General features: G+C 35.9%; 3 protein-coding genes across 3 annotated transcripts in view; 2 read left to right on the top strand and 1 right to left on the bottom strand.

Annotated features, from left to right (window-relative positions):
- LOC149159367 (putative LRR receptor-like serine/threonine-protein kinase At5g48740) overlaps nucleotides 1-4,089 on the bottom strand; it is a 17,761-nt gene extending 13,672 nt beyond the window's left edge. The window contains exons 1-9 of the mRNA XM_089434274.1: nucleotides 3,999-4,089; nucleotides 3,573-3,882; nucleotides 3,342-3,479; nucleotides 2,559-3,046; nucleotides 2,269-2,395; nucleotides 2,100-2,171; nucleotides 675-746; nucleotides 111-552; nucleotides 1-15 (exon numbers count right to left, since the gene is read on the bottom strand). The exon at nucleotides 1-15 is cut by the window's left edge and continues 112 nt beyond it. Coding sequence (XP_089290400.1) covers nucleotides 1-15; nucleotides 111-552; nucleotides 675-746; nucleotides 2,100-2,171; nucleotides 2,269-2,395; nucleotides 2,559-3,046; nucleotides 3,342-3,479; nucleotides 3,573-3,882; nucleotides 3,999-4,089 — 1,755 coding nt within the window. The remainder of the gene's footprint in view (nucleotides 16-110; nucleotides 553-674; nucleotides 747-2,099; nucleotides 2,172-2,268; nucleotides 2,396-2,558; nucleotides 3,047-3,341; nucleotides 3,480-3,572; nucleotides 3,883-3,998) is intronic.
- Nucleotides 4,090-29,639: 25,550 nt separating this feature from the next.
- Nucleotides 29,640-75,109, top strand: LOC149159366 (putative LRR receptor-like serine/threonine-protein kinase At1g67720). The gene is made up of 20 exons (XM_089434273.1): nucleotides 29,640-29,736; nucleotides 29,899-30,445; nucleotides 30,882-31,366; nucleotides 31,663-31,789; nucleotides 31,881-31,952; nucleotides 33,557-33,625; nucleotides 33,739-33,810; nucleotides 34,094-34,165; nucleotides 34,249-34,320; nucleotides 34,485-34,773; nucleotides 72,326-72,441; nucleotides 72,538-72,668; nucleotides 72,755-72,839; nucleotides 73,110-73,181; nucleotides 73,283-73,715; nucleotides 73,856-73,982; nucleotides 74,062-74,136; nucleotides 74,271-74,469; nucleotides 74,681-74,711; nucleotides 74,903-75,109. The coding sequence occupies exons 1-20, from the start codon at nucleotides 29,640-29,642 to the stop codon at nucleotides 75,107-75,109; spliced, it is 3,378 nt and encodes a 1,125-aa protein (XP_089290399.1).
- A 22,135-nt stretch (nucleotides 75,110-97,244) lies between these two features.
- On the top strand, nucleotides 97,245-143,927 carry LOC149159365 (receptor-like protein kinase At3g21340). Its single transcript, XM_089434272.1, has 15 exons — nucleotides 97,245-97,416; nucleotides 97,540-97,641; nucleotides 97,758-98,103; nucleotides 98,200-98,340; nucleotides 98,580-99,067; nucleotides 99,234-99,360; nucleotides 99,459-99,530; nucleotides 100,903-100,974; nucleotides 101,098-101,530; nucleotides 101,677-101,822; nucleotides 102,156-102,308; nucleotides 102,443-102,479; nucleotides 102,643-102,845; nucleotides 143,526-143,597; nucleotides 143,705-143,927. Exons 1-15 carry the CDS (start codon nucleotides 97,245-97,247, stop codon nucleotides 143,925-143,927), a joined length of 2,787 nt encoding a protein of 928 aa, XP_089290398.1.
- Nucleotides 143,928-144,179: the final 252 nt, after the last annotated feature.

Below are 144,179 nucleotides of genomic sequence, written 5' to 3'. Positions count from 1 at the left end.
GGAAAGAACATCAATCTGTTCATCAAATGAACCCGGAGTCATAAATTTTACTCTACATGCTTATCTCGGAATATGTTTAAAGCCACTACAAGATTGCAGCTAGAAATTACCTCGTTTAGGAACTGGTGAACTCCTTGCTTGGAGAACAACGAGAGAACTTTTACCGCAATATCCTTTCCTTCCGGCAATTTACCAAAGAACACAGGGCCAAAGCCCCCTTTTCCGATTTTCACTCTAAATTTTTGTGTGGCAGTCATCATCTGATCTAGAGTGAAGGCACAGGCCTTTGCTGAATTTGGTTCCATATTAGTTGCGTCAAGCCATTCCTTGGGCGTAAAGTGCACAACATTTTCCACCCCACTGCTTTCAGTTGTGACGCACTCTTTCTTTTTCCGACACAGAACAATACCCGCTATCAACAATAGTACAATGATTGGAACTCCGCTGAGTGTTATTCCGAGGGCAAGTTGTTCCCTCAATTTCTTGTGTCTAGGATTCGGAGGCTGATGTTCCACTGAATCAAGAATAGATAGGTAGGGGTTTCCAGAGTATCTGGTACAGATGAAAGAAAGAGATTTTCAGTCAGATTAATTAGAATTTCAACTGGATTAATAATAATTGTCTTTGGCATTCAAAATGTTGGATGTATATAATATAAATAGATATTTGATTACTTGAGTGTCAATGAAGGGTTATGCAGTAGTTGTTGAGGAATTTCACCACTGAAATTGTTATTCTCTACAAACCTGTAATATTCAGATAAAGATTAAAAATCGATATAACCTAGAATTTGCATAAGGAAATAGGAGGGCAAAGAAGCCTTACAATTCTTTAAGGTTTTTAAGTGCAGATAGCCAGTCTGGAAGACTACCGTTGAGGTTGTTGTTTTGTAAATGTCTGTGTCACAAAGAAAATGGTGGATAACCAATCTTTACTGAAAATGTTTGGTGAAAGTCTGCAGAAAAGACACTGAAAAATTTATATCGACAACCAACTTACAGTCTCTCCAACTTTGTTAAATTCGAAAAGTCGGGCAAAGGTCCCATGAGATTGTTATTGTCGAGTGACCTGGTTGATCGACCATTGACAATCCTGTTTTTTAATACTTACCCAGTCTAATTTTATTTAGGAATGAAAACAAAGAATTGAAAAGCACAAAATGAAAAACAATACATAAATTTAAATTTAAGGATTCGAGTGTCTCTAGTTAACCAGCACCATGATAGATTATATGAAATGGACTTGAGATTTATAAATGACCGTTTCATCAAAGATTGTGTATTCCTGATATCCACTGTTTTTCTTTGTAACTTACAAATTGATGTGCATAAATCTCTATATTCTGGTTATATATACAGATAATATTTTACCCAAAGCGACGTTATAAATCGATACTAGTTTTTCGAAATAATATTATCAACTCATATTATAACGTTATTATCAAATTATATTAAGATGTTATTATAAATATTAAATATCATATTGTTTAAAAATAATATTTATAATTCAATATTCTGACTAATTTTTTTAAAAGGCTTGATAAATTAAAGTTTCGCTTAAACGTAGATTAAAGATTAAAATTAATTAATTAATATTTTTGTTTTTAATTCAAAACTAAATAAAATTTTATATATTTATTAATTATTATTATTTTAATATAAATTTATAATAATTTTTTGATATATTACTTTCAAATAATTAAAATTTTAAGATGTGAGTATTTTAAAAGCCAAAAAATTATTCGAAACGTTAATATAAATTATATATGTTTATTTTAGATTAAATTGGGTTGTGAAATATTTAATCTAGGTTATGTCTTTAAGTTAATTTTGTTTAAAAAATAATTAAATCAAATTTTCCTATATTAAATATTATATTCATTTACAAATTGATTAATAATATTTAAATAAAATCACGAAAATTTAATCTCTTTCCTAATTTATATTTTTTAATTTCTCTAATTTATATTTTTAATATATAAATAAAATTTTCATTATATCTCACCGTACTTTTATAAAATTAACTCTTTAAATATTTATAATTTTTTAATATTAAAATTAAAAAATAATGTTAATACAGAATTATAAAATTATACTTACATTTTAAGTAACGCAGTCAGTTGTCCAATTTGCTCAGGAACCAATCCATTCAGATTCATCGTAGACAAATTGCTGTCAACAAAAGGACATTTGGATATTCCTGAAAGATTACAATCTTACTATTCCATAAAAGCAAAGAAAGGTAGAAAACACAAAAATTGAAACTTACATTTCGGAAATTCTTATTACAGAAGTGCTATTATCGCAGTGAATTCCATCCCACTCGATCAAAAAGCAGGGATCAGAAATCCAAGCGCTCATATTAAACATTTCCTTGATAGCTACGATAGCCTCAACTGTACTTTAAGAACTATTTTGTTAGGTATTCAATTATTACACTTCACTGTAACCATTTAAAACGAAGTCAATGTAACTATGGGAAATATGCAGATAACACATATTAAGAACGTTGTGCAAATCATAAATTTTGAATATTAGAAGTTTAGTGAGGGCACTTACTATCTTGGAGATTTGTCGCGGGTCGGGTATCAAACACGGTGTAGTACTCAAAAGCGTTGATAATTGGAGGTAAGGTGGAGTAAGTGGCCTCCACAAGGGCAAATTGGAAGTCATCTGTTTGATTGGATGGGATTGTGAGCTCTAGAGCAGAATAATTTCGTGGCAGAGTAATGGTGTCCGACCTTTTTCCACCATTTATTGTGATGTAAAAAGATCTGGATTCAGAGATATCTAGCATCTTGACTTCTGCAAAATACAAAATTAGTAATGATCTTTTCCCTCCTTCGTCGAATGGTCCTAGAGAGAACTGAGCCGGGTCAGGGCTGTTCAAAATCCACGCCGTTTGCATGACAGCAGGTGGAGGAAGGTCTTTAGTATTGTTTATTGATGTTGCCCCGTTAGAACTTACAACTTCCCGCATGCCCAACTTTGAATTATTCGAAGGGATTCTTGGTCTCCATATGCGGTCAAAGTTGTCGTAAGGATACCTGCACAAATTAACCCTACAAAGCCATTAAATTCAAGCCATACAAAAAAATATTACAAGCCGTACTGCATCGAAAGTGGCTCTCCCATGATATAAATTTATTGTTGTAATAAAGATAATTGACCGAGTCCATGTCTATTTGATTGTCGAATATTTTGTGAATCAGCAATTTATATAAAAATATCCTATTTGTCTTTTAGGTTGTTAAATTTGTGAAGTTCAAATTTGTATATGAATTCCAATACCATTGGGTAGACAATTATGATGGGTAAATATATAAAGTTCAAAATGCTTACCTAATTTCCGAATTGCCACCAATATCAGTTCTCCATATGTATTTCAATATTGTCCCTGGCTTAACCTGTCCATACATTCCATCTTGCAGCTTCCTCAATTCAATAGTAGATATAAAAGGATCATCAGACTCCAAGGTTCTGACCAAGCAAATGTATAGCACTGTGCCAGAACTAGCCAATATCCTTTCACCATAAGTTCCTTCTAGGTCGACTGTTAGGTTTCTTATATACAACGTACCGTTTGTTTCAATAGAGAAAGCGAAGCTTATCTCTGTTTGGAGCCCACTGTAATTTCTAACAATGGACCATGATTTCGAGAACGTTAACCTTACGAGGTAAGGCACGTGAGGTTCTACAGGCAAGTGATAGCAAGATTTGATGAGAGGCTTTGGAAAGAAGCGTAGACCATAGGATTCCTCTGTCTCATTCCCTATGTTTGCTCTCTGACCGAGGTGGTCAATGTAATTATCATCAGTGACCCATCTTATATTGTTTATGTCACTGTAATTTGTGCTACTTCCGCAATCAATACTCAAAAATCCTGTAAAACAATATCAATAGCAAAACAAATAAACAATGAGCACAATAATAATACAATGTATTCAAATGAAAATCCTTGAAATTACTCCTTGTCTTCAATATAGAATGTTAAATGACCTGGTTGAGCAGTAGTTGCAGCCACGAAACATAGAAGCAAAGTTAGTGGTGCTGTCCAACCGCCCCATTTACCATAGCCAATTTTGTCCATCGTCTCACGTACTTTCATAGAAAGGTGCTTTTCAGTTAGAATAGCAAATTGGAAGCGAAGGATTCACACAGGACGCTTCCTATCTGCAGCAGGATCCCCGCGAGTCTGCGAATTCCTGCACCCTTTCTTAAGTCTTTTTTCATTTATTTAACGGCGACAGAAATCGGCCTGTGGGACGCAGCGTCGTGGGAAAGTCTATTGGGAGGAAGATTCTGAGGTTTCCGTTCCAACTTCTCATGACAGTGTGAAGGGGTTTGAGCTGAGTAAAATCTGAAGTTCAATTTCAACCTTTTTAATAGGTTCTCAGTTTTTAGGGTTAGAGGCTACTTTTTGCCTTTTCTCACCTAATTTATTTTTATAATAAAAATAATTATTTTTATAATTTAAAATATATGAATTTAAACTATGCCATATTATGTGATCTTAAAAGAAAACATATTTGTAGAATATTATAGAATAATTTATCGTTTATAAAATTATTTATTTTTACAATATTAAGTAATTTGAGAATATTATAGAATAATTTATCGTTTATAAAATCATTTATTTTTATAATATTATGTAATTTGTGAGATGTAGATGTTTTGGTTTAGGTTAAATCTCTTGTTTAAATTTTATAGAAAGAGACTTGGGATTAACAAACATCCCATTATAAATGGATCATTTTTCTTTTATCTAATAATTGATTCTCAATTAAAAATAATTTAAATATAAACATAAATAAATAAAAATATAATATATATATATATATATATATATATATATATATATATAATTTTAAATTAATAAATTTTAAATAAAAAATATCTTAACAATTTATTCTCGTTTATTGCTTTAAGTTTATAAACATTTTTTATAAAAATACTATACATTGAGCTTTATAAATTACAATATTAATTATTATCCATCATACTATTTATTCGTCAATATTATATGAACCAACATTTATAGTTTACGAAATAAGAACAAACTATTCTGTTATTTATTTTTAAGGGTTCATAATAAACTAATTCTTATTTTATATATTTTTAATTTTATGGTTTGGATTTATGTAAGTATATTTGAAATATTTAGTTATTTGTTTAAATAAATTTTATAATATAATTTTTTGATGAAGTGATATTTTATTATTATTTAAATTATATTTTTAAATATTTAAATAAATTTATTGTTTTAAAAATATTAATAGATTATAAAATTCAAAATTTATAATTTTATCAAAAACATTCAGACATATAACTATATTTCTTAATGTAAAATTCAAATAAATATTTTTTTATAAATAATATTTTTATTTTAAATCTGAGTTTAATAATTTTAAAAAATTATATTAAAATGTATTTGAAATTAAAATTATATATAGTCTAATTTATAAATGAAATGACTTTATGGCTATTTATTTATTAATTTTAATCAAAATTTTATAGAGATTTTTAAAAATTTGAATTTAAATTATTTTATCTACATAATTTGAATGTCTCAAAGATTTTTTTAGAGTGCTGAATTTATTTATACATTTAAAATGTATTTTAAACCATAAAAAAAAAATCTTAAAATTATATTACTAAATTTTACAACTATATAAAATAAATAATCATTCCCAAAACCCTGCCGAGAAGGCGACCCCACGATGACTTTGAGAGTCGTTTCTATAATTCCACTCATTTTCCTTATTGCTCATGTGAAAAGAGAAAAATGGTCAATTTTTTCCATTGAATTCCATACGATTCAGAACTTACATTTGGAGATTGCAACATTAAACTAAATTGAATGCCTTTGGCTGCCGAAAAAGCGCCCTGCTCTGCGCCTTAATTTAAGGACGACGACCCCAGAGACCCCACGCCAAATTTAGAGTCGTCGATGGCGGGCGATGAGGGTCATTCATTATTCCACTCTGTTTTCTTGACATGCGGAGGTCACAAATTTTCCACAAGGTTTCCAAAATGGGCCTGCCCTCTGCCTCCGCCTGTGAATTCAATGACGAATGGACAGCAGCCCCCGCGCTCACTTGAGAGTCGTCGACAGCGTATCCTGATTTTAAAATTTAGGTAAAGTATCCCTCACTAATCGGGTCTTTGAATTTACCCATATAATCAAAAGTTCAAACCCAGCAATCTTCGTACAACGTCGTGGTCGACTCATAAAGCAAAGGTGAAGGTTTGCTTTCGAAAAGACATTTCCGCGTGCCAACTCAAGGATGAGCGTACAACATATTTCACGATGACTTGAGAGTTCGTTGATTAAATTTCCATTTCAAAGTATTTAATGTTTCATGTTCGATATGTTAACTATAATCCGGGATAGGCATTATTGATTTAAAATTATTTAAATCAACCATAGACGCCCTAGACCTTAACACAAGGATTAATATACATGTTAACACAAAGATTAATGTTATTTATATTCAGCAATGACCGTTGAAAACATAAAATATTTAGTGTTGTGTAACAAAGTCTTTATTGTTAATAGTCAACTCATTTTTATTTATTTATATAATGCATGTTACCAAAAGAATTAATAAATTCTCTAGGATTAATAATAGACTTACTGTTATATGCCAAATCAATGTTATAATGGATTCACTGTTGTACGGAAAATGAATATTATCATCTCTTCCTAGGATATATATTTTCCTCTACCTATGTCAATAGAACCACGAGTTATGGTTTATCTTAAGTTTTTTTTTTCTTTTCAATAATCATAGTTTGTAGCTTGCTTTGTTTTCTCTTTTTTATTTTTTCTGAATTCGTTTGTTTTGTTTTTACCCATGCATACTTTGTGATTTTTCCGTAGTAAAATGCGATTTTTCCTTAGTAGCTTTTTATTTTTTGATTTTTTTGAAATTTAAAATTTAAAATTTAATAGTTTTTTTTTTTCCCTTTTCAATAATCATAGTTTGTGCTTTGTTTTCTCTTTTTGATTTTTTCTGAATTCGTTTGTTTTGTTTTTACCCATGCATACTTTGTGATTTTTCCGTAGTAAAATGCGACTTTTCCTTAGTAGTTTTTAAAATTAAAAAAAATTAGTGGAATTGTAAATATTATCTCTGAAGATTATATATTTTAGGTATAATATGAATTTTTTACTTTATGAAATTTATTTATGCATTTTAAATACAATTTAAACAAAGGAAAATTGTAATCTCACAATAATTTCATAACTACATTTAGCCATAATTATTGGAAAAAGTTTACAAAGTAGATGTCAGATACTTAATCTTTAATCTTTAGGGACTTAGATATGTTGTAAATATTTAGGAAATAGATTAAGAACCATAGGTGAATAGGGTGACCCATTCAAAGCTTTTAGAAGATGAAACTTGAAGTCACTTTCTCTTGTACATATGCATTATATAAGTTAATGAAAATTATTCAACCATGGATTCATTCTCTCTTCCTGTGAGTGGTATCAAGGCCTAGGTTTTTTTATAACTTCATGATTTGCTTTCAGAAATATCTGTCATTCTCTACTCATTTCTAAGAATCTTTATCGATCCCTCTATCAACAATGTGTTATTTCTCTAGTTTGGAATGTCACTTGAGATTCTCGACCTTCACATGGAACATCCCCATTTGTGTGCCCACTTAGTGGTTATATGTTATGTCTATGTTCTTCTCTTATAACACATTTGAAAAACTTGGAGATGCATCCCCACAATGAGTGAAGGGAAATCACAAGGGTCTCTTCTCCAAAGGTTTCTTCTCAACCATGATAAGTTCCAAGGTGGATGTCTCAGATCCATAGAACATGAATTCATTCTTGTGAGTCGCCATAATCAAGAGGAAATCCACATCTCCTTATGCGAATTGTTAAATGCTCGGATATTTTGAAAGCATATTCCTGCTTGGTTTTTTAGAGATTGTATATGGAAAGAAAGACATAATTCAAATGGGATTCCACTCTAGGTCACTATAATAAAAGATGGAATCTGCTCCCTCATAATAATCCTGGTGAAAGGTCAATGTGTGAGTTTCTTCTTTGAAAGAGGTCCCCTACCTTTCTTATAACTTTTGGTGTAGAATCAATCCTTAACATAAGATTTATATTTCCAAAGGTTGAAGAGCATGGCATGGAGGATATATATGGTGCAACTTTGAAACTCAAATTTCTAGAAGATTGTAAAACTTATAGGTTACTCAACAAAGGAATCTCCTTCCTATGCCAGACACTTAACTTGTTAGTCCTATCCATGGGGAAGGGTTCAACTCAAAACTCTATTTAAAAATGCATTCTCTCATTTCCATTGTTAGCATGGTGCATCAATTTTTTTTTTCCCCAGAATAGTAAAATATTAAACATGCTCCGATTTTGTTAGGTCCATATAATACTAGTGATTCCCCTCATTGTAGCCCTTATTGTTATAGTTGTGCCCCTATTGTCCCCATATTGTTATTATTGTGCCCCATAGAAGCCCACTATTGTTATTGTTGTGCCATTATATTATTATTGTTATGTCGACTTTGATTATATTGTGACCCCTTAGACTCCTATATGTAGAAAGGATGTTTTTTCATTTGTATCATCCAAGAATTATTCATTTGTGTAATGTAAAGGAGGTTTCCCCCTCGAAGATGTTGATTTTGAAGTCATTGATTTATCTTTTCTTCTATTCTGTGAGTTGGTTACATAACAAATTTTTAACAATGTGTGGGATGGCATTTGTTAATGAGATGATGACAATGTACCTATCGAAGCTCCAATTTTTAACAATGTGTGGGATGGCGTTTTTTAATGAGATGATGAAAATGTACCTATCAAACATATAGAAAATATAGAGCTTGCGATATAGAAGAGAAAAGACAAGAAAACATATTCCTTGATTGTTGTGAGGATAAGTGAAGAAGTTAATTGTAACATTATTTCTATTAAAGATTCTTATGATGCTTTAAAAAAATGAAATATTTGTATGACTCACACTTACAATTGGAATTCATAGAATTGTTGGCGTAGCTATTCAAGCTAGATTTAAAGGATGATGATCCCATGCCTTTAGCTTCTATGATCAAAGCCATCATGCATGATATCCATACCAATATATTAAAGATAGGAATTCATCTCACAAGCTTCATGAAGGCCCTCTATCCTACATATTATTACTACCTTCAATCCCTATACGCTAGTGGCCATATGAAGTTTGTCACATATGACTCTAGTGGAAAAATTTGATAACATGAGAAACCTTTTGGAAAGAAGGCAATCACCCCATTAGAGATGTTATGTGCATTTATCAAAAAAGGAAGAATCAATCACATGATTATTCTCGAGGAAAAGGTAATAAAAGGGGATGTGGAAGAAATAATTTCAGAGGTACAAGGTAGGAACAATCATGTTGAGAGTTCTAATCTTCATTATGTATCTTATGACAAGAATGGACATGAGGCAAAGACTCGCAAAATCACATGGGAGAAGATCAAAGACAAGTAGGATTAGAAAAATGAAAAGGTAAAGCATAAGATCTAGTGAAATGTAAACCATCTAAATCTATTGATTATATTGAAGTAAATGAAGATTTATTTCACACTTCATTTATTTCTTAAACAGATGCATGCCTGCTTGACATAGGTGCAACATGCCACATGACCTTATGGAGAGACTTCTTTGAAGATTTAAATGATAATGTAGATGGTACAATTTATCTTATAAATGAATAATTCTAAAACCTCCGAAAACTAGCACTATTAGGATAAAATTGCCTAGATTCTTGGATTTTCTTCCACACAATGTTATCTATATTTCCAACCTACAAAGGAACTTGCTATATGTTGTGCACATTTGATACCAAAGCCACTGTATTCATATCTTTGATGTAAAATCTAAAATAAGGAAGACTTTCAAGAACATGTTCATTATTATAGGAGTGAAGGATGAAAGATTATTGACGTTGAAAGTGTAGTAGATCTGACCTGCAAATATATGAAGTGATGCCAATATACCCAATAACTGTAAATAACCCAAGAGCCAATACAAGAGAAAAATAGATAAACTTTAGATCTTTATTAATATGAAAACCCTTAAGGTAGGGTAACACCATACAATCACTCCTTAAGGAAGGAGAACACTCTATAAGCCATATGCTTTCTAATACAATAATCCTTGACATCTCTCCATGGGGAGTCTCTAGCCTCTATATAGGCCTCATACATACAGTACCATGGTTCTCTCAATACCATATATCTAATACAATGGGCTTATTACATTATTGCTAACTACTTGTGGTCCCTTACATGATGCAGGTTAACCACTTTATTTATTAAATATGGCCCATCCCATTATTACATTTTTCCCTTGGGTACTTGCCTCTGTACCCCATACTATCCCCCCTAGGTATACTACATTCCACCCCCCTTAAACATGTTTCATCCCCAAAACATAAGAAGAACACAGTAATAAGATCTACTCAAAAGAGTAGTTCACTGGTACCATGCACGTGCATCTAGCCATCCAAGAGAAAGGTGAACCCTCGATCTAGATGGTGCCTTGCTCGCTTGAGATGGAAGTTTACCTTGATGTCTCTTCTGTGTTGATGTGTTATGGGTGGATCGTCGCCCCTCTCTATCTCTCATGCGGGGGTTGTTGTCCTCGTGGCTAATTTGTTCCCATTATGTTGGTTGTTTTCTTGTGGGGTGATGTGGGTGGTGATATGTTGAAGTTTTAACCAACGGTGTATCTTTCTTTAAATCACCACCTAATGGAGCCTAATTGGTATCTGGTACATGTTGTGGTGCCTGTTGTTGTTGCTTATCTTCCAATATTACTTCAACCACAGATTCCTCATTTGATGTATCAGTACTTGTAACATTTTCTGCTTCAGCCTCCTTGGACTCTACCTGTTTATTGATGGAAATATCCTGTAATGTAATTTTCTTCTTTTTATATGAGAGCTTCAGGAATTTCTTCTGCACATTAATAGTGATAGTACCAACAAATTCCATCCAAGGGTTTCCCAAAACAACATCCACATTAGCCATATCTAAAGCATAAAAATTAAGATGCAATGCATACTTATGCATAGAAATCTTCAAATCTTTATAAACTTGAACATCCACATTATCAACCTGTGTGTTTTCCATGTGTTTTGTTGAAACTTGCAATTTTTTTGCCAAATTAACATTTATAAGATTTTGCTCGCAACTAGGATTTATAGACACACTGATCTTCTCCTTATGAATATATCTATGAACTTGTAATAAGGAGATACCAGTCGAAAATAACCCCATATGTTTCTCATTATCTTGTTTTCCAGCATGAGACCATTTGTTTAAAATGATATTTTCAAATTCTTCATGGGAAAGTTTGTACAACTTCTTGTTGTCAAGTGATCTCCACCATACGGCAGCCTCATCTGTCAACCCAAGGCATAATAAAACTTTCTAATTTTTCCCATATGCTAACTTTTGACTTCTTATGAATTCTTCAATAGTAGGGCTATCATCTTTTCTTGTAAAAAAAATCTTTCTAGAAGCCACGAAGAGGGTTTTGAAAAAATCACTTACTTGGCGAAAATTTAAAATGGCCATAGTTCGGTCAATATTGCTCAGAATCCTTATTATGACCTGTTTTCATAAATGGAACTACCATTCTGCATCTTCCCGTGTGATAGAAATCCTGATCTAGGCACTCTGGAATTTCATATTTGCGTTACAACTCTCCCGCCGTCACAATTTTTTTTGAAAAAAGAGCTGATTTTAAATCAAATATTTCATTTTTTCTATTATATTAAAATTTATGTCCTTATTTGGCATTTTTATGTGTATTCTTTTTTACTTTTGATATTATTTTATCCTTTTTGATCTCCATATTGATATTTTACACCATTTGATGCCAATTTTTTTTGAAAAAAGAGCTGATTTTTAATTGACTCTGATTCGACCCTTTTTTTTTTTTTGAAATTGGGTAATTTTTCAAGAGGATCTCAGATCTGCAATTATTTTATAAAAACTCCCCCACAAAAACAACAAAAATTATCTGGAGCTCTATCGTCCACGAATTTTCGTCAAAAACAATTTCTACAACACAATTGATTTTTAAATCCGCGATATCTCCCTCATCTAGACACTGATTCAGCCGATTTTTTTATTTATTTTTTATTTTATTTTTAATTGGGTATTTTTCCACAAATAATCCAGAACTTATCTGCAACTTGCCACCAAAAAAATTTCCTGCAAAAAAAATAAAATAAAAAATATCTCTCCACTTGCCCAAGAAAGTGCTCTGATACCACTTGTAGTAGATCTGACCTGCAAATATATGAAGTGATGCCAATATACCCAATAACTATAAATACACCCAAGAGACAATACAAGAGAAAAATAGATAAACTTCAAATTTTTATTAATATGAAAACCCTTAAGGTATGGTAACAGCATATAATCACTCTTTAAGGAAGCAGAACACTCCACAAGCCAGATGCTTGCTAATACAATAATCCTTGACATCTCTCCATGGGGAGTCTCTAGCCTCTATATAGGCCTCATACATATAATAACATGGGTCATTGCCATGGTTCTCTCAATGCCATATATCTAATACAATGGGCTTATTACATTATTGCTAACTACTTGTGGTCCCTTACATGATGCGGGTTAACCACTTTATTTATTAAATATGGCCCATCCCATTACTACATTATTCCCTTGGGTACTGTTATCACTCCAGGAAACTCTCCTAGATTGCAGCGCGGAGATGCCTAGTAACATATAATCTTCAATATTGTTCTCAGAACTATTGGAATGGATGATGGTTTGGATCAATTTAGATAACTATTTCAGCTCTATTCTCACTCAAAACATGCATGAACACTCTCACCAATACAAGGCTTTAGACCACTAATGCTCAATAATTTATAGATTCAATGGACATATGGAGAATACTGACTGTACCAACAGATTGCATACATAAACACATATGAATGACTAGCTACAAGAAGTAAATAAGACTTGCAAATCTAATTTATCAATGCGGAGATAATATGGCAGTTATCTGGCATTAGAAACAGCAGAAAACTTGAATAAACTATTCAAGTGCAAGCATAGAATAACAAAGAGGATGGTCATTGAACATATATTAGCAAAAGAAACTTATATTGCTAGAATGAAGATGAGAAGTTTGAAGGAACAGAGGAGGAACAATCTCCAGAAGTTGAAGCCTTGTTACATTTAGCTTTCAGCCTTTTATAGGCCTTTTACAATGATTCTGAGCCTACTGAGGCTCGAAGTATTAATCTATCATCTCTGTCCCTTTAACCATTTGATGCCCTGACTAGGCAAGAATGGGCTTGGAGGATTATTCTTTTGACAGTAGAGTAATTGTATTCAGATATTTTGGCTGTGCTGGCAGGACTGTTGATGCTCCATGATCAGTTGTTGTTGTGGTTGTGTTGCACTATCTATTCTTGGCCTCTATGTCGGTTTGGGGAGGAGCTGCGCGTGTTGTGGCTCTTTCTATGTTTTAACAATGTATGCTTTCTGTTTAAAGCAGAACAACGCTGCCCTAGTGTGGACCTCTGTTGAAAACAATGTATATTTCTGTTTTAAATAGAAAACACAACAATCACTAATAAATCCTGCCTTCTCTATGTATTTTGGACTTCAAAGTCCTCAAAAATAGTTTATTAATCTCTCTGGTCCGCCCTTTTTGCCATCGCAACTCGCAAAAAGCCTGCTCCTGTGTATTTTCCTCGTATTATTAAATACGCGAAAAACACTAAAAATGTATGAAAAATGGCTTTGGCGGACTCCAAATATTATATATTCCACTTCCTGGACCCTTTCGAGTCCGGGCTTCATCGCAATCGGCATTGGCCAAAGGTTCCTTTGTATTTCGTTTAAACAATGAAAACACACAAAAACTGCGAAAAAACATTGAAAATGGGTCTTCCGTGGACTTCAAAGATTATATATTTTCATTCAGGAAACCCATCGGGTCTGGGTTCCATCGTTATCACACTTCACCTGTTTCCCTTTGTATTTCATTATATAACGAAATACATGGAAAATTCATTAAAAATGGCTTTGGCGCGGACTTCAACATTTATGAATTCTCATATATAATGTTATCGGGTCTGGCCATCAAGTCACCCATATGTATAGCCATAGGCCCCACCCCTTTGGTTCCCACCGATAGCGATCTGGCGATGTAACGTGCGCCGTCGATCTGCGCGCACAATTGACGGTCCACGTTTAATCGCCGATTGCAGTCGCAACTTCCCCCTGGTTTGTGCCGATAACGCCGACTCGCCTCTGTCGATTGCGACCCGCCGATCTGATCATCGGCGATTGCTGATCGGTGGTGTCCAACGGCGATTGCCACTGCCTGCGACCACCGATTTAGCCACTTAGATCTGGGCCGTTGATCGGCCAGATCTAACAACAGTTGTGCGTTCTTGAGTCTAGGCCTCTGATACATGATTTTTCATGATTTTGAAGTATTTTAGCCTCCCGATCATGCATTTCTGCCCTTCCATGGGCTCTCGACATGTGATGGCTTTGCTCTTTGGATGATCTTAGTGAATATTTTGAAGATTTTAAGAGAAAATTTGGATCCATTGCATGATTTTAAGCAAACTTTGGAGACTTTGGGAGTGTTTTGAATCCATTCTGGGGCCAAACGCCAACAAAGCTAACACTGGATCCTTCTGGGGATGAAAGCCTTCCTGTGAGGTTTCAAGAACTACAGAATAATTCCTTTCTTATAAAAAACAAGATCAAATCTTCCTCCTAGTGTTGCATTGGGCATGGAGTTTATTTAGCATGAAATAAAACTTGAAAACAACATATTGACAATACCAAGGCTTAAAATCCTTAACTAAAATAAAGATTGAAGAACAACCCATTGACTGGGCCATCAAAAACATCTCCTCCTTCCTTTGATGCATCCCTTTTGATAAAACAATCACCAAACTGAAAATTGACCCTTTTTACATTTCTATCAAAGGTTTCTTTGCCTTGGTCAATGTGCATATCAGCAAATTCATCAAAGACTTGCAAAAGCCTATTGCTTTGATCATCTACTTCAAAAACTTTCCAGCATTTGGTATTATTAGGCAGAGATGTTCTATATTTCACCTCCTCTCTGTATGCTTTCAGCCTTGGATGTTTTGCTTGGAAGGTTTTATTTACCTGCTGAATGATAAGGTCTGCTCCATACTCTGCTATGTCAGTTGTGACCTGAAAAGTTAATATAAAAGATGAATCAATGTATTCCTCTGTGGGGGACACAAGGACTTCACCTGTTCCTACAGCTTCCTCAGAGCAAGCCCCATCAAAGATCATGTCCAAAATCTGTGGGTCTTCCTCCTCTGTGATCTGGAAAACTAGTTTTTTAAGCTGCGTAGAGGCCAACTAATAAGGCTTGGTCATGTCAAGACCGAGCTCATCCATGACAACCTTAGGCATTGGGTTATGGTTGCCTCCAGTGTCCAAAAGGAAATTATGAAGGATTTCACCATAACTAGATAGAGAAACATATTATTCTGCAATAGTGTATAATTGGGATAATCTCTGTGAATAAGTGTCATATTATTCAAAATTTCTACATGGTATCAGAGCTGGTTGATTTGTAGAAAAAGTTCTACAGGATATCAAAGCGAGGATTGATCATCAGATCTATTATTCAGAAAGTGTTTACATTTTATTTCTTCAGGCAGAGTCTGTAATCGGGCCAGGTAGCCTCTAGATTCATCCTTCTTTTGGAAGGTGAGATATCCGGTGAATGCCCATACAGTCAATCTCTGTACGAGAAATACTTTGTTCTCACGAATTTTAGATCAGAAGCGGTTGAGTTTTTGAGCTGGTGGAATTTGAATTTGCAGCAGTGTTTTCTTGGTGTCAAAGTTGAAATGTATTTCAACAGATTGCGATTGGAGTATGCCCTTGAGGGCAGCTCGAACTATATTGCATGGAAGGACAGGATGGAGGCGGTGTTAGATGATAATGGGTTGAAGGAGTTCATAGATGCGGATGTCCCAAAACCTACTGATGCTGCTCAAGTCGGGGATTGGAAAAAGAAGACAGCAAAGTGTCGAAGGATTTTGTTGGAGGGCGTGAGGGATCACATTGTGTCCAGCCTCCATGGAAAGGCTTCTCCATATTTGATGTGGAAAACGTTGACAGAATTATTCCAAAGCAAGAGCGACCAGAGGAAGTTGGCGCTCAAGGATAAACTCAGAAACATTAGGTGTGAGAATGGAGACAGTATGCCCCAGTATCTCACGAAGTTCACCCAATGCTGGGATGAGTTGGGAAGTGTGGGGGTAACTGTTGAGGATGAGGATATGGTGAGTCTAGCACTCCTTGGCCTTCCTAAGAGTTGGCATAGCTACCAGGACTCGGTGAATGGAAGGGAGAAATTGCCAGGATGGGAGAGACTTTGGTCGGATCTTGTGTAAGAGGAGATTAGACGGCACACCAGAGACAGTTCTTCATCTATGCATGATGAGGAGAACTGTGCCTTAGCGAGTAAGGCGAAGAAGGGGAAGGGGAAGGTTTCTCTTTCCGAATCCAGTTCTTCCAATGATGGGAAGAAGGTTGACAAGTCGAAGGTACGATGCTTTCGTTGTCATGAGTTGGGCCATTATGCTACTAATTGCCCAAAGAAGAAGTCCAAGAAGGGATCCGAGGAAGGATCTGAAGGTGAGGCAGCCTCACTTGCTTCACAGTTTGAGTTGGACTTCACACTCTTCGCATGCATGGTTTCATCCATGGTGGGAAGTGGTTGGTTTCTTGATAGTGGAGCTTCTTTCCACATGACTGGTGACAAGGGTTTGTTCAGTACTTTAGAGGAGAAAGATCTCCAGATACTCATAGGGATGGGTAATGATGAGAAGTATAGTGTCTCAGGTGTAGGCACGATTATTTTTCAGAGGGAGCATGGAGCTCGCCTTACCTTGACCGATGTCAAGTATGTACCAGGACTGAAGAGAAACTTGGTGTCGATCGCAATGCTGGAAGACAAAGGCTATGATGTAGTCTTCAGTAAGGGAAAGGTTTTCCTTAGACACATCATCACTAGACAGGTGAAGCAGATTGGTTCACGGGTCAAGAACCTGTATGCTCGTGAGGTTCAAGATGCATGCAAAGCCTTGAGCAGCAAGGCGACTGATGGAGACTTGGTGGTTGAGAGGGAGCGTATATTACCACTCAACAAGCAGAGCCAGAAGAAGTCTCAGATGATTATGGAGGAGCCACGATTGGTGCAGCAGCTTCAGGAGGTTGTGGAGTAGCCACAACAAGGGAAGCTGAGAGGAGATCGAGTAGAGACATCTACTCATGCAGAGACCTCCAGTAGGGGAAAACTTCGAGCCAGGTGGGCAGAGGGATCGCATGCAACCATACCTCCAGGCAGGAGGTGGGGTGATGTGGATTGATCGTCCTAAGGAGGAGGTGCAGGATCCTTGAGGTACCCAACCTCTTGGATGAGACCTTGCTACGGGAGCCCCGATGTGGAGTAGCAGGAACTGACTGATTGGGTAGAGATAGATGCGGATGGAGCGCCAGAGAGAGCAACAGTGCAGGGAATCCCAGGACAGCGCATAGCATGCAGGCTACAGCAATGCGAGAGGTACAAGTGTTTTGCATAGTGCTAGGTGGCACAACGAGGTGTGCAATGGTGTGAGATGCATGGAGATGTTGCAGTAGCGCAAATGTCAGAGAGGGAGCACTTGTCAGCAGCAGGTAGAGCTTCAGCATCAGAGTATGTTCCTAGCCCAACAGAGTGGTCAGTTGGGAGTGTTTTTGTTCCAAGTGTTGTTGGAGCAAAGTGGACCGGGCAGATGTGTTGCATGCAGAACATTCCAGAGTTACAGGATCGGGTTTGAGAGGAAGCCTTTCTTGTTGAGAGGGAGTGTTGAAAAGTGTGCAACAAGAAATGCTTGTTGAGAATGCAACAAGATGATGGAGCTTAGTGGAAAGGAGTCACCTTCACTAAGTGGTCCCGTAGGCAAGTTTTGGCGCAAAGTCTATTTTTAGACTATGTCTATTTTTAGACATATGGATCATGGTCTATGAGTTGCAAGATGTTGTTTATGGATGATTGGTCATGTTGGAAAAAATAGATGGACTTCTATTTTTGGATCACAGCAGGAGTGATCAGAGTCTATTTTTAGACTGCTAGTCAAAAATAAAAAAGTCAAATAGTATTGTCTCATAATAATATTTAGACTATAAACTTTATCTTTTCCTCTTGGAGCACTTCAGTTTGAGCCACAGATGTGGCACATGCAGCTATCAGAAGGAAATACGCTTTTCTTATGAGTCAGTTGAGCTATTGCATGCAGGACATCAGTTAGAACTCATGCATGTGAGTTCTATGGAGTTGGATGAGCAGTTAATGGAGTTGTGTTCAGTTTGACTTAGTTGAACTAGTTGTATTTAGTCTAACTGGCCAATAGACTAAGTGATGAGTTGTGTGAATTAGTTATTAATTAATTCACTAATAATTAACTCATAACGCAACTGAAGAATACATCAGTTAACTCAGTGCATGTACAGTTCAGTGGAGACAGGTGTTAGAGGTTGAGATTGCTATCTGTTGTGACTATAGTTGTGCATGAGACTTTGCACAATCAAAGGATTGAGTATGCCCATGAGAATTGCATATGCCGAGTGATATAGCCTGTGCTCACGTGATTTCCAGTGTGAGTGATTCTCCAAGGTAAATATTACTTGGAACGAGTTTGGATTCATTCATTCTCTTGCAGGATTGTGTAGTGGAGGCAGGCAAAGCAACGAGGGAGATTTGGAGATCAGATCTGAGCTGTATTGTGTGTAACAGGTGGAGATAGTGCTGGATACTTGTGAGGAGTATTGTACTATGTAATGTTACATGTTATCAATCATTAATATACAGATAGTGTGGCTGTAAGATTTCCCCGGGTTACATACTGTGTTAATATGTGCATGCTATTGATGTTTCATTGTTTTTGATGCTACTAAATTAATGATCAACATAGAGGAGGTTATGTATTATGCATGTATTCCGCAATAGTGTATAATCGGGATAATCTCTGTGAATAAGTGTCATATTATTCAAAATTTCTACAGAAGTTTCGTTGGGGTTTGATAATTGAGAGTTTTTGCTATGTACAATGAGGAAATGGAGTACCGTTGGAATGGGTCCCCGGATAATCTGTGAAGTCATGACTACATGGTCCATGGTTACTAAAGAGTTTCAACAGGTGAAATACAAAATACAAAAAGAGTGTTTTAGTTTATTCTTTTATTTTGTTGAACTTGTGGTGATGGTTATGTTAAATTTTATGAGGCATAGATGTTTTGTAGATGGCTGATAAAATTGTAGGCGGGCTTGTGAAAGGCACTTTTCAAAAAGTGGCACAAAACCGAAAGATGAGACGTAAATTAAACAACGTCGACATATAATCAAATACAATAACACAACACTGTGCTAGAGTTTTATCACGAATGTTCAAAAACATAATATGAGCATGACGGATCACGAAAATATAATATGAGCGTGATGGCTCACGATGGTACTGAAAATGCAATGAATGTGAATATTAAATTCTACAATATGTTAATTTGTATATGTTTTCTCTTTAATACGACTTTTTATCACTTTGATCCCTTAGCTTTAATTGTGTATGATTTATGAATAAATTAATAATATATATGGTTTTTGATCACTCACATGGCAAATAGTTCAACAATGAGTCTCTTGCCTCGCCCTTTGTTGTTGGTACTCAGAAAGCATACTCTAATCCCAAAAAGTGGAAAAGGCTATGAAGTTTACATTTCATGTTGAGAATGTTTCCTTCCACACAAGTTTGGTGCATGTTTATTTCTCCTCTCATAGTAAATCAATTTTCTTTGACACCTTTTAATTCACATTATTGTTTTTCTTCATCTTTGAATATTTCTTGCTTTTCTTCTATTTTTCATCTAAAGCTTCCCCCTATTTAATGTGTTCCTTTTCAACCCTCCTCAATGACTTCTTATCTTTTCCTCCCTTCTTTCATTCTGGAGGATTACATCAGTAATGTACCCACATCCAACACATTGCAAGGATATTATTTGTGTCTTTGATATTAAAATTTTTGTCTATGGATTTCCACATCGATAACACTGGAACATATCTTTTTATAAAAACTTCGAGCAAAGCAACTATCTTTGCATTGTCATGGGAGCCATTAACAATAGAAGTTATAGTCTTCTTATCAAAATTTGACTCGACATCCAATTCACATCCAAAGAACTTTGTCGTGTAAGAAGGTTTCCTTCCAGGAGACTTTACCACATCTACCATATTAACATTATTCTTCTTGATGCCATTTCCCCATAGTTCTATTTTAGTAAGTAATTTCGACATCTTATATCTATAGAAAGCATCATCATGGTTGCTCGCACAAATGTTTTGGAGAGCCATTGTGCTTGCCATCATACTTGGGAACATGGTATGTTTTCCCATATAATGTAAATTGTGCATTCTTATTTATGTTAGATACACGACCAAAGATGAAACCAACGTAAGGCCTAGTGGAGCTCACATTCTGCATTGATAATTGATCTCATATCAACACAAAGGAAATCTGCCATACCCCACATTATAGTCTATATCCAACAAACTCTATCTAAAACTAGAGATCTATGTCCATGTCATAGGCATAATTATGAAATATATTAAAAAATTTCCTAATAGCAGATAGAATTAACAAATAGAGATACTTGATTTCATTCAATAAACCCTCTAAATTTTAGACATTGACACAGTTTTATGAATCATTTCCCCCTCTCAGTAGTTTCATTTCCAAGGTTATATGTCTGCAGAGTTTAAAAACAAGTCTTTTTTTTTTATATGAGGCAAAATGGAAAATCTTGAGGCAGCTTCAAGATATAAATTTGGAAATAATACACTAATCTCTTCAGTGACACCACTTAATCGCCTTGCGTGCTTGCCTCCGGGGCTATTTGAGGAAGGTTTGGTGTTAGAGGGATATTAGTTTCCTATCTTTCTATTGGGGTAAACTCTTATCTTATTTCTGTGTTATTTATGAATTTAGTTGAGTAGAATGTATGAATACTTTGGAAAGAATATTTTAAAGGAGGCACTTTAGATCTAGATGAATGAAAAAACCATGCATGAAGTGAATTCATCTATGAAATAGTATAGTGAGTGTTTTCAAATGGGGATCTATCCATTTTGATTTTTTTAGAATGAAACAATGAATTCAATGTTGGGATTGTATCCGACCTGGGCCACAATAATAAATTTATAGTGTTTATCTATTTATTTTATTCTTAAGTTCACAATATTTAATATAGTTGGATGTGTAATTACAAGATTTAAAACTTAGAACTTTAACAAGCATATTATTTCTCCTTCAATCTATTCTCACTAAAGAAATATCATATTTTTCATATTTATGATTTTTTTTGTTTGACCCCAAGGACTTGAACATTGAATATCATGATTTACTTAGTACTTCATAACAAATTCATTGGGCATTTTTCATACTTGTGTTAAAAAAAAATATACCCAATTATTTTTATACATTAACAACTACATCTATAAATTGCATGACTAGCAATTGCACCACACGTTACAAAGGAAATGTAGTAAGGCAATAACATAGGAAAGAGTAGCATAGAAGAAATATTTTGACGAGGATGATCAATATCCTCGATGTTACAAAGGAAATGTCATAAGGCAGTAGTAGCATAGGAAAGATTAACATAGAAGAAATCTTTTGATGAGGATGATCAATCTCCTCAAGGGAGCCAGGATGACCATGATGACGAAGTGGAATGGTAGACTAACACCTCTATTGAGGCTACTCAAAAGAGAATCAAGGAGCAATTGAATCTTGCTACTAGTGAATTGGTGATGTTAATTATACCTAAAAAAGGTACAAAGCAATACAGTAATGATATGAAGGTTGTAGAGAAGAAAGTTTCAAAGAACACAATGGTTGAGCCTTAGAGCATGCCTTTTACTGAGAATGGTAAGAAATCCATATAACTTATGCTAGAGAGTGGTGATAAGGAAGAAGAGAGATTAGTGTAGTGTTTGCAAATTGTTGAAGCTTTTATATCATTAAGCTTCATGTCTACACTGTGCAACCAAGTTGAATGGAGTTATTTTTTGTGAATAATCAATTTCCACTAGGATTCCATCTGATATCAATCACCAAAGGGTTTTCACCCCCAATTGCCTAATTCAATATCTATAACAAATTTTTTTATATATGTGAACATAGATATATATATATATATATATATATGATGACAATTTAGTGATACAGGAGGGTTCATCCCTTGGAATTGTGTCTACCTCCTAATCACTCTTATCATCAATATATTTGAAACCTCCATGACCTACTTCCATGGAAACAAAATTTGCCTCTCATTCCTTTGCGATGGCTCCTTTGGTGCGACATCTTCCTTCTTCTAGGCTACTCTTTCCTATGCTAATGCCTTACAACATTTCCAATGCAACATGTGGTACAATTGCTAGTTAAAAGCCTAGCTCCATAACATAATAATAAAAAACATAGATGGCCTATGGTATTGATAAACCATGGTATTATGATTTTCTTCCCTCCTCTCCCTCCTCTCTCTCCCTCTCTCTATCTTTCTCTTCTGGGCATTAGTCCATGGTATTGTAAAAAAACCTATTTAGAAGTTAATAATATCCATGGTAATTATTCATGATTACAAATCTTATTATATTGTAAATATTAAATTTTTATCGGCTTATTAATTAAATTTAAGATGGTTATGCAATCATTATTTTAATTTATATGGTAACATGGATGTTAATTTATAAGGACCCCTCCTCAAGGAGCACATAGGTGACACCAACCATAACCAGTGGTTTAAGTATTCCATAACATGACACTCTTATAAGTCCAAGCACTTAATTTGCTTCAATCAATCTAAAATCATATCCTTTGCATCATTCTACAACTCTCGCATTATTCGAGAAGCCCTCGAAATCGAGAAAATCTCTAATAACTTTAATAGGGAGGAGGGTTACAGGCACAGTCAATCCTAGAAGCCCATCATCCACCATATCATCCAATGACCCTTGACCCGTCCCTGACTACCGTCTCCCACTTCCAAGTGCCTCTCTTTTTAAAAAAAAAAAATTCAAAAATTTTCCCCTGGTTTCCTTTACTTTGTAAAATTTTTTGGTCATCGTATAGAATTCCTATTTATTAACTATCTTGGAAGCCCGTCATCCACCATCTCACCCAATGACCCTTGAGCCACCCTTGACTACTGTCTCTTACTTCCAAGTGCCTCTCTTTTTTCAAAAAAAAAATCAAAAATTTTCCCCTGGTGTCCTTTACTTTCTAAAATATTTTGGTCATTGTATCAAATTCATATTTATTAACTATTAACAATATTATTCAACATCTAAGTTTTTATTAATCCTCGTAATCCTTTAATTTTTACACTTTGCTTTAAATCTTACCCTCTTTATTATGCTATTTTGCCCTTTATCTATATATGCATGTTGAATTAGTAAATCCTCTTCATCTTAATAATTCCCAATTCTCTTTTATGTTGATCCAATTCAACTAAATTTGTCATTTATCAAATTTAACTCTATCATAAAATATAGAATCTATGGTTGTTATTATTAATTTTATAATTCTTCAACTAATAAGTTTAATTTCTAAACTAATTTAAAATCAAATTCCTTTTTCAAAAATCTAATGCTTTTTATAAAATAAATTTTATTATTTCATTAGTTTGTTATTATTAATCTTAAAATAATTACTCCCTCAACTGTTAGAAATTAATGGAGAATAGGTTACGTAGTTATGATTTGCTCTTTATTTGACATTCAGTTCCTATTAATTAGGAATCTGTTTTTGCCTATGTATCTATTTAATTCCTGATGATTAATGAATAATACCGAAGCGAATGCATTTGCCGGTGGGAGCTCCTGGTGATCTGCACCTGTGAGCTCCCGTGTGTTTGTCTAAACTTCTGTCTTCTGCATTTCTTATCATGGTATCAGAGCTTGCTAAGTGGACCTGTGATTTATAGAGATATGAGGACGTGAGGTTCCGTGGAGGATTGCTGCGGTTGCGTGTTGAGAAGCGATCTGCATGAAGAGAGCTGGAATGCAGTGTGAATCTGCTGTGAGCCTTTGCTGCTTGGTCGAAGAGGCTAGTTGCTGAACGTTGTCAAGGCACGAGAAGGGAGCCCACACATTTTGGCTGTGCGGATAAGAAAGGAGGAGTGCAGCAACAACGAAGTCCGACTCGTGGCTCCAGAATTTGGTATATCTGTCCAATCCTCTGTGTTGTTTTTTTGTGAACTCTGTGCCAATATCGTTCTCTGTTGAATGCGTGAGGGAAATCTTGTTGCCGTGAAGGCGTTTTGAAGGGTGTCTGTAATGCTGTGTACATGTTCCTAAGTTGCAAATCTGTCACGTCGGTCGGCCGAATTCTTTCTCTTCAGCGTTTTTTTTTTGTGATTGCGAAAGGACCCCATTGTTGGGAGGATCCGCCAAATAAATACCAGATCTTAATACCAGATCTCAGAGGGCCCGAGGTTAGCCGTGAAATTACGGTCAAAGCTATACGATCCGTTTTTTTTTAGCTGGCAACTTGAGTTCTGGGCCTCCAGAAGGAAGGACGCCCTGCGGACTCCCCTGCGCAGTGGCAGATTCTTCCATTGATCGATTAATTAAAGAGACTTCTCCCCGACTCCTCTGCGCTACTTTGCTCGACACTAGTGACCTTCGCCTGATGCAGAAACTTTGTCTGCTAAACACACAGGAAAACAGATTTTTTTTCAATAGGCTGCAGTCAGATTTTTTATTCATAATTTGTATTTCACAACTGTTGTAATTCAACCATATTCAATTTGTTGTGATAATCGAGAGTTGTTCGTTTTTTAAGTTGCCGGGTAGCCTGTTTTTTTCCAAGATGAATTCTCAGATGGCAGATGCAGATACAGACCCAGATCAGAATCTGGATGTTAGACTATTTATGGCCGAGGCTGACACTGCTACTGAGGAGGATGAATTAGATATTTGGTTCGTGGATTCTGGAGCCTCCTCGCATATGTCAGGTAAAAAGCAATGGTTCAGAAATTTTAAAGAATCCAACACTGGAGTAAAAGTCTATCTTGGAGATAATAGTGGGTACGAGATCAAGGGACATGGAGATGTCCTTGTTACTTTGCCTGATGGTAAGATCAGGAATATATCTGATGTGTGGTATGTTCCTGGCATTAAGAAGAACCTGATTTCTGTGTCCAAGATTACACACCAGGACCTCAAGGTAGAATTTTTTAAATCTTATTGCATTATTAAAGATTTGTTGGATCAGATGAAGCCCATTGCTACAGGTATTCGCATAGGAGGACTCTACAAGTTGGATGTGAAAAGTACGCCTCAGCAAGCCTTGATGGCGTCAAATAAGTCTGCTGAAAATTTATGGCATCAGCGACTTGGGCATATTAACTTTGGTGATCTCTTTTTGCTGCAAAACAATGGTATGGTAGAGGGTCTTCCTGTTTTGAAAAAGTTGCATATTGATTGTGAGGCATGTGCGTTCGGTAAACAACATAGAGATGAATTTCCTGCCATTAAAGATAGAAAACAGAGGGATATACTTGAACTTGTACACACTGACTTATGTGGCCCGATGCAGACGAGGTCGTTAGGGGGGGCCTATTATTTTTTAATCTGTGTTGATGAATGTACAAGATTCACATGGGTGTATTTTCTTAAACAGAAGAGTCATGCTTTTGAATATTTCAAGCAATTCAGAAACATGATTGAGAAGCAAACAGGAAAATTCATCAGGATTCTTCGATCAGATCAAGGGGGGGAATTCAAGAAAGAAGTCTTCACCAAATATTGCAACAAGCATGGGATACAACAACAATTCACAACATCTTACACTCCTCAGCAGAATGGAGTTGCTGAGAGGAAAAACAAAACACTGGTGGAGTGTGCTCGCAGTATGTTGAAAGGTAAGAATCTAACCAATGGTTTTTGGGCAGAAGCTGTTAATACTGCAGTGTATTTAAAGAATAGGAGTCCTACTAAAAGTCTTGAGTATAAAACTCCTTTTGAAGCATTGTTTGGCTTCAAGCCTGCAGTAAGTCATCTTAGAGTATTTGGCTGTAAAGCTTTTGCACATGTTCCTAAAGAGAATAGGAAGAAGTTAGATTCAAAGGCCATTAAATGCACGTTCATTGGATACTGCAGTGAGTATAAGGCTTATAAATTGTTTGACCCTGCTACTCACAAGGTGTTTGTCAGTAGAGATGTATTATTCCATGAACAGATTGACGATGAAAATCCTGTCCAAAACAATGAAGAATGGCATGTGCCCTTACTCTCAGAAGAGGATACTGAAACAGGAGTCAGTCAGCAGCAGGAACAGAAGCAGGAACAGCAACAGGTACAGCAGCAGCAGGATAATGTGGAGTTCAGTCCACAAAGGGAAGAAATAAGCAGAATAATTGAACCCCCACCACTCAGAAGATCAAACAGGCCAAGACAGTTACCAACTCGATATAGGGATTATGCGCTTATGACTGGTATGTTAAACATTGCAGAACCTTCTAACTTTTATGAAGCTAGTAAAAGTCTTGAATGGAAGAAAGCAATGAATGAGGAATATGAATCCATCATTAAGAACAATACGTGGGATCTAGTAAAACTTCCTGATGATAAACAACCTATAGGTTGCAAATGGTTATTTAAGTTGAAATTTAGAGCAGACGGGTCTATTGATAAACATAAAGCAAGGTTGGTGGCAAAGGGATATTCCCAGATAGAAGGTATTGATTTTGAAGAGACATTTGCCCCTGTTGCAAAATTAAACACCATCAGAATGATCATTGCTTTAGCCACTAAACATCATTGGAAAATACATCAATTAGATGTTAAGTCTGCTTTCTTAAACGGTGATTTAAAAGAAGAAGTATACTTAGTACAGCCTGAAGGATTTGTTAAGAAGGGAGAAGAACATTTAGTGTGTAGATTAAAGAAAGCTTTATATGGTTTAAAGCAGGCACCTAGATCCTGGTATGAAAAAATTGATTCTTTTTTCTTCATGAATGGTTATGAAAGGAGCAAAAATGATCCCAATTTATATACCACGTTTAATAATGAAGGGCATATAGTGGTGATTTCTTTGTATGTAGATGATTTGATAATAACAAGAAGTGCAGATAATCTCATTGAAGAAATCAAGCAGCAATTATCACAGAAATTTGAGATGAAGGACCTTGGAGAAATGCAATACTGTTTGGGTCTAGAAGTTTGGAGAGATTCAAGTCAAACTTTCTTGTCCCAGGGTAAGTATGCAAAGAGTCTGTTATCCAGGTTTAAGATGGATGAGTGTAAGCCTTCATGCATACCTTTACAGCAGAATAGCAAACTTCATATGGATGATGGTTCGAAATATGCAGATGCAACATTGTACAGACAGTTAGTTGGTAGTCTTATTTATTTGACTACAACAAGACCTGACATGGCCTATGCAGCAAGTGTTTTGAGTCAGTTTATGACTCAACCTCATGACAGTCACTGGAGTGCAGCGAAAGGAGTATTAAGGTATCTGCAAGGAACATCAGATTTTGGTATTTTGTATTCTGACTCATTTGATGTCAAGTTGACAGGTTATACAGACTCTGATTGGGCGGGAAATCTAGATGACAGAAGATCAATTACAGGTTACGCCTTCAACATTGGTTCTGGGGTCATCTCTTGGTGCAGCAAGAAGCAGCATACTGTTGCTTTATCCTCGGCAGAAGCTGAATATCAAGCTATGTGTGCAGCGACATGTGAGGCAGTTTGGTTGCGTAGACTTCTCCAAGATGCAGGGGAAGAACAGACAGAAGCTACGATCATCAATTGTGACAATCAAAGTTCCATCAAACTGGCTTACAATCCTGTGTTTCATAAAAACACTAAGCACATAGACACTCAATTTCATTTTGTTAGGGAGAAAGTGCAGTCCAAAGAGATTTCTGTAGACTATTGTAATTCTTGTGATAATATGGCTGACATATTCACTAAGCCACTAGGAAGACTGAAGTTTGATTTGTTTAGGGACACTTTAGGTGTGTTTAAAAATCCCTTTCTCCATTAAGGGGGGATGTTAGAAATTAATGGAGAATAGGTTACATAGTTATGATTTGCTCTTTATTTGACATTCTGTTCCTATTAATTAGGAATCTGTTTTTGCCTATGTATCTATTTAATTCCTGATGATTAATGAATAATACCGAAGCGAATGCATTTGCCGGTGGGAGCTCCTGGTGATCTGCACCTTTGAGCTCCCGTGTGTTTGTCTAAACTTCTGTCTTCTGCATTTATTATCATCAACTAATTCTTAATCTCATAAAGTTAATTTCTCGACTAGTTTAAGATTCAATTCTTTTCAAAAAAATCAACCATCTAATTCATATTTTAATAATTAAAGTCTTAATTAATATTTTAATAATTAAAGTCTTAATTAATATTTTAATAATTAAGATCTTATTGTTATTGTATTTTATTATTTTATGATTTTATTAGCCTCTTAATTTTGGTAACATATCTCATTCTAATCATTTTTTTGGTTGGTCAAATATTATTTTATTAATTAGTTGGTCAGATATTATTTTATCAGTAAAGTATAACTGGTCAAATATATTATTTAATATATTCAATTCAAAATTGACGGTTATGCCAAATTACACATAATTCAATATTTTTTTCTATAAAAAGCTCTCCAGCAGTCGTTCAGTGACAAGGTTTTGACAAGATTCTCTCAGGTCGGTAATGATGAAAGGATCAACCATATTACACAATGCAATTCCTGAAATATTTAATAATATAATTAATTGTGAAAGTCTCCATCACTTATATATTATACTTTCTTTTATCTAAAAAATTAAATTTAAAAAATATTTCACCTTTTAACCTCACCCATCCACCCTACTCAACTTAGCGATAGAGGACCTCTCAACCCAAACATAATAAATTGAATGACCCCTCTAACACGCCATTAACCCAAATATAATAAATTGAATGACCCATCTAAGATCAACCCAAATATAATAAATTGAATGACCCATCTAGCACGCCATCAACGACTCTCAAATCAGTCGGTACTCGGTAGTCTCTTGCATTTTCAACGCGTCATCGACAACTCTCAAATAAGTCAGTAGTCTCTTACATTTTTAACACGTCATCGAGGACTCTCAACTCAACTCCAGGCCCTCTCGCATGGAATTAAGAGGCGGAGGTAGGGCCCTTTCTGGGAAGCCAAGGACATATTTGTTTTTGAACACTGCAGTCTCGAAATAAAAACTTTTAGAGTTTGGAAGCGTATAACATTTCTCTATTCTGTAGGAAAACATCAGGGAAGGGACGCCTCAAATATTCCAGCGATGACTTAGTTGGGGACTCGGAACCATGTGAGCACCTTCCCCGAAATTCCCCCACAGGCGTTTCCCTTACACTAACCTATCCGTCTCACCATTAAAAGAGAAATCTTAAAATATGAAACCCGGCAATACTTTGCAGTCTAGCGGAGATCCTCCTCCTCCAAATCAGAAGCGTTTTCAGGAACGATGGACGAAATTAGCTATGGAAAATGGGGCGGTTGGAGAGCATCACTATGCATCCTCCTCTGTTTCGTGGCGGCAATTACAATCACTGCTCAACCAGGTCATTCAAAATTCTATAGGAAGAAACAGAGTGTTTATGTTTCATCTACATCTTAGAATCTCAATTGAATAAAATGTACTATAGAGCTCAATGTTTATTTATTTTTCTATATAATTGGTTCACAAGATCTTGTTTTACTAATTAATACTGGATGTATTGCAGGGTTTCTAAGTATTGACTGCGGAACTAAAAGAAATCATACCGACGTTAACAATATAACATGGGTCGGTGATGCTGATTACATAGAGGTCGGTCAAGCAGCGGACATGGGGAATGCCACTGAAGAATTCTATGGCTCTTATTTGACTAGTCTACGTTTCTTTCCAAGGCCTCTCAATAAGTCTTGCTATAGCTTGCCTGTGGATCCTCATGTGCCTTACCTTGTAAGATTATGGTTTTCTGTTGGAAATTTCAGTCGATTCCAAAAAATGCCAAACTTCGCTTTCTCTTTGGAGACAAAGGGTACGTTGTATATGAGAAACATAACAAACATATATGCAGAAGCGATACATGTTGAAAGAATATTGACTAGTTCTGGCAAAGTGCTGTACATTTGCTTGATCAGAACCTTGGAGTCTGATGATCCTTTTATCTCTGCTATTGAATTGAGGAAGCTCCAAAATGGCATGTATGGACAACCTCAGCCAGGAACGATATTGAAAACCATTCGGAGAACTGATGTTGGTGGAAGTGAAAATTCGATAATCAGGTGAACATTTTGAACTTCATATATTTACCCCTCATAGTTATCTACCTACCGAGTGGTGTTGAGTTGATAATCATTGTTATTGATAATGTTTTTCTGATTAATGGTATCATAAGTAGTTGGTCTATTTTTGGAAATCATCTAATATGGTTTGGGGAAAAATGAATTATATTAGATAATTCAAAACGTCTACCAACAATATATGATGTGATTAATCCTAAAACATTATCAAAATCAATATATATTACAAAAATCTGAAATTAAAAATCATTATTATTATTTCATAGCAATAAATTTATACGGAAAAATATATCTTTATACCATTGATACCATCTACTGAAAAGACCGTCTATATGCAAGAGTAAATTTTGATGAAGTGTGGCTAGTTGATTCTTTTTTAATGATTGAACTTAATCGCTTTGTTTGGTGAATCATGAAGGTATCCTCAGGACACCTTCGACCGCATCTGGACACCATTTGTACCTTTAAATGTCTCAAGCTTAGACATTGGAGAGCTTGTAAGTTCTGACTCCACATTAATCAACAATACCAAAGACCTTCCTCCACCTGTTGTCATGCAAACTGCGTGGGTTTTAAACAACTCAGAACCGGCTCAATTCTCTCTGGGACCATTCGACGAAGGAGGGAATAAATCATTACTGGTTTTGTATTTTGCGGAGATCCAGATGCTAGATAAGTCTGAATCCAGATCATTTTACGTCATGATAAATGGTGAAAAAGGGTCTGACACCATTACTCTCCCACGAAATTTTTCGGCTCTGGAGCTCAGAATCCTAACCAATCAAACAGATGACTTCCAATTCGCCTTCGTGATGGCAAGTAACTACACCCTACCTCCTATAATCAACGCTTTGGAGTACTACACCTTGTTTGACACTCAACCGGCAACATATCTCCAAGATGGTAAGGGCCTCACTGAACTTCTAATATTCCAAATTAACTATTTATTCAAGGTTTTTATTTGTTTAAGGTTTTTAATTTGTTAAACTTTAGGAATAAAAAATTGACTGAGCGAATTCACAAATATTCCTCAAATCTGCATTAACTTTCATAATCATATTCTTTAAATGATAAAAATAGTATATGAGTTATATGCACATTTTCCATAGATTCCTGTGGGCGTACATTGATTGCATTTTTATATGGTTATTGTGAAGTATAATAATTGAATATCTGACCAGATGGTTCCTAAACTACAGTTGAAGCTCTCGTCGCCATGAAAGAGATGTTTGATATGAGCGCATGGATTTCTGATCCTTGCTTTTTGATCGAGTGGGATGGGATTGCGTGTAATCACGACTCTTCTGCAATAAGAATTTCTGAAATGTAAGTTTAAGCCTTTGTGTTGTTTACCATTCATTGCATTTATACGGAATTGTAAAACTGTGATGTTTCATGAAAATCCTTTTGTTGTCAGCAATTTGTCTAAGAGGAATATGACAGGACTGATACCTGAGCAAATTGGACAATTGACTGCTTTAGTTAACATGTGAGTATATGTGCGACTATTTTCTTTTTCTTCTTCTTGTGTACAATTTACTTATAAATTTCTAAATTTGTATTCATGTATTTTTTTAATTAAAAAACATTTATATTAATTGTTTAATTTTTTTTAAATAAATTAATTTATATTAATTATTTTAGAAATATTTAAAATTTATAATATTGAAATATTTAGTTTTTTAAATAAAAAAAAAATAATTTTGATAATTTGACAATTTTTTTTAATATGAATAATTTTATGAAATGATATATTATAAATAATTTTTAATTATAAAATAATTAAATATTAAATATAAAAAAATAATTATTTAATTATTTTTAAAATTATTTTGGGTGGTATTTTCATTTTTCTTACTTAATCCCAAATTTTTGCTAAGAACATGAGTTTTTGAGACAAGTTTTCATCTTTAATCACATCAAAATTCATTTGTCGACGTTTCGAACCAACAAGTGTGGTTCATCCTGAAGACAAGATGAGATCATGGTAGCAAGTTAAATAGAGAAACGACTTTTCAAATGGCTAGAAAAACAACTACTTTTGACCAAGAAAAACTACTACCTTTAACTGAGCTTCAACTACAATTGACATAACTAAAAATTAAGGATAAATGATTATTATTAATTAATTAATTTTTTTATTAGATTTATCAATTTAAATATGTAACTAACTAAATATATTTATAAAAATCTTTTAATTAAACTTATATATAAAGTTATTTATTATAAGAACTAATCAAAAACTTATGTATATATATATAATTAATTTAAATATGTACTTATCTCAATATATATATAAATTATATATTATAAGTACCATATTTAATTAAATAAGAACTAATTAAAAATTAAAAATATATATTTTAGTTAAATTTTATATATATTTATAACTATATATATTAGTTAAATTTTACTTATAATATAAACATGCTTATAACTTAAATATACATGTTTATAATTAAAATTCTTTTGAATATATATAAATGAAAACTTGTTTATTATAAATATTCTGAATAATAAAAACTCAATAAAACTTAAAAATATACTTGAATTAAAATAACTTATTGTTATAATATTCAAGAACTTCAGAAGAAAAAATACTATAAATTTTTTAGTTTTTAAAATTAAATATATTAAAACTATAAAAAAATTTTAGTTTTTAAAATTAAATATATTAAAAATTAATAAAAATTATATAAATTAATATAAATTTGAAATTAAATATGTTAAAAATTAATATAAATTTAAGTTTTTTCTATGTGGTTGGATGGGGATAAAATATATCAATATTTTATCACATTAAAGTGTGGATTAAAAAACTAACATCAAAACATTTAAATGGTCTAAATCACTTACAAACACCCATTCTTATTAGCAATAATCTAAAAATTATAATAACAATAAATAAATTTTAAATTAAACTGGATTCAAATAATTTACTCTAAATATAAATATAATGAAGCTGGTTAAGAAGGGACAGCCTTTTATATTGTGTTTTTTTCTATTTATAAATATAGTTATACTGTAAATATTCTTAAAATATTCTTAAAATAGTATTGGCTATGATCCATTGATATTGTAATAACCAACCAGGGTACTTGATAATAATCATTTCACGGGATCTCTGCCAGACTTCTCCAATTTAACGATGTTGCAGAGACTGTAAGTTTCTGCTCAACATAATTTTTTGATATTTTTAATATTGGCGATTGTTTAGACTTCCCCTGTGAATTTTCGCAAAAGATCACTTAACAATCATTTTCTGCATAATGCAGACACCTAGGAAACAACAACCTGAATGGCAGTGTTCCAGATTGGCTATCTGAACTTCAAAACCTTAAAGAGTTGTAAGTCCTCCTTTTTTCTATTTTGTTTGTTTTATATATATATATATATATACGACGCATTAATTATAATTTGTAATTTTTTTAAAAAGAGATATTGACAATGATCCATTGGTATCCAAATAACCAGGGTACTTGACCATAATCATCTAATGGGACCTTTGCCAGACTTATCAAATTTAACGATGTTAGAAAAATTGTAAGTTTCTCTCAACACAAATTTCTGACATTGTTGCTCCCTTCGACCACAAAAGATTGGTTATCAATCGTTTTATTGGTACTGCAGACATTTACAAAACAATCTCCTAAATGGTAGTGTTCCAAACTGGTTGTGTGAACTTGAAAACCTTAAAGAGTTGTAAGTGCCTTTACCCTTTTTCTCCTTATGCAAATTGTACATTTCATGTTGCTTTTTAATGTTTATGTGAATGATTGTTACAGGTTTATAGAGAATAACAATTTTAGTGGTGAAATTGCTCCTCAACTTCTGCACAAACATTCATTGAAACTCAAGTAATCACATATTTATTTTATTTATTTTTATTTTTAGTTAAAATGTATTTTGATTTTGATTTTTTTATATTAGCAATGCAACATACAATTATTATTAATGTTTTAATACAGTTGAAATTCTAAAATTAATTTTGCTGAAAAATTATTTCTTTGATGTGTACCAGATACTCTGGAAACACTTTTCTATCTATTCCTGATCTAATAAGACATACACCACAGAATCCCAATAAAAAATTGATGAGACACCTAATCCTCGGAATAACACTCAGCGGAGTTCTAATCATCGTTCTATCGTTAATAGTGGGTACTGCTCTGTATCTCAAGAAGAAAGAGTGTGTCACAACTGAAAGCAATGGGGTAGAAATGATTGTGCACTCTGCCCCCAACGAATGGATTGACCCAACGATTATGGGCCCAAATTCAGCAAAGGCCTATGCCTTCACTCTGGATCAGGTGACGGCTGCCACAGGAAAATTTAGTGGAAATATCGGCAAAGGGGGCTTCGGAACTGTGTTCTTTGGTAAATTGCCGGAAGGAACGGATATAGCCGTCAAAGTTCTCACCTTGTTCTCCACACAAGGAGTTAAACAGTTCCTGAACGAGGTAATTCTGAGAATTCTTAAACCATGTAATATGCTTCTATTTGTATATAGTCTTATACTTCAATTTCTATCTTCAATCACATATAGGGTTTTTAACCATAACCAGTTCAACTTCTAACTTCATTTTTATATTGTTTTTAGCCATATTTACAGAAAACCATATATAGTAAAATTCATGACTTTATTTTCATTTGATAAACAGATTGATGTTCTTTCGAGAGTCCAGCACGAAAACTTGGTGTCTTTACTTGGGTATTGCAATGAATCCCAAGAACTTATGATTATCTACGAGCACATGTCTGGAGGGTCCTTAAGAGACCGCCTTTATGGTAAATATATTCTCATATAAATGTTTTCTTGAATGGGTGATAGAATAGCGAAGATGACGGATTCTCATTCACTTCATATTTTCATTTATCAGGTCCTAATGCAGGTTCGGAACTAAGTTGGAAAACAAGGGTCAAAATAGCTTTAGATGCAGCACAGGGTAGTTTTTTGATTTTCCTCCCTTGGTTTTCATGGACATTATATTTTTAGATTTTGCGTTTAGACTTCTCCCTTGTTTTTCAAAGGAAAATAATGTATGATCAATTTTCTTATGTAATCCACCCGCCATGTTTTTGAAGGACTGGAATACCTGCACACAGTTTGTACCCCAAAAATTATTCACAGGGATATAAAATCAGCGAACATCCTTCTAGACAGCAATTTGAAAGGAAAACTTGGTGACTTTGGTATTTCAAGGATATGGACTGCTGGGGAGGCTTCTTATGTTACCACTATGGTGAAAGGCACCGCAGGATACCTTGACCCAGAGTATATCACACATTTTTACTATTTCATATAGTTACTTTTTTGGGGGTATTTCTTTGGCTAAGAAATTATTTGGATTGTTCCTTTTTGGGGGTATTTCTTTGGCTAAGAAATTATTTGGATTGTGTTGTTCACAGGTATTTTAGCACTGAAAGGTTGACCGAGAAGAGTGATGTGTATAGTTTTGGAGTGGTTTTGCTGGAGATCATATGTGGTAGACAACCTATTGATGCAAAACTCTCTTTAGATAAACTAAACATCATTCGATGGGTAAGGAATCGAATCATTACTCTTTTAATGGTAGTAAAAAGGTTTTGTAGCGCATAAAAACTAGCATAATAATACGAGGCTATTTACAGGCTACACCTTTTGTGGAGATGGATGCAATTCCTGGCAAAATAGAAGAAATTATAGACGAAAGGTTGTGTGGAAATTACGACATAAAATCAGTCACTCGTGTTGCCAAAGTAGCCATGAGATGTGTTAAGGCTGAACCGTTTTATAGGCCGAGCGTTAGTGAGGTAGTTGCAGAGCTGAGGGAGGCTCTCCAAATTGAAGGGAATTGCAACACTATTTCTAATGTACTTTCATAAATTCGATCCGGATGCAATGGAGAATTGCCAAGAATTTGACTCCAAATGTAGTTCAATAACAGTGTATTGTTTAGATAAGGTAGATATGTTTGTACATAGGTATGCAGTCGTTATCCAGCGTGGGACTGCTATTAGTTTCTCTACTCGGGTTCGACTCGCTATACATGTTCGCGCTGCTGTGCAGCTATTGTACTTGCTGGGTTGCTGTTGATGCAACATATGCTTGGAATATCTCGTTGTAAATAAATTGTATCATGATGTAATATATATAGCTTCTTCAAAGGGGATTTCCCCTCTGAATAAAAAAAGATATGTTTGTACATTAGTATAGATTTATTTTAAATATGGATTTAATATGAGTTCAGAGGGATCTAATTTCTTTAAGTGTAATTTGTTTTATGAATCACATCTTTTAAACATTTTGTAAAGATATTTTTTTTGGGACTTACATAAATAAAATTTTAACTTTGATAACTGACCTACTTAATTATATAAACAAAATTTCAACTTTGATAACTGGAGATCATACTAGATCATAAAATGATTCTCGACTCTCGAAAACAATTTTAAAAGATCTAATTGTTGTTATGCAATTTTAGACTCCCGTGAATCTACGAAGTAAGATTATTGAGTATACTGTTAGCCCCATGGTCATGCATTTTATTTGTCAATAGGATTCGCACTTTCAAATTCGCAGCTTCCTCTTGATTGCGAAGATGAAAGGCGGACGTTCTCAACAAATTATGTTAGTTTCTTGAAAGCCCAATTAGTATAATATATAAATCAGCAGCGTGAGAAGCGAACGTAGCCTTCAAGACTTGAGATAAGATTTATGATTTTATGGAGCTGGTTAAGGATTGGTTCTCGATTTTCATTTTAAAGAGTTTGATATTTTTACAATATTTTGATTAATATTTATCACTTAGGGGAAAATTTCAACTCAATAATTGTATATGTATATGGTTTAAAATAGTTTAAGTTTAAGAATTAAAACAAATTTGTAATATATATTATTTTTCAATAAAGATAATTTACAAAGATGTATATATAATAATTTAATAATAATAAAATGGTTATAATTTATTGATTTTCTAATTTAAAGGGTGTATATATAATAATTTAATAATAATAATAATATGGTTATAATTTAATGATGTTTTAATTTATAAAGGTGTATATATAATAATTTAACAATAATAAGAAGATGGTTACAATTTAATGATGATCTTTTATGGAATGTTAATAATAATGTAGGCATAAAAAAATAACAATTTGTGAATTTGGAGGAATGATTCAAGATATTCTTACAGTGAATTTGAATATGATGTAAAAAGATAAAATGAATTAGCTTTCAAAATTTTATTTTTTATTTATATATGATTATGAATTTTGAAATTTCCTAAAAGCCATATGTTATTTTACATACAATATATAATGCATATGTTAATTCTTTATAATTATAAAAAAAAAATTATTGTTCATTTTTCTTTGGAAAAACATAAATTTCATTTATAAGTTAAACAAAATTACATTTTCAATATACACATTCAATTGTGTACTCTATAGGCTCTTCTCATATCCATTTAGTGGTTTAAGAAATCAAATTGTTCACCAAAATAATCATATGTACATCATTTGACCGAGGAGAGTCTTGAGGCTGTGGTCCAATGATTATGTGTGGAGGTTTGGTTCCCACAAGTCACGTGGTCCAATCCCAAGTAGAACCAGAGTTGCGCACTTTTTTAGTTGAAAAAGGGGGGTCTACAATAGTCCAGAAAAATGATGGATACGTTTTATGAAAACAAACAACTCCAAAAAAAACATGTGACTGTAACCGAGAATTATTAAAGTGTTCATCATTTAGGACTTTAATGGACCATAGCCATCGATTAAGTTGAAGGCCTTCCTTAGAAATCCTATCAACTTCCTTGTTGTGCTCCCTGTTGAATTTCTTAGCTCGTAACAAACAAAGTTTTGAGGGCATGGAGGCATACTAGGGCTTGAAAGAGGGTTTCAATGGTGTTTGGAGTCAAGTTTCTAAAGGTGATTCTAACTGGTTTCTTAGGGTTTTGACATAATGGCAAAGTCATAAATGATTGACTTCTTAGTAAGTCTTGGTCACATGGATAATTTTGTCTCCAATGAGGAATTTAGATAGTCCAAAGTGGTCACAAACTAACTAGGTGGTTAATCAACAGGGGTTGTGGTTACATTGTGAGGGACTACATCAAAGGAGATTTGGTTTACTTACTAGGTGTTTGGCAGTTAGGGTCATTGGGTTTTAACCTATTGGAACCCTCTTTCTTTGATGGTTATCTCATTATTTGAATTTTATGTTTATAGTTAGAGAATAAAATATGACCAAACAATTTAATATTGGCAGATCATTAGATAAGTAGAGAAAATAAAAGGAGCTCATCAGTTTAATCTGAGCCCTTGGATGATATAAGGTTAGAATTAGATAGATTACTTTTCAAAAGAAAAATGGATGATAAGGGTTTGCTAGTCTAAATGCACCCAAATAAGTATAAAGAAGAATAAAATTAGGGTAGGTAATGGGTAAATAGAAAAAAGGTTGTTGAAGTATAAAGTTGATTGGATCAAAACACATTCATCATGCTTAGACACATGTGCTAATATGTATGATCAATTATGAAGGCAAAAGCAAAGATTTAAAAGTTAATTTAATTAACTCCCCTCAGTCATTTTTTCCCCTATTCTTATTAATTTCCTATCCACAAGCATGTTCTAGTACTTTTAATCCTTCAAGTCAAAGAGGCTCAAAGCATTTCTCTGACTTTTGGTTAGACCGAACCCCTCGGCTTAATGACTTATGGACATCAAGTGTTAGAATCCCCTTCATGAAAGTCATCCCCCTTCATTTCTCTAATAAAACTCTTTTTCCTAAAGTTAAACTCCATTAGCCTATGAAAAGTGAGAAATACCATGTTAAATCCCATCATATTTGAAAACCCACAAAAGATTTTATCCTAAGTTAAGTGTATGTTAAGGAAATGTACAAATATTATATTACACTTAATACTATTTCATCTCCGCTCATTTCATTTCATATTAATTTCTAATTTAATTATATAGCTCCCATAATCCCCTGTTTATCCTATATAAATAAATCTCTATGTATTATCCCCACCCGTAGTTTAACTATAAACTATAGTTTTATTCTATTCCCCCTGATGAAACCCACTTAACCCATCAATTCTTCGCCGAGTTAAGTCAACCCTTCATTAAAACCCGTCTGATACCCTAACCCCATGATTAACCCTGCAATAATCACAATCAGCCGTAATTAAATCCCTGGGCCCTCCATAAACATCCGTCCATTTCCTCCGTGATAGTCTGCCACCCAACTACTGTCCAATCATCTGCGCCCAAATCAAACGACGCACAACCATATCAGCCACGCCCGATGGCCGAACGTTACATGCCCGATAAAGCGGTTTTCCCCCAAACCCCAAATGCTATGTGTTAGGCGCGGAGATAGATCGGGTGACCCCTCCTCAATACCACCTTCGCCACAAAAGTGGTGCAATGGCTTGGAAAACTGCCTCCCCGCATAAGACAAGACCATCAATGTTCACTTAGCTAATCTCACACCAAATTTAAAAAAGTTGTTCGTTAAAACCCTGAAAACCCTCATTTTCATTCCTTTTGCCCCTTTTCACAGTAAAAACCTATCAAACCCTTCTAGCGCCACCTTGAACCTTTGCAACACAATTCAACCTCTGATTACTCTCAAAACATTGCCACAACCCCTTCCCCAAACATCCCTGTGCAATAAAGCCATCAATTGCCTTTCCTGCCAACCTATGTTTTTTTAATGATTGTTGTATTTTATAGGTAATTAGCAGAATACCAAACCTTGGATAAATAGTTTTGATACTAGTCACAAAGCTTGTTTACTCCAAGAATCGGAAGGAAATCTATTAAAAAACCTTTATTCAGAAGAAGAAAACAGTTATACACATAACAGAGAAAGAAATCATTCACACAAAGACATTGACTGTTAAAACAAAGGAACCAAAGAGAGCATACAATCAAAAGACAAACAGATTAAACATACAATAATTTGATCAATATCCATTACGTTATGCTGATACATATAAAAAACTAAATAATTTACTGTTGAAATACACAGTAAAATATTAAAATGTACAGTAAAAGTAAAAACACATTAAAGGATATTGACAAGTCATCAAAGTAAAAGTGTATGAGATGAAAGAGTATCAATAAAAGTGTATCAGATTGAAAAATCAAAGTGAAGATAGATGAAAAAACAGAGCAGAAATGGTACATTTTCCATAAATTTCTTATTTAAGTTATAATTTTGCAGAAACTATTGTGGCCAATCCAAGATGAATTTTGAGAAACTAGAGGAGGTTTGTGTTCCTAAAAGGCCAATATACAAAGACCTATATCACTATTTACACATGTATTACAAAAAAGGAGATAAATGCATATCTTCAGAGCCTCTTTTTCGGACTGTGCAAAGTCTTGTTTTTGACATCTTTTTGGAGAGAATATTGTGAACATCTGGAGCTGAAGTTTGGGAAACTGAAAGAGGTTTATTTCAATGACATACTTATATACAATAAACTCTTTCACTTTTTACATATCTATCTCGGATTGAGACATACAAAGGTACCACTGGACCCTAAGTTTGCAAAATTTCTGGGGCAGAATGCACAGAGGAAGGAGGCAGTTAGTGACTTGGAAGCCTCATCATCAATTAAGAGTTGCTATCAAATTTGACTTTCTCTTCTTTGTCACCCTCAATCCATAAATATAGTGCCAAATAGATTCATTAGTTTTGAGTGTCCTTTATTTAAGTTCTATTAATGTAAAACAGTTTGAGATATTTGTAAAACCAATCTTGATATTTTTTCAAGATATTTCAGTTTAGAATTTGTATAAATACTTCTTCAATTGAAGTATTTTGGGTGGATTATTAGAAATTTCTATAGACTTCTTGATCAAAAGACTGTAAAGCTATTATATCACTGACTGGGCCAGCAAGCTGGACTGATGAATAAAGACAAGATATTTCACAGGATTCATGTGTGAAACGAAGTGCAGATAAGTATTTTCTCATGTTGTTGTTATCTTTCTTAAAGTTTTTCCACAATCTTTAATGTATTTCTGAATCTGAATGCTATAACTAGAACAATATCTCAGAATTTTTTTAATTATACTATGTTTTGACAGTTAGGAATATAAATGTTTTCTACTAATATCTAAGTTAAGGAATTCTTAATTGCTCCTTAGTTTAGGTTGTTTCTTTATAATATATAGCAAAGGATTCTTAATTGCCCTTTTTTTCTGATTACCCTTTGTTCCTTATTTTAATCTCGGTCTGAGAATTCTTAATTTCTCTCACCCTGGTTAAGACTATTTCACCCCTTTGGCCCAAAGACCTGCACTCTACTCCACTATCTTGCCCTTTGAACATTCCCTTGAGTGAATTAATTCCAATTCTGCTACCTTTTTGTTGACTCCATAGCCCAATGGTCTAAAGACATCATCCTATCCATCTGCTTTAAGGATCCCACCACCCAATCTCAAATACAAATCAAAAACCCCCCTGAACATTCATAACTAGCCTGAAATCCCAGCAAACAAAGTTAAATCATACAGAGAGAGCCCTCTCTTTGAGTATAGGTTGGCTAGAGCCTATGCTCCAAAGTTGGTTTGTGGTTACCTCTGTGATTTCTTTCTTTAACCTTGAAAAAATACTAAGTGATAACATACTGGCGACCATACTGGAGAAGAATAACATTTTCTTTAGAAATATTTTGCAGGTTTAAATATGATCTATGATGGTGGACAGTGATTAGACACACAAAGGTTAAAATCATCCACTTGGTGACTCCAAATCAATTTCACAATCAAGACTCTATTGGAGGAATGAACCTGAAAGAACAATATGAAAAGATCAGGCTTTTAACTTGGATTGTTATCCAAGACATTATGTTCTTTCTCATCAATATTGTTTTTCAATGTATATTGTATTTTAGAGAAGATTTTAGATTAATTTTTTATTATTTTCCTTTGAAAATTGTAGATATAAAGTCTCATTACACATTTGAGCAGCATTCTTTTAACTCTTATGAAAATCATTTTCCAATTGAGGAGCATCAAACAATCAAGACTAATCATACAATCCCTGTACATATTCCTGTACCTTATAAATTTCCTGATAGATATAAGCCACTCATCTTACCTCCTACACTCCATGCTTTCCTTAACAATTATTACAAGTATCTCCCTAGGTTTGATGGAGAGAATGGTATCACTACCCAAAAACATATTCAAGGTTTTGAGAATTATCAGGACTTATTTGAAATTGATGAAGATGATGTTATTATCAGCCTTTTTGCTCTTTCTTTGCAAAGTGAAGTAAAGAGTTGGTTCAAGAATTTACCTATTGCAAGCATCTCAAATTTCCAACAGTTTGTCAAATTTTTCCTTGATAGATGGATAGCCAAAGTCAATATTTTTGTGATCATAGAAGAATATAATCAGTTAAAAAGACAGTCAAATGAAACAATACAACAATTTTTTGACAGACTTAATCAAGTCTATTATTCAATGCCATTAAATATAAGACCTCCTCCTCATTCAGCGCTTTTGCATTATCCAAAAGCATTTGATCCAGAGATAGAATTTCAGCTAAGAGAAAGAAACCCCTCAACACTGGAACAGATGCGGAACATTGCAGTAGATGTAGAAGTTAATATGAAAATTAGAAGAGAAAAGTTGAAAAAAAAAGTAGAGGAAAACAACATTGCCGAGGTAAAACTCGTCATTTTGGTAAGAAAGATAAAGGAAAGGATACAGAAGATCACCATGAAAGATAAATTTTTTGCTCAAAATCACCATGAAACATTTATTTCACAAAAAGAAGAGGTTGATAGCCATGAACAAATTCCTGCTAATTCCAACTACCATAGATCAAAAGATAGATTTATAGAGCAATATGTGGAGAAGCAATTTGTTGATCTAATGTGTATGTTTGATGACATTACTTCTTTTAATGATTTTCTTAAATATGATCAGTATGATGATAATTATGTTCTTCAAATCCAAACTAACTTTACAGAGCAATCAGAAACTAGTTTGGGAAATAAAGAAATTCAGTTTCAGCAGCTTGAAAACAGTGATCATCTTATTCATATCAGCTATGAAAGTGAGGAAGAAAGTGTAAAAAAATTGGAAATAAGTGAAGCTTCTTTGCCTCTTTGTTTTGCTTCATTTCAGTTCATCAGGGAAAACTTTAAAGCAATAAAAAATCAGCAATATTTAGGTATTGACATTAACAACAAAGAAGACAATAAAATTCTTGATCAAGATCCTTCAGTTTCACAATTACAGTTGTCAAATTCCATTGAAACACCTGATCAAATAATACAGGAAAGTTCTGTACCACTATGTTTTGAATCATTTCAAATTTTAAAGGAAATGTGGTATGAAAACTCTAAAGAAAAGGATGAGCAGCTTGTAGAAATTTGTGAAGTCTCATTCGAACCTATGAGTAATAAGTTGCAGCAATCCTTCCAAGTTTTTCATGACCTCATAATTGATGGGTTGGATAGTGAATGCAATCAGAATTTTTCTTCATTAACTAACAATCAGATTTAGGATCAAGATGATAAAGGTTTCATCAGTCAAACATTTCAATCAGAAGAAATATCATCACAAAGCTTGTTTGAAAATATGTAGGGTGATAAAGGTGAAAGTGATATTTCAGTTTCATGGCCTGGAGGCCATCCAGAACAGATGTACAGTTGCTTAAATCAGTTCAAAAATAGTGTATATATTTTGGAAGATCCTTTTGTACAGTTTCTAGAGTCAACAAAGGAAATCAAGTATTTCCTTATCTTCTCATTTGTTGACAAGGTTATAATTGGCTTTAGAATCTCAGTTTTAATCACAAACAAGCACAAGCAGCAAAGTTCACCAATGTATATGATGCTTGAATGGTTGCATTGGCTATTTCATTTTACCTAACCAGCAGTTGGACAACTGATTAGAGTAAGTAGGTAGGATTTCAGTTTGATTAAATACAGTTTTTTAGCAGCAAGTTTATTTCAGATCAGATTTCAGTACAGCATGTGTCAAATTTCAGTTTGCAGAAAAGGCTATGATTTCAGTTCAAGATTTTCAGTCACAGAGATTATACAATAAGCAAAAATCACAGAAGAACAGTTTACAATGTAACTTCAGTCACAATTCAAAAGCTACTGGTCTTTAGAGTTCTTGACATTTCACTAGAAAATGTGATCCCCAAGTGGAGCCACTGTTAGGTTCCTATACCAATAGGAGTCATAATTTTGAATGACTAAGGTCAAGCCTTGTAATATTGTACATACCTTTTCTTTCTGCAAATGTTTTTCATATTATTAAAAAAATAAAAAATGTAAAGAGGGTATGTCCTAAAAGAAATATCAAAGGACAAAAAGAATAAGAGAAGGTCAAAAAATGAAAATATTTGAACCCCAAAAACAAAAAGAGACCATGAAAGTGTGCAATTCTAAATGCCACTCCTATTTACTTTTATGCATAATAATGATTGTGTGTAGCTTGTTATTTATGCCACAATCCATGGTAATCAAATTGTCTAATCCTGGTTATTTTATGATTTGAATTTTATGTTTATAGTTAGAGAATAAAATCTGACCAAACAGTTTAATCTTGGTAGATCATTAGATAGGTAGAGAAAATAAAAGGAGCTCATCAATTTAATCTGAGCCTTCAGATGATATAAGGTTAGAATTAGATAGATTAATTTTCAAAAGAAAAATGGATGATAAGAGTTTTCTAGTTTAAATGCACCCAAATAAGTATAAAGAAGAATAAAATGTTAGGGTAGGTAATGGGTAAGTAGAAGAAAGGTTGCTGAAGTATAAAGTTGATTGGATCAAAACACATTCATCATGCTTAGACATATGTGCTAATATGTATGATCAATTATGAAGGCAAAAGCAAAGGTTTACAAGCTAATTTAATTAACTCTCCCTTAGTCATTTTTTCCCTTATACTTACTAATTTCCTATCCACAAACATGTTCTAGTACTTTTAATCCTTCAAGTCAAAGAGACTCAGAGCATTTCTCTGAATTTTGGTAGGACCAGACCCTCGACTTAATGGCTTATGGACATGAAGTGTTAGAATCCCCTTCATAAAAGTCATCCCCCTTCATTTCCCTAATAAAACTCTTTTTCCTAAGGTTAAACTCCATTAGCCTATGAAAAGTGAGAAATACCATGTTAAATCCCATCTCATTCGAAAACCCACAAAAGATTTTATCCTAAGTTAGTTGTATGTTAAGGAAATGTACAAATATTATATGACACTTAATACTATTTCATCTCCGCTCATTTCATTTCATATTAATTTCTAATTTAATTATATAGCTCCCATAATCCCCTGTTTCTCCTATATAAATAAATCTCTATGTATTATCCCCACCCATAGTTTAACTATAAACTATAGTTTTATTCTATCCCCCCCGATGAAACCCACTTAACCCATCAATTCTTCGCGGAGTTAAGTTAAACCTTCATTAAAATCCGTTTAATCCCCTAACCCCATGATTAACCCCGCAATAATCACAATCCGTTGTAATTAAAGCCCCTGCCCCCCAACCCCCACCCTAAACCTCCGTCCATTTCCTCTATGCTAGTTTGCCACCCGAATACTGTCCGATCATCTGCGCCCAAATCAAATGGTGCACAGCCATATCGACCGTGTCCGATGGCTGAAAATTACCCACCCGATAAAGCGGTTTTCCCCCGAACCCCAAATGTTACATGTCAGGTGCAGAGGTAGATCGGGTGACCCCTTCTCAATACCACCTTCGCCACAAAAGCAGTGCGATGGCCTGGAAAACTGCCTTCCCGCATAAGACAAGACCATCACTGTTCACTTAACTAATCCCATGCCAAATTTAAAAAAGTTGCCTGTTAAAACCCTGAAAACCCTCGTTTTCATTCCTTTTGCCCTGTTTCACAGTAAAACCTATAAAACCCTTCTGGCGCCACCCTGAACCTCTGCAAGATAATTCAACCTTCGATTACTTTCAAAACATTGCCATGACCCCTTCCCCAAACATCCCTGTGAAATAAAGCCATCAATTACCTTTTTTGCCAACCTATGTTTTCTTAATGATTATTGTATTTTGCAGGTAATTAGCAGAAGACCAGACTTTGAATAAACAATTTTGATACTAGTCACTAAGCTTGTTTACTCCAAGAATCGGAAGGAAATCTATTAAAAAACCTTTATTCAGAAGAAGAAAACAGTTATACACAGAACAGAGAAAGAAATCCTTCACACAAATACATTGATTGTTAAAACAAAGGAACCAGACAGAGCATACAGTCAAAAGACAAACAAATCAAACATACAGAAAGTTGATCAATATCCATTACCTTATGCTGATACATATAAAAAACTAAATAATTTACTGTTGAAATACACAGTAAAAAGTTAAAATGTACAGTAAAAGTAAAAAAAAAAAGTAAAGGATATTGATAGATCATCAAAGTAAAAGTGTATCAGATGAAAGAATATCAGTAAAAGTGTATCAGATTGAAAAATCAAAGTGAAGATAGATGAAAAAATAAAGCAGAAATCGTACATTTTCTAGAAATTTCCTGTTTAAGTCATAATTTTGCAGAAACTATTATGGCCAATCCAAGATGCATTTTGAGAAACTGGAGGAGGTTTGTGTTCCTAAAAAGACAATATACAAAAACCTGTCTCACGTTTTACACAAGTATTACAAAAAAGGAGATAAATGCATATCTTCAGAGCTTATTTTTTAGACTGTGCAAAATTTTGTTTTTGACATCTTTTTGCAAAGCATATTGTGAACAGCTGAAGGTGAATTTTGGGAAACTGAAAGAGGTTTATCTCAATGACATACTTATATATAATAACCTCTTTCACTTTTTACATATTTATCTCAGATTGAGATATAAAAGGGTATCACTAGACCCTAATTTTGCAGAATTTTTGGGGCAGAATGCACAAAGGAAGAAGGCAGTTAGTGACTTGGAAGCCTCATCATCAATTAAGAGTTGCTATCAAATTCTAATTTCTCTTCTTTGTCACCCTCAATCCATAAATATAGTGCTAAATAGATTCATTAGTTTTGATTGTCCTTTATTTAAGTTCTATTAATGTAAAATAGTTTGAGATATTTGTAAAACCAATCTTGATATTTTTTCAAGATATTTTAGTTTAGAATTTGTATAAATACTTCTTCATTTGAAGTATTTCAGGTGGATTCTTAGACATTTCTATAGACTTCTTGATCAAAATACTATAAATATATTGTATCACTGACTAGGCCAGCAAGATGGATTGATGAATAAAGACAAGATATTTCATAGGCTTCATGTGTGAAGCGAAGTGCAGATAAGTATTTTCTCATGTTGTTGTTATCTTTATTAAAGCTTTTCCACAACCTTTAATGTATTTTTGAATTTGAATGCTATAATTGGAACAACATCTCAGAATTTGTTTGATTACACTCCGTTTTAACAGTTAGGCATATAAATGTTTTCTACTGATATCTGAGTTAAGGAATTCTTAATTGCTTCTTAGTTTAAGTTGTTTCTTTATAATCTATAGCAAAGGATTCTTAATTGCCTTTTATTTCCGATTACCCTATGTTCCTTGTTTTAATCCCCGTCTGAGAATTCTTAATTACTCTCTCACCCTGGTTAAGACCATTTCACCCCTCTGGCCCAAAGACCTGCACTCTACTCCGCTATCTTGCCCTTTGAACATTCCCTTTAGTGAGTTAATTCTAGTTCTGTTACCCTTATGTTGACTCCATAGCCCAATGGTCTAAAGACATCATTCTATCCATCTGCTTTAAGGATCCCACCACCCAATCTCAAATACAAATCAAAAACCCCCCTGAACATTCATAACTAGCTTGAAATCCCAGCAAACAAAGTTAAATCATACAGAGAGAGCCCTCTCTGAGTATAAGTTGGCTAGAGCCTATGCTCCAAAGTTGGTTTGTGTTTACCTCGGTGATTTCTTTCTTTAACCTTGAAAAAATACTGAGTGATAACACCTGGTATAGAACATTAATGTTATATATATATATATATATATATATATATATGCAAGTTATTATTGTAACACCCTCCTCACACATCTACCCAAGTAACCATCCAATCAGGGTAAACATGCGACAAGAGGCTACTATGATTGGATTCGAACTCTTATGTGACCTTAAGGAAGTGGAATCAACGGAACACATCAACCAACCTATCCACATTAGCAACAAAACCCTCAGGGTATGCGCCAGCCGCTCAAACATCTTGTCCCTAGGTCCCACTGATGTTCTGGACATCTTAAGCCTCAGTCGCTCTCATGTTATAGGCATGATATCATCCAGAAACCCAAACTTGCTCTCACAGGCTTGCCTGCCAACATCTAGAGACCCAATTTTCTAGTGCTATGCCAGCGAACCTGGATTTGAGCCACTTTTTTAGACCCAGAGCCGAGGTCACCGCCCAGAATGGAATGATAACTTAGGAGAAGTAAAATAACAGGGAAACAATGATGAAAAAACAATAAGTTAAACAAGACCTTAATCAGACCCCTACTAGCCATGAAAGGCATTTCGTCAAACATGTCGAGAGCATGTAATCTACATGTGTAACCAATATAATTAAACATATGGATCTTATACTTATATGAGAATCACCAAGAACCATTGTTCCCTCATGCCATTTGTTGCATTACCATCTATTAGGCCATAGATACATTATCCATTCATTTACAAGCAAAAACATGCTGAGAGCCATACATAGTTGTTATCATAAAACACACATATAACCAGCATAGTAACAACATAAATAATCATGAACGTACAACCATATAAACCACATGTAATCCATCAAAATGCTCATAAAAATACAAGGATAAATAACCTTTCATTAATGATGCAAAACCATACCCCGGATGAGACTTCCATGTTCCACTCGACCATTGAATGGCTAAGCCAAACCTCTCTTCAACCATTTGCCCCCATGCCATATTCCAAGCATGAATGTGGGACTCCAACCAAAGAACCAACCAGGGCATACCGAGGCTAAACCAACTCACCCTCATCGAGAGAAACCAAGATTTACCGTAATCCATCCTGGATCACTAGGTCAATGCAATGAACACATCACAACAGGCTTTACCATGATCTCCACCCAATCACTAGGCTAAACAAGCATGAATGCCACTAGATTTCTCCACCTACACCATGAGGAATTTTCCTGTCTCCTAGTCTCTCAGGCTTTACAGCAATCCAAACCTGGATCACTAGGCCCTAAACCAAGACCCACTCTCCAGGTTTTACCACATATCCCAAACCCAGGATTACTAGGCCCAACGGAGATCAAACCACCTCTTGGATTTACTATATATCCTATGATTAACTAGCAAGGAATCCTAGGCTATCCGAGGCAACATAAAATTTGGCTTTACCGCAAAACATAGTCTGGTTCAGGGATTACTATGCCATGTGTTCTATCATTTCAGAGATCCACCTCACTCAGCTTTGAATCCATCCGACAATCCAGCTCAACCAAAACATGAGAATCCCATCACACGATAGCTATCCAGAAATGGAAAGGCTAGGCTAAAAACATTATTACACCAGGAAAAAACCATGCCACAACAACAAAGAGCCACATGAAATACCATGCATTCCAAATCTAGCAAGGAAAATACACATGCAAATCGATACCTGCAATGAATCCTGTTGTAGCTACGTGATCCTGCCTTTCCCTACTTGATCTTTGCTTCCTCTTGCCTTCTTTGCCTTTCTTGCTCCAATGCAAAAGTGCTCCAAGAAAACTCTAAGTCCCAAAGAGTGAGAGAGAGAGAGAGAATAATGAGAAAGCTCCAAAACTTCACTGACAAAAGGTTACCAACTGATCCTCAGAAGCCTTTTTATGAATGAGGCCTCTATTTTCTTCATTTTCCATTATTTTCCTTCATTTTCCTCTTCACATGCAACCTATGGCCTTTCACCCCCTTTTTGTCCTAATTTCCATTATTTTTCATAAATAAATGTGCCAAAAATGCCATTTTTCCTTTCCAAAGCCTTAGCCATTGCCTTTGTCAATTTTTTTAGCCATAAACAACCAAATGAACACCCCCTAGAATTTCTTGCCTAGCATTCAGGTTGGAATAAATGTCCCATCAACCATGGTTATTATTTTTTCCTTTATTAACTTCCCTGAAAACTGTGAATATTTGGGATTATTTTCTCCTTCGCAGTGGCTATGAAAAACCTTTTGTTTTCAAAAAACCAAATGTTTCCCCTAGGGTTTAGTAAAATCTCCCACCGGCCAGCTCAACCCCACCTGATTCACATGTTATGGAAGATGATGGTCCTTATGACCCATCCCATGTTAAATAGTCATATTTATCTAATGGCAATAAGTTTGAAGACCCTGAAACTTTACATATTTTTGTCATAAGGAGTATGGCTAAGAATACTGAATTCCATCGTGTCGAATTGAAATCAAAATTTAAGGATGACAATGTACTAGACCTCTCAAACCATAGTCCTCATTTTGAACCTTTAGAGTGAAATAAATTTAGTTAACCTAATCATAACCCTCGGTCTAGAGCAAAATTAAACAAATGGAAAGGAAAATATCTCGGGCTAGGCATAGCAGGGGAAAGAACATCCTAGTTAAGGAGGTTTTTGTCTATTTAGAAATGCCTACTCAGCCTTTACCAAAGAAAAATAAGCCTCATAGTATGGATAGTTTTGGTTTTATTGATAATGAAATGATACTCATGATGGTGATAGCAACTCTCGAAAATGCCCTTAGAGCAACATTCGCTCTAATGAAGCGATACTTGATATGTATTGACACCAATAGTTTTAGTTACAGTTCCTCATCTCAAGAACCATATTAACCAACTAATACATGAGAAAAATAAACATAGAGCCCTAATCAATCAAGGAAAAATAAAAATAAACATAAATCTATAGAGTCCGAGGTGAAAACACAGTCAAGAGATATACATATCATCATTAAGTCATGAAGTGTTAAGGTGGTCATCACTTCAGACACACGTGAATTGAATAATGTTAAATAGATCTGATTTCCAAGGTCAAAGAATTTTGAGGTTTGTTTTATTTATATCGTGTTTAATAATTTTAAAAAGCTTCCACAAAATCTTTGATTTTGATGCAGACATGTTTTGATAACAATATCAATTGTTAATATTATTTTCTTTATTTTTTAATAGGTTTTTCCCATTCACTAAATGATGGTCTTGGTTTCCATAAAAGTAGGTATTGTGGATACTATTTAGCCCTCTAAAATCATGTGCAGATGCCTTGCTAGTTTTTTATGTCTATTTCTTATAAGTAGTTAATATTTGACCTACAGGTCAAAAACAATGAATTGTATTTTTTGTAAAAACTATTTTGGTTTTGCAAAATTAGTTTGGAACATGGCTAGGCTTATGGAATCTCATATAAACCTTTAATTTGGAAAGTGAGAAAAATAGAGAGGGAGAAAGGAAAAGAAATGTTAGATGAACTATACAGTGACTATGGAACTATTTTAAACTTTTTGTGCAAGTGTTGATTTGATTTGACACAATCAATTAAGGCTTATATCACTTTTATTTATATCACTTTTATTTTCCATGGTTGCTTCTTATTCATTATCTTCTTAATTTTATGTTATTTGATTTTTGAAAAATTTGAAGATAGAACTTTGCTTTTTTGTGACATGGATTTATGAACGGATAGTGAATTAGTGCATTTATTTCCATTTGTGTGAGTTCAATTTATACTTGTTTATACTCGATCATGTTCATCCTTCAATGACTTGTTTCTAAAGGATGACATTGATCTAAACATTCCTTTAGTCTATGTTCCAATGAATTATTTTCAGGGATTTAGATTGTCGATAATGTTATATTTAGATAAATTGAATTAATACATGTGTTGCGGCAGTTTCCGATGCATTATTTTATTTCGTTATTTGTTTATTGAATTGTTTCATAAATGAATAATTGAAACATAATTCAATTTATAGAAATTGTTACAATTATCTTTCCATTTTTCCTAAGCTAAGAATGAGATTAGATGGCTAGTTAGTTGCATATGGTATTTATTCTATGTAAAATACTTAAACAATTTTAGATTTTTTGTCTTTTGTTTAGAAGTTTAAAGGCTTACATTATTGTAGTCTTCCATCTTTTGTTATATATCATCAAGTATTATTATTATTCTAGATTACAATTGCATTTATAGCTTAGAATTAGTAATTAGTTTGCATTTAAGCATTTAACATTGTATAAATTCATTTTCACTCATTTTTCACAAGTTATAGTGTTTTCTTGTTTTTATTCTTTGTATCATATTCTTGTATATATTTTGTGTCATATGTTCTATGTTATACTAATCACATTATTGTATTATTTACTAATGATTTAACTTGTAGATAATTAGGTGCATTAACATAAACAATAGCTTTAGATTAACTATAGAATAACGATAGAATATACCCATGTCTTTTCCTTTGAAAGAGGAAGAGAAATTCATGCCAATGAAGCATTTAAACCCATTGGGAGTGACCATCCCAAACAACTTAGGCTATTTGAAGTGTTATGATATTTCGACACATAGGAAATAGTTAAGTATAGCTTGGTCTAGCGTAGAGTTAGGTATAGTTTGTTTCTTTACTATGTACATTTGTAACTTACAATCCGACGGTCACGATATGTTCTAGACATAAAGTGATCCGACGGTTCATTCTCTCTTTAGTATTACCGACATTTGATCCGTGGCTTAACACCTCATTGGTCCATGATCTCTATTTAAAGAGCATGGAGGGTCATTTGTAGAGTGACCGTTCATGAGAGAATCTTATGTAAATTTTCTTTCTTTTATTAATAAATTGCCTGAAGTGACCGCGTTGGCTCAAGCCGTGGACTGTTTCCCTCTTTGAGGGTTTTAACCATGTCAAGAATACTGGTGTATTGATCTGTGATCTGTTTGTGAGCGGTGTCTTTTGATGTTCTATCTGAGGAACTTACCCTGTAAATTCCTACATGGTATCAGAGCTATTTGAGGGCTGCATCTAATGGTGATCCAAATCCGAAGCTGGTACAACAACATTTGGCTGTCGTTTCCTAGATCTATTGTTCTTGACTGCTTTTGGGCCGAGAGGACTGCTCTATTGTGTTAGGAGCATCTGTTCTAGTGAGGAACCCATTTTGTTTCACGCGAAAAGGTTTCTAGTAGCCCTAACTACGTCATTTTTAAGATCTAGAGGTATACAATCTTTATTTGCGGTTTTAGTTATTCATCTCTCTATTTATTTCGGCTTATTTAGCTTTTTTTTCTTATTACCAAATATATACCTTTCATTTATGTGTATGCTCTTTGCCTCATGACTCTGTGTGATCTGTGCAAATCAGAAAAAGAGAGGAAAGATTTTTTCATGTGTATGCTCTTTTTTGTCATGCCTTAGTGTGATCTCGGAAAATCAGAAACATTGAGGAAAATATTTAGTTTCCGGCGAAAGCTAACTTCAAGCCATAAGGTTTGGTTTTTTTTTTTGCATGTTCGCGTTGGGTTGTGTGGTTTTTTGTTTTGTAGGCAAAAAGAGTTTTTTCAAGTAAGCATGCGCCCCAAAGCTTCAGTGACTAAAAAAAAAAAACCCTTCCTCTTTTCTAAAAATATCTAACCTTTTAAACTAGCTCACTTGGTCCAAAGTTACTTTATGAGAATAGAGGTCTTGGGTTCAAGTCTTTCTTTTTGTTGAGTTATTTTTTCAAAAATCACTTGTAACTTATGTTTTAAAGTTACTTTATGTAGAAGTGTTCTCACCCATTATAAAAAGTGAGTCACTTATAATTCTAAAGTCTCTTTATCTTTTATTTAAGTTACAGTTTAGGAAACTGAAAAGACTGAAAGAGACAGTTGTGGGGGTCCAAATGGGATAGGTGGGTGGCCACCAACATCCACCTGGATCATTCCTCCCCCCTTAGGAAGCAATGGTCCCCATTGCGTTGAGTTCCTCCCTGAGATGAGGAAGCTTCTGCTGAGCTGGATCTCTAGTGAGCTGTTCTGCAATCTCTGATGTGTCCAGAAATGGTGGGAAGCATGGTCGATGACGGTCCACATTGATCACTTGGTGCAAGTGAAGGGATGGAGGAATGTTGTGCTTCAAAGCATTGTTGCCCATAGCCTTGGTACTGGTGTAAGGACCATGTCGGAGTGGTCTGAGCTTCTGATGGGTTCTGGTAAGGCGTTCTTTCTGTCGATGCAACCAAACTTTGTTGCCCACCTGAGACTTGTGTGGTACCCCTGTGGGTGAGGAGAAGTTGTTCCTATGTTTTGTCATGACCGTATCCCTTTGCTGCTGCTGCGTGGAGGAACCCTTCGCAGGGGTCATGGATGTAGCAACGATCTTCCCCTTACTTTGGGAGTGAATCAGACAGAAAATGAATTTCCTAGTCTGGGAGATGAGCTTGCTGCCTTTCTTGGCAGTGATCAAAGAGGTGGCGGTAGGTGGGGCTACCTCCGGTATCCTGTATAATGAATTATCCAAAGAAATAATGACAGCGCGAGGCCTTGACTCATACACAACATGTCGCCTCCACAAGTATGGTTGGCCTAATAGTACATCGCAAACATCCAGAGGTGTAACATCACACAATACCTCGTCTGTGAAGGGCTTGATGTTATAGGGAAGGCGACACTGTTGGCAAACTTTGAGATCTCATCCTTCTTGAAGCCACCAGATACTGTATGGCTGCGGTTGTGGTGTAGTCGGTAGGCCCAACCGCTTCACGACCTCTGCTGAAATGAGGTTCTTTTGGCTGCCACTATCGACAATGAATTGCAGCAGCGAACCCTTCACCCACATCTGTGAGTGGAAAAGACGTTCCCCCTCCTCTGGATCTTCGGGCTCATTTTTCTGGATCTTGGCGGTGGCAACAGTGGCGCTGGGCTCCGCATCAATGATCTGCTTCCCTTTGCCATTCCCCTTGTCAGGTTCTGGCTCAGGGTCGGAACATGCATCTGATTCGGAAGCCTTCAACTTGGCCACTAGCGACTGCTTGGTCCGACACTCACTTGTGTTATGAGTGGGACTCTTGTGGAACTCACACCACTTTCCTGTGTCCTTCTTCGGCTTCGTGGTGTTGTTCTTTTCTTGCGGCTTCGAGGGGTTGTCTTGGGTCACCCCGCCTTGGCTTTGTCCTTTGGGCTTCGAATTTGCTGATCCAAAGTCTCGCTTCTTCTGTTTGAACTTTTGCTCGATTTTGACAGCGTATCGATATGCTGTGCCGAGTGAGGAGATGTTCAAGAACTCCATCTCTTCCTGGATGTATCTGTGTAGGCAGCCGCGATATTTGAGTACCAGATGCAGCTCAGAATCTTTGATATCCAATTGTGTGCGAAGGGTATGAAAAATGTTTGTGAACTCCGGCACATCTTGGTCTTGTCCCTGCCGCAGTGTGGTCCATTTGATGTATTTGTCCTCATAGATTTTGACAGGGTAGTACTGCTCCTTGATGGCATCCCGGAAGTCATTCCAAGTGGGTGCGGCTGAAAACAGTGGGCCTGTACTTTCATCCTTCTGCTCGCAGTAGGTTTCCCACTAGTCCTTGACGTGGGGGGCTGCTTTGAGAAGAGCGAAAACAATCTTTTCCCGACTTGAAAATTCATGAACAGAAAAATACCCATCTAGCAGATTTAACCATTTATCTACGGCATCTGTGTCTATTTGACCCTCGAAGATGGGGATTTCAAAATTAACTTGTACCTTAAAGGGTGTGGCATTTCTAGAGTAGCTATCGGAAGCCGATGCGTCGCCTCTGGGTAGCCGCTGAAGGATCTGGGCAAAGCTGTCCATCATCGCGTTCCTTTGTCGCTCAAGGGCTTCTTCGAGAAAGATTTTGATAAGATCTCCTGCCCCCTCATTTTTCTTCTCATCCGCCATGGGAGGTCGTCGAGATTTGCGAGGCTGGTCTTGCAAAGGTTCAACCAGTTCAAGCCCTAACTCCTTATAAACCGACCTCGTTGGGGACATGCAAAGAAAAAACAGAGAAAAAGCAGACCTCTCTGATACCACTGATCCGGATTTAAACAGGAATGCAATAAAATACAGAGATAATCATAAAGACAGATATGCAGTGGAAATAATACTTCATTTCATTACTGTAAAATACTGAAATATGCTTACAAACAGGAATGTAAATAAACCAGCTAGAGCGATGGTAGCTTATCTCTGAGAAGAGATGTGGTGGCTACATGCCTTTGAACTGTGTTACAATGAGGCTCGAAGTCCTATTTATTGTTGAGAAACAATGGAAAACCCTTCACATTCCAAAACCTAACCCTAGAAGATGAAACGCCAAATTGTGGGCCCTGTTTCTGGGTAAGTTGGTACATCAACTTCCCGGGGTCGTGAATTGGTCATATTATCTCCGTTTGACGCGCATGATAGCCCGTTGGAAAGATCTCTCCGAGGACTACAATGGAAAAGATGATTTTTTTGATAAAAAAATTGTTGGCTGGTAGATTTCCCAAAAAACGTCGTTTAGGGCCTCAAAACGGCTCCGGAAGTTTAGGACCCAAAAAACTGCTAAAAATAGTAAACTGTGCTACAATTTAGGAAACTAAAAAGACTGAAAGAGACAGTTGTGGGGGTCCAAATGGGATAGGTGGGTGGCCACCAACATCCACCTGGATCATTCCTCCCCCTTAGGAAGCAATGGTCCCCATTGCATTGAGTTCCTCCCTGAGATGAGGAAGCTTCTGTTGAGCTGGATCTCTAGTGAGCTGTTCTGCAATCTCTGATGTGTCCAGAAATGGTGGGAAGCATGGTCGATGACGGTCCACATTGATCACTTGGTGCAAGCGAAGGGATGGAGGAATGTTGTGCTTCAAAGCATTGTTTCCCATAGCCTTGGTACTAGTGTAAGGACCATGTCGGAGTGGTCTGAGCTTCTGATGGGTTCTAGTAAGGCGTTCTTTCTGTCGATGCAACCAAACTTTGTTGCCCACCTGAGACTTGTGTGGTACCCCTGTGGGTGAGGAGAAGTTGTTCCTATGTTTTGTCATGACCATATCCCTTTGCTGTTGCTGCGTGGAGGAACCCTTCGCAGGGTCATGGATGTAGCAACGATCTTCCCCTTACTTTGGGAGTGAATCAGACAGAAAATGAATTTCCTAGTCCGGGAGATGAGCTTGCTACCTTTCTTGGCAGTGATCAAAGAGGTGGCAGTAGGTGGGGCTACCTCCGGTATCCTGTATAATGAATTATCCAAAGAAATAATGACAACGCGAGGCCTTGACTCATGCACAGCATGTCGCCTCCACAAGTATGGCTGGCCTAATAGTACATTGCAAACATCTAGAGGTGTAACATCACACAATACCTCGTCTGTGAAGGGCTTGATGCTATAGGGAAGGCGACACTGTTGGCAAACTTTGAGATCTCGTCCTTCGTGAAGCCACCCGATACTGTACGGCTGCGGGTGTGGTGTAGTCGGTAGGCCCAACCGCTTCACGACCTTTGCTAAAATGAGGTTCTTTTGGCTGCCACTATCGACAATGAATTGCAGCGGTGAACCCTTCACCCACATCTGTGAGTGGAAAAGACGTTCCCCCTCCTCTAGATCTTCGGGCTCATTTTTCTGGATCTTGGCTGTGGCAATAGTGGCGCTGGGCTCCGCATCAATGATCTGCTTCCCTTTGCCATTCCCCTTATCAGGTTTTGGCTCAGGGTCGGAACATGCATCCGATTCGGAAGCCTTCAACTCGGCCACTAGCGACTGCTTGGTCTGACACTCACTTGTGTTATGAGTGGGACTCTTGTGGAACTCACACCACTTTCCTGTGTCCTTCTTCGACTTCGTGGTGTTGTTCTTTTCTTGCGGCTTCGAGGGGTTGTCTTGGGTAACCCCGCCTTGGCTTTGTCCTTTGGGCTTCGGATTTGCAGATCCAAAGCCTTGCTTCTTCTGTTTGAACTTTTGCTCGATTTTGACAGCGTATCGGTACGCTGTGCCGAGTGAGGAGATGTTCAAGAACTCCATCTCTTCCTGGATGTATCTGTGTAGGCAGCCGTGGTATTTGAGTACTAGATGCAGCTCAGAATCTTTGATACCCAATTGTGTGCAAAGGGTATGAAAAATGTTTGTGAACTCCGGCACATCTTGGTCTCGTCCCTGCCGCAGTGTGGTCCATTTGATGTATTTGTCCTCATAGCTTTTGACAGGGTAGTACTGCTCCTTGATGGCATCCCGGAAGTCATTCCAAGTGGGTGTGGCTGAAAACAGTGAGCCTGTACTTTCATCCTTCTGCTCGCAGTAGGTTTCCCACCAGTCCTTGACGTGGGGGGCTGCTTTGAGAAGAGCGAAAACAATATTTTCCCGACTTGAAAATTCATGAACAGAAAAATAACCATCTAGCAGATTTAACCATTTATCTACGGCATCTGCGTCTATTTGACCCTCGAAGATGGGGATTTCAAAATTAACTTGTACCTTAAAGGGTGTGGCATTTCCAGAGTAGCTGTTGGAAGCCGATGCGTCGCCTCTGGGTAGCCGCTGAAGGATCTGGGCAAAGCTGTCCATCATCGCGTTCCTTTGTTGCTCGAGGGCTTCTTCGAGCAAGATTTTGATAGGATCTCCTGCCCCCTCGTTTTTCTTCTCATCCGCCATGGGAGGTCGTCGAGATTTGCGAGGCTGGTCTTGCAAAGGTTCGACCAGTTCAAGCCCTAACTCCTTATATCCCGACCTCGTTGGGGACATGCAAAGAAAAAACAGAGAAAAAGCAGACCGCTCTGATACCACTGATCCGGATTTAAACTGGAACGCAATAAAATACAGAGATAATCATAAAGATAGATATGCAGTGGAAATAATACTTCATTTCATTACCGTAAAATACTGAAATATGCTTACAAACGGAAATGTAAATAAACTAGCTAGGGCGATGGTAGCTTATCTCTGAGAAGAGATGTGGTGGCTACATGCCTTTGAACTGTGTTACAATGAGGCTCGAAGGCCTATTTATTGTTGAGAAACAATGGAAAACCCTTCACATTCGAAAACCTAACCGGGCTAGAAGATGAAACGCCAAATTGTGGGCCCCGTTTCTGGGTAAGTTGGTACATCAACTTCCCGGGGTCGCGAATTGGTGATATTATCTCCGTTTGACATGCATGATAGCCCGTTGGAAAGATCTCTTCGAGGACTACGACGGAAAAGACAATTTTTTTGAAAGAAAAATCGTTGGCGGGTAGATTTCCCAAAAAACGTCATTTAGGGCCTCAAAACGGCTTCGGAAGTTTAGGACCCGAAAAACTGCTAAAAATAGTAAACTGTGCTACAATTTAGGAAACTGAAAAGACTGAAAGAGACAGTTGTGGGGGTCCAAATGGGATAGGTGGGTGGCCACCAACATCCACCTGGATCATTCCTCCCCCCTTAGGAAGCAATGGTCCCCATTGCGTTGAGTTCCTCCCTGAGATGAGGAAGCTTCTGTTGAGCTGGATCTCTAGTGAGCTGTTCTGCAATCTCTGATGTATCCAGAAATGGTGGGAAGCATGGTCGATGACGGTCCACATTGATCACTTGGTGCAAGGGAAGGGATGGAGGAATGTTGTGCTTCAAAGCATTGTTTCCCATAGCCTTGGTACTGGTGTAAGGACCATGTCGGAGTGGTCTGAGCTTCTGATGGGTTCTAGCAAGGCGTTCTTTCTGTCAATGCAACCAAACTTTGTTGCCCACCTGAGACTTGTGTGGTACCCCTGTGGGTGAGGAGAAGTTGTTCCTATGTTTTTTCATGACCATATCCCTTTGCTGCTGCTGCATGGAGGAACCCTTCGCAGGGGTCATGGATGTAGCAACGATGTTCCCCTTACTTTTGGAGTGAATCAGACAGAAAATGAATTTCCTAGTCTGGGAGATGAGCTTGCTGCCTTTCTTGGCAATGATTAAAGAGGTGGTAGTAGGTGGGGCTACCTCCGGTATCTTGTATAATGAATTATCCAAAGAAATAATGACAGCGCGAGGCCCTGACTCATACACAACATGTCACCTCCACAAGTATGGCTGGCCTAATAGTACATCGCAAACATCCAGAGGTGTAACATCACACAATACCTCGTTTGTGAAGGGCTTGATGCTGTAGGGAAGGCGACACTGTTGGTGAACTTTGAGATCTCGTCCTTCGTGAAGCCACCCGATACTGTACGGCTGCGGGTGTGGTGTAGTCCGTAGGCCCAATTGCTTCACGACCTCTACTGAAATGAGGTTCTTTTGGCTGCCACTGTCAACAATGAATTGCAGCAGCGAACCCTTCACCCACATCTGTGAGTGGAAAAGACGTTCCCCCTCCTCTAGGTCTTCGGGCTCATTTTTCTGGATCTTGGCAGTGGCAACAGTGGCGCTAGGCTCCGCATCAATGATCTACTTCCCTTTGCCATTCCCCTTATCAGGTTCTGGCTCAGGGTCGGAACATGCATCCGATTCGGAAGCCTTCAACTCGGCCACCAGCGACTGCTTGGTCCGACACTCACTTGTGTTATGAGTGGGACTCTTGTGGAACTCACACCACTTTCTTGTGTCCTTCTTCGGCTTCGTGGTGTTGTTATTTTCTTGCGGCTTCGAGGGGTTGTATTGGGTCACCCCGCCTTGGCTTTGTCCTTTGGGCTTCAGATTTGCAAATCCAAAGTCTCGCTTCTTCTGTTTGAACTTTTTCTCGATTTTGACAATGTATCGGTATGCTGTGCCGAGTGAGGAGATGTTCAAGAACTCCATTTCTTCCTGTATGTATCTGTGTAGGCAGCCGCGGTATTTGAGTACCAGATGCAGCTCAGAATCTTTGATACCCAATTGTGTGCAAAGGGTATGAAAAATGTTTGTGAACTCTGGCACATCTTGGTCTCGTCCCTGCCGCAGTGTGGTCCATTTGATGTATTTGTCCTCATAGCTTTTGACAGGGTAGTACTGCTCCTTGATGGCATCCCGAAAGTCATTCCAAGTGGGTGCGGCTAAAAACAGTGAGCATGTACTTTCATCCTTCTGCTCGCAGTAGGTTTCCCACCAGTCCTTGACGTGGGGGGTTGCTTTGAGAAGAGCAAAAACAATCTTTTCCCGACTTGAAAATTCATGAACAGAAAAATACCCATCTAGCAGATTTAACCATTTATCTACGACATCTGCATCTATTTGACCCTCGAAGATGGCGATTTCAAAATTAACTTGTACCTTAAAGGGTGTGGCATTTCCAGAGTAGTTGTTGGAAGCCGATGCGTTGCCTCTGGGTAGCCGCTGAAGGATCTGGGCAAAGCTGTCTATCATCGCGTTCCTTTGTCGCTCGAGGGCTTCTTCGAGCAAGATTTTGATAGGATCTCCTGCCCCCTCGTTTTTCTTCTCATCCACCATGGGAGGTCGTCGATATTTGCGAGGCTAGTCTTGGAAAGGTTCGACCAGTTCAAGCCCTAACTCCTTATATCCCGACCTCGTTGGGGACATGCAAAGAAAAAACAAAGAAAAAGCAGACCGCTCTGATACCACTGATCCGGATTTAAACAGGAACGCAATAAAATACAGAGATAATCATAAAGACAGATATGCAGTGGAAATAATACTTCATTTCATTACTGTAAAATACTGAAATATGCTTACAAACAGAAATGGAAATAAACCAGCTAGGGCGATGGTAGCTTATCTCTGAGAAGAGATGTGGTGGCTACATGCCTTTGAACTGTGTTACAATGAGGCTCGAAGGCCTATTTATTGTTGAGAAACAATGGAAAACCCTTCACATTCCAAAACCTAACCCTAGAAGATGAAACGCCAAATTGTGGGCCCCGTTTCTGGGTAAGTTGGTACATCAACTTCCCGGGGTCGCGAATTGGTCATATTATCTCTGTTTGACACGCATGATAGCCCGTTGGAAAGATCTCTCCGAGGACTACGACGAAAAAGACAATTTTTTCGACAAAAAAATCATTGGCGGTAGATTTCCCAAAAAACGTCGTTTAGGGCCTCAAAACGGCTCCGGAAGTTTAGGACCCGAAAAACTGCTAAAAATAGTAAACTGTGCTACAATTTAGGAAACTGAAAAGACTGAAAGAGACAGTTGTGGGGGTCCAAATGGGATAGGTGGGTGGCCACCAACATCCACCTGGATCATCAAAGTTTTGATACCAAATGTTATGAAACCAACTCACAAAATAGAAGAAGAGATAGATAAACGACTTCAAAATAAACCTATTCGAGGGGGAAACCTCCTTTACATTACACAAATGAACAATTCTTGGATGATATAAATGACAAGACCTCCTTTCTACATTTAGGAGTCTAAGGGATCAATATAATCAGAGCCGACATAACAATAATAATGTAAGGGCATAACAATAAAAATAGTGGGCTTCTATGGGGCACAATAATAATAATATGGGGAATACATGGGCATAACAATACAATAAAGGGGTTGCACTAATAACAATAAGGGGCTACACTAGTAGTATAGGGTCCTAACATGGAAGTTAGGTGGGATGGGGGTTTAATCAATCTGGGTTTGGTACTCCCCTAGCTATGGCTCAAAGATTGGGTCCTGCGTATGTGGACTCGCATCGTCAATGCCTCCATACCAAAAATCACATTCAGGCATACACATAACTACAACTTCGACACCAATCTGGATTTGGTCCTCTGTACACAATGGAAAAGACAAATTATAATTAATCTATGAATTATTATTATGCATACATGTAACTTTAAAAAAAAAATTGATATCTTAGTAATAAAAAAGTTTACCTCAATTATTGGTCCATGTGGTTGTATATGGTGACTCTCCTCCACATGAGTTTTATGAGGTGGAGGTGGAGGAGCTTGTCAAGTACATAGAGAGGGAGGACATGAGGGATGGCTAGGCTTCCATAAATCCTAACATAGGTGAATAATTCCTCTCCAAACCATTTGCCTGTAGGTGTAAGGTCATCCAGAGCTTCTCTTGAAAACCTAGGAGGTATTTCATAAAAAATGACTTGGTACAACGGTAACATCATTCCATGGCAGATTTTATAAAAATGGGGCTGGTAATTGGACTCCCAGAGGATTTTATGGTAAATATGGATCGAGGTAGGGTCTTCAAGGGTCCATTTCGATCCCATAGATGGAAAGTCAGAGGTGAAACACACTGCGTCCATAATATAAGCACTCATGTAGAAAGGTGGCACGGTCCTTGTAGTAATTTTGTGCTTGCTTTGGTAGGCTAGGATCTGGGAGACTAGATTGTTAGATAGGATAGTGGCCTTATCCATGATATAGGCTTCCAAGGCAGCCTCCATTAGGGGAACCTATTCTATTGTGAAATTTTGTGTATTAGGTTTCCCAAACAATCTACACATCATAGCAGCAATGTGACAATGAGGACCAGTAAGGAAGGCTAGAGAATACATACCCTTGTCTTCATGTATGTGCTTGCTCGGCTCATTCCTCCACTACCTTATCGGGTCTGACTGAACTTAATTTTTTGCAAAAAACTTCTGAAGAAACTATGCATTATAGATTTTATGTGGCTCCGACAGATGATAAATCCTTCTTAAATCTTTAGCTTTAAATCACCCAATTAGCATCCGTGTCCTCAGGGTTATGAAGGTTCTATATGTGATGTTCACTTTGTCAATAATCCATTTTACCAAATCAATGTATGGCATAATGTTTGGCCGAGCCGCAATTCGATGGAGATGGGAATTGGTGATGTCTCCCTAGGTGGTTTCTGAAATTGATGTAGAGTAATCTGGCGCTGTGACTTGTCTCATAACTACTCTGGGTTCTTCTTCTTCAAACAGTTTCTGTATTGCTTCCCAAGAAGAACACTTGGAGTCTGTAGTGCATGTTGTATCAGAGAACAATGGAGACATCATAACCTATGCAGTAGGTGGAGCCAGTTGTGGCAGCACTGTTGGTTTCTTGTTCTTCTTAGCGACTCTCGACGTTTCGCCTGAGTTCAATTTATTGGGACTAGCCTGCAACAGAGAGAACACAGAGAATAAGGAGAAAAATTTAGAATTAGAAACTTAAGGAGAGAATGGTGAAATAGCATGAGAATAGGAAATTAACACAAAATCTCGAAACACAAAATATGATCAATCAAATCATTTACATTACCGAGAACCATCAATACCATTATAACTAATCATAAATGAAAAATCATGGGTTCACGTGTTCTTTGTCTAGGTCAGCGCTCTGTTGGCTTATTTCGCATTGCAAGTTTCTATGTCACGCATATTATATAATTCACTAAATCTTCCTTTTGTCAATATGCGATGGACTAACCTTTTAGATATGCAGCAAAGGCTTGTAGTGAGAATTATCACATTGGAAGTTCCCTTGGAAAGACTCGTCTTATGTTTTGTGATGTGATATGAGTATTTTGACGAGGAAACTGCGATGGAGTATTGCTAGTGATATCGAAGAAAGTTTTATCAGGAGGTTGAAGTTGTGGTAACAAATGTAAAATGCCGATATAACTTGTTCATTGTTCTATTTGCGATGGTGACGTGGCTGGCTGGAGGGACCAATTCTGACCTTTGTATGCATAAAGGGTTTTTCTTTATTAAAGTTATATATGACCTATCATTAATTCATTGAGTCTTGGGCAAATCACATTGTGTTTTTTGCTTAAAGGCCTACTTTGCTCTAACCTATGTGATTGTTGATATGCGATATGTGAAAGGTCCTATTAACTTTTTGCATTAGTCATTCGAATCCAAATAGATTTAAAGCCTAAGTGTGGATAACATATTTTTTGGGTTTTTTTAGGAATCTTATTTTATTTAATTATTAAAAAACTCTATAGTAAATTTTTTAAAGGGTCCCCATTATGGCTAAGTTAACTTATCTAATTATAATGGGGATTATTGAGTGACACAACAGACCGATGCTAGTGTTGGTGCTGGTGTTGGGGTTGTGTTCAATGTGGATGTTAGTTTAGTTACCATAACTACAATGCCTCCATCCTCATTACTATGACTACCTCCCATTATTCCCAACATAACAATCAAACAAACCACTATTTGGATAGTTGCGACATAGTTTTCATTGTCACTCCAATTCGATCAACCACACCACCTAATAGACAATAAAAGGAAAAAAAATTGGACATGCAACATATTGATAACCAGAACTTCCAACATGTTACTCTACTCTACTCACTATTTTCAGAAGGTCAAACTTACTCAAATACTCTACATCAATAGATCACCACTGTCTTAATCACTCGCAAATTGCAAACAAAAAGCAAAAGCACCCATCTCATCAATCTCAATTACAATGTTTATAGTAATGATTCAGGAATAACCAGCAAAATCCACACGAGAAGGCCTAAACAATTGAATTTTTAGTGTAATTGCAAATTATTGCATAAGAAATGCACGGAGAAATTTTGCATAAGAGGTGTGCTAAGCATCAACTCTCGTTAGATATAACATCAATCTTTATGTATATTAATTTTTAGCATTTAGTATATAGTTGAAATTAAATAATTTTAAATTAATGATACTTATATTCAACCGTCCACACTTTACAGGACAGATCGACCAGGACGTTCCATAGGGAGCACTTTTATCGCCTTATTTTTAGGCGAGCGGTCTGGAGACTTAGTCACGCGAATTGAACATGCCTGATTTGTTGGGGATTTTTCTGTCAAAATCCCAAAAACAAAATCACAGAACACAGAGACAATGCTCTGTTTCAAACACAGGATCTTTAACACAGCGAAAACTTAAAAAAAATTATTTGCAGTAGACAGAGTTTTCACACACCACACATTTCTATTCATTAATAAAAGCAACTGCTGTTACAAATTTCTTCCTCTCTCTCAGAGGGATTCACCAGGAACATTTGAGTTCCACACAAAAACTACTCTGTCTCTCCTGAGAAATACTCTGTCTCAGTTTTTTAAATTAACACACTGCTGTGAAGAATTACATACATTGATTTTTCTCACGCTGTTGCGTGTTCTTTTTTTTTGCATATTCAAAACTATACATGCGCACTGCTGTGCATTACAATACTCTTACACGCTGCTGCATTCTTCCTCTTCACTCTCATCAACACAACAAAAAAAATATTATATATATATATATATATATATATATATAGATATATATAGATATATATATATATATATATATATATATATATATATATATATATATATATATATATATATATATATATATATATATATATATATGACAACAAAAGGAACTTACTTCACGTTTTCACTTCCCATGCTTCCGTAAAAGAAATAATAAGAATTAAATGTTTTTACCAGCCTTTACTTGTGCCCATACTCCCGCTGAAATAAAATTAAAATCTTCATCAAAACTTACCAACCCACAGTAAATAGCATTTACTGTTTTACTGACATTTACTGGCAGTAAGTAAAACTTTTACTTCACGTAAAATTTCATTTAATGCTGGCTTGTACTTCAACCATTGACTTCATTTAAATCGCATCGCAGAATCCCATTTGGTCGGAACACAAAAGTGGGGCACACACATATGGTGCGATCTGCGATATGCGATCGGATCGCATCGCACCCATCGCGATCGCCAGAGAACACAACACATAACGGAGGGTGACAAGGTGAGTTTGCGATTTGCGATATGCGATGGATCGCATCGCAAATAAAAATAAAGCTGCAGTTGAAATTATATTTCAACACTCCCCTTTAATTTCAACTGCTGGGTATTCAATCATACCCAGACATTTCCTCAAAAATTCAAAGCTCTTCTGATCCAGTGGTTTTGTCAGGATGTCTGCTACCTGTTCCTGAGTCCTGCAATGTTGTAGAACAGTTTCTCCATTGTTCACCAATTCTCTGATGTAGTGAAACCTTGTATCAATGTGTTTCGTTCGCTTGTGAAACATAGAATTCTTGGACAACGCAATAGCTGAGCTATTGTCACAAAAAATAACTGTTGCTTTTGCCTTCTCTTGGCCTAAGCTCCTCAACATTCTTCTCATCCAAACCGCTTGACATGCTGCTGCTGTAGCTGCCACGTACTCTGCTTCTGCTGTAGACAACGCCACGATTGGCTGTTTCTTGGAAGCCCATGAAATTGCTCCTGAACCCATGTGAAAAACGTAACCGGATGTGCTTTTCCGATAATCCACACTTCCAAACCAATCGCTATCGGTGTAGCCAACTAAGTCTGAGCTTTCTGAAAAAGTATACAAAATGCCAAATCTTTTTGTACCTTTGACATACCTCAGAATTCTTTTTGCTGCCTGCCAATGTGCCTCTTTTGGCCTCTCCATGAATCTGGAAATCAAACTAACAGCAAACATTATGTCAGGCCTAGTTGCAGTTAAATACATAAGGCTGCCAACTATGCTCTTATACAAGCTAGGATCAAAATCCTTGCTGCTGTCCTCTTTGCTGAGTTTTAATCCCATTACTGTGGGAGTGTTTGCTGCCTTGCATTCTTGCATATTAAATCTGCCCAACACTTCATTTACATATTTTGCCTGTGAGATAAAAATCCCATTTTCATTTTGATCTACTTCTATTCCTAAGAAGTATCTCAGCAAACCCATGTCAGTCATCTCAAATTCCTCTTTCATGACTGATTTGAAGTTTTCAATGAAGTAGTCATCATTACCTGTAAAAATGACATCAACAACATACAAGACAACAATTAAAATCTTGCCATCCTTTTCTTTGATGTAGACAGTGGGTTCTCCCTCACATTTGTCAAATTCATTTTCTAGTAGATAGGAATCTATCCTACTGTACCATGCTCTTGGCGCTTGCTTCAGCCCATAAAGAGCTTTCTTCAATCTGCACACTTTGTGCTCTTCACCTTTCTTCTCATAGCCTAGTGGTTGTTCAATGTAAACCTCCTCCTTTAACACTCCGTTTAGGAATGCCGACTTCACATCCATTTGGTAAACTTTCCATTTGTTTTGTGTTGCTATGGACAACACTGCTCTCACGGTTTCCATTCTTGCAACCGGTGCGAAAGTTTCCTCATAATCTCTCCCATACTGCTGCTTGTATCCCTTGACGACCAACCTTGCCTTATGTCTTTCAATTTTGCCTTCAGCATTGCACTTGGTCTTATAGACCCATTTGACTCCAATGACTTCTTTACCTTTTGGTAGCTCAACCAAATCCCATGTCTTGTTTCTTTCTATGGCATTCATTTCCTCATCCATAGCTTCTATCCATTTCTTATCTTTAATAGCATCTTCGAAATGAATAGGATCATCAACATGACAATACAAGGCAAATAAGGAATTCATTCCTTCATTATAAATGTCACTTAAGTTTCTGAATTTCTTACCTCTTTCACTTGGTGTGCAAGTGCTTGAAGATGCACTTGAATTTCCTCCTTGTGGTGTGCTTGGAGAAGCACTCTCATTTCTCCTCAAAGGTGTTCCTTGCTGTCCTTGTGTTGGCGCTGCTGTTTGGGGATGTATTTCTACCATCTCCTCATCATCTTCATCATGAGACAAACAGTTTTTAACATTAACTGTTTTCTCTATGCTTCCATCCCAAGCTTCCTCTTCAATGAACTGAACATCTCTGCTCACAAAAAACTTCTTGGTGGATGGGATATACAATCTGTAAGCTTTGGATTCCTCACTGTATCCAATGAAGATACATTTCTCCCCTTTGCTGTCCAACTTCCTCCTTAGCTGATCTGGAATGTGTGCATAAGCCACACAACCAAAAATTTTCATGTGGGTGACTCCTTGCTTTCTCCCACTCCATGCTTCTTCCGGCACTTTGTTCATCACAGCTTTTGTAGGACACCTGTTCAAAATATATACTGCACAGTTTACGGCTTCAGCCCAATAATCATTTGGCAAATGCTTTGCCTTCAACATGCTCCTCGCCATATCCATAATGGTCCTGTTCTTCCTTTCAGCAACTCCATTTTGCTGTGGGGTGTACCTTGCTGTGAATTGCTTGTGAATTCCATTTTCTATGCAAAAACATAAAAATAGTTTGGAGATATACTCACCTCCTCTGTCTGTTCTCAAAACTTTGATGCACAACCCTCTTTGATTTTCCACAAGTGCTTTAAAATTTCGGAATTTTTCAAACACTTCACTTTTATTCTTCAAGAAATAAACCCAAGTTTTTCTTGTAAAATCATCAATAAATGTTAGAAAATATTGGCTGCCTGCTAAAGATTGATTTTGCATCGGTCCACATAAATCTGAGTGGACAATCTCCAAGGGTGCCTTCGCCCTTATGCTTTTCCCTAATGGAAAACTTTCTCTATGTTGTTTTCCCAATATGCAACCTTCACAAAGGCTGTCCGGTTTCTCTATCAATGGTAATCCTCTTATCATTCCTTTTCTGCTCAACAAGTTAAGGCCTCCAAAGTTGAGATGTCCAAATCTCAAGTGCCACAACCAATTTTCATCTTTTGGTTGGCTTTGGAAAGCCTCTTGGGTAACTGCTGCCATTGCATCTTTGTTTTTCAGATCTACCCTTATTCTGAGAGGGAACATTCTGTTCCTCGTCATCCTCACTTCAACAATGCATCTTTTGCTGGGTGCAATATCCATGATGGTGCATACATCATTCTCAAAGAAAACATTGTAACCTTTTTGAACTAGCTGTCCAATACTCAAGAGGTTACATCTCATTCCAAGAACATAATAGACATCTGCTATGGTTTTCCTTTCACCTTGCTTTGTAAATATTTTAACTTCTCCTTTACCCATAACAGAAATTTTGCTATCAGTCCCAAGTGTGACTTGTGACTTCACACTTTGATCTAAAGCAGAAAACAAAGCTATGTTTCCTGTCATATGGTTACTACAACCGGAATCTAGAAACCATATATCTTCACTATTTGTTTCAACCATGTTACAAGCTAACAACACATTATCTTGGCTGACATTTTCTCTAGTAATATTTGCATTAGATCGATTATTCACATCATGCTGCTTCTTCCTACATTCACTGGCATAATGTCCATATTTTTTACAATAATAGCATTGGACATTGGATTTTTCATACCTTTGTCCTTGAGCATGATGTTGTCCTCCTTGTTGGCTGCTGCCTTGACCTTGGTTCTGATTTGGATCGCTGCCTCTTCCTTGAGCATTTGCTGGACTGTTCCTTCCTCCTCTGTTCTGGCTTCTGCCTCTTCCTCTCTTATTTCCTCTGCCTTGACCTCTTCCTCTTCCAAAGGACATTTGGGTCTTGAAGGCTTGCTCTAGAGATGAGTTTTCATTTCTACTCAACCTCTGCTCATGAGTGATCAGTGATGCATGAAGCTCATCAACTGAAAAGTTTGAGAGTTCCTTTGTCTCTTTTATGGTGGTGACAATTACATGGAACCTTGAGGGTAAGCACCTCAATAGTTTCTCTACAATCCTCCTTTCTTCAAGTATCTCTCCATGAGATCTTATTTGTGTGACCAAGCCAATTACTTGAGTGAAGAATGAGTCAATATTGTCTGACTCCTTCATGCACAGATTCTCAAAATCTTTCCTCAGCAATTGCAGTTTTGCTGTCTTCACTTTCTCCATGCCTTGATAGGCTGTCTTGAGAGTTTGCCATGCCTCTTTGGATGTCTTAGCCGCTGCTAACCTTGGAAACACGCTTCCATGCACTGCCTGATACATGAAGAAGAGAGCTTTTGAGTCCTTCTTCTTGTGGCTCTTTAACAAATCTTTCTCTCCCTGAGTTAATGCATTAAACTCATTTTCATCTGCTGGTTGTTCAAAACCATCTTCAACTATTTCCCATAAGTCTTGGGAAGCAAACAAGGCTTTCATTGTTATTGCCCAATAGTCATAGTTTTTACCATCAAATAATGGGAGCTGCATACCCATGCTATTGCTGGTGCTGGTGCCAGCCATTTTTGCACTCTTAACTATGCTTCAAATACTTCACTGTGTATTTAAAATAACAGACTGTCTTCAACAGCAACACAAAAAAAACTTGAGAAATACCTTGGATTCTTTTGCCTGAGTCTTCACACTGCTGGAGAAGTTGCTGCAATAAGAATCCTTCCTTCAGCTTCTTTGAACCCTTCAAAGAGCCTGGATTGGCTCTGATACCACTGTTGGGGATTTTTCTGTCAAAATCCGAAAAAAAAAATCACAGAACACAGAGACAATGCTCTGTTTCAAACACAGGATCTTTAACACAGCAGAAACTTAAAAAAAATTATTTGCAGCAGACAGAGTTTTCACACACCACACATTTCTATTCATTAATAAAAGCAACTGCTGTTACAAATTTCTTCCTCTCTCTCAGAGGGATTCACCAGGAACATTTGAGTTCCACACAAAAACTACTCTGTCTCTCCTGAGAAATACTTTGTCTCAGATTTTTAAATTAACACACTGCTGTGAAGAATTACATACATTGATTTTTCTCACGCTGCTCCGTGTTCTTTTTTTTGCATATTCAAAACTATACATGCTCACTGCTGTGCATTACAATACTCTTACACGCTGCTGCGTTCTTCCTCTTCACTCTCATCAACACAACAAAAAAAACATTATATATATATATATATATATATATATATATATATATATATATATATATATATATATATATCTATATCTATATATATATATATATATATATATATATCTATATATATATATATATATATATATATATATATATGACAACAAAAGGAACTTACTTCACGTTTTCACTTCCCATGCTTCCGTAAAAGAAATAATAAGAATTAAATGTTTTTACCAGCCTTTACTTGTGCCCATACTCCCGCTGAAATAAAATTAAAATCTTCATCAAAACTTACCAACCCACAGTAAATAGCATTTACTGTTTTACTGACATTTACTGGCAGTAATTAAAACTTTTACTTCACGTAAAATTTCATTTAATGCTGGCTTGTACTTCAACCATTGATTTCATTTAAATCGCATTGCAGAATCCCATTTGGTCGGAACACAAAAGTGGGGCACACACATATGGTGCGATCTGCGATATGCGATCGGATCGCATCGCACCATCGCGATCGCCAGAGAACACAGCACATAACGGAGGGTGACAAGGTGAGTTTGCGATTTGCGATATGCGATGGATGGCATCGCAAATAAAAATAAAGCTGCAGTTGAAATTATATTTCAACATGATTGCCAGGTTTGCAATTTTGATTATGTGGGTAAATTCAAAGACCCGGTTATTTGGGGATACTCTGTTTAATTTTGAAGATCAGGATACAAATGATCCTCACCACATGCTATCGACGACGTGGGCGCGGGGGCTCCAGTGTATTCGTCGTTGATCTAACCGGCAGAGGGAGAGGGCGGGCCCATTTTGGAAACCTTGTGGAAAATTGGTCAACTCTGCTCATCAGATTTCATGTCAAGAAAAAAGGGTGGAATAATGAATGACGCTTATCGCGGGCCATTGACGACTCTCAAGTCGGCCTGGGTCCCAAGGTAGGGCGCTTTATAAGAAGTCAAGGGAAATATTGAGACTCTCGCTTTGAATCGTATGCAATCCCTTGGAAAAAAATTGTCGTGAAGCATCAAGCAAAATGAGTGAAAATAATCCAACGCCATCGACGACTTTCAAGTCAAAGTGGGGTCGCCATCTAACAGTCATGGGAACTTAAAAACCTTAAAGAGATGTAAGGCTTCTTTTCCCTTCTATTTTCTTATGCAAATTCTACTTTATATCGATTTTTAATCTTTATCTGAATATTACAGGTTTGTAGAGAATAACAATTTCAGCGGTGAAATTCCTCCGCAACTTCTGCACAACCCTTCATCGACACTCAAGTAATCGAGTATCTATTTTATAGTATATACATCCAACATTTTGAATGCCATTGAAATTCTAATTAATCTGACTGAAAATCTCTTCTTTTCCTCTGTACCAGATACTCTGGAAACCCCCACCTATCTATTCTTGATTCAATGGAACATAAACCTTCGAATCCTAGAAACAAGAAATTGAGGGAACAACTTGCCCTCGGAATAACACTCAGTGGAGTTCCAATCATCGGACTATTGTTGATAGCGGGTATTATTCTGTATAGGAAAAAGAAAGCAACTGAAAGCAATGGGGTGGAAAATGTTGTGCACTTTACCCCCAACGAATGGATTGATGCAACGAATATGGTACCAAATTCAGAAAAGTCTTGTGCCTTCACTTTCGATCAGATGATGGCTGCCACACAAAAATTTAGTGCGAAAATCGGAAAAGGGGGCTTTGGCTCTGTGTTCTTTGGTAAATTTCCGGAAGGAGAGGCTATTGCCGTAAAAGTTCTCTCCTTGTTCTCCAAGCAAGGAGTTCACCAGTTCCTAAATAAGGTAATTATGAGATTCTATTTTTCGATTTGGACATAGTATCACACTTCAATTTCTAGCTGCAATCTTGTAGTGTCTTTAAACATATTTCAGAATAACCATGTAGAGTAAAATTTACGACTCTGGGTTCATTTGATGAACAGATTGATGTTCTTTCCAGAGTTTATCACGAGAACTTAGTGACTTTACTGGGTTATTGTAATGAATCCAAAGAACTTATGATAATCTACGAGCACATGTCCGGAGGGTCCTTAAGGGATCGCCTTTATGGTAAATATATAATTTTCTCGTAAATATAATGGTGTCCAAAGGTAAGGATTCTCATTTAGCTCTTATTTTCATTTCCCAGGTCCTAACGCAGCTTCGGAACTAAATTCAGTAAATTGGAAAACGAGGGTGAAAATAGCTTTAGATGCAGCACAGGGTAGTTTTTTCGTGTCCTCTTTTCTCTGATGTACTTTATAAAAATTTAAACAACGGTAGATGTCTTATGTAGATTTATACTTTTATCTCTTAAAGGCAATTAATGCATAACAATATCTCCATTTTTATTCGAAGGGTTGGAATACATGCACATAGCTTGCTCCCCCAAAATTATTCACAGGGATGTGAAAACAGCGAACATTCTTCTAGACAGCAATTTAAAAGGAAAACTTGCTGACTTTGGTCTTTCAAAGATATGGATTGATGAGGAGGATGGGGAGCCTTCTCATGTTACCACTATGGTGAAAGGAACTGCAGGATACCTTGATCCAGAGTATATCACACACATAACTTGTACTCTCTTTATAATATTATTATTGATGGTGAAGGAATTGTATTTGATCCAGAGTATATCACACACATAACTTGTACTCTCTTTATAATATTATTATTGATGGTGAAAGAATTGTATTTGTTTTAGAATCTCACTCTTTCATTTTTCTTGCCATTCTTAGCTTAGATTTTCTTACGGTTCTGTTTAACAGGTGCTTTAGCACTCAAAGGTTGCGGAGAAGAGTGGCGTATATAGTTTTGGAGTTGTTTTGTTAGAGATCATATGCGGTAGACAACCTATAGATGCAAGGCTATCTTTAAACAAATTAAACATCATTCAATGGGTGAGGAATCTGATCATTATTCTTTAAGAGTATTAAAGTTGTTTTGTGATGCATAAAAACTAATGATAATATTGATGTTACTATTTACAGGCTACACCTTTTGTGGAGATGGACGCAATTCCTGGAAAAATAGAAGGGATTATTGACAAAAAGTTGAGTGAAAAATATAACATAATGTCCATCACACGTGTTGCCAATGTAGCCATCAGATGTGTTAAGGCTGAATCGTTTTGCAGGCCAAGTATCAGTGAAGTAGTTGCAGAGCTGGGGGAGGCTATTAAACTTGAGGAGATGTAATTCAATAAGGTCGCAACATTCTGGATCTGGATGGAAAGGAGATCAGTTGTTATCCGATTACAAAACCATACATGTATAGTGGTTTCTAAACACTATAGTTCGATGTGCAAATAGTTTGACATCCACTCACTAGAAAGCAATCCAAAGCAGTAAGGATTATTTTAATTTCAAAGGTCTCATGAGGTACTATACTACAGATTCCATTATCCTTTCGTCAAACTGCAAAGCTCTAAAAACAATGTAACCAGTGAAAATACTTACTAATTAAAAACAGAAAATCCAAAATTAGCGCGCGCATATGATGCAGAATACCTGCTTCTATGTAGAACGAATTTAGGTAAATTTTCACCAATACCAAAATTAGCATGCACACATAATGCAGAATACTAGCTCCTATGTAGAACCAATTTAGCTAAATTTTCACCAAGATACTATAGAGCAAACATCCAAAATCTTAAATTAAATCTAAGGTTAGCTGTGATAATAATCGGAAACCATGGCGTCTCCTAACCAAGTTTTCCAGGTGTGTCACGTCGACCTTAATACATCTAAGTGTTTTGTAATCCAATTTTAAACAAAACCTCTCAAAATTTAAGGAAAACCATTTAAGTAAAAACTAAGCAATTGAATAGTTAGAAGTGCATATTAAAGACTGAAATGATAAAAATAAAAATAAAAATGATAAATCAGATCTTCATAAAATGATTTTATCTGGATACAATCAGGGTCATCCCCTGGCCTTGACATGATATCCTTAATCAAAAAGTACTACCACAAATAATTTCAGTAAATCACTAATTAGTTGACTAGTTTGAATTGCATATTGTAAACTGAAATTGTATCAAGATGATCTCCTGCCCGGATACAACCAGGATCACCCAATGGCCTTTGACACGATATCACTCATCAAGATATCGTGCCACAAAATTAATTACTGTGGAGAATTCAATGAGGATCAAAGAAATAATTAATTACTGTGGAGAGTTCATTAACGAGGATAAATTGAGGGCATGTATTCAGCGAAGAGTTAGCAAAATCTATCTATTAATGGTTCTGGCAAGCAAGAAACAAACCTATTCATTATAAAATCTACAGATCAATGTTAAGTAACAAAGCTATTCATTATAAAATCTACAGATCAATGTTTGAGTGGCTATATTACTCTAGTTAAATACACACTATCTTTAAGCCCCCTAGAAATTTCATTGTTCCTGCAAGAGCAAAGAACCTGCAGTATTCTAACTGTTCAAGGATTAAGAGGTTTTTCTGGTATATTTTTCTTGAAATTTAGTTGGAAATATAAATCTGATGTGTCAATTCTGCACAAATGTCTTAGGTGTTTTGCAGGGCTGAATCCAGTTATACACTCAAACACCTAACAGCTAAAAAGAAACCAATACCATATAAGCATTTTCTCATTGTGCAGACCCCTAGGCTTCCATAAAGTGCAATATGTAGCCGTCCATACAATAGTGTAGTATATATGAACTCTGTCAATGCGAAGAAGGGATCGAATGTTCAACCATCCGAAAAGCATGTGTTACCTCAAAGCATGTGTTACCTCAAGGGTAATGACCCGACAGAACAGGCTCTTGACACGGTGTGCAATGGAAAACCTCTACCCCATAAGGGAATCCCATATAGTAAGGCTTGGAACTGCACTAATCTCCATAGGGATTAACCTTTCCTCTGCCAGCCCCGAAGGCGTGCAGAGAGATCCGAAGGCTGCTTATGGTTGATATAAAAACCACCGAAAAATCTTAATGGTAATTTTGGTGAGATCCAAATGTTAAGATAGGTAGCTCGTTTGTTATTCATCGCCTCTCAATCTTGAAATTTGGAAAGGCCTCGTTCTTGCCCTAACTACAATATATATATATATGTATAATGTTTGAGTGTTTGAATATGGTTTTTTTTATGGCGGAAGCAGATTCAACACCATCAAATAATTTTGGGCATTCAAATCCTGAAATTTGACAGCAAGAAGTCAATATTTCAAAAATTTCTGTCGGATTTTGTCATAATCTTCTAATCTGTAGATTCTTTAAACTCTGCAATTTGGAAATAGAGACCAATGATTGTGATTAGGATTGGAATTTACCAAGGGTTGTGATTAGCTAGAAAATGTGCCCGCCTGTTACTGTTCTTTGTTAAAATCATCAAAACTTACAGTGCACTGGAGAAACCAAGTGTTTCAAATTTGAAATTCCTAATCTTTGTGATCACTTTCCTATTATTCTTTAATTTATTCATTCTATTTAACTAAAATATAACGACGATGTTTTGTTTTTATTTCTAGTACTTTATTGCTGAGAGGGTCTTTCCAGTGTGATGTGTAAGGGCATCTGTCTCTCATCAAAGTTGAAATTTTGTTTATGTTGGCCAAAATAAGAAATCTATAAATAAAAATAATGAATTTAAATGTTTTATATAGTTATTCAAATTCAACGTATTTAATAAAATATAACTTTTAAAAGCATAATGTGTTTAATAGTTATATTTTATCATATACTTTGAACTTGAATGGATCATAAATTTACCTTCAACAAAAAAATTTACCACATTGAAATTCCAAATTAGATACAATTTTAAACATCTTTACTCTTTACTAAAATCAATACCATTTCTGAAAATAAACTAAAAATGTTAATTTAACACGAAAATCTTGCTCTTAAATATTTTAATTAAATATTTGTAAAATGAATTTTTTAAAGGAAAATCATATCATATGGATATATTAAAATATTTAAAGACAAATAATTTTTTTGTAATATTTCAAAATTTTGTTATCATGTCATGTAAAAAAATAGCATTAAATCTAATATTAATATTAATATATTATAATATAGATATAGATATTAATATATTATAATACTGATATTAATATTAATATATTATAATATTGATATTAATATTAATATATTATAATATTAATATTATAATTTAATAACTTAAGATTAATACAATATTAAATTTGTTATATTATAATATATATTAACTCTAGATATATATAGGAGGGAAGAACAAAGACATAGAGTGATAGAGGTGGAGAGATAGAGAGCGTGAGAGGAAGGGAGAGAGATGAAGGATGAGAGAGGACTTGAGAGAGAGGAGGAGAGAGGGAGGGATAGAGAAATGGAATTGGAAGGAAAGAGAGGGAGGGAAGAAGAATCAAATAGAGAGAGAAAAGTGGAGAGAGGGAGAGGGAGTGACAAGGAAGAGATGAAAAGATAAATAAGGAGAGATAGAGAGAAGAGGGGGAGAGAAGGAGAGATAGTGATAGAGTTGGAGTGTGAAGAGAGAGAGAGAGAGAGACAGAGAGATGAGGGGGAGAGATAGAGGGAGGTGGGAGAGAAAGGGAGAGAGAGGAAGGAAGAGAGTGAGGATGTGAGAGAGAGAAGGAGAGAGGAAGGGAGAGAAGGAGGGAGGTAAGAAGAAAGTCACAAAGAGAGAAAGGTGGAGAGAGAGAGGGAGTTATAAGGTAGATGGAGGGAGAGAGGGAAAGAGGAGAGAAAAATGGAAGATAGATATAAGGGAGGGGAGAGGGAAAGAAGGGGAAGAGAGAGAGAGAGACAGAGGGAGACGAAGAGGGAGGGAGAGATAGATAAATATGGAGAAATGGTGTGTATGTTTTGGGGGTGATATAAAGAGACAAACGAAAGACAAAGAGAGATAGATATATAGATGGAAAGTGAAGAGGGAAAAGAGAGAGATGGCGAGATAGGTAGATATGGAGAGAGAAAACATGTGTGTTTGCGAGGGGCTGAGATAAAGAGACAAAGATGGAGAGATGGAGGGACATATAGATATAGAAAGAGGGAGGTAAGAAGAAAGACACAAGGAGATAAAGGTGGAGAGAGAGAGGGAGTAATAAGGGAGATGGATAAAGAGGGAGAGAAAATGAAGTGACTGGTCAATTCCAGCAAGAATCTCGTGCTCCTTATGATCAAGCAGAAGAATGACACAGAGCGTGAATCCTTTGCAGGATATGATGTGAAGATGAAAGCCGAATTGGTTGATGTGGTCAATCAGTATGGAGATGTGTTTCAAGAACGAAATGGATTGCCACCAAAAAGGGGAATTCAACATGAAATTCAGCTACAACAAGACTGTCCACTCCAAAACATCGATATGTATCGAATGTCAATCCTGGAAAGTTTAGAAATTAAGAAACAAGTCCAGGAATTGTTAGATAAAGGTGTCATTTGTCCCTCTACTTCACCATGTGGTTCACCAATTCTTTGGGTACCCAAGAAAGATAGAACCTGCCGCATGTGTGTAGGTTATTGAGATTTGAAAAAAATTACCATGAAGAATCGATACCCACTGCCCATAATAGATGATTTGCTAGATTAGTTGAAGAATGAAAAATATTTCACTAAATTAGACTTGAGAAGTGGATATCATCAAGTTAGAATGGCTGAGGAGGATATTTGGAAGACTACTTTTAAAACCAAATAGGGATTGTTTGAGTGGCTTGTTATGCTTTTCAGTGTTTGCAACTCTGCAGCTACATTCATGAGAATTATAAATGATGTTTTAAGATCCTTTCTTGATGAGTTTGTAATTGTCTATTTAGATGAAATTTTGATATTCAGTAAATCATGAGAAGAGAATGTCAAGAATGTGAGGAAAGTGTTGGATGTATTGAGAAAAGAACAGTTATTTATGAAGATGTCTAAATGTGAATTCGGGAAAACTTCCTTAGTGTATTTGGGCCACATAGTTGGAGGAGGTGAGATAAAGATTGACCCCTCTAAAGTTTTGATCATTGTGAATTGTCCAATACCCAAATTAGTCACAGAAGTAAGGAGTTTCCTGGGAGCAACGCAGTACTGGAGGAAGTTCATTGCCAATTTCTCTTCCATAGAAGCTCCACTACATGCTTTGACCAACGTGAAGGTTGTCTTCCAATGGGGAGGAAAACAACAAAAAGCATTCGATGATTTAAAAAAAAAGATCAATTCATCCCCAGTTTTGGCATTACTGGATTTGAGACAACCATTTGAAATACAAATAGATGTCAGTGACTACACCATGGGTGTAGTTATTTTGTAGCATGGTAAGCCCATTTCATTTCATTCTGATATTTTTAATGGTGTTGTTATTAACTATCCTACATATGATAAAGAGCTTTACGCATTGGTGCAAAGTGTGAAGAAATGGAAGCATTACTTGGTGGGAAAAGAAACCATTATTCACAATCATCAACCTTTGCAACATCTGCAATCTCAAACAAAATTGCAGCAATCAAGGCACTTTCGTTGGATGGGATTCTTACAACAATTCCACTTGGTAATCAGGTACAAGAAAGGTAATTATAATAGAGTTGTTGATATGCTTTCTAGACCGATTATTCATGTAGCCATTTACTCAAGAATAATTATGTTTTGCCTGAAAGTTATGTTGAACAATACACACATGATGTTGAATTTCAAAAGGTATATTCAAACTTGAGTCAAGGCCACCAAGTTAAGGAATTAGACTACCATGTACATGATAATCTATTGTATCATTTGGGAAAACTTTGTGTTCCACAAGGAGAGAGAGTAAATGTCACAAGGGAAGCACACACTTCTCTTATTGTTGGACATTTCGGTGTAAGTAAAACAATGACAAATCTTTAGATTTATTTTTACTGGCCTCATATTCTTGAAAGTGTGTCACGTTTTATCAGAGTTTGTTCATTGTGTGTAGTCAATAAGTCTAGTAATAGGAAACTAAGATTGTACACACCACTTACAGCGCCTTCACGCCCATGGGAGAGTGTTTCTATGGATTTTGTAGGAGGTCTTCCTTTATCAAGAAAAGGTCATGAATATTTGTACGTAGTTGTGGACAGGTTCAGCAAGATGTGCATATTAATGCCTTGTAAAAAACAAATTACAGCTAAACAAACAACTCAACTTTTCTTTCGAAATGTATGGGTTCATTTTGGATTACCTACTTCTATTGTAAGTGACCGTGATTCCCGATTTGTTGGGAATTTTTGGTCAAATTTATGGAACTTGATGGACAACAAGTTGAAGAAAAGTACAACCTTCCATCCGCAAACATATGGTCAAAATGATGTGGTTAACACGACAATTATTCATTTGCTAAGAGGATATTGCAACAAACATCCTAAGTTGTGGGATGAACAGTTACATTATATTCAACATGCTTACAACTGAGAAAAACATTCTTTTACTCTAACTTTTCCTTTTGAGGCATGCCTTGGTTATTTTCCTAAAACATCTTTGGATTTCATCTTTGAGAAAGATGTAGCTGTAGATGGACATAGCGACATAGACAGATCAAAGAATTCATTGAGAAAATTTAGTTGATTCACCAAACAATTCAAGAACAACTAGAAAAGAGACAAGGCAAGTATAAGGCAAGGCATGATAAGCATCGTGTGGATCATCAGTTTCAAGTAGGTGATGAAGTTTGGCTTTACATTAGCAAGGAAAGGCTTCGAGGTGAAGGTAAAAATATGAAACCAGTCCATTATGGTCCATTTAAAATTCTGGAAAATATTGGTAATAATGCTTTCAAGCTTACTTTGCCTTCATATATGCAAATTTATTTCGTTGCTAATGTTGAAAAATTGAGATTGTATGAGCCTCCTTTAATTGAAGATCAAGGAGAAAGTGTACAGATTCCATCAATTGAAGATTTTTCTCCATAATTTCTTGATGAGCTTTAACAAGACACCATACTTGACAGAAGAACGAGGTGATCAAAGAGGGGAAATTTTGATTATCTTTGAGTGGGTCTCAAAGGTACAAATCCATCAAAGGCCAAATGGATTGAAGAGGGGAAGGTGACGAAACAATATGCTCATCTGTTCAATAACTGAATATAATCTTTTAGGGTCCAAAAGGCTTCCAGTGGGGAGAAGTGATCAGGTGCTCAAGTTTATGCTCAAAAATAAAAGTGTCAGAATCTTGTTAAACTCAACTTCATATCGAAGAGCTCATCATTCTAAATCCAACGGTGTGAACGACACTCAAATTCGAGCTCATATGCAAAAGTTAGAGCGAGTCAAAGTTCAAGTTTGAATTGTGACATGGTAGGATTGGATGATGCGGAGAAGGTCCCAACGTATGAGGAGGCGCTAAGTTGCAGGCTGCCATTGGCCCTTGCGTATCACATATCGCAGGTTGTAGGTGGATCGGGTTAAGAATCAGTCCCCAGGCAATGTCGATTGCGATTTGCGATATCATATATCACAATCACAAGAAAGGAGGAGTTATAGAATCGGCCCCCAACACAGTTGCATATCGCACCCAATACCCACTGATATATATATGATACAAAGATTATCCACCGATAGCGAAATGCGATGAGAGATAAATTTCTGATTGTGATAGACTGCCCAGACGTGATACGTTTATGTGTTGCAGTTTATATGTCGTTGGGTCTGTTGATACCTCCGATTATGTTCCTGCATTGATTGCCGATTGCGATGAGCGATAAGTTCCCAGACGCAAGATGTTATGAGTCACAGTTTATACTCACGTCGTGTCCGTGATATCTTTATCGCAACATTCCGCCGTGTTAACAATACCTTCAACCTGCCAAACCTCGCCGATTGCGATTTTCAATATAGTCGACATGTTATGGCCCACGACGTGACTAAATTTGCACTCAATTAGCGGATTTTGGAGCAAATTTGTAGGATTATGTCGGTTTTGGAGAAATTTGTGGAACAAATAGTGGGAGAACTAGGAGAAGTCATAAATTCTTGAGTTCTTATTCAAATTGGATGCAAAAAGAGGCTAGATCGCCATTTTTTAGTATTTTGAACTTATTGAGATAGGTTTCAAAGGCATTTGAGCATTGTAAACACACTTTTGTTGTAATTTTGAGCATAATAGAGAGGCCCAAGCATTGGAAGCTGGACCAAGGAGACGTAGCCCAGGAGGGGTGAACTCCTCATCAAATCTTTGTGTTGTGTGTTGTATTTTGATGTTCTTTGGTGTTGTTTTGTTGCTGCTCAGCATATGTTTTATGTTAAATTGTTTATAACATTTACATAAGAAACTCTCATGGAAATTAGTTAATTAAGCAAACATGGTGAATCCTTAAGCACTTGATAAGAAAGTGATAAACATCTTGGGTTTTATTCTGAATGGGGAATTAGCACAACATTACTAATCTGCTCCATTTCAGATAACAAAGGCTTTGGAAAGGAAAAGTGGCATTAATTGGCATTTTATTTATGAAAATAAAGGAAATTAGGAGAAAAGGATGGTAAAAGGTCACAAGTTGCATGCAAGGAGGAAGTTGAAGGAAAATAATGGAAAATTGAAGAATATAGAGACCTCATTAATAAAAAAGACTTCTGAGGATGAGTTGGTACCTTTTTGTCAGTTCAATTTTGGAGCTCTCTCTTTCTATTCTCTCTCTCTCTCTCTCTTACTCTTGGACACTTATAACATTCTTGGAGGACTCTAGCATTGGATCAAGGAAAGAAAAGGAAGGACCAAGAAGGAAAAGGAAAGCAAAGATCAAGCAAGGAAGAGCAACATCTAACAACTACAGTGAGATTATTTGCAGGTATCGATTTGCATGTGTGATTTCCTTGCTATATTTGGCATGCATGGTACATGCATGTGTGTATTTGGTTCTCTTGCTGTCATTGGCATGGGTTTTTCCAAGTGTGATAGTGTTCTTCAGCCTTGCCTTTCCATTTTCGGATAGTTGTGATGTGATGGGTTCTCTTATATTTGGTTGAGATGGATTGCTGGATGGTTTCGAAACTGAGTTAGGTGGTCTCTAAAAGAAAGAACACAAGGCATAGGAATCCAAGTGGGATTGTGGTAAATTCATATTTTGAGTTCCTTGGTGGGCCTAGGAATCCTCGACCGATGAATGGCGGGATATATGGTAAAGCCTAGAGGTGTGTGCCCTCGATCGGGCCTAGGAGTCCTCGACTGGTTAATGGAGGGATATACGATAAAGCTTGGAGGGTGGAATCTTGATTTGTCCTAGGAATCTTCAACTGGTGAATGCCGTCATATATAGTAAAACCTAGATACTACAGTATAGGAAAATTCCTCACGGTGTAGGTGGAGAGATCTAGAGGCATCCATGCTTGTTTAGGGCCTAGTGATCTAGTGGGGATTGTAGTAAAGCCCGGGGAAACTTGGTTGGTTTTGTTGTGAGTACCACATTCATGCTTATAATATGGCACAGGGGTGATCAGCTGAAATAAATATTTGGGTCATCCTAATCTATGGCTGGGTGGTACGTGGAAGTCCCTGGCTTGGTTGGCTTTTGCATATGTTAATAAGAACTATTTTTCTCTTGTGACTTATGTGTATATGTACTTTTTATTATGAGACTTTAATGGTTGTTCTATTATTGCTACTTGCTAGTTATATGTTTAGGTTATAAGCATTATTTTATGACAGATCTTAGTCATGACTCTTACAATGTTTTGATTAATGAATGAATGAATGATGAATGTATAATTAATGTATGACATAATAGATGATAATGTAGCTACTATGAGAGGGCATCACACCTTGAAAAATATAAGATAAGTATGAGGTCCCTATGTTTAGATGTGTATCGATGACCTATACATTACATGTTCATGATATGTTTGACGTAATGTTTGTCATGGATAGGCCTTGTTAGGTCATGTTCTTGTCTAAGATATGTATGGAAGGATTTTTCCTTGGGTCATTCATGTTTCTAGAAAGTGTCATTAAGTTTTAGGCAGAGGTCTGGATGCTAGCCTGAAAAAGTGGCTTAAATTTTGGGGTCACAGACACAGAATTGGGTGAAAAGGACTACAGTCACTCCCTTGTAGGAAGCATGCATGTGACTGGAGGGTTTCAGTCGAAATAAGGTAGTGTTGTGCCTACATCTAGGAGATCAGGCCACTGAAAAAGAGTTTTAATTCAGGGTCTGGGCACCTAGAAGGGTGGTTTATCCCTTGGGGGTCTTATAACACCTAATAAGGAACTCATTAAGGGTTTTGTTTTGTCGATTCCACTTCCCTAAGGTGATCCAGGAGGTTGAATCATATCCAGTAACTCTTTGTCACATGTTTACCCCGGTAGGCTAGTAACTTGGGTAAATGTGGGAGGAGAGCATTACAAAATAAATTTAGGAAATGTTCATAAAATTATATAGAAACATATCATTAATTATTTTTTTGTATATCAAATTCCAATACATATGAATTATATCATGTTATGACTAAACTCATGTAGATGACCTCAAAAGGAATAAGATTGAATAAAATTTATTTGTTGTTTACTGGTTGAAGACATCTTTTAAAATTGAATTTAAAACTCATTTCAATCCTATTTGTATTTTTTAGTTGAATCATTATATACTTTAGCCCATTTTAAGTATTAAAGTGACTTGCATCATAGTCTAAAATCGTACTTATTTTTTTAGTCTATGAAACTAGAAATCAAAATTGTTATATTTTTTAATAAAAAATATACTATAGATATTTTTTTTTTAAAACTAGCAAAATAATTAATAAATCCATAAAATGAAATTTAATCAGCATCCATAAACAAGATTAATAAACATAAAGTAAAATAATGAATGTATCAATAAACTGTCCATATGAAAATATACGAAAATTACATTACATGAACATCCATAAACTGAAATAGTAAGCATCCATAAACTGAAATAATATTCATGCATCCAAAAACTTTCCATGTATGAAACTATAAAAATTTTGTATCACATGTGAATGTGCCCTATGAAATGGGCCTGAAAGTATACAAATTATCTATGATCCACTCTAGAAAGTATCACTTCTAGAACTATTAAGTGGGTTTCGATGCACAAAGTAAACTTCCATAATCTAGTACTGCAATATAACGCATTGAAATTCAAATTAATTAGAAAATTACTTTTACAAAATAAACAATTTGGAAATAAATTATTTCGAAATGTGTATTTAATTAGTCCCCTGCTTGGGGTTTAGTCGAGTGCAAAGGAAGTCAAGTGGGATAGGGTGTATGATCAATCTAGGTTTGGTGCTCCCCAACCTGTGGCTCAGTTGAGTGCAAATGGAATGTTATGAAACCAACTCACAAAATAGAAGAAGAGATAGATCAACGACTTCAAAATAAGCCTATTCTAGAGGGCAACCTCGTAACATTAAAAAAATGAACAATTCTTGGATGATACAAATGACAAGAGCTCCTTTCTATATATAGGACTCTATGGGGTCACAATATAATCAGAGCCAACATAAAAATAATAATGTAAGGGCACAATAATATCAATAGTGGGCTTCTATGGGGCACAATAATAACAATATGGGGACTACATGGGCACAACAATACAATAATGGGGTTGCACTAATAACAATAAGGGGCTACACTAGTAGTATAGGGACCTAACATGCCCTTGTCCTTCAAAAAGTGTTGTTCTCAACACTTGAGAAGTTTTGGATGCTTTTGTATAAAATTCTCATTCTCCCATGCAAAATGTTTAACGGTTAAGTACTTCCACTTGATGAGGTACTCTGAAATTGATCGATTTCGTAGCTGTCAGGTTCTTATTTCTGTGGCTGCTTTAGGTTATAATACGATTTTTTTCTTCCTCGTCAAGTTTCGGAAATATTGTTTGAAATGGGAGCTTGTCACCTATAACCTTCTTTAAGCATGAAACACGAAAAACGGGGTGCACTGGGGAAGATGCATGAAGCTCCAATTTGTATTTCATAGTACCAATATTTTGTAACACCTTGTAAGGAACATAATAGTTTGGTGATAATTTATCATCCTTCTTAGCTTGCTTGAGGGACATTTGTTTGTATGGTTGCAGTCGTAAAAATACCTAGTCGCCTACATCAAAACTTCATTCGATGCGATGTTGATCTACATGTTGTTTCATCTGATTCTATGCCAAAGTGAGGTTATCCTTTAAAAGTTGGGGAGATTGTTGTTGATGCTCGATGTGATCTTTCACTGTTTGAACCTTTTTCTTCTTGATATGTCCTTCTATCTTGAGAGTGTGAGGAGTGGTAATCCCTGCCAATGCATTACAAGATATGGTTGAATTCATTTCTTATTTCTCTCGGGTTGGTTCCTAGTGTATATCCTCTTCTTTTGACGTTTCTTGATCCTTTTCTTCCTCCTTTTCACAATCTATGTAAAATAATTTCTTCTCATCACACTTATGACCTTTAGCGTATTTTCTATCACAACTGTAACAAATCCCTTTTGCTCTTTTTTCTTCCAATTGTTGTGGTGTCAACCCTGTAGGTTGCGGGAGGCTAAGAACAACAACACTTCCATCTTTATAGTTATGAGTGGTTTGCTTCCTTGTTGCCATAATTTTTCTTTCAATTTTTCTTGGCAACCTGAATGCCTTCTCCAATGAATCAGGTTCCCAAAGTCAAACCTTATGTTGGATGTTATCCTTTAAAGTCCCTATGAAGACTTCAATCTTATGCTTCTCTGGAATATCATTTACCCTTATATTCAATTTTTGGAAGTCCTCAATGTGCTTTGCCATTGAACCCTTTTGTTTGAGATTTATCATTTGGCTAAAGAAGGTGTTTTTCTTTGTATCCTCATAATGTGCTATCATTTACTTTGTGAAAATTGACCAGCTGATAAGTGGTTTATGAGAACAAAGCCCTCTATACTATACAAACTAATTCAGTGCTAAATATAAAGATGCAATACATACATTTTGTGTGTTTTGCACATCGTGTAGATCAAAATATTGCTCCATATGTAGTATCCAAGTTACTAGATCCTTTCCATCAAACTTCCTCATATCCACCTTTTCTTCATTAGGAAGCCTTTGTTGTAGCAACTTTGTCCAACCTTCCTTCAAACCTTCCTTGTCTTTCTTCTAATATTCCATGTTTCCTTTTGATTTTGATTCTATACCATCGATCTTAGCTTCCATGACATAGATAAAACAATTTATCTTAGCTTTGATTGCATTCTTAAAATCATCCATCCAATTTTGCTTACTTGGTGTTTCTATTTTTTGATTCGAGTCATTCTTTTTCATGCTTTTAGGAGCTCGATATTGAAACAATTGTAACTATGTAATTTTGGATCTCCAAGCTCTAAATTTTTTTCCGGTGGTAGCTCTTTGAGTCCTCTTTCCAAACCCATAAGTATGATCGATATTGGATTCTCCGAGAAGGATTTATGCTAAATGTCCTATGATGACCAGATTATAGACCGGTTTAGTAGAGAGAACTTGTACGAAGTTCCACGTGTCACTATTTCAACCTTCGACCCTAAAAAATAGGGGACAAGAAAATTCCTCACGGTGTAGGTGGAAAGATCCGGAGGCATCCATGCTTATTTAGGGCCTAGTGATCTAGTGGGGATTGTAGTAAATCCTGAAGAAACTTGGTTGGTTTTGTTGTGAGTACCACATTCATGCTTAGAATATGGCATAGGGGTGATCAATTGAAATAAATATTTGGTTCAGCCTAACCTATGGCCGGGTGGTACGTGGAAGTCCCTGGCTTGGTTGACTTTTGCATATGTTAATAAGAACTTTTTTCCTCTTGTGACTTATGTGTACATGTACTTTTTATTATGAGAATTTAATTATTGTTCTATTATTGCTACCTTGCTAGTTATATGTTCAGGTTATAAGCATAGTTTAATGATAGATCTTAGTCATGTCTCTTACAATGTTTTGATTAATGAATGAATGAATGATGATTTTATAATTAATGTATGACCTAATAGATGATAATGCAACTACTATGAGAGGGCATCACACCTTGAAAAATCTCAGATAGGTATGAAGTCCCTATGTTTAGATGTGTATTGATGACCTATACATTACATGTTCATGATATGTTTGACGGAATGTCTATCATGGCTAGGCCTTGTTAGGTCATGTTCTTGTATAATATTTGTATGGAAGGCTTTGTCCTTGGGTCATTCATGATTCTTGAAAGTGTCATTAAGTTCTAGGGAGAGGTCTGGATGCTAGCCTTAAAAAGTGGCTTAAATTTCGGGGCCACAGACACAGAATTGGGTGAAAAAGACTGCAGTCACTCCCTTGTAGGAAGCATGTGTGCGACTGGAGGGTTTCATTCGAAATAAAGCAGTGTTGTGCCTACATCTAGGAGATCAGGGCACTGAAAAAAGAGGTTTAATTTAGGGTCTGGGCACCTAGAAGGGTAGTTTATCCCTTGGGGGTCTTATAACACCTAATAGGGAAGTCATTAAGGGTTTTGTTTTGTCGATTCCACTTCCCTAAGGTGATACAGGAGGTTGAATTATATCTATAACTCTTTGTCACATGTTTACCCCGGTAGGCTAGTAACTTGGGTAAATGTGGGAGGAGGGCATTATAAAGTAAATTTAGGAAATGTTCATAAAATTATATAGAAACGTATCATTAATTATTTTTTGGTATATTAAATTCCAATACATATGACTTATATCATGTTATGACTAAACTCATGTAGATGACCTCAAAAGGAATAAAATTGAATAAAATTTATCTATTTTTTACTTGTTGAAGACATCTTTTAAAATTGAATTTAAAACTTATTTCAATCCTATTTGTACTTTTTAATTGAATCATTATATACTTTAGTTCATTTTAAGTATTAAAGTGACTTGCATCAGAGTCTAAAATTGTACTTATTTTTTTAGTCTATGAAACTAGAAATCCAAATTGTTATATTTTTTAATAAAAAATATACTATAGATTTTTTTTTTAACTAGCGAAATAATTAATAAATCCATAAAATGAAATTTAGTCAGCATCCATAAACAAGATTAATAAACATCCATAAGTAAAATAATGAATGTATCAATAAACTGTCCATATGAAAATATACAAAAATTACATTACATGAACATCCATAAACTAAAATAATAAGCATCCATAAACTGAAATAACATTCATGCATCCAAAAAATTTCCATGTATGAAATTATACAAATTTTGTATCACATGTGAATGTGCCCTATGAAATGGGCCTGAAAATATACAAATTATCTATGATCCACTCTAGAAAGTATCACTTCTAAAACTCTTAAATGAGTTTCGATGTGCAAAGTAAACTTCCATAATCTGGTACTGCAATATAACACATTCAAATTCAAATTAATTAGAACATTACTTTTAAAAAATAAACAATTTGGAAATAAATGATTTCAAAATGTGCATTTAATTAGTCCCCTGCTTGGGGTTTAGTCGAGTGTAAAGGAAGTCAAGTGGGATAGGGTGTATGATCAATCTAGGTTTGGTGCTCCCCAACCTGTGGCACAGTTGAGTGCAAATGGAATGTTATGAAACCAACTCACAAAATAGAAGAAGAGATAAATCAATGACTTCAAAATAAGCCTATTCGAGGGGGCAACCTCCTTTACATTACAAAAATGAACAATTCTTGGATTATACAAACGACAAGAGCTCCTTTCTATATATAGGAGTCTATGGGGTCACAATATAATCAGAGCCGACATAAAAATAATAATGTGAGGTCACAATAATAACAATAGTGGGCTTCCATGGGGCACAATAATAACATTATGGGGACTACATGGGCACAACAATAGAATAAGGCAATTGCACTAATAACAATAAGGGGCTACACTAGTGGTATAGGGACCTAACATGCCCCTGTCCTTCAAAAAGTGTTGTCCTCAACACTTGAGTAGTTCTGGATGCTTCTTATAAAATTCTCATCCTCCCATGCAGAATCTTCAACGGTTAAGTTCTTCCACTTGATGAGATACTCTGAAATTGATTGATTTCGTAGCTGTCAGGTTCTTATTTCTGTGGCTACTTTAGGTTCTAATATGATTTTTCCTTCCTCGTCAAGTTTTGGAAATATTGTTTGAAATGGGAGCTTGTCACCTATAACCTTCTTTAAGAATGAAACATGAAAAACAGGGTGCACTGGGGAAGATGTATGAAGCTCCAATTTGTATGTCGTAGCACCAATATTTTGTAACACCTTGTAAGGACCATAATAGTTTCGTAATAATTTATCATCCTTCTTAGCTTGCTTGAGGGACATTTGTTTGTATGGTTGTAGTTGTAAAAATACCTAGTCGCCTACATCAAAACTTCTTTCGCTGCGATGTTGATCTACCTGTTGTTTCATTTGATTCTACGCCAAAGTGAGGTTATCCTTTAAAAGTTGGAGAGATTGTTGTTGATGCTCGATGTGATCTTTCACTGTTTGAACCTTTTTCTTCTTGATATGTCCTTCTATCTTGAGAGTGTGAGGAGTGGTAATTCCTGCCAATGCATTACAAGATATGGTTAAATTCATTTCTTCTTTCTCTGGGGTTGGTTCCTAGTGTATATCCTCTTCTTTTGACGTTTCTTGATCCTTTTCTTCCTCGTCTTCACAATCTATGTAAAATAATTTCTTCTCATCACACTTATGACCTTTAGCATATTTGCTATCACATCTGTAACAAATTCCTTTTGCTCTTTTTTCTTCCAATCGTTGTGGTGTCAACCTTGTAGTTTGTGGGAGGCTAAGAACAACAACACTTCCATCTTTATAGTTATGAGTGGTGTGCTTCCTTGTTGCCATAATTTTTCTTTCAATTTTTCTTGGCAACCTGAATGCCTTCTCCAATGAATCAGGTTCCCAAAGTCAAACCTTATGTTGGATGTTATCCTTTAAAGTTCCTATGGAGACTTCAATCTTATGCTTCTCTAGAATATCATTTACCCTTATATTCAATTTTTGGAAGTCCTCAATGTGCTTTGCCATTGAACCCTTTTGTTTGAGATTTATCTTTTGGCTAAAGAAGGTGTTTTTCTTTGTATCCTCATAATGTGCTATCATTTCCTCCGTGAAAATTGACCAGCTGATAAGTGGTTTATGAGAACAAAGCCCTATATACTATACAAACTAATTCAGTTCTAAATATAAAGATGCAATACGTACATTTTGGTGTGGTTTTCACATCATGTAGATAAAAATATTGCTCCATATGTAGTATCCAAGTTACTAGATCCTTTCCATCAAACTTCCTCATATCCACCTTTTCATCATTAGGAAGCCTTTGTTGTAGCAACTTTGTACAACTTTCCTTCAAACCTTCCTTGTCTTTCTTCTAATATTCCATGTTTCCTTTTGATTTTGATTCTATACCATCGATCTTAGCTTCCATGACATAGATAAAATGATTTATCTCAGCTTCGATCACATTCTTCAAATCATCGATCCAATTTTTCTTACTTTGTGTTTCTATTTTCTTGATTCGAGTCATTCTTTTTCGTGCTTTTAGGAGCTCGATATTGAAACAATTGTAACTATGTAATTTCGGATCTTCAGGCTCTAAAATTTTGTCCTGTGGTAGCTCTTTGAGTCCTCTTTCCAACCCCATAAGTATGATCGATATTGGATTCTCCAAGAAGGATTTATGCTAAATCTCTTACGATGATCGATTATAGACCGGTTCAGTAGAGAGAACTTGTACGAAGTTCCACGTGTCACTGTTTCAACCTTCGGCCCTAAAAATGATACACAACAAACTATTGCTTGCCCTCATTCTGTCACTTTTTATGAAATTTCAATCTGATGTTCAGAGAGAAAGTTATGTTGATTTGCCCAAGATCACTTGTTTGAGACAGAATTTAGGAGCCTGCAAAAACCCTAACTTACTTGGATCATATCTCCGAACATATAGTGACACAAGATCTGAAATTCGTATAAAAGGTTCAGTACGATTTTGGCTCAAATGGGTTTTAATTTCAGTTTCTGAAGCTTCGTAGAAAAAAGGTTATAGCAAAAATTCCACGATGTCTTGTATGAAGCAGTGAAACCTTAGAATCCAAAGTTCTGATACCAAATGTTATGAAACCAGCTCACAAAATAGAAGAAGAGATAGATCAACGACTTCAAAATAAACCTATTCAAGTGGGAAACCTCATTTACATTACACAAATGAACAATTCTTGGATGATACAAATGACAAGACTGTGGAGGTTTTCCATTACACCAAAACCCGCAGGTGGTTGGTAAACGTTACAAACGAGTAACTAAGATCCCCAGGGTGGAAATTACGGATTATATAGAGATGCGGTGATTTTTCCAACACCCCCCCTCAAACGCAACTCGGGGGAATCGAACCTAGGTCCAAGCTCTGATACCATGTGGAGGTTTGTCATTACACCAAAACCTGCAGGTGTTGGTAAACATTCCAAACCAGTAACTAGGATCCCTAGGGTGGAAATTACGGATTCCATAGAGGTGTGGTGATTCTTCCAACACCCCCCTCAAATGCAGCTCGGGGGAATCGAACCTCGGTCCAAGCTCTGATACCATGTGGAGGTTTGTCTTTACACCAAAACCCGCAGGTGATTGGTAAATGTTACAAACCAGTAACTAAGATCCCCAGGGTGGAAATTACAGATTCTATAGAGGTGCGGTGACTTTTCCAAGAAAGACCTCCTTTCTACATATAGGAGTCTAAGGGGTCACAATATAACTAGAGCCGACATAACAATAATAATGTAAGGGCATAATAATAAAAATAGTGGGCTTCTATGGGGCACAATAATAACAATATGGGGACTACATGGGCATAACAATACAATAAAGGGGTTGCACTAATAACAATAATGGTTTACACTAGTAGTATAGGGACCTAACATGGAAGTTAGGTGGGATGGGGGTTTAATCAATCTGGGTTCGGTACTCCCCTATCCGTGGCTCAAAGGTTGGGTCCTGCATATATGGACTCGCATCGTCAATGCCTCCATACCCAAAATCACATTCAGCCATACACATAACTACGACTTCAACACCAATCTGGATTTGGTCCTGTGTACACAATGGAAAAGACAAATTATAATTAATCTATGAATTATTAGCATGCATACATGTAACTTTAAAAAAAATGTTGATATCTTAGTAGTAAAAAAGTTTACCTCAATTATTGGTCCATGTGGTTGTATATAGTGACTCTCCTCCACATGATTTTTATGAGGTGGAGGTGGAGGAGCTTGTCAAGTACATAGAGAGGGAGGACATGAGTGGTGGCTAGGCTTCCATAAATCCTAACAAGGGTGAATAATTCCTCTCCAAACCATTTTCCTATAGGTGTAAGGTCATCCAGAGCTTCTCTTGAAAACCTAGGAGGTATTTTATAAAAAATGACTTGGTACAAGGGTAACACCATTCCATGGCAGATTTTATAAAAATGGGGCTAGTAATTGGACTCCCAGAGGATTTTATGGTAAATATGGATCGAGGTAGGGTCTTCAAGGGTCCATTTCCATCCCATAGATTGAAAGTCAGAGGTGAAACACACTGCATCCATAATATAAGCACTCATGTAGAAAGGTGGCACGGTCCTCGTAGTAATATTGTGCTTGCTTTGGTAGGCTAGGATCTGGGAGACTAGATTGTTGGATAGGATAGTGGCCCAATCCATAATATAGGCTTCAAAGGCAGCTTCCATTAGGGGAACCCATTCTATTGTGAACTTTTGTGTATTAGGTTGCCCGAACAATCTACACATCATAGCAGCAATGTGACAATGAGGACCAGCAAGGGAGGCTAGAGAATACATACCCTTGTCTTCATGTTTGTGCTTGCTCGGCTCACGCCTCCACTGCCTTATCGGGTCTAACTAAACTTAATTTTCTGTGGAAAACTTCTGAAGAAACTATGCATTATAGATTTTTTGTGGCTCCGACAGATGTTAAATCGTTCTTAAATCTTCAGCTTTAAATGACCCAATTAGTGTCCGTGTCCTCATGGTCATGAAGGTTCTATATGTGATGTTCACATCATCAATAATCCATTTGACCAAATCAGTGTATGGCATAATGTTTGGCTGAGCCACAATTCGATGGAGATGGAAATTGGTGACGTCTACCTAGGTGGTTTTCGAAGTCGATGTAGAGTCATCTGGCGTTGTGATTTGTCTTGTAACTACTTTGGGTTCTTCTTCTCCAAATAGTTTATATATTGCTTCCCAAGAAGAACACCTGGAGTTTGTAGTGCATGTTGTATCAGAGAACAATGGATACATCTCCATAACCTATGTAGTAGGTGGAGTCAGTTGTGGCGGCACCGTTGTTTTCTTGTTCTTCTTAGCGACTCTCAACATTTTGCCTGAGTTCGGTTTATTGGAACTAGCCTGCAACAGAGAGAACGCGGAGAATAAGGAGCAAAATTTAGAATTAGAAACTTAAGGAGAGAATGGCGAAATAGCATGAGAATAGGAAATTAACACAAAATCTCGAAACACTAAATATGATCAGTCAAATCATTTACATTACCGAGAACCATCAATACCATTATAACTAATCATAAATGAAAAATCATGGGTTCACATGTTCTTTGTACAGGTCAGCGCTCTGTTGGCTTATTTCGCATTGCAAGTTTCTATGTCACGCATATTATCTAATTCACTAAACCTTCCTTTTGTCAATATGCAATGAACTAACCTTTTAGATATGCGGCAAAGGCTTGTAGTGAGAATTATTGCATTGGAAGTTCCCTTGGAAAGACTCGTCTTATGTTTTGTGATGTAATATGAGTATTGCAACGAGGAAACTGCGATGGAGTATTGCTAGTGATATCGGAGAAAGTTTTATCGAGAGGTCGGAGTTGTGGTAACAAATGTAAAATGTCGATATAACTTATTCATTGTTCTATTTGTGATGGTGACGTGGCTGGCTGGAGGGACCGATTCTGAGCTTTGTACGCATAGAGGGTTTTTCTTTATTAAAGTTATATATGACCTATCATTAATTCATTGAGTCTTGGGCAAATCACATCGTGTTTTTGCTTAAACGCCTACTTTGCTCTAACCTATGTGATTGCTGATATGCGAGATGTGAAAGGTCCTATTAACTTTTTGCTTTAATCATTTGAATTCAAATAGATTTAAAGCCTAAGTGTGGATAACATATTTTTTTGGTTTTTCTATGAATCTTATTTTATTTAATTATTAAAAGACTCTATACTAAAATTTTTAAAGGGTCCCTATTATGGCTAAGTTAACTTATCTGGGGATTGTTGAGTGACACAACGGACCGGTGCCAGTGTTGGTGTTGGTGTTGGGGTTGTGTTCAATGTGGATGTTAGTTTAGTTGCCATAACTACAATGCCTCCATTCTCATTACCATGGCTACCTCCCATTATTCCCAACATAACAATCAAACAAAGCACTATTTGGATAGTTGTGATATAGTTCTTCGTTGTCACTCCAATTCGATCAGCGACACCACCTAATCAGACAATAAAAGGAAACAGAATTGGACATGAAGCATATTGATAACCAGAACTTCCAACATGTTACTCTACTCTACTCACTATTTTCAGAAGGTGAAACCTACTCAAATACTCTACATCAATAGATTACAATTATCTTAATCACACAAATTGCAAACAAAAAGCAAGGGCACCCATCTCATCAATCTCGATTACAATGTTTATAGTAATAATTCATGAATAACAAGCAAAATCCACACGAGAAGGCCTAAACAATTGAATTTTTAGTGCAATTGCTAATTATTGCATAAGCAATGCACGGAGCAATTTTTGCATAAGAGGTGTGCTAAGCATCAACTCTGGTTAGATATAACATCAATCTTTATGTATATTAATTTTTAATGTTTAGTATATAGTTGAAATTAAATAATTTTAAATTAATGATACTTATATTCAACAATCCACACTTTACAGGACGGATCGACCAGGACGTTCCATAGGGAGCACTTCTATCGCCTTATTTTTAGTTCTGGAGACTTAGTGACGCGAATTGAACATGCCTGATTGCCAGGTTTGCAATTTTGATTATGTGGGTAAATTCAAAGACCCGGTTACTTGGGGATACTTTGTTTAATTTTGAAGATCAGGATACAAATGATCCTCACCACACGCTATAGACGACGTGAGCGCGGGGGCTTCAGTGTATTCGTCGTTGATCTAACAGGCAGAGGGAGAGGGCGGGCCCATTTTGGAAACCTTGTGGAAAATTGGTCAACTCTGCTCATCAGATTGCATGTCAAGAAAAAAGGGTGGAATAATGAATGACGCTTATCGCGCGCCATTGACGACTCTCAAGTCGTTCTGGGTCCCGAGGCAGGGCGCTTTATAAGAAGTCAAGGGAAATATTGAGACTCTCGCTTTGAACCGTACGCAATCCCTTGGAAAAAATTGTCGTTACGCATCAAGCAAAATGAGTGAAAATAATCCAACGCCATCGACGATTTTCAAGTCAGAGTGGGCTCGCCATCTAACAGTCATGGGAACGGACACCTCAAATATTTCGCCGATCACTTCGGAGCTCATGAGCGCAATTGCAAGAAACTTTCCCACAGCTGCCTCCCACCAGGCCGACTTCTGTCACCGTTAAATAAACGGAAAAAAACTTCGATAAGAAAGGGTGCAAGGTTTCGCAAAATCGTGGGGATCCTTCTTGCACATATAACTGCTCTGTGTGTGATTAACTGCAAAGCACCTTTCTATGACAGTACGTGAGACGATGGATAAAATTCGCTATGGTAAATGGGGCGGTTGGACAGCACCACTAGGCGTGCTTCTGTGTTTCATTGCTGCAACTACTGCTCAACCAGGTCACGGAGTAATTTCATTTGAATACATCGTATTATTATTGGGCTCATTGTTTCTTTGTTTTGCTATTCGGTTAATAAGATATTGTTTTACTGATTAATGTACCGACGTATAACAGGATTTCTGAGTATTGATTGTGGAAGTAGAACAAATTACAGTGACATAAACAATATAAGATGGGTCACTGATGACAATTACATAGACCACCTCGGTCAGAGAGCAAACATAGGGAATGTCACTTTAATAGGGAATGTCACTGAAGAATCCCATGGTTCTTACGTGACTGGTCTACGCTTATTTCCAAATCCTCTCAATAAGTCTTGCTATCATTTCCCTGTGGAACCTCACCTACCTTACCTCATAAGGTTATCGTTTTCGCCATTGTGGCCGCTCATTTTTCGAAAGAACAGTGCACTCCAAACAACGCTAAGCTTCGCTTTCTCTATTGAAACAAAAGGTACGTTGTATATGAGAAACGTAACACTAGTCAACCTAGAAGGAAGTTCTGCTGAAAGGATACTGGCTAGTTCTGGCACAGTGCTATACATTTGCTTGGTCAGAACCTTGGAGTTCGATGATCCTTTTATCTCTGCTATCGAACTGAGGAAGCTCCAAAATGGCATGTATGGACAGCCTAAGCCAGGAACAATATTGAAAAACATATGGAGAACTGATTTTGGTGGAAGAAATTCGAAAATTAGGTGAACATTTTGAACTTTATATATTTACCCCTCATAATTCTCTGCCCTGTGGTATTCACATTCATTGTAATGAGTTTATAGCACTAAATTTATAGCAGAAGATATATATCTTTATGCCATCCATATCATCTGCTCAAGAGAACGTTTATATGCGAGAGCCAATTTGAATGCAGTACGGCTCGTTGCAATGTTTTTTCGTATGGCTTGAATTTAATGTCTTTGTATGGTTCATTGTGCAGGTATCCTTACGACAACTTTGATCGCATATGGATACCAGGTGTCCCTTCATATAATTTAAATTTGGTCGAGCCGAAGCTTGTAAGTTTTAACGAGGTGATATCAATAAACAATACTAAAAACCTTCCTCCAACTGTTGTCATGCAAACAGCGTGGCTTTTAAGCAGCTCAGAACCGGCTCAATTCTCTCTAGGACCATTCCCAGAAGGAGGGAAAAGATCATTACTAATTTTGTATTTTGCAGAGGTCCAGATGCTAGATATCTCTCATTCCAGATCTATTTACATCACGATAAATGGTGAAAAATGGCCTGACACCATTACTGTGCCACGAAATTATTCTGCTCTGGAGCTTACAATCCCATCCAATCAAACAGATGACTTCAAATTCGCCCTAATGACGCCCACTTACTCCACCTTACCTCCAATAATCAACGCTTTTGAGTACTACACCGTGTTTGATACCCAACCCGCCACAAATCTCCAAGATAGTAAGTGCCCTCACTAAACTTCTAATATTCAAAATTTATGATTTGCACAACGTTTTTATTGCACATTTCCAATTGTTGTCTGTCATGCGTTTACATTGACTCGTTTTATATGGTTATAGTGAAGCGCAATAATTGAATACCTAACAGAATAGTTGTTAAACTACAGTTGAAGCTCTCGAAGCTATCAAAGAAATGTTTGACATGACAAATTGGATTTCTGATCCTTGCTTTCTGATCGAGTGGAATGGGATTCGCTGCGATAACAGCGCTTCTGTAATAAGAATTTCCGAAATGTAAGTTTCAATTTTGGGTTTTCTACCGTTCTTTGCTTTTATATGGAATGGTAAGATCGTAATATTTCAAGAATATCCGAATGTCCTATTGTTGCCAGTAATTTGTCTACGATGAATCTGAATGGATTGATTCCTGAGCAAATTGGACAACTGACTGCGTTAGTGAAAATGTAAGTATCGTTTTATAATTCTGTATTAACATTATTTTTAATTTTAATATAAAAATTATGAAATATTTATTAAAAAATTATAAAAATTAAAGGAGTTAATTTTATAAAAGTATGGTTAAATATTAAAAAAAATAGATTTATATATTAAAAAAGTATTCTTCTGTTTATAAAAATAAATAAAATTATTCATATTGGAAACGTTGATTTAATTATTTCTAAAACAAAATTATAATAAAAACAATATTTATTTACCTATGTTTCAATAGCAATTAAAAAGAACTTAAACACATAACCACGATTAAATATTTTACAACCCAATTTAATCTAAAACAAAAGCCTATAATTTATGTTAATGTTTTAAATAATTTTTTCGCTTTTAAAATATTTACATCTTAAAATTCGAATTACTTGAAAGTAATATATTTAAAATAATAATGATAATAATTAACTCATGAATAAAATAAAAATTAATTTAAAATTTAAAATATAATTTATGTTAATGTTTTAAATAATTTTTCCGCTTTTAAAATATTTACATCTTAAAATTCGAATTACTTGAAAGTAATATATTTAAAATAATAATGATAATAATTAACTAATGAATAAAATAAAAATTAATTTAAAATTTAAAATATATATATATATATATATATATATATATATATATATATATATATATTAATTAATTAATTATAATCTTTAATTCACGTTTAAGTGAATATTTAATTTATCAGGCCCTTTAAAAAAAAAAAATAACATTATAATATGAGTTTAAGATAACATTATTTCGAAAAACTATTATCCACTTATAACGTCTCTTGGGTAAAATACCACCCTGTATATTAACCAGAATATATAGAACTCAACTGAGATTTATGCACTTGAATTTGTGAGTTAGAAAGAAATCTCAAGTCCATTTGATATAATCTATCTCACGCTGGTGGTTGTTAAGAAGAGACAGTTCTTTGTTTTTATTTTTAAATAAAATTAGACTGCGTAAGCATATAAAAAAGATTGTCAATGACCCATTTAACCAGGTCACTCGACAATAATAAGCTCACGGGATCTTTGCCAGACTTTTCGAATTTAACCAAGTTGGAGACATTGTAAGTTGGTTGTCGATATAGATTTTTCGCAGTGCCACTTGTGCAGACTTTCCCGAGACTTTCCCCAAGCATTTTTACTAAAGATTAGTTATCAATCATTTTCTTTGTGAAGCAGACATTTACAAAACAACAACCTCAACGGGAGTCTTCCGGACTGGCTATCTGAACTTAAAAACCTTAAAGAGTTGTAAGGCTTCTTTTCCCTTCTATTTTCTTAGGCAAATTCTACTTTATATCGATTTTTAACCTTTATCTGAATATTACAGGTTTGTAGAGAATAACAATTTCAGCGGTGAAATTCCTCCGCAACTTCTGCACAACCCTTCATTAACACTCAAGTAATCGAGTATCTATTTTATAGTATATACATCCAACATTTTGAATGCCATTGACAATTACTATTAATCCAGTTGAAATTCAAATTAATCTGACTGAAAATCTCTTTCTTTCATCTGTACCAGATACTCTGGAAACCCCCACCTATCCATTCTTGATTCAATGGAACATAAACCTCCGAATCCTAGAAACAAGAAATTGAGGGAACAACTTGCCCTCGGAATAACACTCAGTGGAGTTCCAATCATCGGACTATTGTTGATAGCGGGTATTGTTCTGTATAGGAAAAAGAAAGCAACTGAAAGCAATGGGGTGGAAAATGTTGTGCACTTTACCCCCAATGAATGGATTGATGCAACGAATATGGTACCAAATTCAGGAAAGTCCTGTGCCTTCACTCTCGATCAGATGATGACTGCCACACAAAAATTTAGTGCGAAATCGGCAAAGGGGGCTTTGGCTCTGTGTTCTTTGGTAAATTGCCGGAAGGAAAGGCTATTGCCTGTAAAAGTTCTCTCCTTGTTCTCCAAGCAAGGAGTTCACCAGTTCTTAAATGAGGTAATTCTGAGATTCTATTTTTCCATTTGGACATAGTATCACACTTCAACTTCAATGTCTAGCTGCAATCTTGTAGTGTCTTTAAACATATTCCCAACTAACCATGTAGAGCAAAATTTATGACTCTGCGTTCATTTGATGAACAGATTGATGTTCTTTCCAGAGTTTATCACGAGAACTTAGTGACTTTACTGGGTTATTGTAATGAATCCAAAGAACTTATGATTATCTACGAGCACATGTCCGGAGGGTCCTTAAGGGATCGCCTTTATGGTAAAGATATAACTTTCTCGTAAATATGATGGCGTCCAAAGGTAACGATTCTCATTTAGCTCTTATTTTCATTTCCCAGGTCCTAACGCAGCTTCGGAATTAAATTGGAAAACGAGGGTGAAAATAGCTTTAGATGCAGCACAGGGTAGTTTTTTCATGTCCCCTTTTCTGTGATGTACTTTATAAAAATTTAAACACCGGTAGATGTCTTATGTAGATATATATTTTTATCTCTTAAAGGCAATTAATGCATAATAAGATCTCCATTCTATTAATGCATAACAATATCTCCATTTCTATTCAAAGGATTGGAATACATGCACGTAGTTTGCTCCCGCAAAATTATTCACAGGGATGTGAAAACAGCGAACATTCTTCTGGACGGCAATTTAAAAGGAAAACTTGGTGACTTTGGTCTTTCAAAGATATGGATTGATGAGGAGGATGGGGAGCCTTCTCATGTTACCACTATGGTGAAAGGAACTGCAGGGTACCTTGATCCAGAGTATATCACACACATAACTTGTACTCTCTTTATAATATTAGTGATGGTGAAGGAATTGTATTTGTTTTAGAATCTCACTCTTTCATTTTTCTTGCCATTCATAGCTTAGATTTTCTTGCGCTTCTGTTTAACAGGTATTTTAGCACTCAAAGGTTGACGGAGAAGAGTGACGTATATAGTTTTGGAGTAGTTTTGTTAGAGATCATATGCGGTAGACAACCTATAGATGCAAAGCTATCTTTGGGTGAGGAAACTGATCATTATTCTTTAACAGTATTAAAGCTGTTTTGTGATGCATAAAAACTAATGATAATATTGATGTTTCTATTTACAGGCTACACCTTTTGTGGAGATGGACGCAATTCCTGGAAAAATAGAAGGGATTATTGACAAAAAGTTGAGTGAAAAATACAACATAATGTCCATCACACGTGTTGCCAATGTAGCCATCAGATGTGTTAAGGCTGAATCGTTTTGCAGGCCGAGTATCAGTGAAGTAGTTGCAGAGCTGGGGGAGGCTATTAAACTTGAGGAGATGTAATTCCTTAAGGTCGCAACATTCTGGATCTGGATGGAAAGGAGATCAGTTGTTATCCGATTACAAAACCATACATGTATAGTAGTTTCTAAACATGCATAAAAAATAATACTATCTATCTGCCAAGTTCGATGTGCAAATAGTTTGATATCCACTCACTAGAAAGCAATCCAAAGTAGTATGGATTGTTTTAATTTCAAAGGTCTCATGAGGTACTATACTACAGATTCCATTATCCTTTCGTCAAACTGCAAAGCTCTAAAAACAATGTAACCAGTGAAAATACTAACTAATTAAAAACAGAAAATCCAAAATTAGCGCGCGCACATGATGCAGAATACCCGCTTCTATGTAGAACAAATTTAGGTAAATTTTCACCAACACCAAAATTAGCATGCACACATAATGCAGAATACTAGCTCCTATGTAGAATCAATTTAGCTAAATTTTCACCACGATACCATAGAGCAAACATCCAAAATCTTAAATTAAATCTAAGGTTAGCTGTGATAATAATCGGAAACCATGGCGTCTCCTAACCGAGTTTTCCAGGTGTGTCACGTCAACCTTAATACATCTAAGTGTTTTGTAATCCAATTTTAAACAAAACCTCTCAAAATTTAAGGAAAACCATTTAAGTAAAAACTAAGCAATTGAATAGTTGGAATTGCATATTAAAGACTGAAATTCTACCAAAAGGGTCAAATGATAAATCAGATCTTCATAAAATGATTTTATCTGGATACAATCAGGGTCATCTCCTGGGCTTGACATGATATCCTTAATCAAAAAGTACTACCACAAATAATTTCAGTAAAGCACTAATTAGTTGACTAGTTTGAATTGCATATTGTAAACTGAAATTGTATCAAGATGATCTCCTGCCCGGATACAACCAGGATCACCCAATGGCCTTTGACACGATATCATTCATCAAGAAATCGTGCCACAAAATCAATTACTGTGGAGAATTCAATGAGGATAAGAAATAATTAATTACTGTGGAGAGTTCAACGAGGATAAATTGAGGGCATGTATTCAGCGAAGAGTTAGCAAAATCAAACTATTAATGGTTCTGGCAAGCAAGAAACAAACCTATTCATTATAAAATCTACAGATCAATGTTAAGTAACAAACCTATTCATTATAAAATCTACAGATCAATGTTTGAGTGGCTATATTACTCTAGTTAAATACACACTATCTTTAAGGCCCCTGCAAATTTCGTTGTTCCTGCAAGAGCAAAGAACCTGCAGTATTCTAACTGTTCAAGGATTAAGAGGTTTTTCTGGAATATTTTTCTTGAAACTTAGTTGGAAATATAAATCTGATGTGTCAATTCTGCACAAATGTCTCAGGTGTCTTGCAGGGCTGAATCCAGTTATACACTCAAACACCTAACAGCTAAAAAAACCAATACCATATAAGCATTTTCTCATTATGCAGATCCCTAGGCTTCCATAAAGTGCAATATGTAACCGTCCATACAATAGTGTAGTATATGTGAACTCTGTCAATGCGAAGAAGGGATCCAATGTTCAACCATCCGAAGAGCATGTGTTACCTCAAGGGTAATGACCCGACAGAACAGGCTCTTGACACGGTGTGCAATGGAAAACCTCTACCCCATAAGGGAATCCCATATAGTAAGGCTTGGAACTGCACCGATCTCCATAGGGATTAACCTTTCCTCTGCCAGCCCCGAAGGCGTGCAGAGAGATCCGAAGGCTGCTTATGGTTGATACAAAAACCACCGAAAAATCTTAACGGTAATTTTGGTGAGATCCGAATGTTAAGATAGGTAGCTCGTTTGTTATTCATCGCCTCTCAATCTTGAAATTTGGACAGGCCTCGTTCTTGCTCTAATTAATTAATTAAAAAAAATAATTATAATGAGTGTTTGAATATGGTTTTTTTATGGCAGAAATGGATTCAGCACCATCAAAATCTTTTTGGCATTCAAATCCTGAAATTTGACAGTAGGAAGTCAATTTTTCAAAATTTCTGCCGGATTTTGTCATAATCTTCCAGGAATTTCCATTATTTTCAATGCTAATCTGTGAATTCTTTAGACTCCGCGATTTGGAAATGACCAAGGGTTGTGAGTAGGATTGGAATTTACCAAGGGTTGTGATTACCTAGAAAATATGCCCGCCCGTTAATGTTCTTTGTTAAAATCATCAAAACTTACAGTGCAGTTGGAGAAACCGAGTGTTTCAAATTTGAAATTCCTAATCTTTGTGATCACTTTCCTATTATTCTTTAATTTATTCATTCTATTTATCAACTAAAATATAATGACGATGTTTTGTTTTTATTTCTAGTACTTGATGTTTTGTTTTATTTCTAGTACTCGTTTTGTTTTTATTTCTAGTACTTGATGTTTTGTTTTATTTCTAGTACTCTATTGCTGAGAGGGTCTTTTCAGTATGATGTGTAAGGGCATCCGTCTCTCATCAAAGTTGAAATTTTGTTTATGTTGGCCAAAATAAAAAATCTAAAAATAAGAATAATGAATTTAAATGTTTTATATAGTTATTCAAATTCAACGTATTTAATAAAATATAACTTTTAAAAGTATAATTCGTTTAATAGTTATATTTTATCATATACTTTGAATTTGAATGGATCATAAATTTACCTTCAACAAAAATTTTTACCACATTGAAATTCCAAATTAGGTACAATTTTAAACATCTTTACTCTACTAAAATCAATACCATTTCTTAAAAACAACTAAAAATGTTAATTTAGCACGAAAATCTTGCTCTAAAATATTTTAATTAAATATTTGTAAAATGCATTTTTAAAAGGAAAATCATATCATATGGATATATTAAAATATTTAAAGACAAATAATTTTTTTGTAATATTTGAAAATTTTGTTATCATGTCATGTAAAAAAATATCATTAAATCTAATATTAATATTAATATATTATAATATAGATATTAATATTAATATATTATATATTGATATTAATATTAATATTATAATTTAATAACTTAAGATTAATACAATATTAAATTTCTTATATTATAATATATATTAACTCTAGATATATATAGGAAGGAAGAACAAAGACATAGAGTGATAGAGGTGGAGAGAGAGAGCGCGTGAGAGGAAGGGAGAGAGATGAAGGATGAGAGAGGACTTGAGAGAGAGGAGGAGAGAGGGAGGGATAGAGAAATGGAATTGGAAGGAAAGAGAGGGAGGGAAGAAGAATCAAATAGAGAGAGAAAAGTGGAGAGAGAGAGGGGTAGTGACAAGGGAGAGACGGAGAGAGTGTATATGTGCGGGGGTGAGATGGAGAGATAAATAAGGAGAGATAGAGAGAAGAGGGGGAGAGAAGGAGAGATAGTGACAGAGTTGGAGGGCGAAGAGACAGAGAGACAGAGACAGAGAGATGAGGGGGAGAGATAGAGGGAGGCGGGAGAGAAAGGGAGAGAGAGGAAGGAAGAGAGTGAGGATGTGAGAGAGAGAAGGAGAGAGGAAGGGAGAGAAGGAGGGAGGTAAAAAGAAAGTCACAAAGAGAGAAAGGTGGAGAGAGAGAGAGGGAGTTATAAGGTAGATGGAGGGAGAGAGGGAAAGAGGAGAGCAGAATGGAAGATAGATATAAGGGGGGGAGAGGGAAAGAAGGGGAAGAGAGAGAGAGAGACAGAGGGAGACGAAGAGGGAGGGAGAGAAAGATAAATATGGAGAAATGGTGTGTATGTTTTGGGGGTGATATAAAGAGACAAGCGAAAGACAGAGAGAGATAGATATATAGATGGAAAGTGAAGAGGGAAGAAGAGAGAGATGGGGAGATGGAGAGAGAAAACATGTGTGTTTGCGAGGGGGTGAGATAGAGAGACAAAGAAGGAGAGATGGAGGGACATATAGATATAGAAAGAGGGAGGTAAGAAGAAAGACACAAGGAGATAAAGGTGGAGAGAGAGAGGGAGTAATAAGGGAGATGGAGAAAGAGGGGGAGAGAAGAGAAAAATGGAAGAGAGATAGAAGTGGGGGAGAGGGAGAGAAGGGAGAGAGAGAGAGAGCGGGAGAGGAATAGGGAGGAAGAGATAGATAAATATGGAGAAAGAGTGTGTATATTTTGGGGCTTATATGGATAGACAAAAGGGAGACAGAGAGAGATAGATATATAGATGGAAGGTGAAGAGAGGGAAGAAGAGAGAGATAAAGAGAGGGAGAGATAGATAGATATGGAGAGAGAAATCATGTTTGTTTGGGGGGGTGAGATAGAGAGATAAAGGAGAGATGGAGGGGGATATAGATATAGATGGAGGGGGGAGAGAGGGAAAATAATTCTTAGACTAGATGCACCGATTTCAGTGTAGATGGTGATTTCTAATCCTATTTGATTGCTTTCATTGAAGGAGATAAAATGAAGGAGAGGGGAGAGGAGAAATGAAAAGAGAGAGAAGGAGAGGAGTGAGAGAGGGAAAAAAAGGGTAAGAGAGAGAGAGGGGGGGGGACACAAAGATGGAGGGGGGAGAGAGAGAAGGAGAGAGGGAGGGAGATAGTGACAAGGTTGGAAGGCAGAGAGAGAGAGAGAGAGATGGGGGGGAGAGAGGACTTGAGAGAGGAGGAGGGGAGAGAGAGAAGAGGAGAGAGGGAGGAAGAAGAGATGGATTTGGAAGGGGAGAAGGGGAGGAAGAAGAGATGGATTTGGAAGGGGAGAGAGGGAGGAAAGAATAAAGATGTACAGAGAGAAAAGTGGAGCAAGAGAGAGAAAGAGAGAGAGAGAGATAGAGAGAGAAGGAAGAGATGGAGGGAAATACAAATATAGATGGAGGGGGGGAAGAGGGAAGAATATTTCTTGCATTAAATGCATTGAATTCATGGTAGATGGTGATTTCTAATCCTGTTTGATTGTTTGCACTAGATGCATTGATTTCAGCATAGATGTTGATTTCATACACTAGATGCATAATTTCAGGGTAGATGTTGATTTCTAATCCTATTTGATTGCTTGCACTAGATGCATTGATTTCAATGTATATTTTTCTAATTCTATTTTATTTCTTGCGCTAAATAGATTGATTTTAGTGTAGATAGTGATTTATAATTCTATTTGATTTCTTGTACTATATGCATTGATTTCAGTGTAGATGGTGATTTCAAATTGTATTTGATTTCTTACACTAGATGCATTGATTTCAGTGTAGATGGCAATTTCTAATCCTATTTGATTGTTTGCATTAGATGCATTGATTTCAGCGTAGATGGTAATTTCTAATCCTATCTGATTGCTTGCATTAGATGCATTAATTTTAGTGTATATGTTGATTTCTAATCCTATTTGATTTCTTGTTGATCTAGGTGGATATTGGTGGCCACCTACCTATTCCACTTAGACCTCCACCATTGTTTTTTTCAAATTTTTAGTTTCCTTATTTGTAGCACAATTTATTGTTTTTGACAGTTTTTTGGGTCCTAAACTTCCGGAGTCATTTTGTGGACCTAAACGATGTTTTTTGGGAAAACTATGACCAACATGGGTGTTGTACGATGTTGGTCATTGCAAAGTTGTAGTCCTTGAATATATCTTTCTAACAAGGCATTGTGTGCGTCAAATGGAGATCGTATGCCAAAGTTACGACCTCGGGAAGTTAATGTATCAATTTACCCAAACGGGGCCCATAGTTTGGCACTTCATCTCCTCGGATTAGGTTTTTGGATGCTTAGGGTTTTCCATTGTTTCTCAGTAATAAATAGGCCTTTGAGCATCATTGTAACACAGTTTAGTGGCATGTAGCCGCCACATCTCTTCTCAGAGATAAGCTACCATCGCCCGAGCTAGTCTTATTTCCATTATGTTTGTAAGCATATTTCAGTATTTGATATTAATGAAATGAAGTGTTATTTCTACTGCATCTTTGTAATTGTGGTTATATATGTAATTTATTGTGTTCATGTTTAAATCTGGATCAGCAGTATCAGAGTGGTCTTCTCTTTCTCTATTTTTCTTTGCATGTCCCCAATGAGGTCGGGATATAAGGAGCTAGGGCTCGATCTGGTTGAACCTTTGAAAGATCAGCCTAGCAAACCCCAACGACCGCCCATGGGGGAAGAAAAGAAAGATGAGGGGGCAGGAGATCCTATCAAAATATTGCTCGAGGAGGCCGCAAGCAAAGAACAACACCATGAAGCCAAGGAAGGACACAACAAGTAGTGTGAGTTCCATAAGAGCTCTACTCACAACACAAGTGAGCGTTAGGCCAAGCAGTCACTGGTGGTCGAGCTAAAGACTTCAGAATCAGATGCATGTTCCAACTCTGAGTCAAAATCTGACAAGGGGAATCAAAAAGGGAAGTAGATTATCGATGTGAAGCCCAACGCCACTGTTTCCACCATGAAGATCCAGAAGGAGGAACTTGAAGATCCAGAGGAGGAGGAGTGCCTCTTCCACTCCCAGATGTGGGTAAAGGGTTCCCCACTACAGTTCATTGTCGATAGCAGGAGCCAAAAGAACCTCATTCCAACAGAGGTCGTGAAGCGACTGAGCTTACCGACCACAGCACACCCACAACCATACACCATCGGGTGGCTTCACCAAGGATGGGATCTTCATGTGAGCCAGCTGTGTCGCTTCCATACAGCATCAAGCCCTTCACGGATGAGGTATTATGTGATGTTGCTCCCCTTGATGTTTGTGATGTATTATTATTCCAACCATACTTGTGGAAGTGACATGATGTGTATGAGTCAAGGCCTCGTGCTTTTATTGTTACTTTGGGAAATATGTTGTATAGGATACTGGAGATAGCACTGCCTACCGCCATCTCTTTGGTTACTGCAAAACAATGTAGTAAGCTCATTTCCAAAATAGGGAAATTTGTTTTCCTGATGATACGCCCTCATGAAAGAAGAAGGCGGTGGCCAAGACCTCCAGATAGGGCCCCTTCACATGACAACAACAGATGGACAAGGTCATGGAGGAGCACGAGGATATCTTCACCTCCCCCGCAGGAGTGCCTCTCCATTGTCAGTTCAAGCACTCCATCCATCTGACCCCAGGTGTGTCATTGCCCAATGGACCAATCTATCGGCGCTCTGTAATGGAGAAAGATGAAATCAAGAGGTAGATTCAGGAGTTGCTACAGAAAGGTCACATTCGGCCGATTTTATCGCCCTGTGGAAGCTCGATTGTGTTAGTATAGAAGAAGGATGGGACTTGGAGACTATGTATTGAATATTGGGCACTGAACAAGATCACTATTTGGAATAGGTACCCGATCCCACAGATTGATGACCTTCTGGACCAACTCAAGGGGGTAAAATATTTCAGCAAGATCGACTTGAAGTTTGGATATCACCAGGTACCAATTGAACCCTCTGATGTGTGGAAGACTGCCTTCAAAGCCAAGGAGGGCCTTTTTGAATGGTTGGTTATGCCTTTCGGGTTGATGAATACTCCTGAAAACTTCATGAGGTTGATGGATGACATCTTGTGGCCATTCACCAACTCATTTGTAGTGTTATAATTGGACGACATCCTAATCTTCAGCCAGAGTTGGGAAGAGTACTTCCACCACATCCGACAGGTTCTCCAAACACTGCGACAACACAAGTTGTGTGCCAATTTGGAGAAATGCACTTTTGGCATGACCCAGGTTTAGTATCTGGGATACATTATTGATGAATGAGGGGTGCATGTGGATCCAACAAAGATCCAAGTCATTTGGGATTGGCCAGCCTCAACCACTCTGACAAAGCTCCACATCTTTCTAGTTCTTTCCAATTTCTACTGCAGGTTCGTGTTGGGATTCTCTCATATCACTTGGCCCTTGAGTCAAGCCACCAAGGGAAGAGCAAAAGAAAAATTCTTTTGGTTTGAATCTCAACAGAAGGCATTTGCAGAGTTGAAACATCGCCTCTGGGCTGCACCAGTGCTCATATTACCACACTTGCAACAACCATTTGAGATCGAGACAAATGCCTCAGATTATGTTATTGGGGCAGTCCTTACTCAATAGGGGCATCCAGTGGCATATCACAGTGAGACACTTTCAGACACGGTTCGGAAGTATCCCACTTATGACAAAGAGATGTATTCGATTGTGCAAGCTTGCTGACAATGGAAGCATTAAATTTTGGGGAAGGAAACGGTCATCCACACAGACCACTTTCCCCTGTAGTTCATACAGACGCAAGGGATGTTGCAGAATGATCACCATCAGAAGTGGTTCACATACCTCCAACAATTCCATTTGAATATCAAGTATAAGAAGGGAAGCACTAATAATGTTGCAGACTGTCTCAGTCAACCACTGATCATGGCGTTAACCACTGTGCTCAACTCTTGTGGCCACAAGACTTTTGATTGGCCACTTCTCTACAAAAGCAACCTAGAATTCGGCCACACATACCAGACGCTCTTGGAGGGTCAGCAAGTTCCAGATTTTTATCTCCAGGATGCCCTGTTATGCCACCTGGGACACCTTTGTGTTCCTTCAAGTGAGTGTGCCAAGATGATTTGGGAAGCGCACTACAGTCGGGCCGCTGGGCATTTTGAGGTCGAGAAAACAGTGGCAGTACTGCAAAATTATTTCTATTGGCCGAATCTTCAACATGATGTCGTGAAGTACATTAGATCTTGCATTGCGTGCACCATTGCCAAACCGACCATCAAGAAGAAAGGCCTCTATACTTCGTTGCCTACCCCTAGTCAACCTTGGTAATCCATCTCCATGGATTACATGTCGGGCCTTCCTTCTACTAAGCATGGAAACGACTGTGTTTTTGTGGTCGTCGACAGATTCTCGAAGATGGCCATTATGGTGGCCTGCAAGAATAATATCACAGCGGAAGCCACTGCTAAACTATTCTTTGAACGAGTGTGGGTACACTTTGGGATCCCACAGTCTATCATCTCAGTTTGGGACAATAAATTCCTCAGTACATTTTGGTCCAGTCTCTGGTCGATGTTGGACACCAAGCTCACTAAGTCCACAACTTCCCTTCCCCAAACTGATGGCCATATAAAGGTCATCAATAGGATGATCATACACATTCTACGCATGTACAACTCAAAGCATCCACGCACATGGGATGAGAGCCTCCCCTATGTCCAACACAGTTATAACTAGGCTCTCCACAGCTCGACTGGCCACAACCCTTTTTAGGTGGGCTTTGGATTCCAACCACTATGTCCCATTGATGTGGCCATGCCATTTGCAGCTACTCAGGCAGATTCAGCTCATGTCCAGTCCGAAGCCGATAAGGCAAACAACTTCATTGAGCACATCCAACATATCTGCCAACAGGTCCACGACATTATGGAGAAATCAAATGCCAAGTACAAGTAGCGACATGATCAACATCGGGTGCCACACAAGTTTCAAGTGGGCGACAAAGTTTGGTTGCATTTGCAAAAGGAATGCCTTACCAGAGTCTATTGGAAACTCAGACCACTCCAATATGGTCCTTATACCATTACCAAGGTTGTGGGAGACAATGCATTTGAGCTCAGCATTCCCCCATTCCTTGGCTTGCACCCAGTGTTCAATGTGGACCGCCTTCGACCATACTTCCCACCATTGTTAGACACATTAGACATTGCAGAACAACTCACACCTACAGAGTTAAATCCAGATTACATGGAACAAGCCACAACTGATCGGATCATGGACATATAGATCAAGAACACCCGATAGCAAAGGATCCAACTATATCGAGTTGTCAAAGCAGGCCAACTCCTTCACCAGGGCAAGTGGCTCACCAGGGACCAAGTTCAGCAGAAGTTTCCTCATCTCATGGAGGAACTCAACGCAATGGGGACCATTGCTTCCTAAGGGAGGAGGAATGATCCAGGTGGATATTGGTGGCCACCCGCCTATTCCACTTGGACCCCCACCATTGTTTCTTTCAGTTTTTCAGTTTCCTTATTTGTAGCATAATTTACTATTTTTGGCAGTTTTTTGGGTCCTAAACTTCCGGAGTCGTTTTGAAGCCCTAAACGACATTTTTTGGGAAAACTGGGACTAACATGGGTCATTGACTGCTGTTGGTCATTCAAAAGTTGTTTTCCTCAGATAGATATTTCTAACGAGGTATTGTGTGCATCAAACGGAGATCGTATGCCAAAGTTACGACCCCAGGAAGTTGATGTACCAATTTACCCCAATGGGGCCCATAGTTTGGCGCTTCATCTCTTAGGGTTAGGTTTTTGGATGTTTAGGTTTTCCATTATTTCTCAATAAGAAATAGGCCTTTTAGCCTCATTGTGACACAGTTCAAAGGCATGTAGCCGCCACATCTCTTCTCAGAGATAAGCTACCATCGCCCGAGATAGTCTTATTTCCATTCTATTTGTAAGCATATTTAAGTATTTGATATTAATGAAATGAAGTGTTATTTCTACTGCATCCTTGTATTTATGGTTATATCCGTAATTTGTTGCGTTCTCGTTTAAATCCGGATCACTTGCACTAGATGCATTAATTTTAGTGTAGATGTTCATTTATAATCATATTTGATTGTTTGCACTAGATGCATTGATTTTAGTGCAGATGTTGATTTCTAATATTATTTGATTGCTTGCACTAGATGCATTGATTTTAGTATAGATGTCGATTTCTAATCTTATTTGATTGTCTGCACTAGATGCATTGATTTCAGTGTAGATGTTTTCTAATCTTATTTGATTGTGTGCATTAGATGCATTGATTTCAGTGTAGATGATGATTTTTGATTTGTTGTAACTCAATGTATGATGGTACATTAACTTAAAGTGATTGGATTAACAATATGCATTTGATTTCAGTGTAAGCACAAAAAAATGATTGACAATGTTCATTGATTTTTTTGTTATAGTAATTCAACATATTAATATTGGAGAACGAGAGAGACATGGTATGATGTTTACTACAATAGTTTGAGTTAAAGAATTGAATGGTTTATGATCTCGACTATATTTTTCATATAATCGATATGAAAATATGGAAAAACTAACAAATAATGTAAATAATTTGTAAATTTGGCCACTCATTAAATAAAATCCAAAATTACATTATTTCTTGACTTTTGCAAAAAAAAACTATAGAGTAAAAAAATCATCAGATTATTTTGAAGGAAATAAATTATTTCAAACATTAGCAATGAAACAAATTATTTCAAGAGTAATCTTGATGCAGTAAATTATTAAAACTACTTTTCAAGATATATTTAGTAATACATTGTCAAAAGTTGTGATACCTAAAATTAAATGGAATAAATATGTAGTATCAATCCTCTTGCAAATTACTGACAAGATTGTCTCCCTTCTTCATAACCAACTAATTACTGACAGACAATTACATACACATATGGAAATATATCACAACAATTGTAACATTCACAAACATTACTATTCAAATCCAAACACATAAACACACAAACCACTCAAAGTAGCCAAGCACAGACATACAAACCATTCAAGGAAAGCAACAAAAACAAAATTAAAGAAGAGAATGATGTAGACATGTCAAACAAAGAAAACATAATGTAAATTTCAAAGTATGAAGTTTATCTCAAACTAATACATAATAATGATAATCTAAAAATGTGTCATTGTTACCCTCAACTGGAACCAGCCTAGATCCATCTAACTCCGGATCTATCATGCGCAGAGAGGGATCAAATCCATCGAGGTGCAAACATTTCCTCAAATTCTTCACTCCAAAAAGAAGGTTTGCACCTCGAGGGATTTGATCCCTCTTGGCGCATGATAGATTTGAAGTTAGATGGATCTAGGTTGGCAATAAAAAAATAGAGTGCTAAAAGAACATGAAAAATGTTAATAATGTCATTTGTAAAGAATTTTTGATGAAAAATATTGGTAATATTTTTTATGAAGAAACTTTGAATAGAAAATGATTAAATTTTTTCGAAAATTTTGTGTAGGTTATAATGTTTTTCTCTTTATGAAACTAGAATTTTCAACCAAATTATGCAATCTCAACTCCTAACTTTATGATTCCATTTGAACAAACAAAATTTGTCATAGTGTTCTGAAATAGCACCAATTAAAAAGGATTAAATTGTTTAGGCAAAGTTGTGTAGGTTGTAGTGTTTTTCTATTTACTTGAATATATTTGTCACTCAAATTATGCAATCTCAACCCCTAAATTCACGACTCCATTGAAGCAAAGAAAAATTTTCATTGTCTTGTGAAATAGCACCAATGATGCCTTCCATAAAGAAAAATCAAATTTACAATGGTCAAATCAATTATACTACATTATGTAGGTTGTAGTACTTTTATATTCTCAAGTGTGGATTTATCTAGACCTCAAATTTATTAATAATTTTAAACTATTTCAAGACATGAAACACATTGTATCAAAGTGTGAAACATGGCATGTTTGATTGATTTTTATTCATGTTTTATGATCACACACACATAAGTGAAAAACCCCCCACCCACAAAGGAAAGGGCGACACACATTCCACATTGGAGGAGGGAGAGGTTGAGCAAGCATGCATGTCCATCTATCAACCAAGAAGCCATCATGTTTGTAGGAGGGCCACTATCTTTATGGACATTTACATTGACATAAATCTATTAGTGTACATTAGGAATTACATGATGACACAAACTAGAGATTACAACTAATATTAATAATGCACAAGAGGATAGGAGATTTTAAATTCATAGGAACTATTCCAAATATGATGCATTTGACTATTTATTAATTTATTATTATTCATTGTTTGTGTATCACATTCACGCACCCACATAACACGTTGCACTGAGAATGATGGGGAAGGCCTAGCAAACACACATACTCATCCCCCAACCAATCAACCATTTTGTTAGGGGGCCAATACCTCCATGGATACATCAGGTTCACAAATGTAATCCACTCCTAGTTGTGTATATGCCCTCACTTATTCATTATTATATCTTTAATTCTCTTATGTTTGATATTATCATTTTTTGGTGTATATATATTGGTTACAAGAAAATATTAAATTGAAGGTAAAACAATAAAGAATAAGGAAATAACAATTGCAAAGGCTATTAGAAGATATGAAGAAGAGCACAAAAAGAGAGTTGAGGACCAAAGAAATGTGACAAATTAGACTTACGAAGGAATATCAAATATGTGAGAGTTAGTGCCTCTAGAGGTAACAAAAATGCTTACGATCTAGACAATAATAGGAGGTCACATTCCTTTGCGGGAGCTAAACACATGCCAGGGTTCATAGGAAAACATAGAACAAATGGTTATCCTTGATTCATTTGTTTTTTATAGGAAGAAGAGATGGGTAATAAGGCGGACTCATGAGAGACTCGAGATTTCAACGAATGAAGAATTACTTGTTACTACAAGACCCATTTTATTAAAGGCACATACTCAAATTCGATAGTAATAGTTTTGATAGGTATCATTCGCTTCTAGGCAACTGAATCAAATGTAATCTATGTGGTTGAAGAGTTGGAAGAATCTAAAAGGAAATTAAAAATGTTAGAGAACTAAGATAAATATCACAAAGTAGAAACAACCAATCTCATTGAGTACAATGCATGTGCAATGAAAGTGTAGGATGAGTTAAATGTGGATCAAAAGCTATTGTACAAAATATTGTAGGATTTACAGATTTATTATTCACAATTTTTGGCCTTTTTAAATAAAGTGAAAGATTAAAGAGTACAATGGGAAGGAGTATGAATGGTCCTAGAAAAAATCAGAAGATGGAAACAAGAAGAAATACAAGCACCTATAGATATTACAAGGTTGAACAATAATGATATTGAATGTAGCGTTCTAGGTTTAGCAAATTAGAAATCAACGTCTACAAAATTATAGAAGAATATTGAAGAGTCTTTTAATGAATGTCATATTCTACGGGATGTAGTTGAAAGAGTAATCCAAAGTTGTCATCTTCCTTGCATATGAAAGCTCACTACACTTAGAATTACTAAAGAATGCATGGAATGCTTGGAAAACAATATAAAGTTGGAGAGGGCAGTGATAAAGATAATTGGAAGCACACACCCCCCCACCCTATCTCCATATCTATCTATCTCTCCCCATATCTATCTATCTCTCCCTCTCTCTATCTCTCTCTTCTTCCCTCTCTTCACCTTCCATCTATATATCTATCTCTCTTTGTCTTTATTTTGACTCTCTATATTAGCCCCAAAACATACATACTCTTTCTCCATATTTATCTATCTCTCCCTCCCTATTCCTCTCCCTCTCTATCTCTCTATCTTCCCCTTCTCTCCCTCTCTCCCCCCTTCCATCTCTCTTCCCTCTTGCTCTCCTATCTCCCTCTCTCTCCATCTCCCTTATCACTCCCTCTCTCTCTCCATGTCTTTCTTCTTACCTCCTTCTTTCTATATCTATATCTCCCTCTATCTCAACCCCCCACCCACACAAACACACATGTTTTCTTTCCCCATATCTATTTATCTCTCCCTCTCTCTTTCTCTCTCTTCTTCCCTCTCCCCACCTTCTATATATATGTGTGTGTGTGTGCATCTCTCCCTCTCTCTCTCTCTCTTTTGTCTCTCTATATCACCCCCAAAACATACACACTCTTTCTCCATAATTATCTATCTCTTCCTCCCTCTCTCTCTCTCCCCTCCTTCTCTTCCTATCTCCCCTTTTCTATCTCTCTTCCCTCCTACTCTCCTCTCTCCCTCTCTCTCTCCACCTTTCTCTCTCTGTTTCTTTCTTCTTACCTCACTCTTTCTCTCCCTTCCTCTCTCCTCTCACTCACATCCTCGCTCTCTTCCTTCCTCTATGTCCATTTCTCTCTTGCCTCCCTCTATATCTCCCCCTCATCTCTCAGTCTCTCTCAGTCTTTGTCTCTGTCTCTCTCTCTTTCTCTCTCTCTCTCTTCCCTCTAGTTGCAGCTCCCATAGACAACCTTGGATTGCTTACAAGATCAGTGCCTGGGCACATCTAGATTGGTGTCTCAAATGATTTATAGGAAACTGGAGACATCACTTATGTTCTATAGATACCTATATATATAGGAGATGGATAGGTACATTTATCCAAAGAAATAATACATGGATTTTTGGTACTTCTTCACGGGTTCAAATCTAAGAAATAAGCATAAAAATAACAGAGGTCGAGTGTTTCAAGGTCTTACAGCTTAATAAGATTTTTCAGATCCGATGAGAGAGGACAAAGAGAAGGAGAAACTCATCACATAGAGAATAAGGCTTCAAATGTTCTGCACTTAACACATAGAGCTTGAGGCATTAAGAATTTCTATACTTATTTGAGTTACAAGCAGAAATAATGGATGAAGGAGGAGCTAAAAGTTATGATTCATGTGTTTCATATTAAAGATATAATTTCAATAGTACACACAGGCATATTCATGAAGAATGTTGAGACAAATGAATCTGTGAAACAGTTACAGGCATTTGCATTAACATGTAAATACTAATGAATTTGTGAGGGAGCTTGAAATATTTCTATCAACTATAATTACATGAATTCAGGGAAGAAGCATGAACATAAAAATGAGTTTGACCAAGAGAACATGTACTATTGATCTAAAAATCACTCATGAGTGATCTCAGTTAATTAATTAATGAATGAAGGTATTACAGACTCATGTGCTGGTGTGTGTCTATGTTATCTTAGGCAACGGATCGATCAGATTGCAAAATGCACAGACATTGGAAAATGGAAAGCAGTAAGAGAAACAAAGTAAGCAAATGCAAGGACACAACAAATTAATAAGGAGTTCACCCAATCCTCCTAGGCTACGTCTCCGGTCCAGCTTTCAGTGGTGGCCTTCTTTTATTGTGTCTTTAAAACAGAGTTTTTACAATGAGGAGCTCAATTTGAGTCTCCTGAAATAGATAATGCTTAGTAGGGTGGTTCTTGGATTCCCCAAGCCACTAGAGTGCACAAACTCTTCCTTACTAAGTCTCAACCTCAACTGGTCTTGATGGGGTGAGTCCAATTTGGTACTCAGTTCCCGACAGATATCCTCTCAGGGATTGCTTGAACCTCTCAAGCCTTCTATCTACTCGATGCTGCCTTAGGTCAGCTCGGCTCTCTGTTCTCTACTTCTGTCTCTTCCGTCTTGCTTTCTTCTTCATTGTTTTCTTTCTCATTCTCTCGCTCTCCTGTCTTTGTCTATTCATTCATGGCTTAAAGCCAATCCATCCTTTGACGGTTCACTTCCTCTTCCGTCTCTTCAGATTGCCTATGCTATTCACTTGGAGCTCCCTGCCTCTGCGTCATTGCCACTGTGTAACTTCTCACAAGGAAGTGGCCACTTGTCCTCTCACAAACTGCGCCAGCTCTTCCTCAAACAGTTCAGTATTTCGGTTACGCCCTGAAATGATTCATCTGCCAACTTGTTGATACCTCGAAAATCTCTGCAACAACATTGGGGGATAACCACCTGGTCCGGACCTTAAAGCAGCTCCTTTTCCGTTTGGTGTGGTGGCTCTATCTGGTTTAACTAGGTCCAGTTACCTTCTCCCTATTGCTATTGGTTTATGATGTATCTTTACATACCAATAGACAGGGATATCAGATCACTTCTTCTTGCTGATCAGGCAAGAGAATGACCCTTAAGCTGATTTGGTTTCAGCCAAGCCACAACTAAAGTTTTGCCTCTTTGAGGAGAGGACTTAAAAGAATGTATAATTTACTCTAAATGCAAGCTTATTCTATGATGCAAGCAAAAGAAACTAATCTAAATACTATCTTAATTAGGCAGATATAGATCTAACCCAACTAAGAGCAAGATAATTAAAGTATTGGGATTTAGATATGTCTTGTTTATAATGAATATCAAGTTAATGAAGTAGTTCAATTAACTGATATTATGGATATCAAAACACATCCTATTGAGACCTCTTAACTGAAATAATAAACCAACAACACTCAGGAAGTAGTTCACATAAATGATATTGATTATCAAATTAGCAAATCCAATAACTAAACAATAACATATGGAAATAGTTCACAACATATTACCATTCAATAAATCAGTTTTAATAAGGCAGATTTCTGAGTAAATAGTTACTCAGAAATCAGAAATTAATCCATAAGAACATAGATACATGATAACAACATTGAGACAAACTACCCATATTGACAATAGTGCACAAACATGAATAAAATGACACATTCCTGTTACCATAAAAATGAAATTGATATTTGAAATAGTAGTATTAAAAATACCAATTTATTGCATCCATTTCTCTGATCTTGGTCTCCAACAGTCCTTTACATTGCTTGAACTTCTACCTTTAAAACTAGAGCCACAATAGTGCAAACTTTGTCCCTCATACATAATTCAAGATACAAAGGAAAAATCCTCAATAATCCCCAGATCTGAGATTTTCTCTCTTCTCTCCTACAACTCTAAATTCCTATTACAGTAGTGCTTTTAGAAGTCTAAAATTGCAGAGGAGAGCAACCCCTTATTCCATTTTGCAATCTATTACTTATATTATTTGTGAAGGAATTCTTGAGAGAAGAGTTTGTTGAAGAGAAATCTGCTAAATCCAATTTTACTTGCTCAAAATTTTGATCTTCAATTGCTGGAGCATTCTCATTGATTGAGATATTTTTCTCCATATTTCTTCCACTGTTTTCCTGCAAAAAGAAATCAAAATAAATTAAAATGCAACAATAAAATCAACATGGCATTGATGGCATTTAAATCACATCCAATTAATTCTATTTAAATAAATACTTGAAAATAAAATATAAACTTTCTCTTGATGCCTGGGATGGTTTAATTGGCCGGAGATATGATTAACCAATGGATCTGCAATTAGAAGAGGTTTTGGACAAATGAAAATGAAGAAAATAACTCAGAAAATTGATTTTGTTTTCAAAATTCGGAGCTTGATCTTCTGCTTGATTTTTGACCCAATAAATGATTAAATCTGTTAGTGAAACCTCTTAAAAAATGTTCTCCTTGATTTTCTCTTTCCAATGAGCCGTCTTGGGCCTCATTTGGCCAAGTACAACCCAATCTATGAGCCTCCAAAGTTGATGGATCAAATCTGATGTAAATCTGGAAATTCTGTTGCTGGGCTAAAAAGAGAATTTCAATTAAAATTTTAATCCTAAATTAGAATTCTAATTATTTAATAATAAATTCTAATTTAATTGTTAAATTAAACTAAACTAATTATTTATTAAACTATTATTAATTAATGTTAATCTAAATAATTATCATAATTAACTATTTATAACCTATTTAATATTAATCTAAATAATATTTAAATTTAAATTTAATTAACTTAATTAAATTTTATATATTAATCAAATTAATTAATATAAAATTTATTATTATAAAATATTAATTTTAATATTAAATATTAAATATTAATTTTATATTAATACTACCCTATCTATTTCATAATTATCCTACTTCACTTATTACACTCACGTATGAGTGACTTTGGATGAAACTGAAAAACAAAACATGAAAACCTTAGTTAATGCCTCGTTTCACCTTACGCTTATCGGCAACTCGCATCGGGGCATGGTATGTATCGGGGGTTTTTAAATTTGCCATATATGAAACTCCCGACGCGATATATATATATTTTTTTATATATTAAATTTTAGTTTAATTAAATTAATTATATTTTAAATAATAATTAATTTAATTAATCTGAGATTTAATATTAAAAATCAATTTTGATTTTGATTTTATTTTAGGAGGGTTATTTTATAAACTACAGCCACTCTTAATAAAAGTAAAAATAAAAATAACTACAGCCACTTCGAAAATTTTGGGTTTTCGAGATTAATAATTGATTTAGAAATTGGAGTAAATTTCTTAAATATCGATACTTAATGATTTGGCCGCATAACTAAAAATGAAAAATGTTAGTAAAAACTCGCTACGGGTTAATATTTAAAATGAATGCCTTATTGAACTAATTTATTTACAAAATGCAATATTGTACATTTTATGCATTTTTAACCCAGGCTAGATAAATGATGAGACTTCAAAGGAGTGCCATTTTCAAACCAGTTGACCAAATGAGGCGAAACAAGCGTCAATGGGAAGCTTGTAAAAAATCAATTCTAACAAAGCAATCAAAACAAGAATCCAAAGAAAATGTAAAATTAACAAAAGCGTAGGGCAATCAACTAAATAAAAATCCAAAAAGGTGTTTAGCCAAAATTTTTATAGAAAGGGTCCCCATTATTTGAAGTGAACAAGTCAAAAATGGGGGGGGTTGTGTTTTTACCACAACAATGGCGACACACGGGAGAAGAACCAGTTATCTCTCTTTGATATGAATGAGATTTTTCTAAAATTAAAGTAAAAAATAATTAAAGAAGAGAGAATTATTTTTTGGAATGCTTGACTAGGTTCATTAATCTTAATAAAAACAAGAATCATCTAACTGTAATTTTCCTCAAAATTTCTCATAAATTAAAATATTTCAAAACTCTATATCAGTCCTTAATTAGTTGTAGAGATAAAGCAGGGGTCACTTTACAGCTTAGCTTTTAAAATATACTCCTTTGTCATAGGTAGAGCCACTGCTGCCAGCAAACATCTATAGTTTCAACAGGGTTACCTTTTAATCATAAATGATTCAGAATCCCATCTGTTTAAGAATTATTAATCTAGAGATAAATCCATTTATATATGTTTATTTTTTTATTTTTTATTTTTATTATAAATCTTTAAAAGCCATTGTCCTGGTTTGGTGGCCAGATAGTTGACAATGCCATTCACTGGTTATAATCGAACTGAACAAGCTGGCTCGTGATGAGACCCCTTGTCTTATAATTGTTTGCAATCATAATCCATTACCCTGGTTTGTTTAGCAGTGTTGGTAATGTCAGCCTATTTTTCCCCTATGATCATGGTAAGCAGGCTCCTGATGAGACCTCTTATCTTTTAAGTTTAAATATATTTCTGGATTATACTCTAGAAAAATAAGACTCTTTGGGACAGGGAGAATCATTGACTCCTTAAGAGTTAAGAATGACAATTTTAGAGTTAAAGGTGCTTTGCTGTAAAGTGTCTTCACTTGGTTATAAATAACTTTTCTTGACTGATAATAAAACTTTTGAAAGATCTTAATAAAATTTTGAAATCTCAAAATGATTACAATTTGATGCAAAAGAAAATTTTCAGATTTTATGATACTTTGCCAACTTCTCTTGATTGGTAATCTCTTCCTTAAGTATGTCTACCTTTATAATAAGAAAATCAAACTTCACTAAGAGATTTAAGAAAAAGCTAATAGGTGACTATTAACAATTTTTCTCCACGTATCCTGACCATTGTTAGGTAACAAATAGGCCTTCCATATAAATAATGGCAAAGTCACCAAAATCAAAGCTGAAATCCGAAGGAAAAGAATTCTTATACTAAAATGAGACAAGAAATCAGCAAACAAAAATAAAAACGATGAAGTCTCTAAAAATGAAAAGGAAAATCCAAGTTTCGCAAGATAAACTCAAACAAGAATGTTTATACCAATGTCTCCAACAATATGAAGAAAAAGAAAATAAGCATGTAATCATTCCTTCTTATGTTGAGATTTAGAAAAACATACCTTGCAGAGTTGTGAATGCTTTAGGCTTTTAGATAACAGTGATTGTAAAATTCAGCCACAATGAATACCTTCTGTCTGATATGAATCTTCTTGTTTCCAAGCATCATCTTAATCATTTTCTAAAAAGGAATGCTTAAAGAAACAAACTAAAGGTTCAAAAACTTCCTGGTGTGGCTGTTTCAATGAGGATTATCGTTCCCTCTTGAAATAAAGCCAATAGAAAAGTATATGACTTTGAAAATCTGATCCAGCAGAAGATTGAAAGATTTTATGAAGAGCTGCAAAACAGAGTTTTTATATCAGCAAAAACAAAACTGAAACTAAAGTAATGAAATGGAAATTAATGAAAGTGGGTACATGAATTTTACCATTGGATGGTTTCTTTTGATCTTACCTGAAAGGTATCAGTTTCTTCAAACTAGCCGACTTCTTATTTTAATTAACATTAAAAACATGAAGAAGTCAAACTAACCAAAATCCTATAACCCAAGATCATTATTTATTTTATTTACACTAAAGCAAGCAGTCACATATAAAATGGAATGCTTAGTGTTCAAGAGAAAACAAATGCATCAGAAATAAGAATGAGAATTTGCAATAATGATTGTTTCTCAAAATATTATTAGTTTCATATACAAAATCAAGACCAAATCCAAGATGATAAAATTTAAATATGAAAATAGAGAGGTCTTGAATTCCATTTTTAATTATGGACTTATATATTTGAAACTGAAATATATCAAAATGATTTAAATGTACTGCAAATTCGTCATTAACCGCTTTCTTACCATAATTATTACCCAAGCTTGCTTTTAAAATAACACATCGTTGTATCGGATGATTCGCATCAAATGTCTCTTCACCATGCTTGAATTTTAATTTGCAAGACTTCACTTTTGTTGCTATGCCATATATCGATTAAATGTTAACGGCTTAGAGGCATGCATTGGAAGTTCTCGCATCAAAGGTTGCAACGACGAATCGCCGATATGAAAATATGCGATGAGAAGTTGTGCTATGAGATGGAGCGATCGCATCATTAAAGAAATATTATATCGGGGGTCGGGGCATATTTACACTGTCCTTCCCACATCGCGCATCGCAGAATCAGAGATTTGATGTAAGCATAAATAACAATGCGACGAAGCGATTGCGATATCGGCGATTGGCAAACTTTTGGTACCCGATGTAACACGATATGATTCATGCGATGCCAATATGCGATGAATGACGTGGCTAGTCGGCGATCGGCAATTTTAACCACATGGTGTAACAATATTTGATATGCCGATATGCGATGAAGAGCGGACCCGATAATTTTTTATGATGGGATTTTAATAACATATCGGATCCGAGACATCAGCCCCTTTTAAAGTTATGCTCCTACCATTATTGTGATTGAGCGGACGCGATATTTTATGAATTTGATTTGAATTTCATATCGGGTCCGGAATTATGTGTTTATCGCAATATCGGTAAAGTCGATTATCGGAGATCGGCGATTCATGATCATGGAAGTATACTTCACTTGGAAAGCTCCGACATGCGAAATGCGATATGGCATATAAGTAAGATAATACATCGAAGGTATTTTATGAACAATTTTTTATCAAAAGAAATGCTAAGAACTACTTCTGATGAAATCTTATGATGCGAATGGTCTTATGATATTCCTTGAAATTTCAATTGTGTTTTCTAAGTGAATGAAAGCAAAGCTACAAAAATGCTTAAATTCTAATGAATCAGAATTGAATTTCCCTGAACCTGTTTGCAAACTTGAAATGAGTTTGCTGCTTACTTCAAGTTTTGAAAAGAAATAAAAACCTGCAAATAAAACAGAACACGAATAAAAAATAAGCTAATAAAAATAGAAAGTAATAAGAGATGAGAACGAACTTGTAAATGCGTACCTGGAAGGAAATTGTCTGCAGATTTTACCTCATGAATCTTCAAATTCTTCCTTCGATTTATCAAAATTTTGACTTTGTTCAAAATCATCTCATCATTTATTCTAAATCTAAGTGTGCAATCAGCCTAAATAAAATCTGTTTATTCATGTTCAGGAAATATAAATATAAAAATAAACTTCCCTTTCGAATTGAGACAACAATTTATTACCTCTGCTTATTCTGAATAACTTGAGAAGAATGCGTATTGTTATAGCGACTGTTCAATAATGTCTTTAGTGAATGAATATGATGCGTATTGCAGCATCAAATAATCAACTAAAGATTAGAATGAGATTAAGCCACTAATTGTGGAAAAATATCAAAACAGATTTGAATGTGTGCACTTGGCAAAATGAACATCCTTAAGGCCAGCTTTTAGCAAATTCCGAGGAAGATAATATGAACTTCATATGATTACCGTGAAAGGTTGGACTGACTAATAATGATGGAATTATAATTAAGCTTATCATAGACAGTCATACATTTCATGGGATAATGGGGTCATGAAGCTTTTTTATCCTCAAATCCTTACCATATAAATTTCAAAAGAAAATCTTAGAAGGAAATCTCGAAATGAAGAAAAGTGGCTTTGAGACAATCGATACCAAGTGCAACTTTAATTGAATTTAATCAAGACATTATTCAAAATAGGCAGAGTAGAAATATCGCTATAAGAAATTTCAAAAAGGAAAGCAAGAATTAAAATTTTCTGATAAGGAAAAATGTTTCCACTGAACATGTACAAGAAGGCTGATTGTTTTGTTTTATTTTTTAATCTACAGAACTATTGCAAATAAATTAACTACATAAAACAAACTAACTAATTTAATTCTACTCCTATTCTAACCATGTACATGAAAATGACTAGGTATAGTCATATTTCCAGTGTAACAATTTTTTCATTTTAATTCCTGCATGTATGTACAGTTCAAATGTTAGTAATAAAAATACACATCTAATTAAACTAAGAAAATTAAATATGAAATCAAAATGCACAGTTATTGTTAGTAGCTGATTTAAAATCTCTTTCTCTTGAAATTTCCTTTCCAATTGAATACCAATTGGATCATAGAAATCTGGATGGATTTCCATTAATGATTGGGAAATGTTCAAAAGAGGAGATGACAGGCCGAATTGTGGATATGAGTTTTCAAATTCAAAGGCGTGGAAAAAATTGTTAGTGTTATGTACAAATGTTAAGCTATTAGCAATTTCCTTTGAGAGAAAAATTTCCAAATATTTTTCAAATGAATTAATGAAAAATGGATGGAAATCTTTCAAATGAAATGGAAAGCTATTAATTGAATTGAATTGCTGGCCAGATTGCAAAAATACATTCTCTTGTTGACATTGCCTTTGAAAAAATAGAAGCTTTTGATGAAACATTAGCATTGATTGAAATTGAAATATGGATATCTTTTGATGCTCATGATTATAATACGAAACTCCAATTTCCCAATCGGGCAATGCATTAATTGAGTGTTTGATAGTAAGGTGTTCAATATGCCAGCGAAGAGTGTGAAAATTTTGTGAAATAAAATCAGAAAATAAATCTAAATTTAAACAAAATAACTGTGAAAGAAAAACTAAAATGAAATTACTATTTGTACAACTAATGTTACAGCACAATTGGGATTGTTTTGAAATAATTTCTCTTTCACAAGAATTGGCTAGAATTATGAAATTTGGATAATTTCGAATTCCAACTTGTGAAATAGAAAACGAATTATGATTATGAATAGGAATGGGAGTTTGATCCTCATATGAATCATAAATTGGAATGTTTTCTTGAATGGTGAAATCATGAAGATAATTTGCTGCTCTAAAATGAGGACTAGTTGGGATAATTCCTAAATTGAAGCGTTCCTCATTCTCAGATGTTATTTGAATTTTCTCATGAGGATTCTTTTGGGAGGAATAGAAATTAACATCCTCAATGTCAGAGTAATTATCATAAATGACTTCACAATATTCTCTACAATTCCCTTCTATTTCTTCCAATATATCCAAACAAGGCGGAACAAAAATTTCATGTTCATTAGTGGCAAAAGAATGATCAATAATTGCTTCTCTATCTTGATAAAAACTTAATGGTAATTCATTTAGATCAGCCTCTGTATTTTTTGAAATATCATTAATACCAAGAGGGGAAAAATTACCATCATTAAAAATATCAGGATAAAGGGAAAAATGTGAACCTAAAACAATGTATTTAAAACTGTCTCTGTTTGAGAGCTCTTGTGCATTATGCTCATTGTAAATTTTAGATTGCAGATCATTCCTTTGCATACTCATGCTTTCTTGAAGAAGGCTGCTTTGCTGCTGTGATTTCGGCATTTGCTCATCATGGAGAAATTCAGAAATTTGTACAGCAGTTTGCATTTTGTTTAGTTTGATTGCTGCTTGTACTTGCTGATTTGCGATTTGATTTTCCGAATTTACTTCAAAGTAGCTTTCAGATTTCAAGGCGGATTTTTCTCCAAAATTGCTGTTGTTGTCTTCTTGCATTTGAATGGAAATATTTTCCAAGCTTTGTGAAACCACTTCATCACCATTTATTTGCACATCCAAATTGGGATTCTCATTTTCATTGGAAGGGGATGGAACAAAACTTGAACTAATTTCATATGGATTGGGAATGGGAGGAAGAGAACAAATATATTCAAACCAATCTAGTGATTCTTCTTCCGTAGGTTTATCTTCATCTTTAAATCTTAAACAATTCAAGTGAAATCGAATATTAAAATCATTAACAGACTCATTTTCAAACCTTCGTAGATATTCAATTTCTTCACATACCTGTTCATAATCATAGCTGTCAAATTTACAAATGAAAATTGTAACAAATTGATCCCAGCTGTGGATTGAAGCAGCTGGAAGAGTTTTACACCAATTTCTGGCTTTTGCCGCAAATGTGAGAGTAAAAATTCTGCATAAAATGCCTTCATCAATTCCTTGAAAATCGTAATTTGAAACATTTTGAATAAATTGAAAGACATGGTTAAAAGTAGAAGAATTTCTCTTACCATTGAATTTTACCTGAGACAAGAGTCTTACCACTTCGGGTGGGGTATTGGAAGATGCACGTCTATGGATACAACTCCAAATTGGAAGTTTAAGAGGAGCCATCACAATAAATAAAGAATTAAAATTGAAAAGACTCCAACAGAAAAATTTCTCAGGCCCTCCTTCTAGCGCTAAAAATGTTGATGCCTCGAAAATCGCTGCAACAACATTGAGGGATAACCACCAGGTCCAGACCTTAAAGCAGCTCCTTTTCCGTTTGGTGTGGTGGCTCCGACTGGTTTAACTAGGTCCAGTTACCTTCTCCCTTGCTATTGGTTTATGATGTATCTTTACATACCAATAGACAGGGATATCATATCACTTCTTCTTGCTGATCAGGCAAGAGAATGACCCTTAAGCTGATTTGGGTTCAGCCAAGCCACAACTAAAGTTTTGCCTCTTTGAGGAGAGGACTTAAAAGAATGTATAATTTACTCTAAATGCAAGCTTATTCTATGATGCAAGCAAAAGAAACTAATCTAAATCCTATCTTAATTAGGCAGATATAGATCTAACCCAACTAAGAGCAAGATAATTAAAGTATTGAGATTTAGATATGTCTTGTTTATAATGAATATCAAGTTAATGAAGTAGTTCAATTAACTGATATTATGGATATCAAAACACATCCTATTGAGACCTCTTAACTGAAATAATAAACCAACAACACTCAGGAAGTAGTTCACATAAATGATATTGATTATCAAATCAGCAAATCCAATAACTAAACAATAATATGTGGAAATAGTTCACAACATATTACTATTCAATAAATCAGTTTTAATAAGGCAGATTTCTGAGTAAATAGTTACTCAGAAATCAGAAATTAATCCATAAGAACAGAGATACATGATAACAACATTGAGACAAACTACCCATATTGACAATAGTGCACAAACATGAAAAAAATGACACATTCCTGTTACCATAAAAATGAAACTGATATTTGAAATAGTAGTATTAAAAATACTAATTTATTGCATCCATTTCTCTGATCTTGGTCTCCAACAGTCCTTTACATTGCTTGAACTTCTACCTTTAAAACTAGAGCCACAATAGTGCAAACTCTGCCCCTCATACATAATTCAAGATACAAAGGAAAAATCCTCAATAATCCCCAGATCTGAGATTTTCTCTCCTCTCTCCTACAACTCTAAATTCCTATTACAGTAGTGCTTTTAGAAGTCTAGAATTGCAGAGGAGAGCAGCCCCTTATTCCATTTTGCAATCTATTACTTATATTATTTGTGAAGGAATTCTTGAGAGAAGAGTTTGTTGAAGAGAAATCTGCTAAATCCAATTTTACTTGCTCAAAATTCTTATCTTCAATTGCTGGAGCATTCTCATTGATTGAGATCTTTTTCTCCATATTTCTTCCACTGTTTTCTTGCAAAAAGAAATCAAAATAAATTAAAATGCAACAATAAAATCAACATGGCATTGCTGGCATTTAAATCAAATCCAATCAAATTCTATTTAAATAAATACTTGAAAATAAAATATAAACTTTCTCTTGATGCCTGGGATGGTTTAATTGGCCAGAGATATGATTAACCAATGGATCTGCAATTAGAAGAGGTTTTGGACAAATGAAAATGAAGAAAATAACTCAGAAAATTGATTTTGTTTTCAAAATTCGGAGCTTGATCTTCTGCTTGATTTTTGACCCAATAAATGATTAAATCTGTTAGTGAAACTTCTTAAAAAATGTTCTCCTTGATTTTCTCTTTCCAATGAGCCGTCCTGGGCCTCATTTGGCCAAGTATAACCCAATCTATGAGCCTCCAAAGTTGATGGATCAAATCTGATGTAAATCTGGAAATTCTGTTGCTGGGCTAAAAAGAGAATTTCAATTAAAATTTTAATCCTAAATTAGAATTCTAATTATCTAATAATAAATTCTAATTTAATTGTTAAATTAAACTAAACTAATTATTTATTAAACTATTATTAATTAATGTTAATCTAAATAATTATCATAATTAACTATTTATAACCTATTTAATATTAATCTAAATAATATTTAAATTTTAATTTAATTAACTTAATTAAATTTTATATATTAATCAAATTAATTAATATAAAATTTATTATTATAAAATATTAATTTTAATATTAAATATTAAATATTAAATATTAAATATTAAATATTAATTTTATATTAATACTACCCTACCTATTTCATAATTATCCTACTTCACTTATTACACTCACGTATGAGTGACTTTGGATGAAACTAAAAAACAAAACATGAAAACCTTAGTTAATGCCTCGTTTCACCTTACCTTATCGGCAACTCGCATCGGGGGATGTCTAATGGGTTTTTTAAAATGTGTGAAGTCAAATTCCCCGATCCGATATCGCATCGGGGCATCGGGGCATGGTATATATCAGGGGTTTTTAAATTTGCCATATATGAAACTCCCGACGCGATATATTTTTCTTTTATATATTAAATTTTAGTTTAATTAAATTAATTATATTTTTCTTTCAATTTTTCTTGCCAACCTGAATTCCTTGTCCAATGAATTAGGTTCCCAAAGTCAAACCTTATGTTGGATGTTATCCTTTAATGTCCCTATGAAGACTTCAATCTTATGCTTCTTTGGAATATCATTTACCCTTATATTCAATTTTTGGAAGTCCTCAATTTGCTTTGCCATTGAACCCTTTTATTTGAGATTTAGCAATTGGCTAAAGAAGGTGTTTTTCTTTGTATCCTCATGATGTGCTATCATTTCCTCTGTGAAAATTAACCAGGTGACAAGTGGTTTATAAGAACAAATCCCTCTATACTATACAAACTGATTCAGTTCTAAATATAAAGATGCAATAAGTACCTTTTGTGTGTTTTGCACATCTTGTAGATCAAAATACTACTCCATTTGTAGTATCCAAGTTACTAGATCCTTTCCATCAAATTTCCTCATATCTACCTTTTCGTCACTAGGAAGCCTTTGTTATAGCAACTTTGTCCAACCTTCCTTCAAACCTTCCTTGTCTTTCTTCTAATATTCCATGTTTCCTTTTGATTTTGATTCTATACTATCGATCTTAGCTTCCATGACATAGATAAAATAATTTATCTTAGCTTCGATCGCATTCTTCAAATCATCCATCCAATTTTACTTACTTGGTGTTTCCATTTTCTTGATTCGAGTTATTATTTTTCGTGCTTTTAGGAGCTCGATATTGAAACAATTGTAACTATGTAATTTCGGATCTCGAAGCTCTAATTTTTTTTTTCTGTGGTAGCTCTTTGAGTCCTCTTTCCAACCCCATAAGTATGATTGATATTGGATTATCCAAGAAAGATTGATGCTAAATCTCCTACGATGGTCGATTATAGACTGGTTCAATAGAGAGAACTTATACGAAGTTCCATATGTCACTATTTCAACCTTCAGCCCTAAAAATGATACACAACAAACTATTGTCTGCCCTCATTCTATCAACTTTTACGAAATTTCATTCTGATGCTCAGAGAGAAAGTTATGACGATTTTCCCAAGATCACTTGTTTGAGACGGAATTCAGGAGCTTACAAAAACCCTAATTTACTTGGATCATATCTCCGAACATATAGTGACACAAGATCTGAAATTCATATAAAAGGTTCAGTATGATTTTGGCTCAAATGGGTTTTAATTTTAGTTTCTGAAGCTTTGTAGAAAAAAGGTTATAGCAAAATTTCAACGATGACTTGTATGAAGCAGTGAAACCCTAGAATTCAAAGTTCGGATACCAAATGTTATGAAACCAACTCACAAAATAGAAGAAGAGATAGATAAATGACTTCAAAATAAACCTACTCGAGGGGAAACCTCTTTTACATTACATAAATGAACAATTCTTGGGTGATATAAATGACAAGACCTCCTTTCTACATTTAGGAGTCTAAGGGATCACAATATAATCAGTGCCGACATAACAATAATAATGTAAAGGCATAATAATAAAAATAGTGGGCTTCTATGGGGCACAATAATAACAATATGGGGACTACATGGGCATAACAATACAATAAAGGGGTTGCACTAATAACAATAAGGGGCTACACTAGTAGTATAGGGTCCTAACATGGAAGTTAGGTAGGATGGTTGTTTAATCAATCTGGGTTCGGTACTCCCCTAGCCGTGGCTCAAAGATTGGGTCCTGCGTATGTGGACTCACATCGTCAATGCCTCCATACCCAAAATCACATTCAGGCATACACATAACTACGACTTCAACACCAATCTGGATTTGGTCCTGTGTACACAATGGAAAAGACAAATTATAATTAATCTATGAATTATTAGCATGCATACATGTAACTTTAAAAAAAATGTTGATATCTTAGTAATAAAAAGTTTACCTCAATTATTGGTCCATGTGGTTGTATATGGTGACTCTCCTCCACATGAGTTTTATGAGGTGGAGGTGGAGGAGCTTGTCAAGTACATAGAGAGGGAGGACATGAGGGGTGGCTAGGCTTCCATAAATCCTAACATAGGTGAATAATTCCTCTCCAAACCATTTGCCTATAGCTGTAAGGTCATCCAAAGCTTCTCTTGAAAACCTAGGAGGTATTTCATAAAAAATGACTTGGTACAAGGGTAACATCATTCCATGGCAGATTTTATAAAAATGGGGCTGGTAATTGGACTCCCAGAGGATTTTATGGTAAATATGGATCGAGGTAGGGTCTTCAAGGGTCCATTTCCATCCCATAGATGGAAAGTCAGAGGTGAAACACACTGCGTCCATAATATAAGCACTCATGTAGAAAGGGGGCACGGTCCTGGTAGTAATATTGTGCTTGCTTTAGTAGGCTAGGATCTGGGAGACTAGATTGTTGGATAGGATAGTGGCCCAATCCATAATATAGGCTTCAGAGGCAGCCTCCATTAGGGGAACCCATTCTATTGTGAACTTTTGTGTATTAGGTTGCTCGAACAATCTACACATCATAGTAGCAATGTGACAATGAGGACCAGCAAGGGAGGCTAGAGAATACATACCCTTGTCTTCATGTTTGTGCTTGCTCGGCTCATGCCTCCACTACCTTATTGGGTCTGACTGAACTTCATTTTTTGCAGAAAACTTCTGAAGAAACTGTGCATTATAGATTTTATGTGGCTTCAATAGATGATAAATCGTTCTTAAATCTTTAGCTTTAAATGACCCAATTAGCATCCATGTCCTTAGGGTTATGAAGGTTCTATATTTGATGTTCACATCGTCAATAATCCATTTGACCAAATCAATGTATGGCATAATGTTTGGCCGAGCCGCAATTCGATGGAGATGGGAATTGGTGACATCTCCCTAGGTGGTTTTTGAAGTTGATGTAGAGTAATCTGGCGTTGTGACTTGTCTCATAACTACTATGGGTTCTTCTTCTTCAAATAGTTTATGTATTGCTTCCCAAGAAGAACACCTGGAGTCTGTAGTGCATGTTGTATCAGAGAACAATGGAGGCATCTCAGTAACCTCTGCAGTAGGTGGAGCCAGTTGTGGTGGCACCATTGGTTTCTTGTTCTTCTTAGCGACTCTCGACATTTCGCTTGAGTTTTGTTTATTGGGACTAGCCTGCAACAGAGAGAACACAAAGAATAAGGAGAAAAATTTAGAATTAGAAACTTAAGGAGAGAATGGCAAAATAGCATGAGAATAGGAAATTAACACAAAATCTCGAAACACAAAATATGATCAATCAAATCATTTACATTACCGAGAACCATCAATACCATTATAACTAATCATAAATGAAAAATCATGGGTTCACGTGTTCTTTGTACAGTTCAGTGCTCTATTGGCTTATTTCACATTGCAAGTATCTATGTCACGCATATTATATAATTCACTAAATCTTCCTTTTGTCAATATGCGATGGACTAACCTTTTAGATATGCAGCAAAGGCTTGTAGTGAGAATTATTGCATTGGAAGTTCCCTTGGAAAGACTCGTCTTATGTTTTGTGATGTGATATGAGTATTGCAACGAGGAAACTGTGATGGAGTATTGCTAGTGATATCGAAGAAAGTTTTATCGGGAGGTCGAAGTTGTGGTAACAAATGTAAAATGTGATATAACTTATTCATTGTTCTATTTGTGATGGTGATGTGGCTGGCTGGAGGGACCAATTCTGACCTTTGTATGCATATAGGGTTTTTCCTTATTAAAGTTATATATGACCGATCATTAATTCATTGAGTCTTGGGCAAATCACATTGTGTTTTTTGCTTAGAGGCCTACTTTGCTCTAACCTATGTGATTGTTGATATGCGATATGTGAAAGGTCCTATTAACTTTTTGCAGTAGTCATTTGAATCCAAATAGATTTAAAGCCTAAGTGTGGATAACATATTTTTTGGGTTTTTATAAGAATCTTATTTTATTTAATTATTAAAAAACTCGATAGTAAAATTTTTAAAGCGTCACCGTTATGGCTAAGTTAACTTATCTAATTATAATGGGGATTGTTGAGTGACACAACAGACCGATGCTAGTGTTGGTGCTGGTGTTGGGGTTGTGTTCAATGTGGATGTTAGTTTAGTTACCATGACTACAATGCCTCCATTCTCATTACCATGACTACCTCCCATTATTCCCATCATAACAATCAAACAAACCACTATTTGGATAATTGCGACATAGTTTTCATTGTCACTCCAATTCGATCAACCATACCACCTAATAGACAATAAAAGGAAACAAAATTGGACATGCAACATATTGATAACGAGAACTTCCAACATGTTACTCTACTCTACTCACTATTTTCAGAAGGTCAAACTTACTCAAATACTCTACATCAATAGATCACAACTGTCTTAATCACACGCAAATTGCAAACAAAAGGCAAAAGCACCCATCTCATCAATCTCAATTACAATGTTTATAGTAATGATTCATGAATAACCAGCAAAATCCACACGAGAAGGCCTAAACAATTGAATTTTTAGTGTAATTGCTAATTATTGCATAAGAAATGCATGGAGCAATTTTTGCATAAGAGGTGTGCTAAGCATCAACTCTGGTTAGATATAACATCAATCTTTATGTATATTAATTTTTAGTGTTTAGTATATAATTGAAATTAAATAATTTTAAATTAATGATACTTATATTCACAGTCCACACTTTACAGGACGGATCGACCAGGACGTTCCATAGGGAGCACTTTTATCGCCTTATTTTTAGGTGAGTGGTCTGGAGACTTAGTGACGCGAATTGAACATGCCTGATTGCCAGGTTTGCAATTTTGATTATGTCGGTAAATTCAAAGACCCGGTTACTTGGGGATACTTTGTTTAATTTTGAAGATCATGATACAAATGATCCTCACCACACGCAATCGACGACGTGGGCGCGGGGGCTCCAGTGTATTCGTCGTTGATCTAACCGGCAGAGGGAGAGGGAAGGCCCATTTTGGAAACCTTGTAGAAAATTGGTCAACTCTGCTCATCAGATTGCATGTCAAGAAAAAAAGGTGGAATAATGAATGACGCTTATCGCGCGCCATTGACGACTCTCAAGTCGGCCTGGGTCCAGAGGTAGGGCGCTTTATAAGAAATCAAGGGAAATATTGAGACTCTCGCTTAGAACCGTACGCAATCCCTTGGAAAAAAAATTGTCGTGACGCATCAAGCAAAATGAGTGAAAATAATCCAACGCCATCGATGACTTTCAATTCAGAGTGGGGTCGCCATCTAACCGTCATGGGAACGAACACCTCAAATATTTCGCCGATCACTTGGGAGATCTTGAGCGCAATTGCAAGAAACTTTCCCACAGCTGCCTCCCACCAGGCCGACTTCTATCACCGTTAAATAAACGGAAAAAAACTTCGATAAGAAAGGGTGCAAGGTTTCGCAAAATCGTGGGGATCCTTCTTGCACATTTAAGTGCTCTGTGTGTGATTAACTGCAAAGAAACTTTCTATGACAGTACGTGAGACGATGGATAAAATTGGCTATGGTAAATGGGGCGGTTGGACAGCACCACTAGGCGTGCTTCTGTGTTTCGTGGCTGCAACTACTGCTCAACCAGGTCACGGAGTAATTTCATTTGAATACATCGTATTATTATTGGGCTCATTGTTTATTTGTTTTGTTATTCGGTTAATAAGATATTGTTTTACTGATTAATGTACCGACGTATAACAGGATTTCTGAGTATTGATTGTGGAAGTAGAACAAATTACAGTGACATAAACAATATAAGATGGGTCACTGATGATAATTACATTGACCACCTCGGTCAGAGAGCAAACATAGGGAATGACACTTTAATAAGGAATGTCACTGAAGAATCCCATGGTTCTTACGTGACTGGTCTACGCTTATTTCCAAACCCTCTCAATAAGTCTTGCTTGTTAGCTCCATTAATTTTGCACAAATTGCTGCCTACAATTATGGAGTTGCAGTCTTTCCTTAACTTATGGAAACCAACTGCAGTAGTTTCCTTAAGTTAAGAAAAGGCAACTGCAATTACTAATTTTGTAATTAGGAGCTACTAAAGTGGTCCATCACTTTGATTCGAGTTCTCTGCCTTGATTTGTGGACATCTAACACATAGCTATGAGAAGCTTGATGGAAGCTTAGCTATATGTTCATCTGTTTGGTCCCCAAGCTCATCTCTCAACCCCCTTCAGTTTTACACCATCTAGCTGAGATAGCAGAGCTTGGAAGTGCCTTCAGAATTCTTGTGTCCTTTTCTTTTGCTTGGATTGAAGCTGGAGTGCTGAAGAAGAAGCAAGCAAGTGGACTGTGGCCTTCATCAAAACATCACCAATGGCTGGAGGTAACTCGTATCCCTGGGCATTAAGATTTAATGATTCTTTGAGTTTATTCCGCATGAAGAATCGTTGTTGAAACTGTAGAATATCTAACATTTGGTATCAGAGCCCTTTTACCTCTGCCTTGTGTGTAGCTGGCCATAGCACCTTAGTTCTGACCTTCGCATTTGATTGTGTTTATATGCATGCATTTGATCACTCAAGGAAAATAAAGCTTACTGTAAAGAATACTACATTGTGTATTATTTGCATATGCATGTTTGGCCAAATGCGTAAAGAGATCTTTTACCAATCGGCAAATGAAATTTGCGTCGGTCATATACCTCTTATCCATAAGGATATCCTGCATGAAATAGATCTAGGAAATGCAATAGGGTAAGGAGATCTGTCGCCGATTCGTTGCTCGGCTTTGATCCAATCAATAATTTATTACCTTTCCAGGCTTTGATCCGACCAATGATCCAATACCTTTTTCCTTTCTTAGATGGCCTTATGTCCCTAATTTCCTTAGCCTTGCGGCGTGGGTCCCTCAGCGGGATGTACACTCCATTCAATATGAGATCCTTAGCCTTCTTAGGGATGAAGATGGATATTATCGAGCGCTAAAGGAATTGCAGCGCACAGATTTTCTTGATAGAAACTATTCAGTGTTTAAAGAATTGCAGCGCTTTTTATTGATTAAAATTATTCAGTGCTTCAGAATTGCGCTGCATCTTCTTGATCGAAAATGTTGAGTGCTTCAGAATTGCTCTCCATATTCTTAATCGGATATGTTGAGTGCTTAAGAATTTCGTGGCATCTTCTTGAACGAAAATGCTGATGCTTAAAATATTTCAGTTGCATTAATGTTTCGTTTTTTAAAGAGAAAAATGCAGAATAATGGGCAGATCGTTCTCATCCAACAGTTCTTATAGTGAATCATTTGCATAAGTAAAATGACCGTAGATTGCTATAATTCTCTTAATTGGGCAAATTATTGCTTTTCATAAACAGCTCTGTAGACATTTGTAGTGATGACTGTGTTGGCGGATTTTCATTGAGAAACTGTTTTCTTTTCTGGATTATCTGCGAGCAACTTTGGAACAGTTGAAGTCCAATTTTAAAATGTAACTCGCAGATGTATGAGTAAATTGGTCTCCATGAAATGCCTTTTATTTAGGGCTGTAGGATATCAGCAGTTGTATGCTGTATAGGGCCTATATAAATTGTTGTTTGATAAATAATTTTTGTTATCGAGGTTACTGCATGTGGTTTATTTTTTGATTGCATGTTAAATGAGATATCATCGGTCGAATGTGCCAAATACAATTTAAAGCGTAGCTATAAATCCCATGCCTGCTACGTGGTAATATATGGCTATTGGGATATGACTTGGAAGAACAAACCTTTTTTATTAAAGACATAAAAGAATAATTCTCTCTTCACAAAAGCACAGCATTATAGTATGCAACGTGTGCATTTTTAATTCGATTAAGGTATTACTATGTAACAAATTTTTAAATAATGCAACTTCCGAATTATGACAATCCGTACCGTACATGGCTTATATTTTAAAAAAATAAAAGTTTGAAAAATGGGGACATGTATGACAAGGTTTGTAATAATAAATAAAGAAATTTACCTTGTGATAATAAATAAAGAAATTTGAAAAAGGAGGACATATGTGACAATGCGGACTTTGAAATCAAAGTCAGTCTTTACTTATTTACTTGAAGTCGAACTTGCTCATCCATGATTGAAATCAGTTTCATCCACGTTTAGTTTGAAGATTCCACGCCATTTTCTACTACTGATTAAAGCTCGGTTGAATCTCACACTGTTTAGGCAAGGCCTTGTAGATGCCGAGTTGTTTTTTTAAGGATCATGATATACCATATCATGCAGTTGTATTAAAAGTAGAGGGAGTTAAGAAAGGTTATTGATATGAGTCATGTTAAAGGAAATGGTTTATGCATTCTTAAATATTTCAATATTTCGATATTTGAAATGGTTTAGTCTTTTGTTTTGAATATTTCAAATTTACAGTTTTGTTTGCAAATTGTTTAGAGACCATTTTGTAATTAATTTAAGAATTAGTCTTAAATAAATTATGGGACAGTTAGACTAAGGAATGTAAATTTGATTTTAATTTTATCTTGTGACCAAAATAGCTTGTTTGCTGGTCAATTTTTGTTGTTTTATAAACTTAAGGACGGAGCCTGAAGTCAAGCCAGCTAGCCTTCGAACTGCATTTGCTATGCAAGTGCAAAGTAGATCAACGCTGCTTCAGTCAATCTCCGGGTTAAGTTTATAAATTGAACAATCAATTTGTAGTCATTTTCGGTAATGCTGACTGCTTTAACCTTAATTTTGATTTTGCTGGAAAAATATTACAGTTATATGGAGTTTATTAAAATGTCATTTTGACTTACTCCTTTCAGTAAACATTATTTTTCTCTCTGGTTAAGTTTTGTTTATGCAGCAAAATAATGTCTAGTGATCCATATAATTTTAATTAATTGGAGAATAGCCACAGCATCTTTAATTAAATAAAATTATATATTTGTTTGATAAGATCACATAAAGATTATTTAGACATTAAATTGTAATTAATTACACTGAATATAATAAATTTTATCCCACAGGAATCTTTATTATATTTATGTAATTAATTAGGATAAAATTTCATAACCTACCCACAGGAGTTATGAATTAATAAGTTTTATCATAAAGTTTTATTGAATCTGTTTGAATTAAAAATTTAGCCCACATGCAATTTTTATGTCATTTGATTCAATTCTTTTTTAGCATGATTTACACTGAATATAATGAATTTTATCCCATAGGAATCTTTATTATATTTATGTAATTAATTAGGATAAAATTTCATAACCTACCCACACGAGTTATGAATTAATAAGTTTTATCATAAAGTTTTATTGAATCTGTTTGAATTAAAAATTTAGCCCACAGGCAATTTTTATGTCATTTGATTCAATTCTTTTTAGCATGATTTACATTGGTAAAACATGAAAGTTTATTAAGCCTCAATTTTAACATAAGCATGTGATTCTTTATTTTGATGCAGTAGTACAACCTGCAAATTTCTCTGAAATTCGTTGTGACATTCCCGAACTTAAGGGAGATAACTACAAGATTTGGAAGGAGAGGATTCTCCTTCATCTAGGGTGGATGGACATAGATTATGTTATCAGGAAAGATGAACCATCAGCACTCACTAATACCAGCACTGCAGCGGACATCACGCTTTATGAACGATGGGAGCGATCCAATCGTCTAAGCATGATGTTCATTAAGACCAAAATTTCAGCTGGTATTCGAGGTTCCGTTGATCAGCATGATAAGGTCCGAGACTTGTTGAAGGCCATTGATGAACAATTCGTCTCTTCAGACAAGGCACTAGCAAGCACCCTAATCATGAAGTTCTCATCCCTAAGGCTCAACAGTGTGAAAGGTGTGCGCGAACACATCATGCAGATGAGGGACACTGTGGCTCAATTGAAGAAACTCGAGGTTGAACTATCGAAGTCCTTCCTAGTGCACTACATCCTGAACACCCTTCCGCACCAATATGGACCTTTCAAAATCTCATACAACACACATAAGGATAAATGGTCAATTAATGAACTCATGACCATGTGTGTTCAAGAGGAAGAAAGACTGGTGATGGAACTGGGAGAGAGTGCAATGCTAGCAACGCGTGGAAAGGGCAAATCTCAAGCCAATCGGAAAGGGAAAGGTAAAGTACCTCCCCAAGCCGATATCAAGAAGGTTTCCAAGTGTTTTTTCTGTAAGAAGAAGGGACACATGAAGAAGGAATGCGCCAAATTTCAGAAATGGCTTGCAGACAAAGGGTTTGCAGAACCTAAGGAAGCCAGTGGGAAGTGAGCAAAGCATCTTATCAGGAAACAAGATGGGCTCGCATGTGGAAGCTATAGGAACATGTTATTTAACTTTAAGTAGTGGCTTTGTTTTGGAGTTAGAAAAGGCCTTTATGTTTCAAGTTTTTCTAGAGACTTGATCTCAGTTTCAAGGCTTGTACCTTTTGGATATTCCTTAAACTTTTTAGAAAAATCTTTCAGTCTATTCTATAAATCTAATTATGTTGGGAATGGTATTTTGTCTAATGGTCTTTACTGCATTAATTTACAAAACAATGTCACATATGATTCAATGCATGTTCACACTGGCACTAAAAGATGTGTACATGAAACAACCTGAAGGATTCCCCTCTAGTGATGGTGAGCAATTGGTTTGCAAGCTCAAGAAGTCATTATATGGTTTAAAACAAGCATCCCGCCAATGGTATTTGAAATTCCATAATGTAATTTCTTCTTTTTGTTTTTGTAGAAAACATTATGGATCAATGTATATACCTGAAGGTTAGTGGGAGTAAAATTTGTTTTCTTGTTTTATATGTGGATGACTTTTTGCTAGCAACCAATGATAAGGGTTTGCTACATGAGGTGAAACAATTCCTCTCTAAAAATTTTTGATATGAAGGATATGGGTGAGGCATCTTATGTCATTGGCATTAAGATCCATAGAGACAGATTTCGAGGCATCTTGGGTCTGTCACAGGAAACCTATATTAATAAAATTTTAGAGAGATTTCGGATGAAGGATTGTTCACCAAGTGTAGCTCCCATTGTGAAGGGTGATAGGTTCAATTTGAACCAATGCCCGAAGAACGACTTTGAAAGGGAACAAATGAAGAACATTCCATATGCTTCTGCTGTCGGAAGCCTAATGTATGCTCAAGTCTGCACAAGACCTGACATTGCATTTGTTGTGGGAATGTTGGGATGATATCAGAGTGATCCAAGTTTAGACCACTGGAGAGCTGCAAAGAAAGTTATGAGGTACCTTCAAGGAACCAAAGACTACATGCTTATGTATAGACGGACGGACAACTTGGAAGTAATTGGCTACTCAGATTCTGACTTTGCTGGCTGTGTTGATTCACGTAAATCAACATCAGGTTACATTTTTATGTTAGCCGGTGGAGCTGTATCATGGAGGAGTGCCAAGCAGACCTTGACTGCCACTTCCACTATGGAAGCCGAGTTCGTCTCTTGTTTTGAGGCTACTTTACATGGTGTATGGCTTAGGAATTTCATTTCTGGGCTTAGAATTATGGATTCTATATCTAAGCCATTGAGAATATATTGTGATAATTCAGCTGCTGTTTTTATAGCTAAAACCAATAAAAGTGGGAGTCGAAATAAACACATTGACATTAAGTATTTAGCTATAAGGGAACGTGTTAAAGAAAAGAAAGTGGTCATTGAGCACGTCAGCACTGAGTTAATGATCGCTGATCCTTTGACTAAGGGCATGCCACCGTTTAAATTCAAGGATCATGTATTGAATATGGGACTTGGTTCCATTATGTAGTTTTTCATTGTATGGACAATGTTAATGAAATTCTTAATTATTGTGATGTTTTTTTGTCATATTTATGTGCACCTTAAGTTGATTTGAGAAAATTCATTTAAGAAGGACCAAGAATAAACATAAGGTTTATTCATTAAGAAATTGTTGCCACATAAATTATAATAAGAATAAATACATAGTAATACATGGAAGATAATACTCGTCATTAGAGGACTTATCGCCATGATTCATGTATCTATTGCCTAATACAGATTATCAATGGTTTTTAAGTTGAGACATTAAGTTTGGAAGTATGGACCAAGTGGGAGAATGTTAGCTCCATTAATTTTGCACAAATTGCTGCCTACAATTATGGAGTTGCAGTCTTTCCTTAACTTATGGAAACCAACTGCAGTAGTTTCCTTAGAAAGAAATACAGTGGATATCCTGAATAGTGAATACACAATCTTTGATGAAACGGTCATTTATAAGTCTCAAGTCCATTCGATATAATCTATCTCACGCTGGTGGTTGTTAAGAAGAGACAGTTGTATCTTTAAATTTAATTTTATTGTATTGTTTTTCAGTTCTTTGTTTTTATTTTTAAATAAAATTAGACTGGTAAGTATATAAAAAAGATTGTCAATGACCCATTTAACCAGGTCACTCGACAATAATAAGCTCACGGGATCTTTGCCACACTTTTCGAATTTAACCAAGCTGGAGACATTGTAAGTTGGTTGTCGATATAAATTTTTCGCAGTGCCACTTGTGCAGACTTTCCCCAAGCATTTTTACTAAAGATTAGTTATCAATCATTTTCTTTGTGAAGCAGACATTTACAAAACAACAACCTCAACGGGAGTCTTCCGGACTGGCTATCTGAACTTAAAAACCTTAAAGAGTTGTAAGGCTTCTTTTCCCTTCTATTTTCTTAGGAAAATTCTACTTTATATCGATTTTTAATCTTTATCTGAATATTACAGGTTTGTAGAGAATAACAATTTCAGCGGTGAAATTCCTCCGCAACTTCTGCATAACCCTTCATTGACACTCAGGTAATCGAGTATCTATTTTATAGTATATACATCCAACATTTTTTTTTTTTTTGGTAAGCTGCGGTGATTCTATTATCTACAAACAATTATACAAGTACAAAACTTAGGGGCCTCAGTCTGCCCCGAAGGGAAAACAGCGCTGAGGCTCCTATACTTCCAACAATCAAAAACGTTATCACACTGGACTTCAGGAAACTAAAGAGAGAAGACTGCCCACCACGCAGGGCGGCAAGAAACACAAGACTGAAAGGGCAGCCGGAAAGGATAAAATACCCACCTCGGCTCCCAAGAGAAGAAGAGGCTAAAGCAGAGCTGAACCTACAGAACTAGAAGAAGGGAGTCCGGACCAAGCCAAAGGAACTACCCACCGAGTGTGGACTCACTTGGTCGACTTTTTTTCCCTTTCTTCTTGCCGACTTTGACCCAACCATTAGGACCATGTTGGTCAAGAACAATTTGAAGACTGTTTTGGACTGGAGGCGAAAGCTCCTTGTCTGAATCCGAAGGAGATGACTCATGAGTTCGTTTCTGGGCGTTGGGAGGGACTATTGCTTCCTCGTGACGCACCGCGGGAGAGACCTG

The sequence above is a fragment of the Pinus tabuliformis genome, chromosome 5_2 (assembly GCF_031772625.1).
Source record: "Pinus tabuliformis cultivar Carrire ecotype Pingquan chromosome 5_2, CPIR1, whole genome shotgun sequence".
In the NCBI taxonomy this organism is placed as follows: Eukaryota; Viridiplantae; Streptophyta; class Pinopsida; order Pinales; family Pinaceae; genus Pinus; species Pinus tabuliformis.
Note: the sequence above shows the minus strand (reverse complement) of the source record. Positions and strands in the feature narration are given on the sequence as shown.

Bases quoted from the DNA above. Each gene is read 5' to 3' on its own strand.
- LOC149159366 (XM_089434273.1), top strand. From the start codon at position 29,640: ATGGACGAAATTAGCTATGGAAAATGGGGCGGTTGGAGAGCATCACTA. The intron at 72,669-72,754 runs GTATTCGTCGTT...TCTGCTCATCAG, and splicing joins GTGGGCGCGGGGGCTCCAGT to ATTTCATGTCAAGAAAAAAG. The intron at 74,470-74,680 runs GTATATCACACA...TCTGTTTAACAG, and splicing joins GCAGGATACCTTGATCCAGA to GTGCTTTAGCACTCAAAGGT.
- LOC149159365 (XM_089434272.1), top strand. From the start codon at position 97,245: ATGAGTGAAAATAATCCAACGCCATCGACGATTTTCAAGTCAGAGTGG. The intron at 97,417-97,539 runs GTTAAATAAACG...TTTCTATGACAG, and splicing joins CCAGGCCGACTTCTGTCACC to TACGTGAGACGATGGATAAA. The intron at 99,531-100,902 runs GTAAGTATCGTT...TGAATATTACAG, and splicing joins CTGACTGCGTTAGTGAAAAT to GTTTGTAGAGAATAACAATT.